General features: G+C 40.5%; 9 protein-coding genes across 16 annotated transcripts in view; 3 read left to right on the plus strand and 6 right to left on the minus strand.

The window, feature by feature from the left end:
* Positions 1-10,952: 10,952 nt before the first annotated feature.
* Positions 10,953-29,909, minus strand: LOC104933921 (polypyrimidine tract-binding protein 2). Of its 2 annotated transcripts, XM_010749472.3 has the most exons (17): positions 29,732-29,909; positions 28,298-28,319; positions 27,978-28,029; positions 27,606-27,769; positions 27,384-27,455; positions 27,204-27,275; positions 26,928-27,086; positions 26,030-26,140; positions 25,562-25,730; positions 22,220-22,297; positions 20,532-20,644; positions 17,570-17,603; positions 15,471-15,563; positions 14,245-14,361; positions 13,195-13,294; positions 12,946-13,023; positions 10,953-12,650 (listed from the first exon to the last, which is right to left on the minus strand). In XM_010749472.3, exons 1-17 carry the CDS (start codon positions 29,737-29,739, stop codon positions 12,521-12,523), a joined length of 1,572 nt encoding a protein of 523 aa, XP_010747774.1. In that variant the 5' UTR covers positions 29,740-29,909; the 3' UTR covers positions 10,953-12,520. The 2 variants fall into 2 exon arrangements, with proteins under 2 accessions (XP_010747774.1, XP_010747775.1); XM_010749473.3 differs by lacking the exon at positions 22,220-22,297 and having other exon boundaries at positions 29,732-29,908.
* Positions 29,910-31,058: 1,149 nt separating this feature from the next.
* Positions 31,059-44,244, minus strand: dpydb (dihydropyrimidine dehydrogenase b). The gene is made up of 25 exons (XM_010749471.3): positions 43,688-44,244; positions 41,057-41,167; positions 40,799-40,881; positions 39,823-39,910; positions 39,524-39,685; positions 39,017-39,213; positions 38,471-38,552; positions 38,271-38,358; positions 38,046-38,153; positions 37,764-37,933; positions 37,471-37,681; positions 36,912-37,096; positions 36,476-36,691; positions 35,662-35,826; positions 35,409-35,477; positions 35,216-35,299; positions 34,488-34,608; positions 34,246-34,365; positions 33,785-33,927; positions 33,133-33,187; positions 32,845-32,966; positions 32,054-32,203; positions 31,796-31,858; positions 31,629-31,706; positions 31,059-31,534 (listed from the first exon to the last, which is right to left on the minus strand). Exons 1-25 carry the CDS (start codon positions 43,715-43,717, stop codon positions 31,370-31,372), a joined length of 3,066 nt encoding a protein of 1,021 aa, XP_010747773.1. The 5' UTR covers positions 43,718-44,244; the 3' UTR covers positions 31,059-31,369.
* Positions 44,245-46,119: 1,875 nt separating this feature from the next.
* odr4 (odr-4 GPCR localization factor homolog) lies at positions 46,120-53,559 on the minus strand. 2 transcript variants are annotated; one of them, XM_019266725.2, is made up of 14 exons: positions 53,426-53,559; positions 52,472-52,575; positions 52,157-52,261; positions 51,715-51,807; positions 50,520-50,626; positions 50,400-50,436; positions 50,027-50,170; positions 49,825-49,920; positions 48,867-48,914; positions 48,577-48,696; positions 48,379-48,490; positions 47,301-47,504; positions 46,764-46,817; positions 46,120-46,236 (listed from the first exon to the last, which is right to left on the minus strand). In XM_019266725.2, exons 2-14 carry the CDS (start codon positions 52,568-52,570, stop codon positions 46,166-46,168), a joined length of 1,290 nt encoding a protein of 429 aa, XP_019122270.1. In that variant the 5' UTR covers positions 52,571-52,575; positions 53,426-53,559; the 3' UTR covers positions 46,120-46,165. The 2 variants fall into 2 exon arrangements, with proteins under 2 accessions (XP_019122270.1, XP_019122271.1); XM_019266726.2 differs by lacking the exon at positions 53,426-53,559 and adding an exon at positions 53,261-53,383.
* A 1,083-nt stretch (positions 53,560-54,642) lies between these two features.
* On the plus strand, positions 54,643-79,077 carry LOC104933918 (nucleoprotein TPR). 5 transcript variants are annotated; one of them, XM_027282938.1, is made up of 55 exons: positions 54,643-54,960; positions 56,206-56,310; positions 56,920-56,984; positions 57,420-57,510; positions 57,697-57,800; positions 58,044-58,208; positions 58,610-58,702; positions 58,943-59,023; positions 59,163-59,250; positions 59,459-59,596; positions 59,704-59,798; positions 59,923-60,120; positions 60,779-60,886; positions 61,040-61,254; positions 61,609-61,772; positions 61,909-62,033; positions 62,140-62,288; positions 62,362-62,524; positions 62,639-62,773; positions 63,085-63,225; positions 63,331-63,535; positions 63,619-63,815; positions 63,926-64,066; positions 64,195-64,311; positions 64,445-64,648; positions 64,758-64,939; positions 65,049-65,196; positions 65,392-65,529; positions 67,428-67,559; positions 67,740-67,870; positions 68,157-68,367; positions 68,468-68,617; positions 69,016-69,129; positions 69,552-69,656; positions 69,854-70,054; positions 70,406-70,444; positions 70,831-71,025; positions 71,406-71,517; positions 71,908-72,101; positions 72,698-72,768; positions 72,981-73,180; positions 73,336-73,530; positions 73,702-73,817; positions 74,249-74,323; positions 74,789-75,025; positions 75,113-75,311; positions 75,392-75,606; positions 76,030-76,104; positions 76,455-76,546; positions 76,736-76,845; positions 77,000-77,110; positions 77,226-77,337; positions 77,568-77,665; positions 78,277-78,393; positions 78,682-79,077. In XM_027282938.1, exons 1-55 carry the CDS (start codon positions 54,810-54,812, stop codon positions 78,735-78,737), a joined length of 7,569 nt encoding a protein of 2,522 aa, XP_027138739.1. In that variant the 5' UTR covers positions 54,643-54,809; the 3' UTR covers positions 78,738-79,077. The 5 variants fall into 5 exon arrangements, with proteins under 5 accessions (XP_027138739.1, XP_027138736.1, XP_027138737.1 ...); XM_027282935.1 differs by having other exon boundaries at positions 54,644-54,960; positions 77,196-77,337; XM_027282936.1 differs by having other exon boundaries at positions 54,644-54,960; positions 77,003-77,110; positions 77,196-77,337.
* Positions 79,078-79,289: 212 nt separating this feature from the next.
* prg4a (proteoglycan 4a) lies at positions 79,290-84,259 on the minus strand. Its single transcript, XM_019266732.1, has 13 exons — positions 84,246-84,259; positions 84,044-84,143; positions 83,504-83,620; positions 82,615-82,728; positions 82,478-82,525; positions 82,250-82,312; positions 81,710-81,790; positions 81,531-81,626; positions 80,727-80,866; positions 80,267-80,426; positions 79,886-79,984; positions 79,602-79,730; positions 79,290-79,444 (listed from the first exon to the last, which is right to left on the minus strand). The coding sequence occupies exons 2-13, from the start codon at positions 84,129-84,131 to the stop codon at positions 79,290-79,292; spliced, it is 1,290 nt and encodes a 429-aa protein (XP_019122277.1). The 5' UTR covers positions 84,132-84,143; positions 84,246-84,259.
* Positions 84,260-89,029: 4,770 nt separating this feature from the next.
* Positions 89,030-95,960, plus strand: dusp12 (dual specificity phosphatase 12). Its single transcript, XM_027283605.1, has 5 exons — positions 89,030-89,136; positions 94,205-94,292; positions 94,414-94,505; positions 94,978-95,057; positions 95,236-95,960. The coding sequence occupies exons 1-5, from the start codon at positions 89,061-89,063 to the stop codon at positions 95,377-95,379; spliced, it is 480 nt and encodes a 159-aa protein (XP_027139406.1). The 5' UTR covers positions 89,030-89,060; the 3' UTR covers positions 95,380-95,960.
* Positions 89,946-93,605, plus strand: LOC113746700 (centrosomal protein of 63 kDa-like). The gene has a single exon (XM_027283604.1). The coding sequence runs from the start codon at positions 90,460-90,462 to the stop codon at positions 91,669-91,671; it is 1,212 nt and encodes a 403-aa protein (XP_027139405.1). The 5' UTR covers positions 89,946-90,459; the 3' UTR covers positions 91,672-93,605.
* Positions 95,961-115,985: 20,025 nt separating the features above from the next.
* olfml2bb (olfactomedin-like 2Bb) lies at positions 115,986-124,237 on the minus strand. Its single transcript, XM_019266776.2, has 9 exons — positions 123,226-124,237; positions 122,093-122,365; positions 121,870-121,977; positions 120,899-121,057; positions 120,560-120,782; positions 119,615-120,079; positions 119,344-119,520; positions 118,204-118,400; positions 115,986-116,419 (listed from the first exon to the last, which is right to left on the minus strand). The coding sequence occupies exons 1-9, from the start codon at positions 123,502-123,504 to the stop codon at positions 116,030-116,032; spliced, it is 2,271 nt and encodes a 756-aa protein (XP_019122321.1). The 5' UTR covers positions 123,505-124,237; the 3' UTR covers positions 115,986-116,029.
* A 17,120-nt stretch (positions 124,238-141,357) lies between these two features.
* Positions 141,358-143,241, minus strand: part of LOC104933922 (kinesin-associated protein 3) — a 13,355-nt gene continuing 11,471 nt past the window's right edge. For both annotated transcript variants that reach the window (XM_010749474.3, XM_027283180.1), the window contains exon 20: positions 141,358-143,241. This exon is cut by the window's right edge and continues 401 nt beyond it. The gene's annotated coding sequence lies outside the window, so the exon portion shown is untranslated.

Below are 143,241 nucleotides of genomic sequence, written 5' to 3' on the forward strand. Positions count from 1 at the left end.
GTGTGATGTGGAGGTTCAGATGGATAGATAGCAAACATGTCAGACACCAGAGATCCGTGTTTGTTTCAAACAGCAGCCTCCTGCTTTGTACTTTAATTTGATCAGAACAGTTTGTCTCTTCTGTTTTTCTGTCCTCGTTCCTTTCTGAACTGAGAAATTCCAGTAACAGACTGGTAAGATGACCGGTCAAACCAGTCAGCAGTGGTAACAGTGGAACTAGCTGAGCTCTTTCCTGGAAACATCCAGCTGCTTCGTAACCACAGATTTTTATATTATTGTGACGACCTTGAGCTCTCTGAGGTGACTCATGACAATTTCAGCAGTATTATCTCATAATTCATTTCAGATTAGAGCTTCACGCCGTATGTAATGTCTCTCTGTCATCATATGTTCTATATATATATATAACTGTTTCTATGTGTGTATGTAACAAATTAATTTGATTAATTTCTCATTTATTTCTGAGGCCGATCTCATTTCATCCCATTCAGTTCATCTCCTTATCTAAATCGATAGAGATATGAATCAGCCCTGTGTGGTCTGCAGCGGAAAAATCCATTTCTATGGCAGGAGATACGAGATCCTCACTGGTGTGTGTGTGTGTGTGTGTGTGTGTGTGTGAGAGAGAGAGAGAGAGAGAGAGAAAGAGAGAGAGAGAAAGACCAGTGAAATATGACCCAGGGTGTCTGGGGTCCATCCATTTCCAGCAGTGGCTGCTGATGGCACTGTGTCAGCCTATCATATCGCTTAATGACTCTGAAGTCATCACTTACCTCATCCTGACATCAGGTATCGATTGGCTGACTGAGAGAGGGATGATGAATAGATGAGTGAACAGACAGACGGACGAATGGACAGATGGACGGAGGGATGGGCGGCTGAAGATGGAGCTAATCTCATTAATGTGACATGTTATTTACGTACAACTCCATCAGTGATACGGATCATAAAAAACTGATCATTAAATATGACTACAGCTGTGTTTTTACTTTCAGATCCATCATGGCTGCATCGGTTCACTGCACAGGAGGCAGATTCAAGATGGCACACTTCAAATCAGAACCAGAGATATTGTCTACATGTAGTCTTCCCTTCTTTTCTGGCACCTACATTACCCACAATGCCACTTGCCTACAGTTCAGTTCAGTTGTAGATTTAGATGTGTTGGGCTATTTACTAATTAGCCAACTGATGCAGTAGCTCTCCCCAAGACCTGTAGACACAGTGATGATGTGTACAAGTGGTGTAGTTCCCCTTTAAGAGAGCTGGACATCACAGACTGTATGAAACATGGACGTAGTCTCTGTGGTGTCACTCTGAGAAGCTGTTGTGGAGCTCAGTGTGGTGGCTCCGGTCGTCTCCAGCTTGGCAGTCCTGCCTCCATCGGCTCTCTAATATAATCAGCTAATCTAAGAGTCACTTTTGGGTGGAGCTGAGGCAGGCTGAATGAAACCTGGTTGCTCAGACAAGCCACCTGTAACAGCACCTACCTGTCAATCAAAGCGGCCATGCTCTTAATTCTGCATAAAAATATGATTTAACAGGTGAGTTGTATATAAATTCACCCTCAGTACAGTTGTCATGAACGGGGAAATTAGCTATAGAGACCAGGCTGTAAACATGTTTATTTCTGCTGTGAAGTTGGACATTTGAACATGGGGACTTATGGAGACTGACTCACTTCTGGAGCCAGACTCAAGTGGACGTTTGATGAACTGCAGTTTTTGCCACTTCTGTGTTGGCTTCACTTCACAGACGGATGTCTCTGCTTATTTCACTGGCTGACTGTAGTACTACAACATTTCCCTGCAGTAAAACTGCTCACAGTCCACGTCCAACAGAAAATTACTATTAGTAGTTTTTCTGTTATGATTTTTAAAAATATTTCTACTTTTTTCTTTCAACAACAGACCCTGGATGTGCGTGACAGTACCCCAATATAAAGTTTATGGACCAAGTAGGTAGGCCAGTTATGTGCTGGGTGAACAATTTTCAAATGAACAGGTGGCATCTTGAAGTGTGGTGTAGAGTTCTTATAATCCATCCGTAGTCTGGTCGGGGTCGGCTGGTGCTCAACAGGTAGAGCAGGTCGTCTATTAATAGCAGGCGGGTTGATGGTTTACTCCACGGCTTGAAGTGTCCTTGTGAAACACACTGAACTCCAGTGGATAGGCCAGCGCTGTGTGTGATGACCTACTGTGTGTGTGTGTGTGTGTGTGTGTGTGTGTGTGTGTGTGTGTGTGTGTGTGTGTGTGTGTGTGTGTGTGTGTGTGTGTGTGAGAGAGAGAGAGAGAGAGAGAGAGAGAGAGAGAGAGAGAGAGAGAGAGAGAGAATGAGAGGCAAAATGTAAAGTGCTATCAATCAATGTCTGATGCTGTTGTTTGGATGGGATGCTGTGCTCATGCAAGAAATGTTAAAAGTGAAAAGCTTTATTCACACATTATAATAATAATAATCACAGAATATTGATGTAAATAACAGTCATGCAGTCGACTTCCTGACTAGGCAAGAGTAAGATGTTGATGTAAATCAGATTTTCACCTCTGAATGTCTCAATCATCCATTTAAACAGTCACACACCAGTTATAGAAACGGTACATCCGGAGCAGTCACTGGTCTAATTTGGCTGATGTTCATGGTTCTTCACATGCAGAGGAAAGGTGAAGAATGGGCAAGAAGAACTTTTACATCCTAGTTTAGTTCCTGAGTTTAGATTCTGTGGTTCCCTGTTTCTAGAACAATTTGGTCTAAAGACACCGATGTACATGCTCGTCATCAGAGACTTTCCTCTCTCTGAAAGAACACATTCTATTCCATGGACAAAATCCCTTAATCCCTTGAAATGGCTTAGACATAACTCTACAGCTTTGCCTTCATGTTGTATGTGCAGATCTATGAATAACAACTAGTCCAAATAATCTCCACCCTCCGCTCTGCTGCTCGCCTGCCGCTCGAGCGTACCTGCTCACCTTCGACTACGCTCATCAAAGACGCAAACATCTGCCTGTTGGCTACAGATCACATGAAAGCACCATGTGCACTTGAATTAGCTAACCTTATCTTGCTAACACTATACTAGCAGGTTGACTGTCAGGACTTTCTTTGTGTACAACCCCAAAGTCACAAACTTTTCTGTCAGTATCGTCTAATTCAGCGGCCTATCTGACAAACTGTTTGGAGGAACATCTGCCCTGACTTTCCTTGTCAACATCACAACCACATATAAAATGTCATCTCAGCTTTTGACATGAATCTGGCTGTCTGAATCTGTGTTTTTGAGACATTGGCACACTTCACTTGGAAATGCTAAGCAGTGGCACTGACAGCTTATTTTCGCTCATGTCTTGTAGCAGATAACAACACCACATGGACATGTTAACAAGGTTAAAAACTTGATTTTCATCAGAGGGTGTTAGTCCCTAAGCTGCTCCACTTGGTGTTCAGATGGTGTTCACATCCGACTGGGAACGGACCCAGGACACACTCCTGGGACTTTAATGCTGGTTTAGCTGAATTCACATTACACAATTTTAGCCCTGATATTCCTCTGACCGGCAAAAGCCCCAGATCAGAGGCGCTCGCTCTGCGTTTGCTCCTGTGATTGAGTGAATCATTTGTGTGAACTGTTCAAAGAGGTGATCAGAGAGCTCGCAGAGGCCTTGCAGAGGCCTTGCAGACCCCCGAAAGATGTAAAGTGGGATAAAGACCTGGTTGTGTTGGGGAGCCATGCGACACAGGCTGCTATATGTGGGCCGCTTGTTTCTTACAGTCTCTTCTCTTGTGTTTGTGTGACAAAACGTTGTTTGGAGGCCAGACAGACACTGAACACTGTCACAGATCAGTCATGTAGTGTGCAAAATCATGACTTCAAGATTCCTGATTAAAAAACAGGGGTTGTGCAGTTGATCAAAGCTTTAGTCATCTGTCTTTGTAAAATGAAGACACTCTTTGGAGCGTTTCTTCCTCTCTGCCATGACTCCATCTTGTTGCAACACTTCAGTTTAATGTCATTAAAAACATGCCGGCATTGATAAGCTCTGAGGCATACAACTCTGTTGGAACAGATCATTTGGAGTCACTCCTCTCATCAACACTACACTAACCTGTGACGCAGAGCACAACATCTGTTAATCTGAGCAGCTGTTAAAGCACCACAACTAGAAATGTCTGAAATCACGGAGACAGAGCTGAACTGTTCTTCTGAACTCTCATTGTGGCAGAAACACACATCGTCCTGTCAGCTGGAGGAGGAAATGAGGTTGAATGAATGACATTGTGTTTGTGTGTGTGTGTGTGTGTAAAAGAGAGAGTGTGTGTTTGTAATTATAGGAAGAAAATGTGCGTTGCGTTGTTGTTCTGCAGGTTGTTGCAGTGGTGAAGGTTCGAATCCTGTCTTATAGTTCTTGGTTGTCTTAAATCTTTCTGCTGGGACTCGATACACCATCACAAACATGGATCTCACTGCAAGTCATGGATACACCCTCCTCTGTGTGTGTGTGTGTGTGTGTGTGTGTGTGTGTGTGTGTGCGTGCATGCTGCTCCTCCTGCCTGCTCCTCCTTTTCACCCCGCTGACTAATGACCTACACCCCCTCCTCCACCTCCCTCCCTCCCACTCTCCCCTCCCCCTCACCACCAAGGACTGTGAGGAAAATGGAGGTATGGAGGGGGGGAGGGGAGGAGCAGATCAACCACAGATCTTTGGATCATCTGCATCACTGAACACACACACACACACACACACACACACACACACACACAGAGGAGGGGCTGTGAGGTCATCGGGGAGGCTGCTTGCTATTGGTCAGCTTGGAGGTCATAGACCTGTATGAGCGAAATTCTTTCTTTCTTTCTTTCTTTCTTTCTTTCTTTCTTTCTTTCTTTCTTTCTTTCTTTCTTTCTTTCAACCCCATCATGCATTGGGTGAAAGTCATGGAGGCCACCATTCACTCACAGGGCTAACACAGGTAGACGCATATTAGCATCTGACATTCCATCACTTGGATTCTGGAGATTCTGCAGCTGGTCTTGGAAAGATTTTTTTTTTTGTCTCCAGGACTTTTTTCAAGGCAACATCTTTGTCTTTGTTTATAAAAGAATACATGTTAGTAGAGATGCAGACGTGTGTTCATTAAACATGAGTTAAAAGGGTCGGTTCACACAGATAACTCTATTCTAGCAGAGGATTTGTGAAGTTTGCAGCATTGGAGCATTATTTTTATATACATGTTTATATTCTTTGTGTGCAGACACAGTGTCCATGTTATGTTGGATAATCCACAGACCTCACTGTCAGCCTTCACTGGAACTACTTACTACTACTCTGCTAAAGAAATAAAAACAGCTGAAAGTGAGAAACAGTAATTTTCTGCTGCTGTTACAGACATGTTACTGTTGAAGTACAAAAATACCTTTACTTCAGGTACACAAACAAAATACAAACTGTCTGCATGGTTAGATACTACGAGGGTATGTAAATAAGAACACTGGCTCAACTGACCCTTCAAAACTCAACAAGTCTTGATGTCTGTCCACCATGAGCCGTGTTCTGTTCAAGGTTTCTGTATCTTAAGTTTTTCCTCACCAAGTGCTTGCTCATGAGTAATATTATAAAGAGTATGGACTAGACCTGATTTACATGGAACATGTCATGAGATAACTTCTGTTCATTTTTGTGCTGTATAAATAGATGAATTTTAAGTTACTCTTTCTCTGGGTTACATTTCCTCTCATGGCATGATGCAAATAAACATTTTTAAATACTGTGTGTATCAAAGCCTGATTTATGTTCTTCCTCTGTGGTGCCATAGAGCTCCACATTGCCCAAAAACTATTAAAAACATAAATGAACCACACTGTTGCTGCTTCATCACCATGCTGTAGATTATTTAGACTCAATAAGCCTTTTTGATGTGTCACAGTAGGAAACATTGTTCATGGAAGTCAAGTATTGACTAACACATAGCTGGATTTGGTCTTTTCATAAGCAAATAAAATCTAAAGAATGACGTCAGCCTCATTCTTTAGAAAAATGGATCTGTCAGATTCACCTTGTTGCTGAAAGTTGTTGAAGATGTTCAGATTGTAACCACTCACATGTTTGGACAGGAAATATGAAACTACTGCCAGCAGCTGGTTAGCTTAGCTTAGCACAAAGACTGGAAACAGGGGTAAACAGCTAGCCTGCGTATGTCATAAAGAACAAAATCCACCTAGCATCGTGTCTAAAGCTCATTAATTAAGACATTATATTATATTATATCATCTGTACAAAGACGTGTGGAAACATGAAGTCACAGTGTTATGGGGAGCTTAGCATAGTTTTACCTTAGACTTTATGCTAAGCTAAGTCTGCTGGCTGTAGCTCACTCATGGAGGCGATTGAGACTATCCCCTTAAAGGTCCAGTGTGCAGAATTTAGTTGCATGTAGTGGTGTAATCGCTGTATTGCAGTCTCCTCACATCACCCTCACTTTCTTAGTGTAACGAGAAACAACACTTTAAGGGCCCTGTTTAGAGTCACTGTTAAGTTTGTCTGTTCTGGGCTACTGTAGAAACACAGTGTTTCAATATGGCCTCCTCCATGAAAGAGGACCTGCTCCCACTGTAGATATAAAATAATCACTTTTAACTAACAAAAATAAAAAGATTCTTATTTTTAGGTGATTATACATGCATGAAAAGATAGTTCTGAATATTATATTCTGTGTCTGTATTATTCTGAAAATAAAGTCCCCAAATCTTACACACTGGACCTTTAATACATTCTTCATTCTCGTGCTGATCTCATTTGAAATGTTTAGTATCACATTACCAACAGACAGATGAAAATATTAAAAAGCATCAAGAAAGCATGATGAGGGTTTATTCAGCTGCGTTCGACTGAAAGGATGGAGGAGGGTGACATCATTCATTTAAACCATCTAACTGGAAGAAACACAAGTGTTCCATGCTTAGATGAAATGCTATGATTACCAACAACGTGCTGGCTTTATGGAAATGCACTGAGTCAGATAGGCGAGTGTCGGACCGTGTCGTGTGTTTGAACGGGTAAGTCAACAGGTAAGTCAGGTAACACAGCAGTCCACAAAGCTGAAGACTTCCAACATGGCCGCCAGAGTGTTGTTGTTACATCAGTGGAGTGCCTCCTGCAGAGTTCACTAGAGCAGCACCTGGCTCAGAGCTCCATCCACCATCTGCATGAGACAACAGTTGTCCGATGATCTCATCCTGGATACAGTCGCTCTCACTGTAACTCTATCCCCCTTTATTCTCCTCTCACACTGTGTGTGTGTGTGTGTGTGTCAGGGTCATGTAATAGGGGTTGGTTATGAAAGCTTTTGTGAGATGGAGCCTGATAACTGCTAACAACAGAGAGTCACAGACAAACAAACTGATGCATTATATTTAGCTCAGTTTACTGATATTTGGTGGCACTGTGTTGTTACTCCTGTGATGAACCTTCAGCACTCTCAGTGAGTCTGACCAGGAGTTTCAGACTGGTGCTGGCTCCAGGACTTGGCTCAGGCTGACCTCTGGTGGAATGCTGAGGAACACGCTGCATTAATGGGGACATATTTTACATAAGTTCAGTTTCTATGTCATGAGAACATGCATAATCCATGGGGACAGTTGTATAATGTGTCTTTGTTTTAGTTTTAACAAGCCTGAGAAAAAAAAAAACAACAACCCTGGTGATGTCACTGTGATGTCATCAGGGTTATCTGAGCTTGGGTTTAGAGACTACAAATGTATAACAGAAAGCCGCTTTACAACACTTGGGTTGTATTATGGGAAATGTAAGATCCCGGGCTAGGACCAAAAGTTGGTATATTGAATGCATTTTTTAAAATTCTGACAACAGCAAACCACTGAATTCATTTTTTAATTCAACAGACTAAAAAAAAAAGAAAATTAAAACCTATTAGTACCTTCATTCAAAGAACATCTTTATCTCACTGCATGTACCGGATATAATTTCTAATATGAATTTATTAAAATATAAAACGATGTTCTCGTACCAGTCCTTCATTTATTACAATACACTTGCTTAATGACTTAATAACAATAACAATAGTGACTTATAAACTCTCATCAAGTCTCATTTCACTCAGTGGTGTAACTTTGACTATCATCAGCCGAATCCTAAAGGTTGTACATGTGAAATTCACTGCTACTAGATCTTTCTAGACCCACCAGACTCACAGACAATCATAAAACACAAAAACTGCACAGAAATAAAATAAAATAATAATAATAATAATAAAAACTTTATTTGTGAAATCTTCATCTGCAAACAAGCACCTCATGTGGTCGATGCAGGGGAGTAAAAAGCACCATATTAACCCCTGTAATGTGCTGGAGTACAAGCAGTTACTCGAGTAAAGAACTACTACAACTACTACTGAGTAAATGTACTTTGTTCTCCACCACTGCACACCTAACAACAAACTTCTCACCTAAAAATACTTATGTGTAAATGTTTTTGGCCCGGTTGGTTCCACTTTATTTTTGCTCAAACAGAACAGATCAGAGACATTGCTGTTCAATGGTCTGACCTGACCAGTTGTTATGCTGCAGCTTTGCTGCCGCACCAACCAAACTCTCACTACCAGCCACATACGTGTGAATAGATTAATGCATCATGTCTCATCTCAAGTTTCCTCCCACGTGCATGTGATCCGTGTTAACAGACATTTTCACAGCAGTCTTTTTGACTTGTCATAGCACAGGTGACACATTATTTGTTAACAATGACCCAGTTCCAGTCAGTACCGGGACGCTGGGACAAGTCCACTTGAATGAGCTGCAGTGTTATCTCTGACACTGAGAGATAACAACATGTCTGCTGTGAAAATTCAAGTTGCTCCTGAGTCCCTCCTTTTTCATGTCATCTTCTGCACCGGCTGAGAAAGACGTGCTGCCGTTGATCTCTGGAGTCTGAATCACACACGGTTTGTGTTTGTTAGTGCTGCTGATCATCCTTCAGCTTTTATAAAGACGGATTATAAACCAATCTGTGCAGGTGCTGAGGCTACAGCAGCTCTTCTGACTAAATCAGACCTGATTAAACCCAAGACAGTAAATCAAGCAGAATGAGTCCATTAATCTATATTTACTCTGTCTTCTCTTTTCTCTCCCGCTCTGACTTCTTCTTTTTAAGGACTCATTGCGTCATAATAAGACTTTATTAATGACTATTTGATGAAGTCATCAAAGGTAGAGAACAGACAGATGAGAGGAGAGGATACCTTTCACTGTTTTACAGCTTTAAAGCTGCACTGCAAAGCTGGGATTAATGGATGTGATGGAAAAGATTTGTGATGCAGAATTCAGTCAGCAACACAACCAAAATACACTAAAGGCACATTGAAACAATGCTGCATGATGTCCAAAGTTTAGACACTTCAGAACAGGAGACAAGAAACATTTCATGAGCTCTCCTTTAACTTTAAAATAGGCATCAGCCTGTAGAGTGAAAACATTGTTTGTGTGTTGTTGTTTTTTAACATTTACTTATCAAAGAGTAGTTCACTTACTGCAGCACAAATGTCCCACTCCACATCAAGTTACACCCAGTGATGCCTGGAAGCTGATCTGGAAATTGAGCAGCTCCTCTGGGGCTCTCTCATAGTGCTTGCTTAAAGACACATCGATGGTGATGAGGAAGAAACAAGTCCTGTTCAGATCCCTGTCCAGATTGTTCTCACTGCAGGTTATGTTTGAGTTTAAAGTGTTTTAGTTTTATGGTCCCACACAGTGACTCAGTTTGGCCTGAACTAAAACAAAATACAACTCACAGGTGAAGCTAATATCGTCTCAATGGTTCATTTCTACTGACTTTATATTTATTGTCATTTAACCATCCACAACCTTTTTTTCAGCACACACATTATTTTATCAGTTTAAAAATGATATTTACTCAAAATATGAAAGAACAGCTTTAAGATGAAAAATTGTAAGAAATTAAACTTTAAGTGTAAATACACATGAAGTCTTATTATTAAAGTCCATGTATGCCTTTGTGATTATGAGCCGTTGTCAACAAGTTCACAATATCAAATTTTAAGAGTTATGTTGGAAATGTCAGAGTGAAATTTATGAAATTTGGGGATGTAAACTGGTCAACCTGTTTTGGAAATAAGTATTGGAACATGAGTAAATGGTTAGGCGCTGTGGTACCTGCATCACCAAGGCCACGCCATGTTTGTGCCAAATGTAATTATGAGCAGGCGGGTATAAAGGTCAGGGTGGTCAAAGCTGCTTTAACAGATTATGAAGAGTACAGCCTCTCCAGATGTAAAAAAAAAAAAAAAAAAAAAAAAAAAAAAAAACCCCCCCAAAAAAAAAAAAAAAAAAAAAAAAAAAAAAAAAAGATCAAATTAATGTCAGAAATTCAATCACAGCAACATGTTGGCTCGAAAAAACAATGGAGCATGGAGCATGGGACCTCTGGAACACTTTGAAGGTCTGGTTTATCATACGCCTTTGTATGTATGTATGTATGTATTGTATTGTTCATTTTATATTTATGTATGTTTGAATGAATAAAAACTTGAATGACATTACATGTCCTCAGTGTATTCACTGCTGAACAGATCAGTCCAAATGATCTCTTCAGGGTTTCTTGTACTGTTTTGCTCTCTGCAGGCCCACACGTCTCAATTAGAGCACAATGACTGAACACACAGCTGTGTTGTGGTGCTGCTGCAGGTTCACAAATTGTTTCAAAGATTTGAAAAAACAAAAACAAAACCCTCTTTGCACATACGGGAGAGGAGTAGATCAGAGATCTAGACAGAAGAGCTAAAGGAGGGAAAAGTGGAGAGAAAGAAGTGAGAACAGAGAGAGAACTGAACAGAGTGAGAGAAGTTTATTGACAGGTAAGATACAGATGAGAGTGAAGGCCTGAACCAAGTCTGAACACACACAAACACAAACACACACATTTAGGTTGGGCTCGTTGGTAGAAAAGACATGTTTAATTTGGGCTAATCTGAAATCTTACCACAAAAGAAAATAAACTCAAGTAGAAAATTTACAACAATCTCCCAAAAAAAGTTCTGGAGTAAGAACCAGAGCTGAGTGAAAAATAAAAACCCTCTGTGGACATGACCTCAGTTCAAACAGTGACCCAATGATCTGTGCATCTCAGATTGATAAACTCACATTGTTAAGACAAACGAAGGACTGGGAAGACGAGCTTCACTTCTATTTAAAAAATAATTAACAAAATAATTTGTTTCTACAGGTTTACAACACAAAATCAACAAACATGAGCAACAAAACAAGCTGTCCAAAGACAGCAGATCAAACCAGATTGAAGGCACATGCACTTTGGTCCCAGCAGGCCTCCTCCCAAAAGCAGAGACCCAGACCAGAATCACATGTTGAAACCTTGTCTAAACAGACAGCCATGTGTGTGTATGTGTGTTTGTGCACATACACACACACATGGTTTATAAAAAGACTGGGGTGGGATTTAAACAGGAACATTAGAGGCGAGTCCATTCTTCACCTCTGGATCCAGAATATTATCACATGTCAGCAAAGTGTTAATGTCATTACATTCCAAGGTATTTAGTAAAGAAGTGTTGGGAGCCGTCAACAAACATTAGCTTACTGTTCTTTCACATGGCCATGATGAACTTGCTGTTTTTAATCAAACAGTGATTGTTTGGAAACTGTGTCCATTAAGAAAAGCTGCCTCTTCAAATTTAAACATTTCTGGGTGTGAAACAAAAAAACATTTTAGTTATGTCTGGTGTTTAAACTACATTTAAAGTGAGTGTGTGTGTGGTGCAGCAAATCAGTAAAGCTACAATGCCAAATTACAAATGAGAGAACAACATAAAACACTTAAACCTTTGTCATCCCCTCTACTCCTTTATGCGCGGAGCTTGGAGTAAGATATCTGTACGTCTGATTTTGAAAGTGCACAACGGTCAGGATGAGATCTGGAGGAGTGAAGCAGCACAGTGACGATGTGTCAGAAACAGCACTCATCTTCAAATGACAGATTATTACAGGAACTTAAAACCTTGACAGAAAATCCAGGGAAAGAGACGACAAGTGATCGCTCGGCAGGGCAATACAAAAAATCTAAAGATTAAGATTGACGGCAGCAGGTGAAAGCAGTGTTTGTCTGTCCTTCAAGTCTGTTGCAGCTCTGAGCAGCATCACTGATGGATGTGGTTGGGTGTGGTCAGAGGTGTGCACTGACCTGGAACCACATCCAACAGTGATGTCACAGCGAGCTGGCTGACACTTGAGTTCACTTCATGCCGTATGTACCGTTTCTACTGGTCTACAAAAAGAGCATTTTGGATTTTCTCAGTATTTTTAAACTGTTTCAAATGTTTCATTTGGACACTGAAGCATATTTCAGTGATAACGTATGGTATTCCTGATTAAAGATTTGGGAGGAAGAAGAGGTTAACAGAAGATGTTGAGAATAAAAACAGATGGTGGAGACTTCCTCGCTCGTCTTGGATCTTAAGGTTCAGGAGTGAGCTGTGGGGGTCAGATGGTGGACTTTGAAAAGGAAACTTTCAGGTGGTGATTCCCTCCCATGTCATAGTTGTGAAGATCCATCAGAGCCTGGATCGCTTCCTCTACTGACGACATCTGGATCAAAGACATTTTCCGGTCCCTGTTGAGGACGGAGCAGACAAACAGTTGAATATTATAGAAGGTTCATGTTTGTTGTCTGTCTGCATGGCACTGTATACTTCCTGGGTCATGAGCGCAGAGCAGAACAAGCCCCTGATCCATCATGTACAGAGTGCAGAAACAGAACGTGTAACATTATTTTTTTTTATTTTTTTTTTAAAAAGTATGTTGAATTTTTTTGCTTCCTTGAAAGATGATCAGAGAAACATAAAAAAATAAAGCTTTAAGAAGTTTGTGTGGACATTTGTGGAATTTTATTTTGAAGTGTTTCTTACTGGAAGAACTTGAAGGCCTTGACGGTTCCTCCACTGTTGGAGAACAGAAGACGTAGATCCTCCTCTCCAACTCCATCCCTGAACATGTAGAAATAAACTGCTATCATCTTAAAGCAAAGAAGGATGAAGCCTGACACACACACACACACACACACACACACACACACACACACACACACACACACACACACACACACACACACACACACACACACACACACACACACACACACACACACAGTGTAGTACCGGATGTTGGAGAGGTGAAGAGTTGCAGATGGAGGAAAGATGTTCTGAAAGTTTTTGGATCCTGGCTTCTTAAAGCGATGAAGAGGTGAGCCAGAAAAATCTGTTCAACAGAAACGAAACATGTGAATGCTATTAATTATTATTGTTATTAATAATACTATTATTACAACTTTGGTACTTTATAATGTTGCTTCTATCCAACTTGCATCATTTTTTCATATTTTTTGTTGAATGTAATTTGAGGATTTGTCTCGATGTTGAATTAACAATCCCTGCCACAATGCAGATTTGGGTGTGTTATGCTTGTAGTGGCTAATATGACCTGATGCCTTCAGCCTGCAGTAGAGACTGGCAGCAAAATACAGAGTCTGGTACCATCCATCATTTTTCACCAGTTTAGATGAAACTAAAGCGACTTCTGTATCCTTGACGACATACCAGTACTTTGTTTTTTCAAACTGCATATGACAGCTACAGTAGTTCCTGTTTATTAATGGGAAACATTATGAAGGGCTGAGAGTGAACAGTCTGAAGCTCTGCGCGTCTGTTTTTCTTCTGAGTGGTTTGTAAAACAGCCATCAGCGTTAGCTTTATGAACATAATACAGCCCCTATGCTCGACTCACACTGTTAACTCTATTATGACTACAGAGGACTGACACGTGAGTGTGGCTCCCATGGAAACACAGCTGTCAAGGCTTTCTTAATATGGAAGTGGGCATAGTTTGATAGACTCGACCTGGTCTTTTTAAGTCCACACCAACTGATCTGTGTTTGAAACGTGATGTCTCAGCCACAGCTAATGCTAACTCATGTGAGTCATCAGCTGAGGACATCTATCAGACTTCACACAGCTCCCTGTGGGGACACCAAAAGCTTTAAACTACTTGTTTCAAATAGTAGTAGGTCCAATATGTACAAACTGGGACAAATGTTTTGGAAAACACAGTTTAAAGAGGAATATTGGACAACAAAAGGCTTTATATTATTAGACTTCATTCAAGACTTTGGCCTGCACCAGCTGTGTTCCAGGATGCAGATAACCTCTCACCTTTAGTTAGTAGTTGGTCATCTAATCCTTCTCTGGGCAAAGCCACAGTTTGATGTTTGGACAGAGTCACTCTCATCACTTTACCAAACACCTTTTGACCGTTCAAGTGGCTCATGGCTACAGGTGGGGACAAAAGAGAAAATATGGGTGAGTGGTTAGTCTGAAAGCCTGCCAGCATTTCCACATCTGTTCATACATCACATGAATCATTGCACATCCAAACTGTTGTATGGTTACAGAAGTAATGAGGAAGTGACCACTGCTACAGTAGCTTCAATAAGTAAACAAGGATCCATTGTTTGAGGTACTGATCCACAGTCAGTGTGTTAAATACAGTGAGCGGCGGTAGGCACGCCTCCAGTTTGGAGAAGCAGACAGGTGGAGCAGCGTGAAGCTGAGCGATATTCTGCTGTGAACATGGGCTGCATCAAAACAGATTTAAAACACATTCAAAATATTAGTCCGTTTAGTGAGAACCACTTTCATTTGAGTTGCTGGTCCAATGCTGCCTCCATCAGTTAGTTAGTTTGTGTTATTGTGCGACTTCCTGTTTTAACACTTCAGATATGAACGGACATTAGTTGCAACTCTTGTGTTCTGCGATGTTGAGTGTCGAAGAGAGCATAGATTGACATAAATGTTTGAGTTTACATTCAGAAAGGACTGTCTGATGCAAGATAAAGCAGTAAAAATATTCTAAATAAAGTGAACACTTCTGTGTACATGTATGGCTCCTAAATCTGTTCCCATGTCCACAGCAGACCATCACTCAGCTTCATGCTCCTCCACCTGTCTGCTTTTCCAAACTGGGGGCATGCTGACTGCCGTGTAGTCCAACAGTACAAAACTGTGTTTTTGTAGCAAGACATCATTAAAAACACAAACAGAAAATATGAAACACAAAACTATGTGCGCAATTCATAATAAAATAAGGGATGTGTGAGAAACAACTAAAGCTGTAACATGAAGAATAATTAATTATCTAACAACAAACATTATTTATCTTTATTTCTCGATATCGTTCGGCCTGAGCACAAACAAGTGTATATATTGTGTAAGACATTATAGTATACGATGGTACATGATATTGTTTTGGAACACGTTTCATTTCTTGACTTTCGCTGCCTCGTATAACCTTTCAAAATAAAATAAAGTCATTCTGTCTTAGTATTATTTTGCAGTACAATACTAGTAACTAGTGCGACACTGTAAGCATATAAACTCACCCAGCTGAGCCTGGTTGCCATCAGACAACTGTATCAGAGCGCTGTCCTTTTTGTTGTAGAGGATCTTCACCCTCTGGACATCACCATAGACTCCTGAAGGTAGGGAAGAGAGCAAGAGCGAGAGGCAGACCGAGAGAGGGAAAGAGAGAGCAAGAGAGAGCAGGGTGGAGTAGAAGACGAGGAGGAGGACAGAACAGACAGAGCAGGAGAGATGGAGCCGACGAAGATAAAAGAAGAAGAGGTGTGAAGGATGGAAGGAATAAAGTTAGTGCTAGAAAGACAAATGAAAAGAAAAGATGGAATCTTCCCATCTGACTTCCACTAAACCAAACGCCTCTGTGTAACCGTTATGACTGTCAACCAGCAGGAAAAGTGAGACACCTCAGCATTACCACTGACATACACCTCAAACTGTCTGCCGCCTGGCTGAGTGCTGAGTGTGTTCATTCAGAAATCCAGCTTCAAGTCTGGTGATTAAAGATGTACAATCAAATGCAGTGCAGGAAAAAATCAAAAGCTTTTCATAGTCATGCACTAACCTAAGACAGAAACATTGAGAGTAAATGCAGCAGGAATAACTAAACACGTTAAGTTCTTTTTACAGATAACTTTAGACTTTGAAAGATGTGTGGATGTCCAGGAGTAGCTGGTCCAACATGTGTCAGGATGAAAACAGAAATATTGCTGGGCTGGTTGACAGTCTGATGTGACCCCTACAGCATGACTAGTTTATGTGGCAGTAATCCCAACTGTAATAAAATGGAGAGGTGAACTATGACTGCACTTGTTAATACAAAAAAGGCTGAAGAGGTGCAGAGGTTTTAGAGCTACACTGAGTCTTAGTGAGTACACTGGACTGTCTTGATCAACTTAACCAACAATGTGGTGAGAACATTAACACTACAATAATCCACGGGTCTCTGATAGTGTTCAACACTGTCTGTAATGAACTCTCTTTGTTTTAGTTTGTCAAGTTACTGAGATGAGAAACCTGTTTAGAATTAATGAGAAATATGAGCAATGGGAAATTAATGATTTAATTAGAGGTTAGCACCAGAGCTTAGCAAATCAGATATTTTGCCAACTGAGCACTGAATCGATAATGAACACAACCCTGCTCCCTTCATGTAGCAGGTTTGAGGTGATGGCTACTAAACTCATTAATATCTGTTATTTCTATTCATCTAGATTTGGAGCTTTGACACTGCGTTATTAAACAGGTCTTGCTTGCTGTAATCATTAAAAGAATCTCTCCAAATACTGTTCCAATGATGTGATCGGGGACAATATATGTAGTATTCAAAACTTTATCTGACGTTTACCTGAGGCTTCAGCAGTCTGTGTTAGACAAACAAGTGGACATCCTTCAAAATAAAAATGTCTCAGTGATTTCTGAGACTGTCTGTCAATGGTTTCAGTCATCGTTCTTTGAGAAGAGGTGCAATGTCTTCATGGATGTATAACCAAGTCTAGTTTCCCAAGATTTAACTTCAGGATTTTGCAGTAAAGGGGTGACAACAAAAAGAGGACATTGAATACCAAAAAGAGCTCTGGAACATCGATTTGTGTAACTCACACTGATGAAGCCTCATATAAACTTCACTGAGGAACGACTGTTGATCTTTTTAGGCCAGTACGAACAGGAGACATGATGAAAGCAAGAAAACCTGTTTCAATGTTTATGTGCACACCTGACTACTGTTTGGGTCCAGTCATAATAAGCAACATTTTCTATGTGACATTAAGAAGGAAACATTTTAAAGCCGTCCTCACAATACAAGCTCCAATCCCAACGTGACAGACAAACTGTGGATCGGGTTTTGTCTTTGTGTGCTGACAACACATGAATGCTTTTGGTGTGTTTGTTCTCATCAGTTAAGAGATAAGCTGACCAAAGAGACAATCTCTCAGACTCACTATTGTTTCAATGTAGAGACAGAAGAAGATTTTAACTCTGCAGTGGACAATATGATAGAGGGAGGCTCAGAGGTACAGAGAGATACAGAGGAATAGCGTGTCCACGACATCACTGAAGAAAGTGAACAAACTTGGATTAACAGAGAGAGATATACAGATAGAATAGTAGAGGTTGAACATACCGAAGAGGGTAAAGAGACTTTGAGGCGTGACCATCTTTAGAGAGAGAGACCGCAGAGCAGAGGACAGGAAGAGGAGGAGCAGAGGAGGAGGAAGAGGAGAGACGAAGGTAGAGATCAGACCGCCCAGCGTTGGACGAGGGGGGAAGGTGGTGGTTTCCATGATGATGCGGGGTGGAGCAAAGATGATAGGCATAGGGAGAGGGGAATAGTTTGGGGATCGGGTCAAAACGGCAAACCCAAAGTCGGGTTAGACCAGATTAATTAAAGTGAAGAGAGGAAAAGGAGGTGAAAGAAATTTGGGATAAAAACGTACATGGGAGGGGGGGGAAGGATTTTAAAGAGAAGTGTACAACATTAAAGGACGTGTGGCCGAATGGAGAGACAATAAATGTGTGAAGGGAGGAGCAGAGGAGGGAAGAAAGGAGGCGGGGAAGGGAGAAAGGAGGAGAGGAGGACAAAAACCAAAGCAGAGGTCAGTAAACAGAGCATCAGTGGAACATCAACGGAGTCTGAATGATTGCTGGATCCATTCCACACACACGCGCACACACACACACACGCACACGCGCGCACACACACACGCACACACTTCTTCTGGTTCTGTTAACACACACACACACACAATCGCGCACACACTTTCCCTGCTGGATGCATTTATCAGTGAGGAGAACAAAGGATGGGAGGGAGGTAGAAAATAATAAAATTCAGGATGGAATAATGAATAAAGCATGAAATAAATCAGTGAATGACAGAGTGAGTGGCAGGACATATTAAACCAAAAGGGGGCAGTACCATGAAGCAGATGACCTACCACATCACGTTATTGGAGACAGCAGCTGCCAAAAGGACTAGAGTCACTGACTAAAGAAACAACTACTGTAATGCAAACATATTTTCATTGTTCACAAGATAGAAAAGCTGCAAATACAAATTACAAAACTATTAAAGATGAAAAACTGACATATTTTGACTAAAAAGGATTATAGTATGAAGCAGTCACCTTTGAATGGGATGCTCAGCACACTGTGCTAACAGTTAGATGACATGTTCATTTACACAAACATATCTGACCCAATTCACTACCATGTGATCATTCAAAAAGTTACGCCATGACATACTCCATCATCGCTCACAGATGTTTAACCAATATTCATTTTTCAGATGGTTTGTGATCATAAATGTTTGGGCTTTCTATTGCTATGCCTCTTGGAAACAGGGTAAGTGATTTGATGACAGGATGAATAGGTGAAACAACACTCTCCTGGATTCAACACTCACAACATGATGAATAGCCACACGACACTCAGCCTCCACCTCACCACTGGATTGTACCGAGTAAACCGTACTTGTACCGAGTGCAGGAGCTGCTGCTCTCAAACTCATTGGTCACCAGAGAGAACAGTACACTGCTAGCAAACAGCCAGAATACAGCTGCTGAACCGAGACTTTACCAGAAGGGGGCACAAGTGTGAAAACCATCACTCCACTATGGAGTCACAAAGACAGACACAGAGAGACGGACTGATATATGACCACACGGAAACAGAGAGCAGATACTGTAGGTACAGATACAGATGAAAGAGTAGGTGCACATTTACAATTAGAGAGTGAACTGAAACTTGACAGAAGAAACAGAAATGTAAGATCAAAGTATAGAAGTATGTCAGTGTTCAGTTCAGAGAAACCACGAGGCTTCAAACACAGAGATAATGTGCTCAAACAGAAACAAGTTAAACATATTTAGGACATTTAAGTTTATGAACTTTATGAGTCCACAGAGAACAAAACACACACACACACACACACACACACACACACACACACACACACACTCTAATTCTCAGGGTACCATTTGTTTGTAGAAGAAAGCAAACAATGTCAGAATTTTGTGATGGCAGTGAACAGTGATGCTGGTCACTGTATCGGTATCAGAACTAGGGCTGCAGCTATCAATTCTTTTTGAAGTCGAGTATTCTACCGAACATTTCAGCGATTATTGGGTAATCAGATTTTTTTTTTTTGCATTTTTAAACAACAATACTGTAACAGGCCGTGTATACACTGTGGCTGTTTGGGTTGTGTTCAGTTAGGTTGTACTGCAGTGTATGGCGTTGCAGGACGTCTGGGGAGTGACGTTATCGGAGGCTGTGAAGCCTGTCAGTCATGGCAGTTGCCATGGCAACGATGGGGGTGAATTAGCTAGCTGGGATTAGCGGGGGACCGGTGGGGGTGTGACCAGGGTGTGTGTGTGTGTGTGTGTGTGTGTGTGTGTGTAGGGAGAGAGACGTGACAGAGCTAATGTTGATAACGCTATATGCTGGTTGGACTGCGTGTTTTATTGTTTTGGTGTTTGACTCTGAGTCGCGTGCGTCACTGTTTACAGTGCGTGCAGAACACGATCCCCATGGCAGAATGCAAGTGACTACTTAAATGAAATTAATGAATAAACGAATACTCGAGGCAAAGAAAATGATTTGAGGATTTTTTATACTCGAATTACTCAAGTACTGAGAACGTTTGTCAAACAAGCTAAACTGACCATTACACAACTTTTAGTGTTTGTATGTAGGATGCGTGTGTAGTCTTTACAGAGGAGTGACATGCAGTGAAAGGTCTGTCCTGTGTGTTTTGTTTTTTGCCAAAAGATGGTTTAAAAGTATTTTCAGTGTGCAGTATAACACCTATAACCAATATTTAATTTAATATTTTAAAGATTAGACAGCTAATCTTTTAGATAATGTATTATACTTTTGACACTTTAAGACCACAGTCACTCTTTTAAGCTACAGTAATTATTATATAGGAATCAGATCTTAGTAAAACATACATGATAAATCATGCTGTGAAGTGGGCTATGCACACATACAACCACACACTCACACAGGAGTTCGCACTAATCATTCAGCAGCTGAAATGAGTGATTTGCAAATACCCAGTCACAGTTTGTTCATGGTTAGTGTACCTCTTCATTTAGGTTGGATGCCAACAGGACTCCTGACACTCCAGAGCCAGACAGAGCAACACGACCAGCAGCTGCTGCGGCTGCTGCTGCAGCACTCAGTGGACTGATGGCTCCTGTAAGGAAAACACAAGACGGCAAACATGTCAGAATCATACGTGGAATACAAGATTCAAAGCACTAAAAATAACTGTTAAACTGTTAACATTAAATTCACAAATGAAAACAAATGACATCAACTTCTGTCAAGACTAATAAGTCGTCATCAATAGATTCTACATAGATGGAAATATGAAATGCAACACATGCTGCTGTGTTTAACAGTTAGCACAGAGAGCTGCAGCATAAAAACATGCATAGAAATCTGAATGAAATAAAGAAAAAAAGCAGATCCAAATCAGAGATGGTGATTGGCTTGATGCCATGACAACATGCTAAATGCCATTTAAGATTTGTTAACCTCCAAGATTTAGCAAACGTAATAAAACCCAAACAATGTCATCTTCATCAAAACATACATTACTATTAACACATCATTTCTCAGGGGTCTAAATGGTCAGTAATGAACATTTAATTCATTTAATGAATTATTTAGACTGAAGGAGTTTGAGCATGGCGTTAAACAACTCAAATCTCTGCTAACTCATCTACCCCCCACTATGTACTCACTTAATTAAGGACTATACACTCTACCACTTAAAAGGAATTAAAACCTAAATGACTCAATTATAAATTACATAACTATAATAACTTGAAAAAGGGAGTGGTGGGATTTCAGAACATTTGTTTTATATTCTTGGTTTCTTTATTAAAATCTAATGAACAATGCATTAAAAACACAGATTAGCAGATTAGAGTTTTTTGTTACTTCCTGTTATTAAACACATGAACATACTGTCATTGTGAACAGGAAACAGCCTCAGAGGGTGCAGAAGTCAGAGCGATATGTGGGGTGAGGTCAAGCTCTCACCATGCCATGCAAAAACAATTAAATAAACAATGCATTTCATTTTAATTCAACCAAAGATTTCATTTCATCTCATTTATATGTTGTGTTCTATCAACACATTTAAAAAAGGGGAGATATTTTGAGAAGGAAAAAGACAAATTACACTCACTTTTGCAGGCACCAGATTTTTCACAATATTTTGTAAAAGATTGCACCACACAATGTCTCTAGATACAAAGTGATTTTATAGTTATATCTTCAGTAAACTTTGACTAACTCTACATTTTTGTGCCAGTAAACACAGAAAAGAAAGTGATTCTCCTTCAAATGCCTTTTTAAATAATAAAAAATAAACTGGTCCAGTGGTAACAAGCTGAGCTCAGTTTTAAAACAAATGTTCAGCTAATACAGGACTGTGAACAACTCCCAACTGTCAACACCCGATTACAATGAATTAAGTCTACTGACTCCAAATAAACAAGCAGGCAATAAATATGTAATAGAGTACACTGCATTGTACCCATCCACACAAGGATTGATCTGACTGGCTAATTATCCATCCTAAGGCCAGTGTTTGCCTCATCTATTATTTAGCTGTACTATTCTCTCAGGTCATTGAACAAAAACCTGTTTTCCAGCCCTGGTGCAGTCACACAAGCACAGCAGGACATGACGAGAGACAGGAGAGACAGACAGCAGAGACAGGCTGATGTAAAAACAGAATTAAGAAAAGGATAGGTACCTCCACCCTGCGAGAGGGAGAGAGAAGATGAGTAACCTCCTCCACTAGAGTAGGAAGCTAGCGCTCCAGATGGGGTACCTATAAGACAATGACAACTAGATTTACACCACAAAACACTCATCTAATTTCTGTGTCTGTAAAATATTTGAACTGTAGCAGAGTAAATATTGTCAATATGTAAAATATTTGTGTAGAACTACTCATATATGAAGCTGCTTTTAAAACGTTTACACAGAAACTGAATGTCAATTTTAGTAATTGTCAATTTGAGTTATGAGCTGATATGAAGTTTTACAGTTCTGAGTTCTGATAGCATACTAATATATCAAAATACAAATACAGTACAAACATGGAATATATCTGTTCATTTCTTATCATTTATATCAAATGTTGCAATTATTTTTCAAAACTGTAGTCAAATGTTTAACTGTTCCTGTAATGCTGTTGTGGGGCCGTTCTGTGGCAGGGTGGAGCAGAATGGGTTTCTCATGCCTGTGGCAGGGCGTTGGTAAACGTATAAAGTACAACTAAACATCCGCACTAAGAATTTTCTGATTTTTCAGCCACTGACAAGAATTTCAGAAACAGGTGCTAGGTTTTTTTTTTGTTCAGAAGAAGACTGTCTGGTTTCACTGGAAGCGGAGCACACGTCCTCCTCACTTCACCTTCACTGAACTAAACAGAGGCTGTCATTTTCAGCGAGAAGTGGAAGCCATGGGAACCATTGTTTCAAAAATAAATGAATTGACGCACATTCTGTGACTGCAAAGTCTTCAGAATCTCTACAGACGACAGCTGCTGTCTTGACAAAACATTTACAGTTTGTATTTGACTGAATTTAGCTGCGTATTCCAGCGAGGCAACAGCTACATCAACACCGCCCACCTTACTGTGTCATTCTTATCTTTTTAACTTCCTGTTAAGAAGCCATTTCTCTGTGCCGAACCCATCAGTCAATATCAGTTCAACATATATTCAGTGTAGATGCCCCTTTGTTTACTGTAGCTACACTAATATTCAGATTAATTAGAAACTAATCAATGATTAAAGATTTGTATATTTAATTTTGCCTTTGCAAAACACTTGGTCCTAATAGCAGTGCTCGTACAAGCATTCAGAAATAAAGCTTGAGCTTTATTAAATATTGATTCAGCTGAAAACACTGAAAGCTTTTGATCATCTTGAACAACTATCACAGCCAAACTAAGGAACAGCAGACAGTACATGTCATTACATGACAGACATTCGACATTAAAACACACCAGCCTGAGCTGACACACGTCACTGCAGGACAGGAAAAGAATCCTCAAGGATGCTCACGTCTCATCTACAACTACAGACTGACTCAGTCAAAATTAGTTTCTCCTCCACTGAACCAAAGCGATTTCTTTGTGCATGAATGATTAGTAAATATACTAAATACTACATTGGTTTATAACTTATTTACTTCTCAGAGCAGGATGAATAAAAACTAACAAAGCTGGAAGAGAAGAAGATGATGAATAAATAGTAGTAGAGGAGTAGTTCTACAGGACAGCGAACTTAGTCTCTCTGTCACCTCCACAACCACAGGCTGATTATCTTGTTCTAATTCGTATCATCACTATTATTTACTGCTTGTTGTCGGTAAGCAGTTCACAGAAATGCACACTAATAATTCTGAGCTAACTTCCTGCTTACTGGCCTAATAAAAAGAACTTGAATAGTAAGTCTTTACTACTCTGCCACAAGTGTTTACATTGCATTAGATTGTGATAGACTGTTTTACTTATGCTTGTTTTGTGTCAACTGAGAATCTTTGGTGAGTCTCCATACACACCGAGCCATGCATTTACAACTTGGCACATGTCCAAACGGTCCCAAATCACCCTGACATGAACAGGGCATTCCAAATCTATTTTAAAACAATAATCAGGTGCCCATATGCCCAGTATGAACTCCTGTTCATACCGGGCCTGAAGAGATCCTCTATCAATGTGATTTTAATGTAAGATCCAGTCAGCAGTCAGCTGGCAGTCTCCTACCTGCTCGCTCAAGGCAATCCAAACTCTTCTCGTGTTGTTCCCCGTTGGTGGAACTGCCACACTACCAGTTCCTACCAGAGCAGGAGCGTCCCTCTCTACCTTTTATATATCTATATCTATATCTATATCTATATCTATATCTATATCTATATCTATTTTTATTTTTTTTTTTTTTTTTTTTTTTTTTTTTTTTTTTTTTCTAAAGTTACATTCTTTAGCACACGATTTTGAAGGTGTATTTTTACTCCCCATCAAGTATTCTGAAGTCAGCATGAATGATCTGAATCTGGAAGTCATTTGTTAAGAAACATCTTTGTAACACTACATAATCCCAGATATACAGATATATACTGATATACCACCCAGCAGGAGTATCACCTACTGATGCAGCTTATACAGTAATCCAGTCATATTCTAAATGTTTCTACTTTCTTATCACTTAATAAACCAGTGAGACAAAATGCCCTCACTCAGTACTGAAAAACCTGCTTCCAGTGGGTCTGTTTCTTTCGAGTCCTGCTCAGTCTTATTTTAAGTTTTGGTTGATGCTTCACTAAACAGCACTTGAGACAACAGCAGTGGAAATAAGGGAGACATGGAAGAGTTGGGCTCTTTCCTAAGGCAGTCCCTCTGCATGAGCCCTTCACTACTGAGAGCCACTCTGCATGGACTCACAGGAACAGCTGTGGAGGACACCCTGTGCTGACAAGGTTATTTATAAACAGGTAAACTGAAGGACTCTCACGGCTGGGTTTAGACAGAAAGTCAAAAATGATGTTTAGATTCAGTCACATCACTGCTGATGACACTGCATAATATGTGTGTGTTAATGCTTAATTTTCAATACTAAACTGTCTCTGTAGATGTTTTCAACCCCCCTGCTGCATGGGCAAGGAATATGCGTGTTTTTCTCTTTTATACTGCACCGCCACTGATGCCTGGTCACCGCTGGGCATTAAAGTTCACTTACCCTCCCTGTTCACTGATTTGGGGTGACATTAGGTATGCTGATACGTTCCATACAAACAGAGGTAGAGTAGAAAGGGTGGGAATGTATAGGTCAGAATGACACTGAGCCACAGAGGTGTGGCTTTCCTGGTGTGGCTTCATATTCACAGCGCCTTGCATGATCAGTGTATAAGTGTGTGTGTGTAAAAGCGCTTTGAGTGGTTGGAAGACTAGAAAGGCGCTATATAAGTACAGTCCATTTCACTACTAGCAAAAGAATGTCCTGAGGTGTCTTTAATTCAATGCATGATATGACCCAGGAAGATATGAATAGATGTGGTTTGATGGATGAAGACAGAGGTGTATTTACCCAGTAATGAATGATCCTTGTTGGCTGACTCTCCATCTCCAGTAGGGAGGTCTGGTCTGGTGTAATCTCGACTCTTATCATTGTTGTATTTGACGTTGAGGTTGACCAGTTTACTGAAGTCTATCCGCAGAGTGCAGCATGAATTATAGATGTTCTGTCCATCCAAAGACTGGAGTAGAAGATATGAAAAGAGAGAAAGAATCAGAATGTTGTAGTGTTTTGACAGTAAACCAGTTGTTTTTGCCACATATATCTCAGCTAATTCTGTATTTTTGGGTCCACCACTGACATTTAAAAGCTACAGTAACTGCAGCTACAGTTACAGTTATGTGCTTTCAGAGACAGCAGCTAAAACATCCTTCAGCCTGAGCCAATGACACGTGATCAACACTTCTAGGAAACTGTAACTATTAAATGCTGATAAACACAGGAGTTCGTCCACCATCATTTTCACGTGTGTGATCTTACCAGTTTAGCCTGCTGCGCATTGACAGGGTCGCTGAACTGCAGAAGAGCCTGAAACTGGTTGTTCTTGGTGAAGGTTATAATCTTCATCACAGTCCCAAACTTACTGAAGATCTGGAGGAATCAGAGTTACACAGCTAGTTAGATGTTTTAACTTATACAATGTTTGTTCTTATACTATGTGTCCTTAGGGCACTTCCCTTTATTGCTGTTTTCCTGAGACAGGCAGGGTAAGGTAAAGTTCAGGTTGATGTATAAATAGAGGGATTTCAGAACAGAATGAGGCCTAGGGACAGGTCAGAGAGGTGACATCTAGATTGGGGACATACTGGCTACACATTAGGGGTTATGTAGAAGAAAGCTGTTTAAATGCATTATATGCAAATTGACTGTTAACAATTTACAGGGGTTGAGACAGCCCATCTTCAGGAAAATGTATAAGAACCAACTGTTAACGCTCCTCAGGGAGCCTTTTTCTCTGTAACCCCTTTAGTGTGTTGCACTGTGAAACGCTCCTCTTGTACAAGAACAATAAATTCAACTTAAATTTTGATGCTTTGAATCCGATCCTCCTTATTTAAGGGTTTTTCTTTAAAATTCCCGTAACACAGAGAATTCATAAAGAACAACACAGATACATGACGACAACAATAGTCAAACTCTATTTCTGACATTGCAGTTTAAAGCAAAGCAGACAAGATCATTCACAATCACAGTAGAAACAGAACGGGCTCCTGAAAGGCTTCAAAGTCAAATCTGAGAGGGTGACAGTGATCATCGTAATGCTGAATACATTTACAATTATTTTTTTTTAAACCAAGAAGGTCAAAACATAAGGGGAAAAATGTAAAGTTGATTGTGTGTACTAATCTGAACTGTAAACAATGTGTTGAGGTTTTACCTGTTGGAGAACGTCCAACGTCACAGGATAAAACATGTTGTCAATGATAATTCGCAGGACAGGGCTGGGAGGTGGAGCTAGGTCCAAAACTCCAGGGTCAGAGGATGGAGAGCTTCCATCCTGGACTGCTGACACCGCCTGCAACACTGCCTGGGCTCTCTGCGTCAAAACACAAAAACATTCACAACTCATCATGGGGGGAAGGTATCAGTCCTGCATCAGTCTAACCTTGGACAGGCTGATAGTGTCTGTATACACATATATATATGTATATACCTGGTTCAGAGCTGAGTCTGTTTTCAGTTCCTTGTGGTTGGAGTACTGGATGAAGACAGGAGTGTTTCTGACCTAAACAAAACAAGATCCAAACAACACACACTTCAGTGAGCAGCTCTTACAACCAGAACAGAAATTATGAACAGTGTGCAACATGGATGGACAGACACTAGTTCAGACCTGTGGTGTGACAGCTGTGTAGTAGTTCACCATAGTAATGGCTGCTTCCTCTGTACCCAACTCCAGAAACGCCTGGAAGCACACAATGAATAACAAATCAGGACTACGTAGTACGGTCATTTTCTTGTTTCTATTGGGTGAAATCTAAATGTGATTAAAGACTGTTATGTTTCATCTTCACTCAGCTGACTGATGGACTTTGATGGAGTTTTGTTAGTTTACCTGGTTTTTCCCTTTCAGCATCAGTATGTTAGTGACCTTTCCAAAGGGCAGCCCCAGAGCAATGACTTCAGTCTCCGACACTTCATTAGGAAGTTTCCTGATGTGGAGAACTCTGGAAGGAGGGGATTCATCCAGGCGCTGTTTCTTACTGTCACTGCCGTTCGCTGAACATGGACACACATACAGACAAAAAATTTAAAAAAATTAATTATCACATGACACCAAAACTCTAGATACAAGATGCAAACATATCATTCCCTTTCAGACAGCTTCCTTCATTTATGGACCCACTGAGGTTCAGACCTGACCACTTCCATATGCACCAAAAACACTGTGGATTCCAGTTGTGTCTGCAACCAACCACCAACGTACCGGTCATAGAATTTGGGCTGCTACCGTACATGTTGAGCTCATCTGAGCCTCTCTGAAAAACAAAGGGAGAAAAAAAGAAAAAGAAATGATGCATTCATTTACATCCAAACATACTGTGTCAGACTAACTGTGAGAAATCACTCCGTTATTGCTCTTCAGAACATTCAGCAGAAAATAAAGGATGAAATTACATCTTAACCTCCATCAGTTATTACCATCCTACAGAGTTTAACACAAATCTTTTTAGTATGGCATCTTGTAATTTCACAGCCGCTATTAATAAGGTATTATATCTACAGTATATCTAACTGACTGCTTACCTTCACACCAACCGCAACATCACTGCCAATGGAGAGAATACAGGGAAATGAAAAAAAGAAAAGAAAAAAATTGTATTATTTCAAATCCTCAAAGAAAGAAAGGGACACTTGAGTGTAACCTGCATGAAAATGTTGTGGTATATTACTTTCTAAGTATGAACACTTTAACACCTCTGAGAAATAATGAAAGAAAAAACGTGCAATATAGGTTTAAATGTTTAAATATGTTTAGTTTGTTTTTTTGGAGTGCTTTTCTCTATAACTAAGATAACTTTTAGACCACCGGTGACACTTAGGATGACTTATGTTTTGGACCAAATATCGCATTCTACTGCCCTGTCATGTGAGCCTTACTGTGACTGTTATGTTTTGCACCTGTATTATTTGTTGTGGTGTGATAATGTTCTCTGAAAATTAATAAACACACATGTTTAAAAAAAAAAAGTCTAAGCAGATTTTTAGACAGAGCTATTTAACAGTTTCACCGTTTCAATAATTCTCAAATTATTTGCCTGAATGACTTCAACTTACTGTTAACAGCCATTTTGACATGACACAGTGGAGTGGAGCAGGTGTTTCCAACGACACTAATTAAGGTTCAGTTCCATTTATTACAGCAGAGACTTTGCAGTGAGCAAACATGCAGCACAGCAACACCCTGACTCTGCCTGACCTGAATGGAACGGAGCCTTAATCAGTGTCATTAGTAGCACCTGCGTCAAAACGGCTCAAAGAAAACAAACAGCATTATGGAGACAGTCTGCTTTAAACCGGAGAAGTAGACGACAGAACAACCACCTCTCTCTCTCTTTTCGTCACACACGGTAAACACATTATGTTTCGGTATGATGTGGACGCGTGAGGCGCCCGCTCTTGTAACGGAGGGCTCGCGGTGTGTACATTGAGCCGGCAGAGGTCGCGTGCTGCGTGCGCGAGCGTCAGACAAAGGACCGTGACCTGACAGGTGCGCACAGCATATCTGCTCTGACACGGTCCATTAATAACACACAGGGATAACAGCTTGTTCACTAATAATAACACTCATGCAGACACACATTCACGCTCCCCAGTAGCTACATTCATTTCGCTAACGTTAACAGTCATTTCACGCGCGATATGTCTGAACTGGATTAATATATTTTGCTAACTATCACACTGCCGAAGATAGAAGACCGAAACTAGATGCTCTGCAGTCATGTTCCACCATAACTGCAGGTGTCTGTATGAAGACAACATTAAATATCACATTTGGGACAGTACGCGCTGTTAGCTAGCTGCCGTCATGTTCTTTGTGACACAGTATCAAGGTTTAAGCAGAGCTAACAGTTAGCATATTTTAAACCGAGCGCAGGGAACAGCTCGTTCTGTCTATGTCACATGCACAACTGCGGAAAATACAGCCAGAAGCGTTGGTGGTGAGATAAAGCCGTTTACCCGTCCATTGCAGCTCTTTGTCCTCTCTGTCTGGTGATATTTCAGCACACTTCGATGCCCAGACACTCTGAGCAAAATGGGCGTTCTTCTTCTTCTTGTCTTTTAATGGCTGCCGGCGAGCACCAGTAACGTTAGGTGCATTACCGTCACCTTCTGCTCTGGAGCAGAAGGGCAGCTCAGAGAAATAAAATAACCCATGCACGACCTTCTCTTTCTTGTCTTCTTTCCCAAACGTAAGCTTGCTAAAAAAAAGAAAGAAAAAAGATGCCTCTGGTTGTATTGTTTAGCTTCTAACCTAGCACCTGTAGGTAAAAATCCTCACTATGGGACACTGCATGCTGTCTTGCATGCATCCCTAATATCTAAAATGACATTAACACACATAATGAAAGAAACCTAAAATAGAGATATTTTTAAAGAGATCTATTTATAAAGATATAGTTATGTCACCGTGTGGGGGAGAAAAATAATTTAAACTTTTAATAATGGTCATAGTGTGTGTGTTTTGTATGAGAAATGAGATGAGATACATACGGATGAGATCCCGTATGACAGGATGAAACAGTATGTCATCCTGCTTAGACGGAAATGTATCAGTACTAATAATGATAACTGAATCATCAGTAGTAAAAGAAGTGTATGTGTAGTAATATAAAGTGAAAATATTATGTATTTAGATATGTACAAAAGTGCAGTGTTATTGTTAAAATGTTTAATTGTTGTTAAAATGTTATCAATGAAATGTACTTTAGTATTAAAAGTAATCCATACACAGAATGGCTATAACTGTATAACCTAAAGTCTTAACAGATAGTCATTACAAGTTGAAAACCCTTCATACATATATATATATAATATATATATACTCTATATAATATACTCTATATAATATACTCTATATAATATACATCTATAGACTGTTGCCCAGACATTTTAAATAATTTTGTTTTCAGATACACATCAGGTTAAAATTGTGCTTTTAATTTTCTCTGTGATATGGAAGAGCTTGATCAATAAAGTTTTGAGAAGACATTGTCACAATTATCTCATGATAAGAGGCAAAATATTTTATTCCAACTGCATGGGCTACAGTGTAGTATATAGTATTTAAGTGTATACTATATGTATATGTACTCTACTGTACTCACTTTACTTTTTATATAATAAATGTAGTACACTTTGCTGTGAGATTATTTGCAACAGAGTATTAATACTTTGAGATATTGCTATTTTTTAATTAAATAGAGGTTCTTAATAAGGCTTATTTTATTGCCTATTTTTACCCGTGTCTGTGAACTACAAGAACTTTGTGCTCCATAAGATTTACTGCATCGGAGAACCTTTATTTAAATCACTGACAATATTAAAGATGAATTTCCTTTCACATTAATGCCTTTAACATGCAGTAAAGGCACATTTATTTGACATGGTCTATAACCACATGAAACATGAGGTGGAATAACAAAGCAGAATCTACAATTGCTAACATAATTTAAATCTGAATTATAGTTAAATCATGACACATTTATGTTGATAGTATTGTTGCTGATAGATCAGTCGTAAACAAGAACTTATATAACTCATATCTGATCTCCATTTTTATTAAATAAGGTGGAACGTTTTGGCTTGTCTTTCCCTTTAGCAGACAGGACTGATGGGTATGCCTCTCTTGGGTTCGTAGGGTGTTTTCCTGGTAACCATCTTGATGCAGTCTATGATTGGACAGACACTGAGACACAGAGTGCAGCCCGTACAGCTGTCAGTCACAGCAGGAAGGTGGGTCTCTGGGTCGAACTCTATAGCCTGGGAAGACAGTAAGACATGTTATAGGACGGAGGCAGAGACCAAAGGAAAGAGACAACTGTCAGCAGGCAGACAGACAGACAAACAGACAGACCTGGTATCCAGAGTCATTGCAGGTCATGTAACATTTACCACAGTTGATGCACATCTCTTCATCTATCAGAGCCTGGACCTGAGAACAGAGGGGAGGTGATGATTATGATCAGTTTATATTTGTTTTATTTCAGACTAATTATCTGAGACCTTTTATATGATGGGTACCTGCTCCATGTTGTCAAGTTCCTGGTATGCTCCGATGTAGTGCAGCGCTCTGGCTATCACATCCTACATACATATAATCACCACACACACACACACACACACACACACACACACACACACACACAAATACAGGGACATACACAGTATGCATAGATGTTTTCTTTATTAAAAACTTATTTCACAGAACAACGTGTAATGCATACAAAGGAAAAGTGTGTGTGTGTGCGTGTGTGTGTGTGTGTGTGTGTGTGTGTGTACCTTGACAGCAGGAACAGGTTTTCTGGGGGTGCTGACCCGGCTGATGTCGGTTTGTGTCACATCACTCTGACCAGCGTCTCTGAGTTGTTTCTTGTACTTTGCGACGGCTTCTGTCTTTTGCTGGAGGTACGGACCAAAACTGGGGAGGCTCTACACACACGCACACACACACACACACACAAAATGCATGCACACAAGTTAAACATTGAGCAATTAATTAATGCAATATTAGTTAAACTTTCTACAAAACTACAGGGCTGTGCCAGAGTTAAAAGGTAAATGGTTACTTGAAATTTTAAATCTTCTTGGTGTCAAACAAATGGCAGATCAGATCAGATCAAATGCAGACTAAGGCTTCGGCAGATTCTCACATCAAAGCCACTGCAGGCACCTTCCTTACTCTGACTCTCTGAGTGTTATTTTTTAGAGGTGGCTGAGCTGTGACATCTTCGTTGAGATGCCTTTAAATTTAGAACTCCATCTAAATTGGAACAACCTGTCCAGTTAGATCTATTACATTCTTTCATTCCTTCATCTTCAAACAATCTACTGTTGCTTATAATTATTCTTGTAATATGTAATTTAACTCTTATGTGTGATGCATATCAGTGCATGTATACAGCTTTGTAGTGGGTATATGGTGTTGAAGAAACTTCATCCATGAACTCACAAAGCCTCTTGCGTTCTGTCTTCAAGACCAAACAGCTCATCTAGTCTTGGATTCTAAACAGAAGTGGTGCTAATGCAGTAGTAATATTGACAATAGTAGTACTCATAGTAAGTAGTGGTACCTTTCCAACCAGGTCTTCCAGTCTGGGAACTGGTTTTCCTTTCTGATGTCTCTCTGTTGGAGGAGATTGTCCATCCCAGTCCTTCAGCTCCAGACTCTTCAGGTACAACAAGGCCTTCAGACCTGAACACACACATTCATCACACGTTAGAAACATTAGGTTGGTGGTTCGTTCAGGAGGGTCGAGGGCATACAAACTGTGTATACATAACTCTTCTTCAGACTTTCTTTAAGATGAGAAATACATAAAAGAGACATAAAGAATATGGACAGAAACACATTTACATACCCACACAGTAATCCTCGATCACCGTGAAGTCCTGGTTCTGTACTGCACTGCACACCTGTGGTAATCAAACACACCATCAACACCAAACACTTGATTTTATCTAGCTTCAAGTCATTGCAGCTTTGTGAAGACAAATTCAACATTGTGTTATCTATAGTTGCAGCATGTCACATCCTCCCTTCCTCAAATTGCTGTAATCAATAAATGGATTACACACTTGAATGTCTAAATTATACCATGTTTACAATACGGTGCCCTACATTGAAAATATGCACTCCAGAACCTCAGTGGACAATTCAAATCATCAGTTTTCTGGCTTTTCACTGCCACTCTGAAGGGCACAGACATTAAAGTTAGATTTGATGTAATTCTGAAGTACTCTCTGTGCTGTCTCATTACCCAATACAACTTGTAATATATGTTTCTTTCTAAGAATTACTGAGAAACAACAAAGATTTAGGTAACTAGCAAATATATTGTAGCAAAAACAGTAAAGGTTATCTGCAGTGATCTTCAACAGTAAGAGAATTGAGATTCAATCAGTTTCACAATGTTATTAAATATCATATTAACAGTGACTGACATATAACTAATTTATATTAAAAGAGTGCATGAGGAAACCATCACTTCAGTCTCACAGTAATATTATCACCTGTAACACTGAGGCCCCGGCATGAAGAAACTGTAGTCCAGTCTCTGCTGAGTCGATACCTCCAGTGGCCAGAACTGGGAAACCAGGAATGGCTCTGGCGATGGCCGACACAGCTCTGAGAGCGATGGGTCTGATGGCATTACCTGTACACATTGTTATTATGACTACATGATGAGGCTCGGACAGTAAGAGCTGGCTTAGTGAGTACTTCATGGGTCACTTTTATTTATTCAGTCATTTAAAGATCTTTTAAAGGGTAATGCTGCTGTCTTGACCCTGATGGTGTCATAAACTGGAGGCGTTTGGAAAAATAGGAGTGTTTACCAGGCAGAGAAAGTTGCATTATGGAAAGTGTATGTTTTATAACCCACCCTATACTAACCTATACTCTTCTATAAGTACTGCACTGGTGACTCACACTTGCGAGGAATGCAAGTGTGTTCGTGTGTGTGAGTCCTCACCAGACACCCCTCCATACGTGGTCCGTTTGCCCTTTCCAACACTCGGCCAGGGGGCGCCGTCAGCCTTCAGTCCCATCATGCCTGAGACTGTGTTGGTAGCTGTTACTCCATCCGCTTCACCTACGAAACAACACAACAACTTCAATCCACATACTGTATGCGCATTCATCACAGACACTAACTACATACATTGTGTGATGTGATAATGCTGATGTGAGTGTATCATGGTGAAGTAGGTTTACCTTCATGAGCAGCTTTGGCGATGTCGACAATATTGGTGACATTTGGAGTCAGCTTGGCAAAGAATGGAATAGAAATGGCTGCACGCACCCAGCGACAGATGTTACGCACCAACACTGGGTCCTAATGACAAAGACACCAACATCAGTACCCATTTAGGATATTAAATCGTTCATGATTGAAAGATTACACTAGAGCAGTGTTTCTCAGACTAACACTGTTATTTAGGTCAACCCTATTCAGCTATAGACAGTTTACACAGGAGGCAGGTTTATTAAACCTAACGCTAATAAGATCATTATTTTTTGCTGACTGCTGTTGAATCATGAATGGGACCGATTCAAGAACCAAAGCTAACTTGGTGGAAAAGGGGCCCTCCTGATCCACACTTTTGTTCCTCATATTTCCTGTTTTGGAGTCATTGAAAAAAATCTTTGTGGCCCTTTAAGATGTGTATTCTAATTATTTATTATTTGTTTTGTATTTTCTTTTTTGTTGACACTAGGGGGCACTAAGCAGGGGAATGATAAAGGTAAAAGGAGTGTTAGTGAACGTAAATCCTGCCTTGACAATGGACTTTGCCTGAGGACAACTTAACTGAAACGGTGCATCAGTGGCTTTTGATTGTAAGTTTGATTGTGTGTGTGTGTGTGTGTGTGTGTGTGTGTGTGCGTGTGTGTGTGTGTGTGTGTGTGTGTCTGTGTGTGTGTCTGTGTGTGCATGTGTGTACCTGTCCACAGGCCAGTCCCATGCCTCTCTCTCCCATCCCATGAGGACAAGACAGGTTCAGCTCCAGTGCATCTGCTCCTGATTTCTAAACACACACATTTTACACCATCACAAACCACACAGTAACCCGTGCATGTACATAATTACACACTAGTTGTACTGTTTACTTCCTGGGAATGGTGAAGTCTTCTCACCTCTGCCATCTTGGCAAGTTCTGTCCAGTCCTCCTTGTTGTAACTACACATGATACTGGAGATCACCACCTGACAGAGAAACAAGGGAAGGTTAGTTTTTAACTCACTCATTTTTCACAATATGTCAGATACAATGACAAAACCTGAGTGAATGGTGCATCTCACTGTGAGATCAAACATTGTAGAACAGATTATGATGTTCTTTGTAAAGAAGAGTCAAAGCAGAACAAACGTGATGGAAAGTGAAACGTACATTTTTAGGGAAGTCTTTCTTTAGCTCGGCCACTGACTGACACCAGTAGGCTGCTGTCTTCTCACTGATGAGCTCAATGTTGAGGAAGGAGCCTTGACCTGGTCCGTACACATTACCTGAGGTGGTGCCACGCACAATGCGAGGAGACACATTTGTCACCAGGTCCTGCAGAGACAGATTTATAGAGACAAATCAGATGAAGAGAAAGTGGCTGATGACCTTTTCACTCAGTTGTCTGGCCAAGCTGTGTTTCTGATGGTAAACTGAGAGTAAAGACTAAATGGACTTAAAATCCAGCTCCATGTCTCCATGTCAATACAAATATAATACTGGAGAATTACTGGCAAAGTAATCAACAATAAAAATGACTCTAAGCAGCAGCTGTACAATATTTGGCCACTTATATTTAGATATTACCGATTCGATTTAAAGTACTCCCATGTGAATTTAAGCATATGTGTGTGTGTGTGTGTGTGTGTGTGTGTGTGTGTGTGTGTGTGTGTGTGTGTGTGTGTGTGTGTGTGTGATTGTTTCTGACTTAGGCTATCTTCAGGGACACATTTCAGCTTAAAGACCAGATCACTGGTGATGGCTTGTCTAATTGGGGACTAACTGTCCCCAAAATTTCCCCAATTGGGAAACAGCTGATTGTTCTATCAGTGGTTAAGGTTAGGGTTAGACAAGTAGTGGTTTGGGGTAGAGTTATGGGGAAATGTCTCCAGGAAATAAATGCCTATGTCTATGTATGTCCCCAAAAAGTAACATAAGTCAACATGTCTGATGTGCAGTTGTATTTCGGTCAGTGTATATGTACCTTATCCAGTCCAAATGTCTTGGTCAGAGCGAAGCCCCATCCTTGTTCAAAAGCTCTCCTGATCATAGCTGTGCTGGTGGTGGGAGGTGCAGACGCCAGGCCAAACGGGTTGGGAAACTTTATTCCGCAAACGTCAACGCTGATGTCCACCTGATCTATAGCGCTGTAGAACAAGGGCAGCTTGGGAACCGAGTCCACCGTCTGTCCATGCAGGGACTACAGGAAAGGGACAGGACGTTTTACTTACATCTTACTGACTGTGTGTCCAAAAGACACATTACTCATGAATCAAACAAGAAGCAAATATGAATGAAGAATAAGTTCAAGCTTATAACATTTAAAAAGCTTCTACAGTCTGCCTAACATACAACACACAATACAACATCAGATATTAGGATTTTAAAGATGTGGTGAAAGTCAACAGAGACAAGTGTACCTGGATGTATCTGTGAATATGCCATGAGGCCTGTTTGCCATCGTTCACTGATTCCACCGAGGTGTTTGCCAAACCAGCGATGTCTCCTCCTACAAACACCCAGGGCTCACTGGTCTGCATGGTGTCTGTGTTCACCTCTGGAGTACCCCAGCGGGTCAGCTTCAGAGGACTCATGGCCTCAGTTACTGCACACACACACACATGAGATGGATCAGGTTGTGTATGAAAACATGTCATGTCAATCAGTAACAACTCCTATAAATCTGAAATGCTCAAAGTCCTGATTTCTTCTCTGTAACAATACAAGTAAATATTTTATTTTTCCAACCGACCAAGAGACCAGCAATTTTCTTTTTAAGATTTAAGATTTTTATTCTATTTAACAAAATGCATATATGTTATAATAATAATATAATTATATATATTTAGTTTTATATTTAGACACGTAGACACACACACACACACACACACACACACACACACCGTAAAAACAAATACAGAGATATAGAAGAAGGCTGAGCTGTCAGTTAGTGTGCTCCTAATCTGTTTGCTTAATTACCTTGTGGCTCGTTGATCATGGAACCAAAAGCACTGATGATGTAATCTGCCTTCAGCCTGACAACCTGGTCCTCATCTTCAAGCCATTCACCTTCCTCAGTCTGCTCGGTGCGACAGAACTGTAGTCCGGCAACACGACCGTTCTTCATGATGACCTCACGAGGAGACAGGAAGGGGAGAAACTCACACTGCTCCTCCTTAGCCAACTCCATCTGACAGACATAAACACATTGCACTGTCTATGTATCCATCAGCCTGTATAAATCTGTCCATCCATCTATTCCTCATCTGTACCTCCTCAGGAACAGCCCTGATGTTGGTGAAGCCCTTCCTGAAGCAGACGTAGACTCTTCTGGCTCCACAGCGCAGAGCCGAGGTGGCACAGTCAAATGCAGTGTCACCGGCCCCCAAAACAATCACTACACCTCTTAACTCTGGCAGAGAAGCGCGACACTGGCACATACCTGGAGAGAGTGACACCAAGAGACAGGCTACTGACAGACTGTCTCTGGCAAATTAAATGAAGACATTTTAATATTTGAACTAGCCCACTTCATTGTGGGTTCACAACAGCACCTTTCTTGCTGGCTGAGGCCACCATGGGCAGAAAGTCTTTGGAAGTGAAGAAGCCTTGATCCATCGTCAAACCCTGGAAGATTTTAGCTCTGTTGGCCTGAGGGAGACCTGGAGTCACACACACATGTACACACACATACATATTTGGAAAAAAAAGTGGATAAACATTGCTCTGCACAACCATGGAACCAAATGTTAAACTGGTGTTTTCCAAGAGGCCCTCACCAATCCCAATGAAGACAGCTTTAAATCCTTCCTCTTTCAGGGACGTCAGAGTCATTCCGTTAACACCAAGACCCTTCTCACACACCACCTGGTGAGTACACACACACAAACATATATTAAATATGCATCTAATCTTTTCAGCATCTTTCAGTGTGAACACTGATGGCACTTATGTGGTATACTCACACACAAACTCATACCTTGACTCCCAAGTCCTTCATCAGGTCTATTTCAAACTGGACAACCTCATAGGGAAGGCGGAACTGAGGGATTTCTGATGTGCTGCAGGGAGGAAAACACATTAAGTATTCAATTTCTCTTTATATCACTCCTCTAGCAATCTTGATTTCCTAACATGCAAGAGGTCATTTTCATTCTTAACACTGTTAGTGAGCCTGTCTTCATCTATTTCTGGTTTTAAACAGGCATGCACTCCTGCAGTCCTTGTCACAGAGACTTGGCCTTGAAGACTCTGTCATCAAACATTAATCAATTGGAATGAAAAATTATTTTCAAAAATGACTGAACATTTAGTCGTTAAGTAACTACATTGTAAGATTTATAGTAAGACAGTTTTTAATAGTTAATAAATAAATATAACAAATACATTAATTATTGACTAAAAACTCAACAAAGGTTATTAAAAAAGTTCAATCATACAATATAATAATACAACACAATCTAATATCATACTTTCCAATCTTTCACATAATATGATATACAGTATTATGATGATGATGTGTTACCTCAGCCCTCCAGTGTACTTCTGTTTTTCAAATATGGTGATATTATCATATCCAAGACGGCCCAGGAAGGAAGCACAGCTGATTGATGCTGGGCCACAGCCAATCAGGGCTATAGGGGTGTGGTAGGACGCTGGCATCTCATTGGCTGGTGGGAGATCAGGATTCCTGATCTGAGGAATGCCCATCTTACTAAACACCTAGGAAGATACATACACACACACACAACAAACACACACATACACATTCACACATTTAACATAATAGACTTGTCAATCCTGTTAATAGACTGCATTTATATCATAACACCAGTCTAACTCTCAACACAACATGGCTGACTTTAAAGTGAGTCTATGTAACTTTAGCTGAACAATAAAGTGAATAAATTGTATTTTATGTACATGCAAGTAAAATTCAACAAAAAAAATCTTTAGTCATTGCCCACTCGACTAAGTATTTCAGATTACACAGCAATATCTATCTTAAGCTATTGATTTATAAATGCTGTACCTCTGTAGCAAACTGCTGTAACCCGCCGATATTAATGGGTCCTTCCTCGGAAGCATACAAGTTACAGCCCCCAACACACAGCTCTGATGTGGGACAAACCATCCCACAGGTCAAACCCAGGGGGTTGTCAGAAAGTATGGACCGCGCTGCCCCATAGTAGTTCTGGCACACATAAAAAGATACAAGATACACACAAACATAAAGAGAATACATTTATGACTGCTTCATTCGTTGTTTGTTCTTTAACATTTTCTGACATTCAAAAATTAGTGTGTTTACATGTGTCTGTTTTACAGTACCTTATTAGAGATGCTTGTAATAAATGACTTTATGTCCAGGTTAGTGGGGCAACTCTTCTGACAGGGAGCATCTGCACATTTTAGACACCTACAACACAGATTTGAATTGTATTTGACCGTAACCAAAAATCCTTATTTCAGACTGGTCTAAGAAAGCAGCAAACATCAGGGCACACAAAATGTGAATGATTGAGATGATGATGACGATGATGATTACCATGCATACCGTAGTTACATTCTTCATACTATTCATTTATAACTAGAAAGTTATCCATCCTGATGACTGATAATAATTATTGTGATGCAATGAGATATCAAACCACTCTACAAGGCTGCAATCCAACAAGTGTTAGTGTGTGTCAGGGGTGCTAACATGGACAGTGCTAACATGTATACATTAATGTGCAATGCCATTTTAGTTTAGCGTGTTTGCATGACAACATTTGCTTATTAGCACTAATCACAAAGTATAGATAAGTGATGGGAATGTGATTAGTGCTGCAGGTATTTCAGTAAATTTGAATTTTGACAAGTGCTAAAGGGAAAGTCAGTCATCAATAAAGTTAGTTAGGTCGTCTTCATCATCTTTATATGAATGTCTTTCATGAAAATCTATCTAGTGCTTGCAAAGATATTCTTCTTGGACCAAAGCGGTCAACTGACTATCCCTAGAACCATTCTGCTGCCGTGGCTAAACACTACAGCAGTAACACTCATTGCCTGCAGGGGGCACAAATGTTAAAATTGTAGCAGCTACTTTTTTTGCCTATAGGGGGCAACATTGACAGGTCATCATCTGCAGTTCTAAATTGATGTTTTTTACTCTCACGGTGGTGCAACTTTACAGGTGGACAATGACCAGAGAATCTTCAGCCTACTAAATACAATTGAGTGAGTTTGTGAGACTGCGTGTGAGTTACAAGTCAGTTTAAAGTGTTATTCTGCATTAAAAAATAGCAAAGTCATTCATTCTCACCTCAGTGCTTCTCGTAGAGCTCCACGCTCGCTCAGCGTTGTGTGTTTGATATCGTCAAAGTTGTTCTCTAACTTGACACAAGACTGAGAGAGAAAAAGAAAGAGTGCAGGAAATATAATAATTTAAAGGAAACAAGGAAAAGAGGAGAGAAAAGGAAGGAAGGAAGAGTGAGAAAATATTGAACCAATGTTATTGACTGAACTGGACAGTCAAAACCAAATTGTGTGCATTTCTGTGTGTGTGTATGGCATGTCTTACATCGCAGCTCCTGTCAGGGTTTCTCTTCCAGTGTTTCTTTTCTTTCTTCTTGTTTGCCGTGGACATGATCTGAGCATGAGTCTTCACCCTGGGGTTCAGAGTCAGGATGCTCTGTACAACATGACGTCAAACACATCAAGCTCTTGATTCAAACACAAAGAATCAAATCAGAAGTACCAGTAATGGTACTACCAGTTTTTGGTGATCTGTTTTTTTAAACACTGAAAGAATGTGTTACTTATGAACACCAAGAGCAGCCGTGGTCACAATACATTCTTTTTCTGGTCTATTATCTTGACAGGCTAATTATATCATTATCTCAGGATATCAAATCTATTTTTTTGTGATAATAGACTATATTTCTCTATTTCTGTTTTCTCGAGACAATGACATGTTACTATCACAAAATAATAGACTTTATTATTTTAAAGATAACACAATAATTAACTGTGATTTGAAGGTCACAGAATAATTGACTTCTGTGGCTACCCCTAATAGTATAAATTAAGAAATTTAATGGTATAAATTGCATTATTTTTTGCAAATCAAAAGTTTTGGAATTGTGTATTATGAATTAAAACACTGAATGATGCTCTCTGTTACTCATGAACTACTATTGTTATTGATCTTTACAGCACACACGGAGACTGCTGACAGAAACACTGTAACTAAGGAACATTCTAGGAAATTTGCTTGTTTGGAAGGTTGGAGTCAAGATGATAAGATAATGCTGAGCTGCCAGGTCAATGCGCTGAGGACAAGTGACCTGTGGGAGGAATACATAAGAGCAGATCATTTATTTCTATGAATTATCCCCCAGACTGACGTCTGTGTTCCAGCAGGAAATATATCCAATTAAGAAAGCAAGGTGCTTTCAGTCTATTATACGGAGGCTCAATTTGAAAACATATGAAGGGTTATATATCAGATTTTTATGACATCCGTTGAAACTTTTGCCCTATCTCTACACGTGCACACCCATACCTCCGCTCTGACCATACGTCACTTATCTACAGCTTTTTGCTTAAGGCCATATTAGGACAGCATACCGTGGCTTCTTATCCTTTCAGTCATTACAGCTGCAAGCATGTTAAAGAGCATGTTGTTGAACAAAGTGTTTACAACTTTTCTGTTCCCGAAACAGAGCATGATGAGAGGAACAGAGAGGAACATCAGCTAACTGAGAGAGCAACAACAACTTTTCCTGACCTTTATGTGAACCACATGAGTCCAACGATACCTCTGCTGGGGCAGGATGTAAACTTTTAAGTTAATTAGTGTGGCCATTAGCAGGATGTGACTGGTATTCACTATTCAAGTCAGAGCCTCTGCCTCTCTTGTCTCCTTGATATACATTATTTTGTTTTTAAGAGCCACAGACCAGGACAAGAGTCTTCTATGTGCAAGTTTATCAAGTTGTGTTATATGATTACTTTTCAGATGATCTGTCCTGTATTCAGAGTCATAGATTTATATAAAGGGGTACTCTTTATTATTTTCCATAAGCTTGGTGGACTCACAAGGGATAAAAAATGGATGGTCAATTGAGGAAGATATCCTGACTTTTATTCCAAAAAAACAACATGTTGAGTTTGTAACGCCTGTAGCAGGCCTTCTGTTGAGAATTTGAACTTTAAAGTTGGAAGCTTTTATTTGTATAGTGACAGCTGAAGATAGACCGGAAACCGGGCTTAGATGGAGAGGATGACATGCAACAATGGTCCGCATACAGGAGTTGAACCCGAGCCACTGCAGTAAATACTCAGAACTCAGCCTTACAGTAAGTACCACGTGAGCTACCAAGGCACCCCATCATCTTATTTTTTCTAAAACTCCACCCGGAGCCACAGAGGACCTGATACGACTGTACCCCTGTGGCTGAGTGCTACTCAATGAGCTAATGATGAGTGAAGTGAACTTCATGTATAAAATGCAGTGCTCCTTTAAAATGCTAATCCTCAAAAGCCTTTCATTCTCAACCGTTAATACTTGACTGAAAGTATTGTGTTTCTGCAAGTAATGTTTGAGGTTTGGTAGTTTGGTAGTCTGACTTACTACTTTTCTGCTATAACAGCTGGGAAGAACTACAGTATGTGCCAATATTTTAACTTTTTCAGTCAGATCTCTGAAGTTGAACTTCCATCATTAGAGATCAAAGTATTAAATCAGTACACGACTGCTTAAAACATGTGCAAAGTCACCCAATGTGAGACCTCAGATTAGTGCCTAGTCTCACATGGTGAGAACACTAATCTAACTAAAAAAATGAATTATTTGTACTAAAATCCCTTTGAGGACTTGAGGTGTGTCAAGGCCGCTTACTTCATTAATAGTTTGCACCAGATTTACCAGAAAACCCTGTCAGAGGAATTACTTTGCCACCCAACCTGATCTAATGAGGTTTGTAGTCTCTTGAAAAGATGGCTTGTGACAGGACAAAATTCAATTAAAAAAAGAGGATTGCACATGACCTTCAGTCAGTGGTCAACAGAACAACCACCAATATGATCAAAACAGTATGGACATGCAGAAAAATAAACTTAGTTTCCTTCTTTTAAGTGCAACCATCCCAAATATTAATATTAGCACAGACACATGTTTTTATAAACAGATGTACATGCAATCACTTACCTCAATATCTGGAAGATCTTTACTTAACATGATGCTTCTGGAATAAAAGCTTTCTGAAGATCTTCTGGAGATTCTCGTTAGTTTCTGGATTAGAGGTCCGAAGCACTGTCCGGGACTGCTCTGCTCCAAAGTGGATCTACCTAAGAGCTGACCGTCCTTATCAGACCCACTCCTCTCACTAACTGTTGAGGATGAACGTTGTTTTTCTTCTCAGGCTAATCTGTTGATAAGGTAGACCGAGCTGATATCTCTCTCTGGGGATTGAAGTTCAGCAGAGCTGGGCAGCGGGCAGGTTTCTGGGTGCATTGAACTTCAAACACTGAAGTAAACTGTCAAGTCCAAACTCCACCTTCTCTAAGGGCGGGGATTTTTTTTTTTTTTTTAAATAAATCTGTGTTCTGTGTTGTCTAACTCCTTTCTTCCTCTTTTCCACTTCACTCCTCAGAATAAACATCAGCTGTCTGAAGCCAGACAGATGTTTAATCAGAAGAGCTAATGAATATACTATGTAAACCAGCATCAAGTTAAACATTTACTGTACTAAATCTGGAGCCGTTTGCTCTTTCCTGACCCACAGTGGTCAAGATGTGGAAGAAAGCCTTATCTATTTGATATTGTATGAGCATTAGATTATTACTTGGATGAACCTTTCAGTGAATTTGGTGACATCTTGTGTCCAGTAGATAACTATTTGTAAGAAAACACATTTGCAAATTCATTTTGGATATAATAAGAGGCAACAGTAGTGTGAGGAAGTGCTAACTCCCTCACTGTTTGCTAAATACATTTTTAATCGTTTACAATTAAACAATGGTTTGTCAACTGTTTCCAATCCTCTGTGCTTCTGGGTATGGGCATAACAACCTGTCACAACCTGGCTCAGAGGTATGACCTAAGATGGAGACCACACATGCCTTTAAATTATAAAACTTAAATTTAATTAAACCACATTAAGATTAACTGTGTATATCAGTTCATCTAGTGTTTGTAATGTATGGGTGTGTGAGAATGTGTGTAAATGTAAGATGAAACAAAATAATAGTAACCAAAGCTCAAACAAACCCAGCAACTCAAACAGGAGAGAGAGTGAATGCTCAGAGCTCTTCTTATAAATGAGCATTCACACCAATTCAGGTGTTGACCAGATCCCAGACAACCAATCAGAAATTAGGTCAGGCCATAAAGCCGTCACACCTCTATAGGTACCCTTTTATGGAGGCTAAAAGAAGGTGGATTTTATTTTGATTGGAAGATGGAATAGGTGGAAATATTTCAGTTAATTAAGTTAAATTGTTCATGTTGTACATTTCTTAGATTTGTTCTGAATGTACTATATATATATTTTTTTATATTGCAGATTTTAATATGTATTTGTTGGAACAAACAAATCAAGGAAATTATGTTTTTTTTGTTAATCGCGTCTGTTGTCCCTTTTACAGATCTAATATATATATATGTTGAGAATGGGTTTTGGGTGTTAGTTTGTTTTGTATGCTATGGGAAGATCAGCACCCCTTTTGTCTTTGTTAAAAGACCACCTTTGTTTGATACAAGAATAAAAATCAACCTGTTTTTCGGCACACCTCCTGGCCAGCGTGATGCTTTTGTGATCCTGCATTCTCTTTGCAACAAGTAGGTAATTAACAACAGTTTATATATGAAATATATATCTAATAATTATTGCTTGGGGGCAAAGTGTTTTGTCTTTTGATAAATGTGATTATTAGCTGTTCATTTGCTGTCACAGATATCAGTATAAACTTCATCTCCACAGTGAAAACTGGTATTGTTATTCCAATGGGCTCTGAGTTAAAATTATGTTTGGTGTAATAAATCCTATTTTATAAATTGAAATCATGAACCATATTTTTTGTGCTTCATCTGGAGCCAGTTGCACTAGACTGGCTGACTGGCTGATTTGTTTGCTTAGGCTACAAATAATCAACAGGAAGTGAGATTTATATCATGGTTAAAATATTCCCATTCTGTCTTTATACAGAATGCATGTGGGTGTGAAAGTTTGTGCAATTACATGTTTCAACCATGATCCTCTTGAATTATGGGTTTTCTTTCTATTTCTTACTTATTTTAATGTTTTGGACAGTTCAGAATAGATAAACAAAGGCATCGCAAAGACAAGCACCACTCTGGTCCTCACAGGGCAATTGTTCAAAGTAGCAATGCAAGGAGAAGACTCCAAGCCACACTTTGTTTCCACTGGAGTACCTCAAGGATCAATGCTAGGTCCCCTTCTCTACTCAATATGGTCCTCCCTAATAGTTTCTCTGACCTGCAGAGTTGGTGATAATAGTAAGTATAAACACTCAAACAGTAATCAATAGTAAAACACTATTGATATAAAAATATTGATGAGCTTAAAAACAAATAAATAAAATAACACTTCTGCATTTAGTCATTCAGAAAACAGACACTGAAAAGTTAGAAACACTTTATTTGGTGTGTGCATGTGTGAGTGTATTAAACATCGTTGAGATAGAGCATTGAGGCAGCAGTGGCAAGTAGGGCGACAGCAGTAGCCATGGCAACACCTAAACAATACAAAGGAGAATCATGACAGTGATCGTACTTTTATTATTATAATGTTAAGTAGTTAATTCATATCAGTTCAGGTAGTGAGTATGACGAGGATATTATAGTATGTATTATAGATTGATTATTTTGGTACAGCACAGTAATTGTCACCAGATTCTGACTGACTGACTGATATACTAACAGAAGAAACCAAACACAATCTAACATTCTGTTCTGCCACCTTCCACTTTCTATATGAAGAAAACAACTCCCTGCACAGTGCATGCTGGGAAAGGAGGGGTCCAGAACACACAATAAACAAATGTGTGTGCTGTATGCTTGTGAGAACTAATTACAATTTAAACTTTCTGAAAGATATTTCCACAGTCTAGATCCAATTTAGTAGCATAAAGTAATAATGACTCAGATTGCTGAAACTATGCCGTAAAGAAAACATTTTAATATATCAAATTCTTGCTTTGCTGTGAAGTGATGCGTTTGGAATCTTTCTAAACTGTATGTGTTACAGTGCAAAGTGTTTTACCAATGTAGTTGTTCCTCTTGGGCTCCAATGCTTCAACAGCTTCCACAGTGGGCTCTGGAAACACACAACACAGAATTTCATGAACTAATATAATATCTATAATATGTCAGTAAGTCAAACCTGGTTGGCAGGTTTTGAAAAATCAAATGATAGAAGGACACCAGAGAATGTTCTGTTCAGTACTGATTTGGGTCTGTGAGAATTAAGAATTAAAGTTGTCTTAAAGTTATTTGCAGTGTTCCCACAGTCTGACACAAAGTAGTTGACAGTCTGCCTCCACTCCAAAACGTGTTTTTCTTATTGTTAGCTAGATGTTTGACCTCCACTGTGCAGAGTGGATGTCATGTAGTGTGATGTGGAAACACGAGACCTCCAAACTTTTGATTCCATATTCATAGATTAATCTCAATATAAACATCATCTCCACAAATTCCCACTGAGCTGTGAATTAAAACTATGTTTTGGTGTGAAAATCCTACTATATAAACTAAAATCATGAACCACATGGTAGATGCAGTCCAGACACTTCTTTCCTACCTGCTTCAACAACTTTCTCTAGAATTTCAGCAGGCGTTTCCTGCCTGGTATCCAAGTCTTCCTCGGCTGCGTCCATGTCCAGCATCTCCTTCAATCTGTCAGTCACCTCGGACTGGCCCTCGTCACTGAACTGGTAGTCACACACACACACCGGCCCGCTCACTTTTACTGGACAGAAGATGCGTCGAGGGAGGCAGAATTGCTCTAAAAGAGAGACGTAAAGGTACGGTGAAAGAGATGACTTCAATTTAAATATGTTTTTCACCCCTTGTTTCTGTGGTTAGCAATAAAGACATTAGAGTGAGACTTTGTAAATGTAATAAGCAGGAACCACTTCTGCTGCAAGTGGCAATTACAGGATAACGGAACGTTAAATTTGTCTTCATGTCCCAACAATGTCTTGAGTCAGTTGCTTTAAAGCCATCAAGTGTAACCAGAGTCAAATTGCTCATGTGTGTCTGTACACACACCTGACTCAGATTATTACATGACTTGATTGAAGGTGCGGCCATGAAGAAATGTATTCACCAATTATTTAAATAATGATGGGCATAGATGTATTTTTTTCCAGATGCATATTGTCTCTGCCCTGTTCATATTGCTTCAGTTTTATTTGACTGAGCTCTACCCTGCGAAGCTTGCTACTGCCGTGAGAGGGAGAGGGCAGTGATAAAAGCTGATGACAGTAAGGTGTATCACTTACAGATTATTAAATGCACAGATTAAAACTTAACCTGACTGTGAGCTCTGTGCTGGGTCAGGCTTGGTGTTAACTTGTCGTTTTCTCTTTGTGATAAAGTCATTTAGTTTTACCTGTGACGTGCAAACACTCATTGGAACAATAGCACAGGTCGAAAGAATGAAAAAGTCAGTGAACTGACTGTGATGTCAGTGAAACAGCAAAGTTTATCAAAGGTTTGCTAACATTAGCTAACCATTAGTCACACAAACATTAGCAAGCAAACTTTAGCCACTGGTCGACCCCAAACCCACCCTGAATCACCCTGTGCTGAACCGTTACTATCTGCAGTCAAAACCAGAGGATAGGTGGAGGGAACCTGTGTGCGTTTGTGTGTACCGGTCTGTTGTTTGTCTTTGCTGCCTTTGCCCTCCTCCTCTGATATCAGCAGCTCCTCCAGCATCATCTGAACCCTTGTGGCCACCGTAGAAACCACGTCCCTCTTCAGCAGCTGTCCACAATGAAGATTTCAGCACAAAATGATGGACTATTCTTCTCTGTGTCATTTCAGACTGTCCTCTGAATTAAAGAAATTACCTTTTCGGCCAGTCTGGCCTTTGGTTTGTTGCTGTGCAGGTAAGCTCTGCTGTGGATCGCCCCTCTGACTGACACACTGCCTCCACACCGCTGGACCACATCTGGTAACCTCTGGTCATCCTAACACACAGAAAATCATAGTCCTCGTTCATGAACAACATGTTAACAACCAAGTCATGATCACTTATTTTACAGCAGTGTTGTAGGAAATATATAGGTCTTTACCACAACTATTCATAACATATTCACAACTGTATGTGTGTGTGTGAGAGTGTGTGTTTAAGTCTTACCGGTGTGATGAGCAGCTGAGCTGTGTATGTCTGTCTCACATTCCTCTTCTACAGAGAAATATGAAACACAGCAGGTTAGAATTACACAATCCAGAGTCGGTTTGATGCAGTATCATAGTTACATGTTGTAGGATTTAGTAGATTCATTTATATTCTTAAGTTACATCCATGTTTATCAAGTGTCTCAGAATCACTCCAAGACCATCATGGTCTAAGTTTATAGTGTGCTGTCACAGAGGACCTGAGTTGTGCACATTATTTTCATAAGGCACTGCAAGTGTGATAAAGATTTATGACAAAATTGTTAGTTCTAAAAGAGACATCATTATTGTACAGCTGCAATTCCTCAGTTACAAAAAAGTGGAACGTGTGAGAACATCATGTTCTGTGTCCTACACAGTCAGTGTCAATTTTTTTTTTTTAATGAGCTCATTGTAATCCAGAGTTTCCAAAACATTTCTCCTCTCTGACTGAACACCATCTCTGAGCAACTCGGAACATGGTAAGGAATCCTCTGGAAATATCAGCAAAGAAAGGAGTGATCCCTAAGTTAGGAACATTAATGCAATTTTACTTCTAGTCCTAAAAGTAAGACCAATAATGTTTTACTGAGACTTTTTGGCGAGTTAGGAGTCATTTTATACTCAGCATTTTGCTTTCTATTCAAATGTGACTGCAACTGAAATTTTACTGGGCCCACAGCTGTTTAAGTGCCTTTCTCAAAGGCACTTAAACTGTGTGTTTGTTGAGGTAAGCCAGTGTCGGCAACAGGCTTTTTCACCAGTGGTGACTCCAAGATTTGTTGATCAAATTCCTAGACTGCCTTGATGAAATTCACTACAAAAATGAACATGCCACTGAGCAAAGGTCCAAAAATCTGGTTTTGTGTCCTTCCTTCCTGAGGTAAATATAGGTTTTAAAAAATGTACTTTCTCTGTGTTGGTAAGTTTTATACAACCTGTCCGGATGTGAGATCCGTGTCGTCTGGCAGCTTTTTTCCATCGATCAGACAAACTCCACTCTCAATCTGGTGTGTCCACACTTTGAGTCCCTCCTTAAAACAAAAGTGTGACCTGAGAACAGTTCCACCGAAGATACTGAAATTGAATTCTGTGTGTGCATGTGTGTGTGTGTGTGTGTGTGTGTATGAGTGCACCAACCTTTAGACATTTATCCATGTTTTCTGTGCTGGCTCTGTTGTCTGGTAGCGGTACCAACATGTCTACATTTAAACAGCAGGACACCATGCTCCAGGAGGAACACACACCTAACTGGTACTTCCAGTCTGCAGGCTTGGCCATGCTCTGGAACAGTCAATAACATTGATTTGATGAACAACAACATGCTGCATGTTTAAGTCTATATAATATCACGTCATGTGTCAGCATGATGATCCAAATCATGCCCAGGTTAAAATAATCTGGATGGATCTTTGGCATGTTTCTGTGAAAGGGTTCAATATCTATATTTTGGTAGTCAACATTTAGAATTTGAACGCAGTATGCAATGATGATGGAAGATGTGTGAACAAACCTTTGGATCTTTGACGTCAAACGTTCTGCAGACGGTTCTGATACATCAGGGTTAAAGAATACCCACACGCAGAGTCTGGCGGCGACCTGATCCAATGAAAATCCTTTGAAAAAAGGATACTTCCTGGTTTTGGGGTTGACGTGCAGTGTGACGCAGTCTGTGATGTCGTCATCTGCTGGGCTCCACAGATTGTCCGAGGAGATCAGGTTCTCCACCGCAAAAACCAGCTTCACACAGACAGCACACACACAAGGGTCAGAAGAACACGACACACTCACTGGGACATGCACATAACCAAAGCAAATGTGATGTGTAAATGTCCTTATAGAGCTTCCTTACCTGATCATAACTAAAGCATAAAGCATTTTTTTTCAGTTCAACAAAGAGTGAATTTTACATTGCAAATGAATGCTAATGATGCTAACACTTTAGTCTCTTCCTAGTTTTCTGACAGAAATGTTTACTTTGCTTCCGTTTGAAACTCTGTAGGATGGTGTGCCCCAGGGTTCTGTCCAGGGTCCTATTGTTTTTACCTTTACCTTTATACTTTTCACTATTTTCATTTGTTTCTTTTTATGGGTGTTTTTACTCTCTTTATTCTTAAATCTGTGTTTTGTTTGTTGCTTCAGGTTTTATTGTGAAGGATGTTATAAAAATTAGGGTTACACAGCTAGTTGGATGTTTTAACTTATACAATGTTTGTTCCTATTTATTACATGTCCCTAGGGCACTTCCCTTTATTGCTGTTTTCCTGAGACTGGCAGGGTAAGGTAAGGTTCAGGTTAATGTGTAAATAGAGGGATTTCAGAACAGAATGGGGCCTAGGGACAGGTCAGAGAGGTGACATCAAGATTGGGGACATACTGGCTACTCATTAGGGGATATGTTGAAGAAAGCTGTTTAAATGCATTATATGCAAATTGACTGTTAACAATTTACAGAGGTTGAGACAGCCCATCTTCAGGAAAATGTATAAGAACTAACTGTTAACGCTCCTCTGGGAGCCTTTTTCTCTGTAACCCCTTTAGTGTGTTGCACTGTGAAACGCTCCTCTTGTACAAGAACAATAAATTCAACTTAAACTTTGATGCTTTGAATCCGATCCTCCTTATTTAAGGGTTGTTCTTTAAAATTCCCGTAACAAAGGATTATGAAACATTTTGCTCTTGAAAGACAAAGCTGTTATAAAAAACTGTTTGAGATGTGATGGTGGTGCATCGATCAGCTGATTTTAATTAGTGTTCTGCCCCCTAGTGGCCAACCACTGCTCAGTGCAGCTTTAAGAGCACCGTGTCCTCGTTCATATGAATCTCACCTGTCGTAGTGTGGTTAGTGTGTCCTTGGCATCAGCATCAGTGATAATGAAGACACCCAATACAGACAGGCCCCCAGGCAGCATCCGGGACACCTGAAAACAGATCAAACCAGTATTAAATGTAAACTGTAAAACTCCACAGCAGTTTAAAAGCCAACCATTGTTGCCTTGTTGCCATTCCAGATGTTACGTTTTTTTAATAACAATGAACATAACCCATATGTTGTAACATAAATATGTAATATAAATATATAACTCCACATATGACGATTCTCTTACATAGTGTTATACATGTATTTTACAACTACTTCCAACAGTTTCTGATTCTCTTTTTGTTTGTTTATTGCCATTAATTGACTTCATAAACTGACTGTATCAATACAGCATGCCTCAACACTACATGAGTGTGTACTGGGACAGAGCCTCGTCCCTCTTTGCCTACCTGTCGAGCATGCTCAGTCACCCACTCCTTGTCCAATGCTGAAGTAGACTCCTCCCTTTGAGGTGTCCGAGTTGCCATGACGACAAAATCCCTTTGGGCCGAGCTCTGAAATGTTAAATCATTAATATCAATCACTGACAGATATATTCTCCAGTTTATCACCTAAACTGAAGGTTTTCTACAGTCTGTATGACACTGTCTGTACAGGTAAGGTTACATTACGATCTAAATGTAACTGCAGTGAGTGATATCTGTCTGTTTTGATGCCACACAGGATCATTGAGAAAAAACAAAAGACGTTCATTCATAACTTACCTGTCCAATGAGCAGGCCCGTGACTGGAGCTGCTTGTTGTTCACACAGATTAGACAAATATCCCTCCACGGCATCTTCTACTATGTAACCACGACCCATGCTGCCTAAAGACAGTGTGGACAGAGAGGAAGACGTCATATATCCATTCATGCACACAACACAATAGAATTTTTTATCCTTAGGTTACACGAGGTCAGGTGTGGGCCTTGAGGTCCTCTGCAGTATTAGTTGTTTGGCTTTGGTTGAGAACAGTAGGTGCCAGTCTATCTCAACACTGTGGTGGCCAGGGTTGTTGCTGTTGCTGCCTTCCTAGACATAATAGATAGTTTGCCATTGACGGTCCAATTGATGTAAACAGACATCTGTGTCTCCAGACTAGAATGTGTTGACAATAACACCTGCATGGGTAAAAACATTCTCTTTGGATAATTCTGGGTGTATAGTATTTGTGGTGTTATCTTGGGGTTTAAAGTCTATCCACCAGGATGAGTTCAGCAGAATGTGAGACCGACTCAGGCATTTCGGATGTACTTTGAGAGTGTCTCTAATTCTCCTTGGACAAGCGTCAATAAATAATACAGCATAAGACATCAGAGGCTCCTGAACACTTTCTTCCTTCCTGACCTCACCATTGACCTTTGACCTCAGCAAGTTCTCCACAACAAACACAGTCACGGTTTGTCTTTGTCAGTGTGGCTGCAGTGAGAAAGTGCTGCTGGAAAGGCAAGCTGTGGAACACACAGGCTGAGAAGGCTTCAATTGTACAGACAGTCTCAGTTACTGACTCACAGCAACAAATAGTTAAATCACGTAAAACTTCATGTCAACGTCACACCGTGCAGTTAACGGCTGTCTTCAGCTGGCCGGTATTCATTCACGTTTAACTGACGTTATACGGTCAAAGATGTAATTCAACCACCGTCTTGAACTTCATGAAGCTGTGAAGGAAAATACCTGACAGAAGCAAGACAGTGGGTCAGATATGAAGCAGAAAGCAGGAGGCTGGAGGCTCGCTGACAGCTGGCAGAGGTTCGTCAGCAGAGCGGAAAAAAACTTAATTCACTAGTGATGTGTCGGTCGTGAACGAGTCGGTTCAAAGAGCTGACTCTTTTAAGTGAAGGATCCGGTACGTGAGCCGTTGAGTGGGAGTAGAAAAAAAGAAGCAGCATTTGGACCCATTTTAAAAATTTTGAAAACACAAAGGCAGAATGCAGAATTTTGCAAAGCCAAGCTGTCGCATCAAGCTGGGTCCACAAACAACCTTCACAGACACATGAGAACTATACATCAGTCAATAGCTGTCCTTTTTTAAACATTTTTATGCTTTTCATCGTTTTTATAGGTCTTTCTATCTGCTCTGTGTAGCAGAGTGGTTCTACAAGTATGTTAGTGCATTCAGTGGGTCTGTAAACGCAATGCAAACAACTGGCTACAGCAATTTATTGATATTAGAAAATGTAATTTTTACTCTTGAATGCTTCAGTACAAAGGATGTATTGAATATATACGTGATATATGTGTACACATACAAATCATAAGTCAGCAGCGCTAAATTGGGCTGAATTATGAAAGGTATAAGTGGTCAAATTGAAGAGCCGTTTGTGAGCTGAAAGAGCCGACTCTTCTTGGTGAGCTGAGTCAAATGATCTGACTCCCTAAAAAGAACCGGACTCCCCATCACTACAATTTACAACATGCGTCGAGCAGTGTCGTACTTCCGTCGCACATCTCAGTCGTTGCCGGTTACTCGAGGTCAGGTGGTGAAGTTACACAACAAAAGACGAACAATGACGGAACATTGTCAGCGTCTTTTCAAAATAAAACCTGCATCAATCGCCTAAGTTAGTGATTAGTTTTAGAATTTTAGACACGTTAGCCATTACTACTCATCGGGCAGCGATAATAATATATATCTATATAATATATATATATATATATATATTATATATCTATTATATATATATATATTATTATTGGATTTTATTGGACTGAATGTTGTTATTGTAAAAACACAATTTAGTATATACTACATTTTACAATTAAAAACAACAATTCGGTCAACTAAATTGTAGTATATACTAAATTGTGTTTTACAATAAAAACAACAATTCAGTCATTTCAAATCTATTTACGACACCGAGCTACAGCAGGCTGCTGTCTCCACTTCACGTGTCAATTGTATTTTGAAAGTTCAGAGCGGACATCCCGTCTTTGTATGAGCGTCTCTTGACTCTTCCTCGGTGAGTTATCAGCGGGTTTGCGGACGGCGAAGAGCACAAAATTATTTCCCCGGAGTTTGGTGTCCGTTCACAGTGAGTTGTCGGGAGGATAGGTGGAGATGGCGGCCGTCCTGCTGCAGGTTCTGGAGCGGGCGGAGTTGAACAAACTCCCGAAAGGCGCACAAAACAAGCTGGAGAAGTTTGTGACGGAGCTGCAGAATGCTAACGAGGCGCTCAAGACCCAGCATGAGCGGCTCAAAGCGGACAGCGGTGGGTAGCTACATCCACGCACACTTTAGTTAGACAGTTAGCGCGTACGCTATAATAGAAACCTCGTGTTGAAGTCCAGTGCACTGTGAAGCTCTCCTCTGCTAAATTCGGCCTAAAAATCACTGGCGTGTGTGACCGACCATGGTTACAGCTGCCCGCTAACGTTAGCTACGATGTCACGTTAAGGCTAACTTTGGCGGAAGATAACATTACATTACATTACATTGCATTTAGCAGACGCTTTTATCCAAAGCGACTTACAGAGGAGGACATAAGCTGAGAAAGGTGTAAAGGAGCACAGAATAGTTGTTAGTTTTGTTAGTTTTGTTAGGCAGGGAAGCATTCTTGAAACAGAAAGGTTTTTACAAGTTTTTTAAAGGTAGAAAGGGATGTTGCTGTTCTAGTAGCCGTTGGTAAGTCATTCCACCATTTGGGGACGACCACAGAGAAGAGTTTAGAGTGACCTCGCTTTGCGAGAGGCGAGGGTACAACTAGACGGTTTGTATGAGCGGAGCGTAACGCCCTGGTCGGGACGTGAGCCTTTAGTAAGGCGCTGAGATAGGCAGGGGCAGATCCTGAGATGGTTTTGTAGGCTAGCGTCAGAGCTTTGTGTTTAATTCTGGCAGCTACAGGCAGCCAGTGCAGGTCGCTGAAGAGTGGGGTGACATGTGACCTTTTAGGTTGATTGAAAACCAGTCGCGCTGCGGCATTCTGGACCATTTGCAAAGGTTTGATCGCGCAAGCAGGTAGGCCAGCCAATAGTGCCAACAGTTTTTAACTTGACATTTCATCTACATAATAACTGTTTGAATTAATGCCGAATTGAAGAACAATGTCTAAATGTTTGGCAATGCTCTGTTATGTTTATATATTTGCCTTATCAACCGAGGAAACTACACATTATTATAAATTTAAGTGAAGCTTTGCTTGGTGTCTTTTCACTGCTTCAAAGCAGAATGAACGATTATGAATTTAGCTTAATTAATTAAAAAGATTATTACATGAATCCATCCTGGACTATAAATTACGCCACAGTTCCATTGAGAATGATCAACATTACATATTTATCAATGACATGTTAAATTAAAGGCTGAACACTGTGATGACAGTTTATGAAGCTGAGTAGTAGCTGCTGCTGTAGACTGTAGAGTGATGGAGAACACTACAGTTGTCTGTGTGCTGTAGTTCTGTTGTATGACACATGTGTGCTCATGTTTTCCCGTTGAATGCCCTCTGCACATACAGAGCAGCAGTACTTTGACATTGAGAAGAGACTGGCGGAGAGTCAGGAACAGATCCTGTCTGCCACCAAAGACCTGCAGACGCTCAAGGAGGAGAACAAAAAACTCAGTGAGTTCACACACACTGCTGCTGCACAACTAACACACACTCGCTTACCTTCTGTTAGTGAGGGATCTGTGCAACAGTTTCCACTCCTTGAGACATCAAGCATCAAACTCTGGCTTAAATTGGATCAGGTTCCTGTTTTAATGCACAATAACACCTACAACAAAATGTAATAAACAGCATTTACTCTAACAAAGCTATTCTTTAAGGGTGGTCTAGGGTTAGCACTATTGGGATGAGATCACAGAATATAAGATGAACATACTATGAACTAACAAATCACAGTTTAAATCAGTCTAACCACTGAGTGATTGCAGAGGCTCTGCTGAGGCTCTATAATGATTTCAGGACAGTTATGCTTTGGAAATTAAATTATTAATTCAATGAATCTGTATTTTATCTGTAGTGTACAATATGTCCCATATAGATGCAAAACCTGAAGCTTGAAGTCAGCATTTTAATCTCATGTCACTTTACCTTTAACTGTTACCACACAGTGCAGGGGTAGTTCTGTAAACACATGGAAGCTCTAAACATTTAAAGTTAAAGAAACTTGAACTTGTGCTGTCTCTTTTTCAACATGTCAGTGTCTTAATGCTTCTCTCTGTGCAGATGAAGAGCTGAGCACTCTGAAGGGAATAGAGGGAGAGACCTCTGAAGACAAACCACCACAACAGGTAAACCTATCCATGCACCTCCACGAGGATGTAGTGTTCATGATGTTCTGTTAGAGCTTCGAATAAGATAAAGCAAAGAAAGAAAAGTACACAACTGTGCTGAAAGTATAAAAAAAAAAAAAAAAAAAAAAAAAAAGAGTCCAATAAATGTGTTGGTGCAGAGCAACTTTATTTTATTTATTTCACAAATAGTCGAGTGTGTGGGTCAGATTCTGTGACCAGTGTTGGCAGAGGTTTAAGACTATGAACTGACCTATTAGCATTTAACTTCAAATGTGGGAATATACAGCTCATACAAATGACTTTACAGGACTGCCATTCAAATCAAACAACCAAATATTTTAATTTTTCTACAAACTTTGTATAGTTTGTATAGTATAGTATTATACTGTACTGCTGTGTATACTCATGTAAACTGTGTGTGTGTGGCTGCAGCAAACCAAAGCCAAGTATGAGATTGAGGCAGAGAAGAGAGAGCTGGCGAGGCTGCTGGAGAAGAGGACGCAGGAGGCAGAAAACCTTACCGGTAAGATGTCAGGCACACACACACACACATTCAGATATCACAACATGTCCTGAAGGAGTTTTGAAGCCTCTATCATTATACCCTCACTTTTGATGAAGTTGAAGTTTTTCATTGAATCACACGTGTGTGTGTGTGTGTGTGTGTGTGTGTGTGTGTGTGTGTGTGTGTGTGTGTGTGTGTGTGTAGAGGATGTGAAGCGTCTGAATGAGAAGCTGACAGAGACCAGCAAAGTCAAGATGGAACTGCAGTTGAAGCTGGATGAGCTACAGTCATCTGAGGCGTCTGTACAGGTACACAGCAGATTTCATGGACGGCACCAACATGCAGTGTTTAATGTGGTAGTGCATTAAGCTGCAGTTTGTGCAGCAGCCATTAGAGGCAAGCCACAAGAAAAAATTCTGATGGTGAAGAAATAATAATAAAAAAAGGTTTTTGAGATAACAAGTCAGTTGTGTATAATTGTTTCTGTGTATATTACGTGTATAATAAAGTGTCAACCACATGTCTCATATTTATCCTTTGTAATGTCGTAGCACCGGGAGAAGCGCATGGAGCAGGAGAAAGAGTTGCTGGAGAAGAAAATCGAGTGGTTAACGACAGAACTGAAGACCAAAACTGATGAGCTGTTGAACACCAACAGAGAGAAAGGCAAAGAGATACTGGAGCTACAGGGCCGCCTGAAGACCAGCGAGGAGCAGGTAACACAAACAAAACACACTGAGAGTGTGTGTTAGTATGGACTCCACGAGCCTCCAGAACAGCTCCAGTGCTCCTTTCCAAGTCTGTGAGATACAAGTCCACATTGTGTCATTTGGTATGGAGATGTCGGTGGACAGTGTTGTCTTTAATAATTATTTTTCCTATCCATTAACAAAAGTTGTGGATTTACCAATACAATCACTCCATTCTGTCGTGTTGTTCATTAAGCTTCTGTTCATGTTCCAAGTCGATGTTAAAACTGACGACTGATTGGTCAGAGAGAATCGGAGCAACCAGAGTCAAAGTCATGGGGACAAAACCCTCAAACTATGCACTATAATCAGAGAGTTTGATGTGGCAGACAACAGGAACATGAATGCTTTAAATCTCTCTTCAACAGGTGAACAGACTGGAAAGTCAGCTCACTTCTCTGAAGGAAACCATTGAAAGCCAGAATAAAAGAGCCGGAGACCTCAACACAAAACTGAAACAGGTAATAAACACTAGTGTTGTCCTCGGCTGAGAACTGTGAACACAACAGGTTGATTTAGAAACTTCTTTTTGCACTTTAAACTTTCAGTTTTCATGTTCTATCAGTGGAACAGAGAGGAGTGTATATTTAAATTAACAATATTTATTGTGCTGGACAAAACTAATGTTGTAAAACTTGTCTAGTGAGCTACAAAGACACAAAGCTGTTTCCATTGTATTTATGGTCTGCATGTCTGTCCAGGCTAAAGACGAGCAGAGTGCCATGGAGGAGAAATACCGCAACGAGCTCAACGCTCACGTCAAACTGTCTTCACTCTACAAGGTGAGAATCACTGCAAGGCACCTGGAATTAATACAGGCTCTGATTTTTTAAAAATGAATACTAGGTGTGATTCCTACATTGTACTGTCACGTTGTTCCCTGCATGTAGTCACTATGTGATGTCTCTGTTGTGCCTTTAGGGGGCAGCAACAGACATGGAGAGCAAGAACCAAGAACTGAGCAGAGCAGTGGAAGAGCTCAGCAAGCTGGTTAAAGACAGCGGGGAAGGTAACACTCGACTTTTCGTCTGTCCTCCAGAAAAGTGGCACATTGAAAGATTGACTGCTCCATACTTGTTTCAGTTGTTAACACTAATCACCGGTTGAAGTCCGACAATATGAATCAGGGAAATGTCTTGTTTTTGTGTGTGAGGTGTAACTTTCCATTTAATGAGTATCCATGGTGACCCGTGTGATTGATGTCACTGTCTTTGCAGCCAATAAGTCTCTAGAAAAGAAGGTGTCGGAGGGAGAAGAACTAAAGACGAGGCTTGAGGCAGAGCTCAGAGAGAAGGTCAAGAAAATGGAGAAGGAGCTGGAAAACGCCACAATGAAGGCTGCTGGCAAACGCTGCTGTAAGAATACATATAACTTTTATACACAGATGTGTGCGAGTGTGTACTAGTATGTCTGTTCACACCTGACTGTGTGTGTGTGTGTGTGTGTGTTCGTTCTCCTCCAGGTGTGCCCTCCCTGACTGAGGAGCAGTTGGACACCATGTGTCCATCAGCAGCTGCCATCGCTGCCATAGTCAAACCCGGCATGAAGTTCTTTGACGTGAGTTTAATGTGATGTACTGTACAGTTTAGCTTTCTGTAATCTCTGTCTTTGTGACTAGTCACACTCTTTGTTTATGTGTTGTAAGAAGCATTCATGTTTTTCCCACTGTCCCTATGTTTAGCTGTACAACGCGTATGCAGAGTGTCAGATGCATCTTCAGCTGGAGAAGCAGGAGACCAGGAGAGTGAGCAGAGTGCTGGACGAGATTGTCCAGGAGGTCGAGTCCAAGGCTCCAGTCCTGAAGCGTCAGAGAGAGGAGTACGAGAGCATGCAGAGATCCATGGCCTCTCTGTGCAACAAGCTGGAGCAGGCTCGAACGGTCTGAGAAACTCATGTTCCCTTTGTTTGTTAAAGTGTGTATTTAAGTGCCAACCTTTTTCCTTCAGGGATCTTTTCTATCATTTCAAAAAATGATGCATATTTCATATTATTCTAATCAAGCAGTCACAGAACAGAACAACAGATAAACTGAACAATAGCTGCAGGAAGTTTGTGTCAAATGAGCGATTTGATTGAATTTTTAAGCCGATAATTTCCTGTCAATATTTCATCAGAGATGAGTCTTTCTGATATTTTTAGGAACTTCTTATACAATTCAAATGAAAATTAATTAATAAAGAAAAAACAACAGATTTCTTTTTGGATAGTGTTTTATTCTCACTGTTCTATGAGCTCTGTGCAGGAAGAGGCTGTTTAACAGAGTGAAGGCTCTGTGAATATAGGTTGTGTTCAGGTCTTTACTGTACCATTATCCTGACACATTTATTTAAAGTTTATATCTTAAATAATGATTTCATACTTTAAAAATAGCGATTTTTAAATTTAATTTACAGATATAAATAAAATACGGAGATATCTCTCAACTCTATTTGTTTTTAATATGTATCTATTCACATTTTGATCCCAGATAACAACATATATGTAATAACATTATAAAAACATAACAACAACATGTTCAACATGCTTTTTGTCATTAGGAGATCTACAGTTTGCAGAAAGAGAAAGAGGAGGCCAAGCAGCGCTGTGACAGCATGGAAAGAGACAAACTGAGGACAGAGAGACAGCTAGAGGACACATCTACACAGGTACACACACACTCACAAATATTTTATAATAAAAACAGAATGTGAATGTGGGATTGATAAAATAATCAGAAGACAGTGTTTAAACACAGAATAAAAGGCGATCCCTGTTGATTGGTGCAGATTCTTTCGCTCACTCTTTGCTCTCTTCTCCAGGTGTGTACTCTTCTGGTGGAGCTAGAAGAAGCCAGAGGTAATCAGGTGACCAAGGACGACGCCAACATTTCCAGCACCTCTGAGGTCATCAGTCAGTGCCCGCTGTCCTTCCGAAGTGTGGAGGAGCTGCAGAGGCAGAACCAAAGCCTGCTGGGAAGGCTGAGGGAGCTGGAGGAGGAGAAGGACAGACAGCAGAGCCAAGTAACGTCAGCACGGTAATAAAGGGAGGGTACTGTTACTGTTTGTTTTTTAAACACGCTGAGACACTTTGGTCTAAACCAACGTACAGATGGTACAGTCCAAGCCAGCTCAGCTCTAAATTCTACCTGTCGCAAGTGCCACAAAGCTACAGGTACCAGAGGGAAGATTGGTGATGTGTGTCAATACACTGACAACCAGTGACACGTTAGAGAAATTCAGGAAACAAAGTGTTCAGCCCAAAATCTTTTAACTGTTTTTTATTCACACACACTCCATCCAGTTCTACACAAATAAAATCAAGTGTTTATGCTCAATGAATGAATGAATGCTGTTGTAAATGTTAGTTCTGTGTCTCTGGTTCCCTTCAGTGTGTCTGAGTTGGAGGTCAGTGTGGATAAGCTTCAGAAGGAGGCAGAGCAGCTGAGAGAGCAGAGGAACCAGCAGAAACAGCTGGCAGACTCCAGCACCAGACAGAGAGACATGTACAAGGCCCTGCTGACACAGAGCACCGGCTTCAGCCTGCCTGCTCCAGGTCACATTAAACACACACACACACACACACACACACACACACACACACACACACACACACACACACACAGGCCTTTATGGTGAATTATTTCTGAACAGTCTATGTAATGCCGATCTGTGTTTATGTGTGTCTGCAGGTCCAGATTCTACATCCCTTCCTGCGCATGTCAGGCCCTCAGTCCCAGCGACTCGCTCTACTCCTCAGAGAGCTGCTGCTGCTGAGTCAGCACAGACTGCTCAGGCTAAAGCTGCGTTGAAACAGGTACACACACTGAAATGTGGGATTCTCTTCAGCATCATATGAAATGGAGAGGGAAAAAGAACTCTTTAAAAATCATTGGCTGTTCTGTGTGCGTCTGTGTTGGCAGCTGAATGATGCCTTCACCCTGTACAAGAAGGAAAAGGCAGAGAACGACAAGATGTTGAATGAAACAAACGACAAGCTGCAGAAGCAGCTGACAGAACTCCGCTCGAGCCATGCCAAGCTCACCTCCCAACTAGAATTCAGCAACAAGAGGTTTGTTAAAGTCCGGTTCTGCTGCTGCATCACGTTGCCAGTACATGGAGATCATTTTTGCACTGTGTGTCAGGTATGAGATGCTCCAGGAGACTGTATCAGCCTACCGCAGAGAGATTTCAGCCCTACAGGACAGGACTCAAAAAATGGCTGCAACGGCCCAGCGACACGAGTACATCATTCACACAATGAGCCAGGACCTGAGATTGTCCAATGAAAAACTGGCACTGGAGGAGGTGAGGAAGAGAAGCTTTATTATCTTCTGATGGAGGAAAGATATGAGACCAAATCTCTGAATGATTCTCTTCTGAATGATTACCTAATTATTGCCTGTTCCTGTGTGTCTGTAGGTGCGCGTAGAGAACTTGACTAAAGAGAGAGACATGTTGAGACAAGCGGAGAGTCGACTCAATCGAGAAAAAGAAGCCATGCTGGCTGAGCAACGTAACCAGAACCTGCTGCTCACCAACCTCAAGACGATACAGGTAGCACATCACACAGCAGTGCTTTTACTTTCAGATGAACAACTCACACATAATTCATTGTTGTGTTCTGTTATTCAGTAAAATCACAGGATGCAAAAGTCCTGTTACAATCCAATGAAACTATAGTAATGTCATGTAATCTTCCTGTTGACTGGCAGAAGGTGTCAAGTTTCTATTTTTCATCCATACAAGATATCAACATAATGAATCTATGATTCAGATTGACAGTCATTGTCATTACAAGTTACCAAACATTCAGATAAATTCAGATTCATTTATTCTTTCTGTTTCCTCCTCTCTCATAATAATAGTTGACTATGGAGCGCACAGAGACAGACAGCCGCCAGCGGCTGAACAACAAGATCGAGCAACTGGAGGCAGAACTGGCTTCAATGAAGACCAGGCTGGACCAGGAAGTAGCACAGAGACACAGCCTTGGACGCACCATGGATGTATGAGTATAAACGTTTGAATTTTATAATGCTCCTAAATGCGTTTTTGTTCCACACTGCATGTAATCTTGTCTCAACCCTCCGTCACCTCCGCCTTCTTTCCAGGCTCAGCTATTAGAAGCTAAGAAACAGCTGGAGACCCAGAACACCTTGCAGCAGAAGACCAGGGAGTTGTTGCGTGGCTCTGAGCAGCAGGTGACAGCACTGAAAGCCCAGCTGGCTTCTCCTTCATCCTCTGAGACCACCACCACCCCCAGCATCACGACCACCCCAGCTACCAGAGCTGCAGCCCTCAGAGCCCCGCTTCGAGGTAATCGGACCAAATCCGTGAACCAACAATAAGAGTTTCTAAAAGTGCCACCCATCACTAAAAGTGTCTTTTTATACCCTCAGTGCGCTCTCCAGTGCCAGCAGCCTCTCAGCAGCCCAGCCAATCAGAGCAGGAGCTTGTGGAGGTGAAAGGTCACCTGCGTTCTGCCGAGGAACAAATTGGTGAACTAACAGAGCAGATAAAGAATGCTAATGCTAGTGTGGAGCAGTACAGGGCTGTGGTGCTGGCTCTGGAAGACAGTCTGAAGAAAGAAAAGGAGGTACAGCACTTCACCACTCACTTCTTCTTCTCCTCCATCCATCTTCTCTTTGCTTTTCACACACACCTGTCCACACACACTCCATAAACTGACCCTTCTCCGTTCTGTAGTCTCGCTCCCCTCTGGAGATCCGGCTGAAGGAGTCGGAGGAGCTGCAGAAGCAGCTGGAGAAGAGGATTTTAGAGTTAGAGAGAATGAAGCAGCAGGAGCAAGAACTCAAGAGAAAGGCTGTGGAGGAGGTGGAAAAACAGGTATTTATATGACGATTCATTGTCTAAGACAGCCCTGTACATGGAACATCGCTGCGTTTTCTCTTTTCAGCCTACACAGTGTCGACCTCTGGTTGTCTGTAGTTAATTCCCTGCTCTCTTGATTACAGGTGTGTGAGCTGCAGCGCAGTCTGAAGGCCAGCCAGGCAGAGCAGCAAGAGGCGCTGGAGAGATCTACTGCTGCTGTCACACTGGAGCAGAAGGCCATACAGGAAAGCCTGCTGCAGGTTTATTGTCACACTCTTACTCTTATGCTGATTAATATCCAGTTAGCTTATGTATCTAGTTTTTCACCTGTACTCATCACACTCATCACATCACACTCAACATGAACCTGACAGCTGTGTGTCCTCCTCTCAGACGAAACTAGCTGGAGAGGCGCAGGCTAAGTATGAGCGGGAGCTCATGCTTCATGCTGCTGACGTGGAGGCCCTGCAGGAGCTAAAGAAAAGATCCCAGCAAGAAGCAGCACGGAAGAGGGAGTTAGAGGAGCAACTGAACAAGACCTCTTCACTCCTGCAGGAGAAAACCAAAGCCTGGAACACAGTAGAGAGACAGCTGAAGGTAAGATGACACAAGAGAGGGCAAGAAACTAAGCAAATGTCAAAGATTTCAATGTGTCTTAAACCAGCAGGAGAATATGATTGGTCGTAACGGTTCGACTCTCCTGCAGGAGGATCTGTCCAATAAGACTCGTCACTGTGCGGAGCTGGGGAAGCAGAATACACTCCTGCACCAACAGATGGATGACATGGCCTCCAGCAATCGTCAGGCACAGCAGCAGCAGCTGCAGCAGGTTGACCTGTCGTTCAGTGAGGAAGGGAAGACCACTGAACAGATACTAGAAATACTCAGGTAAAGCTGTGTGTGCATTAAGACCTGTGAGAAAGGCTTTGAGATTGTTAACAGAAAACCGTCAGTGTGATCTTTGAGATGGAGTTTGAAATGTGTGTGTGTCTTGTAGGTTTGTGCGGCGTGAGAAGGAGATCGCCGTGGCTCAATCCGAGGCGTCTGAGGGAGAAGCTCTTCGCTACAAACAGAGAGTGGAACACCAAGACAGAGAAGTGAAGGAGCTACAGGAAGCTCTGAACGCTGAGAGGGAGAAAATGCAGGTATGTGATGGAGGGATAAACAACGACATACAAGGAACTTGAGAGGCTCATCAGCAAGAACGTCAGAAGCATTCCTGTGTTTGAAGTAAACTTTTTATAAAATTTAGGTATCAGTAATACTAACTTATTGCACAAGAATAAATTGTTTATTATAATTGATCAACCTTCTGTGTGCCTCCTCTGTCTCTGGTTCAGGCCACATCAAAGACTCTGGCCCAGCAGGAGGAACAGCTGAAGAAGATCGAGACTCTCGGTGTTCTCCAAGAAACCAACAGGATGCTGAAAATGGACAAAGACAAACTGGAACAGGAGCTGCATCAAGCTCAGGCTAAAGTAAGATGTGTGTGTGTGTGTGTGTGTGTGTGTGTGTGTGTGTGTGTGTGTGTGTGTGTGTGTGTGTGTGTGTGTGTGTGTGTGTGGGGCTCCGTCACGAGAATCAGTCCATGCTGTTCAGTTTCATCTAAACCTGAACCAAGTTTGTACTGAGAGAAAATTCCCAAGTAAATCTTTTTTATCTATATGAACATGATTATGTTTACTACACATTCTGCAAACTTGTGCTAAGTGACTACATCACTTGTAGTCTACTTTGTTATCAGGCTGCTCCAATAAGTCTCTTAGAACTTTGCAGTTAATTCAGAATGCTGCTGCACGTGTTCTGACAGGAACCAAGATCAGAGATCACATCTCTCCCATTTTGGCTTCCTTGCATTGGCTACCTATTAAATCTAGAATAGAATTTAAAATTCTTCTCCACTTACAAAGCTCTTCATGGTCAGGCACCATCTTATCTAAAGAGCTCATAATACTATTACCTACCCCTCTAGAACACTGCGCTGCTCCAGGACGCTGGGTTCCTTGTGGTTCCTATAGTTTCCAAAAGTAGATTGGGAGCCAGAGCTTTCAGCTATCAGGCTCCTCTTCTGTGGAACAAACTACCTTTCTGGGTTCGGGAGGCAGACACGGTCAACACCTTTAAGAATAGACTTAAGACTTTCCTTTTTGATAAAGCTATAGTTAGGGCTGGCTCAGGTCACCTTAGTTATGCTGCCATAGGATTAACACTGCCGGGGGACCCCCACGAGGGTTATGCCAGCCAGGCACGGTATTGGTTGAAGATGCACACATCTCCCTACCGAAAACTCTCCTCTCCTCCTCTCCTCTCTCTCTCTCTCTCTCTCTATCTCTATCTCTATCTCTATCCTCTATCCTATCTCCTATATCATATATATATATATATATATATATCCATCTCTCTCTCTATATATCTCTCTATATTTCTCTATATCCACTCTCTCTATATATATATTATCTAATCTCTATCTCTCCATACTCTCCATACTCTCCATCTGGGACATGTCTCATTAATGCATGTTACTAACCAAACTTCCGCCAGGAAGTGGTTACTAAAAGTGAAACTCTGATCGTCCAGACGGTAATTTCGATGGCAGTTAATGGGGAGCAAAGATCAAGTGTGTAATAGCATAAAGAGGTGTACATTGCTCTGGAAATGATTAATCACGTGACAATTAGGGATTGCCCACTGACAAATAATATGATAATATAATGCATTGTCATGTATATGTACTACTGGCTAGATACATATATTACGATATATAAGTGATTATTATACATTCATTGATAAGTGTCGCGACTATTGTCATTTTCATCAGTCAGTTGTAGCAATGATAGTAATTGTTGTGCTATGAATCTCGTATCGTACACTATACGATGCAACATTGCGCATCGATGCGTAGATCACGTGCCTTGATGACTACGGGACTGCGGCGCAATCGTCTGTGGCTCTAATTCAACTAGAGTGTTTCTTTCACATGCAACTATTTTTTTCCTGTAAAAGGGTTTTTGTGGGCAAGTTTTTCCTCACTCGAACCGAGGGTCTAAGGACAGAGGGTGTCACTCCCTGTACAGATTGTAAAGCCCTCTGAGGCAAATGTACTTTGTGACTTTGGGCTATACAAATAAAATTGATTTGATTTGATTTGATTTACATAACCATGTAATTCAAGTGCACCTACTGTAACTAACAGGATATTTTGAGGAGCTGTTTGAATCAGACACTGATACTTCACTGTAGACTGTATGTAGCTGAACCGGGTCGGCCTACGCTGCTGTTTTTTAACATTTGTCAAGATGATGGTTCTTGGTTCTTTTTTTTCTGAGGTGAAAAAGGTTTGACAAACTGATGTTTGTGTCTTCCTCTGTCACATCAGGTTACGAAGCTGCAGTCAGACATCAGCCCGCTGCATCACTCTTTGTCTCAGCTGTCAGAGAAAAATGGCTCCCTGCAGGCCGACAAGAGGATCCTGGAAGAAGACCTCAAACGCCTGAAGGCTAAAACACAGGTGTGTGTGTGTGTGTGTGTGTGTGTGTGTGTGTGTTTATTACTTTGTCTCATTCTATTGCAGCTACTCTATAATATATACTGTTGCTGTTTATTGTACAGTTCTTCCTTCATCTTCATCTTGTCCATGTATTTTCATTAACTGCATTAACACAGCTCATGTTCACTGTTTTATCCACAGCAACTGATCAGCCAACAGAAAGACGGTGATGTCGAGGAGAAGCAAAAACTCACCACTGAGAGAGAAACTCAGCAGAGACGCATCGCACAGCTGGCTGAAGAGACAGCCAAGCTGAAGACTGAACTGGCAAGGTAGAACAACCCGCTGAGACAACAAACACACACACACACTATCTGTCTGAATGCAACACAAAACACACCATAACAACTGCCCCGGTTAGTACGCAGGTTTTACCAAAACACTAAGTGAAAATGTAGCATTAGTTCAAAGGAACTGATGATGGAATAATAGATATTAAGTTTCATTTCTGTCCCGCGGCTTGTAGCATAACTTGCAGCAGCACTGATGTTCAGCGTCAGATGGATCAATGCATCCCTAAAAATAACCAAACTGAGAATATTGTTCTGTGTGTATCAGATCCAGTGTCAGCAGTAACTCTGCTCAGTCTCAGCTGCAAGGCCTCAGAGACTCTCTGGCCCGTCTGATGTCGGAGAGAGACACCCTTAAAAAAGACCTGGAATCCAAAAACAGCGACATCCTGGAGAAGAACAAGACCATCACCCAGGTCAAGAAGATTGGACGACGCTACAAGACCCAGTATGAGGAGCTCAAAGCCCAGCATGACAAGGTGGGGGGAATCCATCATGTCAAAAGACTGCAGTAGACTACCAGTATAGTGTGGGTAAAAACTGAAAATGTGTGTGTGTGTGTGTGTGTGTATGTTCCAGATGGTTGCAGAAACGGCTGCTAAAGCGGGAAGTGAGACGGGTCAGAGCAAGGAGGTACAGCAGGAGCTGACGAAAGCACAGGAGGAGCTCAACAAGGCAAAAGAGGAGCTGAACACACTGAAGGAGGAGGCGCAGAAAAAACAGGAGGAGGTGAGCAAGAACAATACAATGATGGACCACCGTGATATTTTTGAAATCAGTACTTTGCTCTGCATACAGTAAATTCCACATGTTCAGTCTGTCTCTGCACAGGTTTTAGGTGTTACTTTGAAGTAACACTTCAACTGCTACTCTTTAAAAAGTTGAACAGCAGCCTGGTATAGTATTGGACTCATCTCTCAGTGTGACATTCAGCTAACTTACAGATCATTGTTGTTACATTCTAAAGGTGCCTTAAGTCATCAGGAAAGTCACTTTGTAATGTGTTCATATCTAATTGTCATAAAATGATGTCAAACCAAAATATAGGAAGATACATAAGAACACATAACTCCATTACTTACTATTAGTAACTACCATTACTACATTACCTTTTCCCTCCCAACCAGGCCCAGAAGTCTAAGCAGGAACTGGAGGAGGCCCAGAAGGAAAACCAGCAGACCAAGGAAAAGTTCCAGGAGGTCCAGAACCAGCTGACACAGAACCAGAACCAGCTGACACAGGTGCTGTAGCACATTCAAGTTAATATGAACTGCAATTAAATTGCTGCCAGTTAACTCAGTTGGCAGTGCGTGCTATGTGTATGTATATATAAATTCCCATGTACAAAGGGTCAGTCCTCGCTATAGTGGCCAATGGTTTGATTCCAACCTGTGGCCCTTTGCTACATGTCGCCCCCTCTCTCAGTTACCGCTTTCCTGTCAAATTAAGCTTAAAAAAAGAGAAGAATAAGTCTGGGTTTGATCTAGTCAACAAATACAGTGTTGTCTGAATATATGTTAAATGCTGTAAATTCCTCAGACAAGTTTAAATGGTAAAAACACCAAAGTGGAAGAGAAGGTGAAACGTTTGTAGCTCCACATTTAGGTAGAAAAATGCAGCAGAAAAGTAAGAATCGTTCATTTGTCACCTCTGTGTCCTTTAGGTCCAATCCCAGTTGTCTCAGACCCAGACTCAACTGCAGCAGAATCAGAACCAGCTGACCCAGAGTCAGAAAGAGCTTCAGCAAGCAAAGACCCAGACCCAGCAGGTACATACACAGCAATACATGACATTTTCATTATTTATCTTAGAGTTATTAGCTTAAAATCATTCTATTTTCTGGTGATATACTTGTCCTTTTATTTGTGTGTAATATTGGTCGTCATTCTACATCAGTGTCATTGTAACATCTGATAACAGACCCCATTAGGTTTGCCTAACCACCTCCTCCGTTCTGATTTAAAGGCACAGAACCAGTTGAAATCAGTTCAGGCTCAAGCTCAGGCCCGTCAGAACCAGATTCAGCAGTTCCAGAGGGAGCTCCAGCAGGCTAAAGACACCATTCAGCAGAACCTTACTAATCAGAAAGAGCTACAGCAGAGCCAACAGAGCCACAACCAGGAAGTCAGCAACCTCAAGACTGCTCTCAGCCAGACAGAGAGCAAGGTGAGGAGTTTGTTTTAATACTTTTATTCATACACACATTTACATATATAGTTGTAGTTGTGCCATACAGGAGACATTGATTTATATTTAATATTTTAAATTTTTGACAGAATCTGTCAATGCGCTGCACATCTGTGAAGAATCAAAGTCAAAAAAATCAAACGCATCTATAATTTTCAAATTATGTTTCTGCAGTTTACATTACAGAGAGTGATGACAGGGTGTAATTTTAACTGCAGTGACAACTTTGCAAAGAAGCTCTCTTTTTTAAAGTTCCCAAACATACTAAAAGTGATTTGTTTTTTTTTGTGCAATACATAAACTAATAAATACTGTATCTGTGTTTAACAGGTGACTGAGCTTCAAGGTCACATGGACAACCTGCAGAAGGTTGGGAAAAGCTTTACATCGTTTTTCTTTTTTGCTTTTTTTACTACAAGTGCTGTGTGGTGATGTACAGTGATATGTGTTGATAAATCAGTACTGCAGCATTCAAAGTTATTCTGTCTGAAGTACTCCGATTTATCTATTTTGTGGATTTATGTATGGAGGAACTCTTTGCAATGAGTTAAGCTCAAGCCAAATGTTTAACATTACATGTTGGCATGTAATTGTGGAATATAGTGATTAAAGTCAATACAGTCTGTACCTCTTCTGTGTAGTTATTTCTCTCTTTATTCATGTTTCCATCTCCCGTCATTTCTGTACTGATATGCTTTCGTTCTTTTAAATGTCTCTTTTACTTGACATGTCTGCCCTATTTGATTGATCCTCAGTTAATTGGTGAGCGTGAAGCAGACATCAAGCGTCTGCAGGAGCAGCTGACTGAAGCTAACCAGGCTATTGAAGCTAACCAAGCTACACATGCCAACCAGAGCCAGAGTTCTCAGTCCATCCAGGCCAGTGACGCTAATGCTGCTGGTGAGGCTAACCAGGCGCTACAAGAGGAGCTAGCAAAACTGAGACAAGAGGTACCCAAAGTGTTAATTGTACTAATACTAATGATCTGTTGAGTTGATTTGGATTTCCCTATTAACATCCACACATTCTTACTAATTAGCAGTACATATTTACTTTGATTTGGTTACATTGAAGACAGCCTATAGGAATTTTTACACGAATGTAAGATTGGGGGTGAGCAATAGATAAGAATATCATCAGCATAAAAACAATACTGTGCATTTGATAAACTTCTACAAAGATCATTAGAAATAGAAATGGTTCTAGTACAAGACCCTGGGGTACGACCTTTTAATACAGGTAGACGGGAAGAAGACAATGTCCAGTGTCTTAGTAATGCCATTCACCACTCCTAGAGTAGCAATTGCAGAGCTGTGTTGTCTTTCTGCAGCTTTCTGAGGGCAAGAACCGAGAGGAGCAGCTCAGACAGCAGATGGCTGAAAAAGAGGAAAAGACCAAGAAGGTGTTCATGGGAGCCAAGACCAAAATCAACCAACTAAACAGTAAGTTCCACAAGCACTTTTACACACTGGCACTATACCTACCTCTCACTGCTCGAAGATTGGAAAGGTGAACTGACAGCTGGTGGGGTGTCAGTCCACCTCCTTGCCATGGCCAAGGTGCCCTTGAGCAAGGCACCGTTCCCCCCCAACATCTGCTCCCCAGGCGCTGCCCACCGCTGCCCACCGCTCCAGTCTGTGTGTATTAGGCATCTGCCACTATGTGTGCGATCCTGTGCAAGTGGATGGGTCAAGTGCGAAAAAATAATTTCCCGTGTAAAATGTGATTAATAAAGTTTCTAAAACTAGAAAAAAAATGAGACAAAGTACAGCTAAACTAAGAGATTCCTCTGTTAGTTAGCTGAATTTGTTACCTGCCCTTTGAACCTGTAGGTGCCAAGGAGCAGCTCAGTCAGGAGAACGAAGAGCTGAAACAAAGTAAGGAGGAGCTGGAGGTGAGAATGAGCGCCCTCAAGTCTCAGTATGAAGGACGATTTCTTCGGCTGGACCGAGAGCTGAGAGAACTGAGAGAGACGCAAGCACACTCTGAACCCAGAGAGGAACCACAGGACCAGAGTGGAGCCAAGGTACATCCATCATGCTGGCTGTTAACATGAAGGTTGAGGGCAACCGAGCAACAACTTTTTCTCGTGAAATTAGACCAAATGTTTTCAGAATTCCTGTGCTGCAATTATATGACTTCGCGAACACTGAGAGTCATTCGGCTTTTTTGTGTGTTCTCTCTAAATATATTGTGTTACGGTTATGTGAATTTTACAACAGACTTTTAGGGTTTTAGAGGGTTCGAACCACTTATAAAAGAAAGTTGACATATACAAGAAAAAAAGTCATAATCATTTAAGCATATGTTTTGAACAGAGTTTTCAGGTTTCACAAATTTCACCTCATCAGATATTTAAGGATATTACAATACAATAAAATTAATATGAAAATGACATGAAAGGCAGCTAGGCCCAGCCTGCTGTTTGGTACAATGTGCGTTATGTTGTCACTCTTTGCTCTGTTGGTATAGTCAAATCCAACTTTTTTTTTGTCTTGAATGTTTATTTAAAATTTTCCTCAAAACATGATTTTGTTCTCTTAATCTTATAGCATTTTGTGTTACCCTCTGAGTTATTTCTGTCATCTAATTGTAATATTACAAACCTGTCTCTGCACATAGGTGGGTGATCAGGCCAGGTCTACAGACCAGAGACAGATATCTTTGAAGAGCCCTGCCCAAGACAGAGGAAGGTAACTAATGAGGACATACCAGAAACATGGCCGAATGCTTCTAAACACTTTCATTTACATTTTACATTTTTCAGTCAGTTCATGTAATGGAAGCGTTTAAGCTTCACAAACATTGAGTATTCAGATCCAGATTAGACTAGATCTAGTATGACTTATTAAAGTGTAAAGATGTTAACAGTAGTAACTATAACTTTTTACGGTTTCTCTGTCAGCTCCAGCATGACTGATCCTCCCACTGCCAACATCCGCCCTACCCCAAGTACTCCATCTCCTGGCAACAAGCCAAGCCCCTCCACTGGTAGCAAGGCTACACCCCGAGCCAGCATCCGGCCTATGGTTACCCCGGCAACTGTCCCCATCCCGACGCCCACCGCCACAGTCATGCCGACCACACAGACTGACAGCCAAGAGGGTGAGAGCAGGAGGTCGAAGTGTAAAAGCAGAGTTGGTGTTTGAGATTATTTGATTTGATTGAAGTCTTTCAGTTAGTCACGATAAGACTTTACACAATGCTCCAGTCATACATGTGTGACGAGTCAGAGTGTAATACAACGTTTGTCTCTTCAGTGCTGATGAGCGCAGGAGCCTCTGTACACTCTACCAGCTCTAGTCTGGTAAACACGCCCACATCAATAACTCAGCCAACCAGCACCCAGGCCACAGCTTTTGTTCAGCCCACCCAGCAGCAGGTAGCCAATCAGGATGCAGGCCCCAGTATGGAGGCAGAGCGACCATCTACATCCTCCTCTCTGATTGGAACAGGTGAGCAAACTAGCAACAACCTGTGACTTTACAGATAGCAATGAAAAGAAACAGAGGGGAGTCTTAAGAATTTTAATGTTAATTAAATGTTAAAAAAGAAATAAGCCTGTGCCATATCCACCTGATACTATGTACTAATGTTATTGTCTGTGTGTGTTTTTGTTTTTAAAGCCGGTTCAAAACGAAGCAGAGAGGAGGAGGAGGAAGACGAAGAGAGCAGACCGGAGAGTTCACACACACCTCCAACCACTAAAAAACTACGACTGAAACCAACAATAGCACTGCAGGTAAACACACACACACACCTCAAAATGTTCTTCATCTGTGGCCTTTTAATCCTCTAGTTATCCTGTCAGTGGGCTTCTGGGATCACACTTACAGCTTGAAATGTATTACACAGTGAAGACAGACAAAGAGTTTTAAATGTCCTAGATTTTGGATTCGGACATTTTGAGTCATCAATCTCCAGTCTTATTCAAAAACATACATAAAACACATACAAAACATGTTTCTAGTGTTGCAGCAGTGACGTCCATGTCAAATCCTACACTGTAGGTATCTCTGCCAGGACTTTGCATTGCATCAAGCATAGATCCATTGTTGGGCTGTCGTGTACCACAAATGTTGTTACATGTAGAATATCCAGGTGTTTGTTTCCAAAATTAAAAAGCATGTCACTGACGAAGCTGCTGTGCTTGTGTGTGACTTGTTTTTCCAGATGGAAGGTGATGAAGAGATCGAAGGAGAGCTGAGGGATGAAGGAGAACAACAGGATTCACCAGATGACAGTCAGGTCAGTTTGAGAAGAAATCCACCTAAAAAACCCAGTTTGTCATTTGATAACTCTTTTTTTCCGTATTGTTGAAAGAGGAAATTTATAAATTCAGGGTTTGACCAATATAGAGAGATACTGTGATTATTTCTGAAGGGACTACTTAGTCCACAGACTGCTGAGTTCTGCAAGCATTCCAGTTATAAAGAAAGAACTTCTTTTCCTCTGAAGAAAACAGGAAGGCTGTTGCTAACTGATCTCTGAATTTACGAATCTCACTTCAGCAAAGGCATGACCTGCCCTCCACTGCCTCTGATTGTTATATATAATTATATGTATTGAGTATGATCATTTATGGACATAGAGTAGTTGTGGCGCTGTCCTGAGGGTATATAGATGACCACTACCAGGGAAATAACTGTATAAGTTTGAAGTTGAACGTAGAGATGATGCTCCTTGGTAACGGTGGTGGTTTTTGGGGTGTAGGAGCTTCCAGAGGAGGGTTTTCCTACCTTAGCCGAAGATGACGAGGACATTGAGGAAGAAGGCGTGTCCCAGTCTGTGCCCTCTGATCTGGGCTCTGCTCTTATTCGGGATGTCATCGTGATCGAGACAGACAGTGACAGCCGTGAGAGCAAGGAGGGGGAGGCGAAGCAGGAGGACGAAGGTGAAGAGGAGGAAGAAGAAGAAGAAGAGGAGGAGGAGGAGGAAGAAGAAGAGGAGGTGCTGTTCTGTTTCTAAACTTGTCAAAATGTTTTCAGCTTTGATCTGTCGTCTGGAGTAAGTAACTGCTTTCTGTCTCCACCCCAGTACAAGGAGGAAGAGGAGGATGACGATGAAGATGATGCTGGTGACAGTGGGATGAGAGAAGGAGAGGAGAGCAATGAGGCGAGCAGGGAGGCAGAAGAGGAGGGAGGGGAGGAGGAGCCATCGGATGCCCCCAACGCAGAGGAGAACATGTGCGGAGCGTCGTTGGACTCCCAGCGTCCCTCTGAGCCATCGCACAGCAGTGAGAACCCTCTCTGCTCTCTGATTGGTTAGATTGATCCATGTTGAAAGCACCTCACGTGACTCACTCATCTCTTCCAGGTGAAGGCAGCAGTGGCGCCACATCAGAGTCCGATCCACCCAGAGAGTCGGTACACTTTGCCTCGACTCCCTCCTCCTCCTCTGCACTCTCCCCTTCCCTCTCCTCCTCATCCCTCACACCCCGCCTCCCCCAACCACGGAGGCCCCCACACCCCCTCCCACCACGGCTCTACATCCAACCTCCAGCTCCGGAGCTGGGACCCCCCCACACACAGGTACACACACACAGCTTAGTCAAATTTTTTTTTTATTTAAGAGCATAGTCCTGCGGGTCCTAGAAATCCTTGAAAAGAGACAGTAATTGACATGGGTCATTGAAAGTCCTTGAAGTAATGATCACCCTTTGATCCGTGTTTCAAACTATGTTGTGTTGAATCCTTGAATTTGACGGAATAGGGCCTGCAAACCCCTTGACAAGTCCTTGAATTTGACATTCAGTGAGAAGTTGATTTAGTTTTACTCTCTCCAAACATCCGACTAGACTAGACTGAACTATACAGAACAGTAGCCAAGTGGTTTGAAAGACAACGCCTTCAGCTTTGACATTCAGATCACTACCTGGAATAAGTTCTGGTTCTGATGTGTTGAAGAAATCACAGAATACTCTGACAGTGCAGACATGTGTTTTTGGTTATCAGAGACAGCCGTCTCAGCTGCGCAGGCCTTCAGGAGGAGGACGCGGACCTCAACTGACACCTGGAATAGGCAGCATGGTAAGAGATGGAGTGTGTGTGCAAGTGTGCTGAGCTGTTGGAATAAAGGACCTGTAGTAGGGCTCCTTCATACATGGTGGGCATATCAGTCTGTTGCTAAAGGAGCTGTTGAAGGCCTCCACAGTCTCACGCAGGAGGTGAGAGGAGTTGTTCATGATGGATATCAGCTTTGCTAACATCCTCATCTCCCCCACTTCCTCTGTGGAGTCCAAGAGGACAGTCCAGGACAGAACTGGTCCTTTTGACCAGTCTGTTTTCTGTCATGCACTGTGCTTCTCCATGCATAGAATAATGCAGATTCTACCACAGTGTCATAAAAGGTAACAGATCTGTGTGTTTGTGTTCTGCAGCAACATTTCTTTGATGAGGACGACAGAATGGTTCCCAGTACTCCCACACTGGTAGTCCCACACCGCACTGATGGCTTTGCTGAGGCTATACAGTAAGATCTGCAAACACACCAACCATTTTTAAGTTTTTTGAAAATAGGCAAAATTAGTATATGAGAGTATATCTTATAAAAACACAACTTCCTCTGTTAATTGCCTGAGAACTAAAGCTGCTAGTTCTCATCGTCAATAATTAACCTTGATCAACATCTTAAACGATGCATTGTCTGTCATCTCCTCAGTTCTCCTCAGGTAGCGGGTCTGACCAGGTTCAGGTTTGGACCCCCAGAGGACCTCCTACCTCAGACGTCAGCATCACACTCTGACCTGGGACAGCTGGCCTCTCAAGGAGGTACTACAAACACACGCATACACAGACACAGACACAGACACAGACACACACACACACACACACACACACACACACACACACACATACACACCCCTAAACTAACAGTTGTGTGTTCATTCATGTTTCACACTTCATCCCTTCTTCCTTCCTACTGCTGTTTGTGCAGGTCTGGGGATGTACGAGTCTCCTCTGTTCCTGGCCGCTCACGATGAAGATGGAGGAGGGAGGAGTGTCCCCACCACACCTTTACAAGTGGCAGCACCAGGTAGGAGACACACACACACACTGACGCTCAGTCCAACATGTAGCTGTTTACTACAGTCTGACATCTGACTCTCGGTGTCTGTCAGTGACGGTTTTCACAGAGTCTCTGCCCTCAGACGGCGGCGACAACATGGCGTCCCAGTCGGTTCCCATGGTAACCGCCTCAACCGGGATGGCTTCTGCTGCAGATGATGGTGACGAAGTCTTCATGGAGCAGGAAGGAGACGGGTGAGCATCTTAAGAACAGCCTTTAGATAAATCAAAGTGAATTTCAGAAAGCTGCAGAAGGTGAACCAAGCGTGTTGAGGCTTTCATGAGTTAAGCAAAGATGTGAGTGATCAGGAAAATAAATTATTTGGTGTTCAGGTGTGTTTGTGGTGGAAATACATTGTACCATTTGACTGTGGCTGGACTTTTTGTCAGCATGAGGGTTGGCTAACCATGTTTGTGTTTTGCAGTCCTGGTATTGAATCCTCTCTGGAGAGCCAAACAGACATGGAGGCGTCAGGACAGCAGAGTGATGATCCATCACTGCCATCTACCAGCCAAGAACCTGGTAATTTATCCTGTTACTGACCTGTAGACTGACTTCAACAAAAACACTTGTTTTTCTTTTCATGGACATCGGGCCTGGAAGGAAAAAGGCCATGACTCACTTTATTTTGATTGTTGATTCATCTGCAGAGGATTTTCTCAATGGGGAAAAAAATATATACTGTTTTCCAATGTGACATAGATAATCAATTTACCGTGATAACAAAGAAAAGCCTCATTCACAAATCTGAACCTGGAAGGATGTTTCATGTATTGTGAAAATATTTCTGTTGATGAACAAATGGATTACTTTCAGCGCTACAATAAAATCATAATTGCTGTTTTCACTCTGATTTAGATGCAATAACCATACAGTGTTTACAGTAGCAGGTCACACAGTTATATACAATTGACAAATGATACTGAAACTTTGCACTTCAGTTCTGTTTAAAAAGGGAATGTGGTCATATCATCCTTTATAACCTTCCTCCCTCCAAACTCATGAACTTGTCTGTGTCTTCTCAGCAGCAAGCATCATTATCCTTCAGCTGTGACACAATTTATTTTGAAGTATTCAGCTAATGAGACTGAAAGTCTGCTGTGTGGTCTCCTCATGTTTGGCTTTATTCACAGACACCAGCAGTGTTCCTCAGCGGCGCACAGTGAGCAGTCAGCCTCTGATCAGCAGCCTGTCAGCCAGAGGAGCCAGAGGAGGGAGGGGGGAGGCCAGGACGCTACTCTCCCGCAGAGGTAAGACACCAGAACAGTCCTGGAGGACTCCTAACCTCTGTTTAATAGCCACTTATGTTGTACACACACACACACACACACACACACACACACACACACACAGAGTACACACACACACAGAGTACACACACACACAGAGTACACACAGTAATGATGAAGCTGTTTATTAAAGTGCAGTAAGCAGAGAGCAGCATGCACATGGGCAGAAATTCTGTGGATGATACGATGAACAGTGACAATGTGGGATCATATCGATCACCTCCGTCATGAACTGCTCTGTTTTTTCAGGAACTTACTCCCGAGGAGGAAGAGGAGGAGCCATGGGCAGAGGGGGCATCGCCTAATTAAGATGTCACCAGCAGGAACTCGGAGTCATTTCATCCAACAAGAAAAGAAAAAGACGACACTTTGCTCTCTGATTATTTTTTTTTGTTGAGACGTTCACTGTAATAATAATAAATATTCTGTCTGACCTAAATCAGTAATCACACTATTACAGAGACATGTGACAGCTTTGTATGTGTGCGAGCCTCTCTGAGCTCACACCGTGGAGTCCAGTGAGTTTTTAAGTTGTTTTGTAATTCGTGTTTCCCGTGTATTCACGAGAGCAGCCTTTGGTTTGTAATTTTGTTAGTATCTTAATTTTGCTCTGTCTTTTAATAATAAAGCTGAATAATAATAATAGCAGCGATGTCGTGGTTTTAATATAGCATTTTCATTGTTTCTGTATTTTGACTCGTATGAAAAAGGAAATATAGGAGTGGGACACAGTTACTGTAGCCCTGAAACAATCAGTCGACATCTTAAAATCATGATATCAAAGAAGAAGAAAAAACTGCTACTCTAGATGCAAAACATATCAGAAAAAAGGCCTCCATCTTCTTTACAGGATGTTCCTATGGACAGTGCAGCCAAACTCTGATGGAGTTGGGGGGAGGGGCTGGGTAAGGAGCTGCCACCGGGGGGCTGACGATGGGTGAGAAGACTGCAGTCGGCTCAGGTTTGGTCAGTGCCGGCAGGGTGCCTGAAACCTGGACGCTGAAGAAGAGAGCTGCAGAGGAGACGAGAGAAACAGACTGATCACTCAAGATACAAGTCACATAATGAAACAAAGTGTTTGGTTCACAGTCAACAAACTACAAATGATCCCACAGATCCCGCTGCTCTCTACCACAATAAACAGAATCTGCACTCTGGGTGATTCTTACGTCCAGAGAAGACGTAGTGTTCGTATCGGTCAGTCCACCCAGGGCTGAGCGTGGACATGGCAGAGGTGACCGGGGCTGGCAATTCCTTCAGGGACACTTTGAGCTTGATCTCGCCACTCAGAAGAACTTCTGGATTTGAGAAGTAAAAACAGCATTTAAAGAAGATACGTTGATTAACTAAACTAAAACTTAACCATTGTTAGCGGTGAGGACCGAACTGCACCTCTTTGTAGAGGAGATTCTTTAAAAAGCAGGCATTTAGGGGCAAGCTCTGTCAGGTTTACCTGTTGGGTGATCGAAGCGTCTCTGATACGATCCTCTTGGTGTATTGCTGCAGTCTGGAATGCTGCTTGATGGGAAGGAGAACCTCTGCATGACGTCTCCTGTAGAGGACAAACAGGGACCACTGGTCAGTCAGCATTACAAAGACACGCTGTGTGTCCCCCTTCTGGGTTTTTTATGTTCTTTGTATATCACCCGAGCTTGTTGGCTGATTTCCATCCAGTCCCACACATCTATACACAAGTTCATTTTTGACCTTGACACCATGCGTGACTAAGTAGTTTCATCTCAAAGGTCCACTCAGCTTTTTCAAACATTTCCACTGGAATTCAGTAACTGGCTCTGGGCGCCTCTGTTTCTCTGTTTCTTTGTGTTCTCCTCACCTTTCTTAAAGAAGTACACAGTCTCTGGTCTGCTCCTGGTGGCTGGTACTGCCAGTGCAGCACGGATGCTTCCCCTCAAACCAGGGAATTCAGAGGCCACAGGTTTGGGGTAGCCCGGCTCCATCACCATGTTCGCATCTAGAAGCCAGCACTGGTCTCCCTGGAGCAGAGACAAAGAAGATAAGGGCATACTGCACTCTGACCTCCATCATCACATCCCATCACATCAGTGATCTTTTATTGTGAAACACTGATTTCACTGTAACACATTTCAGCATAAACAGACTTTGAAAAATCTGTACATGCTACATTATCATCATAATGGTGGTGTCAGTACTTGTAGTAATAGCAATAGATTTTCCTGCTAGTACAAGATCCAGTTAGGCATTAAGCAGTTATAAAAACAACATCAGTAACACAGTGACATAGCAGCAGTGATAATGGACTCTGGTCGTTGTACCTTGATGATGTAGGTGTTTCCTTGGCAGTTGGCACGTGTGAAGACAGTATCAATGGGAGCAGAGATACCCAGAGTGTCTGTGATACTCCGTGGATGACCAACCGAGCGAGTGACAGGGTCCACTGACCAGCACAGCTCGCCTGAAACACACATATACCTCATCACACTACATTAACATACAAAACATGTACACAGACAGGGAAGTTTTTCATCGCCACTGTCGCCAAGTGTTTGCTCATTGTGGGAATTGTTCACTCTCTGTAAACGATATTATAAAGAATGTGCACTAGACCTGCTTTATATGGAAAGTGTCATGAGATAACTTGTGTTATGAGTACAATTCATGTTAGTGCTATATAAAAAATCATGCACATGTATATGTATTACTTAAATATGTATTTCTTATTTATAGAATATAATTTTATCTCTGAGTCTTTCATTACACTCAGTTTAATACATGCAATACAATACATGTCCATAAAGACAACTGGACATGACGAACAACACACGCTCACCTTTAAATATCAGTATGGTCCCATTGATGAGAGCTGTGATTCCATTGATGGGAGACTCATTGCATAGTTCAGGGTCATCACAGAGTCCTACACACACACACACAATTTATTTTACGCACTAAAAAGTAAAAAATGGATCCATCGTGTTCATTTTAGAGGTCCCATATTTTACACTTGATTTTAAGTTTTGATATCCTTAAGAGATAAAAAAGAACACCTCAGTGTAGTTACAAATTCAGCTCAATCCAATGAAACGGCTGTTATATTCAGAATGAAATGTTTAATGAACCTTGACTTGGTCCAGATGGAGCCACTCCTCCAGGTGACAGCACCACATGGACGTTAACATTTCCTCCAGCAGCTCTGTTGCTCAGAGATGGCACACCTGCAGGAGGAGAAGAGAAAGAGAAAGTTTTTATGTTAAATAAAAAATAAAATACAAATAAAGTATAAAGAAATCTTCCAAACCATGTTGGAGTTGCTTGGCTGGTACTGGCACTGGAGTGAGGACACACTGAGCTCCAGGGTACTGTGCACAGCGGTGCCTTCCTGCATAAGAACATATTTATCAAAATTAGCATGACAGAAAAATCACATTTTTGTTCACTGTCTTAAACACTGTTGTATTTAAAGTTACTTAAGATGACCAGTAGTCTGGAAAAGTAAAGGTTCTGTTATAGTTGAATGTGTCAGAGAGTAAAAAATAAAGACAATGTGAAGACATAAAGATCAAATCTTTGCTTTCATCACAGTGGCTGGATGACCTGAACTGACCACCCCCACCTCCCTCCATCTCCAGGTGCCAATTTTGTTACCTAAGTTATTTTACTTTGGCGGTGTGATTTCCCCAGCACATTTGAAACCATTCAAAATATCAACACATGATAAATAAGCAGTGCGCCCAGAGGTCTGTCAGACTGCAGCAGCATGCAGGGTTAGTAGTAAAAGCTTTGACAGTGTATTTAATGAATGCTGTTTGGACACGGTGAACATCTTTGTCTCATGTACCTGTGTACCATTCCTCGCTATCACTGTTCAACCTTTTCCTGCTCCTCTCTAATTTACGACTTCCTGAAGAGGAGGAGAAAACGATGAAGAAGGAGAAAGATGTCAGTTGAATGAAGACTGTGAGGACACGCCTGTTATTCAACATCAGTTTAGTATTGAAAAAAATAAAAGAACACTGAAAGGCAGCTTCTCAAAAATGATAACATGTTTGGAGCTGAGGCTGCTGACCTGAAGCTGGGGCCCTCACAGACTGATAAGTCCTGGGCTGTGGAACATCTGTGGACAGAGACACATGTCACATACTCTTTGAACTCCACTACAGTTGTGTTTGTGTTGCACTGTGTTGTTGCTGTGGTGGCCCTTACCGCACTGTAGCTTGTAGTCATTACAACAGGTGTTGTAGTTGATGCACTGTGCATCGCACTCACACACCTTACCACGCTTGAAGGTCTCACCACAGCGTCCCTGACAGGACTGAACTGAGAACAACAGCCAGACAAACTCATTATCGACATGAGAACACACGCTGCTTTCAATTGCTCCAAACTGTCTCAGGTTTAAAGCTGCATTGGTACATTTTTATCCACCAGGGGGCAGAATAAGTTAAGACAAAATAATTGTCTATTACACATCCAGCAGACATGAAACCACATTTGCAATAGTTTGGACCCATAATTCCACAGGATAAATCTGGCTCATCAGCCGCTAAATGCTCATCTGAGAAAGTTTGCAGTGGGTATATCGAAGCATTCATCGAAAGTTATCTTGGCAAAACATTTTTAAGAAACTACGCAAGTCCAGTTGTCTATCATAATACCATACCATACCAATAAAAAATAAAAAAAAACATGATGATGGCAGTGAGGCTGAAACAGACTGAAATGTGCCATAAAACAGGAGCTAAGAAAATCTAAAAAAGTTCCATAGAAACCAAAACAATAAGCTTAAAGAGGCAAAAAAAAATAAAATAAAATAAAAAAATAAAAAACAAGCTCAAAGAAGATAAAACGTTCTAAAAACAAGCTTAAAAGCTTTAAGGAAACTGTCACATACCAGTTCCCCACAGAAAGTAATACATTTGTCACAAGAGGAAAACGCACGTATAAATAATAAAAATAATCAATTCCATTCAGTTGCTTCAGTTTCAGTGTCCTGGTAGCTCACTGACTCTGACACTTAAACCAAATACAGTCATTGTTCATGTTGTGTTTCTGCTGCTGTCAGGTCCAAAAGGTTTGTCTCTTAGCGTCTTACCTGAGGTGCAAATGGCCTGATAGTCTGGGCAGCACTCGTTATGTTGCAGGCAGCTGAAGTCACAGTTACACTGCTGACCTCTGATGAAACTCTCACCACAGCGACCCACACAGCTGCCTGAAGACAGACAACCTCAGCAATCCTTCATTCCCATTCACACCATGTTATACATCATATATACAGTATCATCAAGTGGACTGCAGGGCCTCCCACGGTATTATGGGCACAATATTAAACATTAGACATTGCTGATCATTAGAAATGTTAAGGTGTGTTAAGTGTGTTTGTGTGATACCCGATAATATAAGGCATATAGGGATATTTTAAGAGTGAGTATAGTCTAAATCATGAAGTTATCATGGGTGTATTATACATCACTGCTGTATAAGCAGACACTTAGAGACCATAACAGATGCTTAACCAGAGCATGTAGCAGATATGAGGGGTATTATTATTATCATAAGAAGAAGAATAATTCAATAATGAATTTAAAAGTAAATGAAAACACATTAAAGACACACATGTCAGTGTGTTCAGTACCTGGTCCAGCAGCAGTGTAGGTAACAGCAAGGCCAAGCAACAGAAGGCACTGTGACATTGTCTTCATCATCTTCATCATCATCTTCATCTGACAATATAGCTGAAAGAAGCCAAACTACAAAGATATTAACACAGCATTGCATGGATAGACAAAGAGAGACACCGTCACAGTAACAGTGTTGTAGGTGCAGCAATGCGTTACCTTCTCAGTGTGTAACCTCTCCTCAGCTTCTTTCAGTCTGTAGGTCTGTTGGTCTTTTATACAGAGAGAGAGACAAAGGCAATGACACAGGACACTTTAAATTAGCATCACACACTCTACACCCACAGACTAATTAAAAACCGCCAAGACATACTTTAACGTCACTGACAGTAAATGAACTCCTACACACAGTAACCTCTTTTAAGAGATGGAAAGTAACTAATTACAAATGACTCCAGTTACTTTAATAGTATTTGTATATTAGCACAACAGAGTCTGGCTTCACTGTCTTTTTAGCATGTTTGTAATATATATAATTGGACTCCTTCAATGTAGACGCCTCTATATCATTAAGTACTAAACTCACATATACATGTCAGTTCAGTGCTTAAAATGTCATAATACTACATTTAAACCATACTCAATAAATACTATAATACAGAATACTTCAATGTCAGGTCACGTGACCTCACTCCTACCTGTTGCCCTTTGGTCACATTTTCCCTGCTGCCAGCTTGAAGAATGAGGTGCTTTAACAAGCCAAATCTGATGTCATGGGGTTTGGACCATTTTTGCGGTGGAGTTTCAATAATCCAGCTTCAGTCTGCGGGTCATAAATAGTGTCTGCACGTGGGGGGAGGAGGGCAAAGAGCCAAAGAGAGGGCATGAATGAGAGGGGTCAGCCTGCCAAGGCGTTTACTGTGATTGGAGTGGATCAACTGCTTCATTTTGGACTGATTTATCTCTTCCTAACATTAAGATGAGTAAAGATCTGGACAGAAACCTAAGAAGACGCTGGATGCAGGATGATATGAAATATTTCAATAAGCATCTATTCTTTGTAAGCACAACATCATGTAATGACACCACAACACCTCGTACATGAGATAAGCTCTGATAATTCATACTGGATGCTTTTAAATGTTAGTATTGGCCCTGGGCCTCTTCACATTGTCAAATCTGGCCCTCTTTAAAAGAAGTTTGGACACCCCTGTCTCAAATGATCAACTTACATGATGTCAAAGCACACAAAACTGAACTGACATCTTCTTGTGTATCTTCTTTAATATTTTATATTTGTTTGCTCATCAAAAAGAGCTGTGAGAGAAATACATGCATTCTGAGGTTGAAAGCAGACCATAAACTGTATCGTCTTACAAACCCAAACTTTGCATCATCATAAACTGAAAGATGATATAATCACATAAACATTCTCCTCATAGTGGCTTTCCTGGAAACACAAGTTTGATATAAAATCTTTTAAAGGTTTGTAAAGGCAGTTTAGCGTCTGTTCCACGCTTACAGGCCATCTGCTGCAGAGATGAGTTAGTGCAGCAGACACAAACGAATGAGCGCACCCACTCTGTTCACATTCACCTGCTGCTCTCACTGACCGCATGCATGTGTGTGCTCTGCTTCATTTCCAACACTCAATTATGTGTGACGGACAGGCGTCTAATTAGTCCTCAGGGAGGGGTGTGCTCACACTGAGATGGTGTGATTGGTCAGACGGTCAGATTAAAGCGACTCATAAAACTTTATTAACACCACACATTGTGACCAAGTACCAGACTGTGGGACGCATGCTGGCGAGCAGTTGAGAGAGAGCGACACACACACACACACACACACACACACACACACACACACACACACACTTAGTAGGTATTGAGAAACAGAAATCCAGACAGACATGATGAAACATGTTTAAAGACTGTCTGGCAAATGAAACATGACTAAAAGAAGAATTAGATGAATTTATTCTCACCATATGAGTTTAAGTTTGGTCCTTAAAAACATAAAGTTCATGTTAGAGCGGGGTCTGTTACTCTATGAAGCTCCAAGTGAGCTGACAGGATGATTGAAGAGCCGGCTTCATTAATGCAGTTTTACTGCTGCTGCTTTTATTCAGTTGACACTGGTAATGACTCTCTGATGAGACTGTGGGTTGCTGACCAGGGTCTGCTCACATTACCTCACCCTCCTGGTATCTTCCTACTCTTTATTTCGCCTTTATAGCTGAAGCCAATTTCATGGTGGACTTCATTTTCCGAGTGGTTCTCACTTTGTTTACTCTCAGTATGGGATGCACACTGTGGATGTGAGATGGTAAATGGACTGTACTTTAGCACCTTTCTAGTCATTCACACACTGATGGCATTGGCTGCCATGCTAGGTGCCAACTGCTCATCAGTTTCACACACCGATCACACACCGATGGCACAGCATTCGGGAGCAATTTGGGGTTCAGTATCTTGCCAAAAGACACTTGCATGCTCACATGCAGACTGGAGGACCCAGGGATCGAACCGCCCATCATGTGATTAGTGGATGACCCACTCTACCATAGCTGCCCCCCATATGTTTCTTTTGGCTAATAAGACTGATAATACCATAAGCATTCCACATTTTTGTATTTGAATTGCAATCGTATTCTGTCACTGTAAAATGTTTGCCTGTTCTACACTGTGCACTTCTACTCAGATGCAGCAGTTTAACATCATGAGCACAACAACAGCTGCTGCTGCGCTTGTTAAGTCAATGATACCAATGTCAGCTTCATGTTATTGCTGCTCTATGTATCGGCTCTAATTTTATCATGGGAACAATACAGAATGCATTAATAGTTTCTGTAAATCTACACTCTATAACACCAGTCAGAACTCATACCTGAGACAGAGGATGTTTGTCATGTTCAGCAGTGATACATAACAGTGACTGGATGCTTTGTTGAGGCTGAAAAGTGAAGTCAAATCTGTTTTTTTCCTGGACTGAGATGTCTTTATGAGTATCTTGATAGATTTTCCACTATTGTTCATTTCCAAACATTGTTTGTTGGCTTTCGTTTATAAACACAACACTTGGATGTGGGTAATGATAACATTTTTGTCTCATGAGATAACTTCTGTTATGATTTGCTATATAAATAAAAATTGAACAATTCCAATACTTTTCAATACTGGGATTAACATGATGTCATGTAAATCCTGTAACAGTATAGTCTGTGTTCAGGCGTGTGTGAAGATCATTCTTCAAAGCAGCAAGCAGACATAATACAGTGAGTTTCCTTTAGAATCTTTTAGGATGATGTAATTAAACATCTGTTATGTTGATTTTGAGACTTATTTTTTCCTCTGTATTTAAACACTACTCCTGACCATCTTCTTGTGTTATGTAATATACATGAGCAGACACCAGCTGCCAACAATTTTACATGCATTACACGTCATGCATGTGGTGCAGGTGTGCACTGATTTCACCAGCAGATGAGCATATAGCAGTGTTATGTCTTTAAATACGGGTCATTTTGTGGCTGTATCTATGATTCACTTTAAAATCTGAAGCTCTATAACATGATTTAGACGTTATTTGATAATTATGACCACAGTGCTTCCAAAAAACAAAACAAAAAAGTCAATACATGCGCTCACTTTTCACCTCATGTATGTGTAACATGTTCATATTATGTCTGAGATAAGATCACAGGTCCCTACGAAATATATATGGTATCTTCTGTTGTAAGTAGTAGCTTTAATTTTTAAGATTAGATTGAATATAGAGTAACTAAACCTTGGTCTTATTCCAGTATGTCATGTCATCACAGATTATCAATGCTTACTTGGAGCTGCTGGTAAAACAACATAATGTGCAATCACAAGATAAGGCATTTGCTGTCAATACATATGGGATTACAGACATAAGGAACAACAGCGACAGACTGCACAAAGTAGGTGTACTTTTTCCTATCAATTAGTTGTAAGTGATGTACAAATCTAATGAACAAATGTCAGTATTGTTGTAAGTCTGGCAGAAGTCTTTACAATATGTGTGAATGTATATAGCTTTACCATGTAAACGTCTTCCCATATGTCCTTTCAATTTTCAGGTGTTGCTTTTATTCTTTCAAGACTATGTTACACATTTTTTTGTCACTTGTCACTCACTTTGTGGCTTATTTTTATTTTAGCTGGATCCATTGATGTACAAATACATCATTGGGATTTTAAATGAGAGTGGGCACTGGATGTTGTTGATGAGTTAAAAAATTATCGTTATTGTAACGTATCTATTTGGCATTTAATTGAAATAACTTGTATTAATTGAATTTATAAAGGAATATGACTTTCTTAGATTTACATGCAGGTGTTTTCCCTTACTGACCAATAGGTCATGAAACCATCCCAGAAGACTTGCCTCTTCCTTGACCCTCTTGGAGAGAGTGACAAGAACATGAAGCACTGTCAAGGAGTGACGAGGTAATTTTCAGTTCGCTGAGTGCATTCTCAAAGGGCAGAGCATCTCCGTCAGCCCAACAGCCAGCAACATTAATGGACTGAGGAAGCACATTGCATCAACTGTTCTGGAAAACAGTGCTATGTTAGGGATATCTGTGACATGCTGAGATATATGCACATGATACGATTTCATTAAAAGCCCATAACTATAACCAATGACATTTTATCATAAGGTGTGGTCGTGCTTTGATTTTTTCAGATGACCGGAGTAATATCAGGGATGTGCCAAATGGGACTCAAGAAAAATAAACTACACCTGCAAATCCTGCAACTAAAAATATAAACTTTATTGTTGTACTCTTTATGTTGTATGATTTAAGTACAGTACTTTCTTCCATTCAGATATCTTTACACATCAATCAATGGCTTTATTCATACCTTGAAGGATACAGAGCAGTACATGGTGATTAGCACCCTGTAACTCTGGATTGGAAGGGGTTACATTCTCTGTCTTTTCAGCATGAATAGTAGAGGAAACCAGGTGCATGTACAGTGATCAATATCACTCCTGTATGAGACCATGCAGTGTGAAGTGGACACCTCCAGTCCTCTGTACAAACAGTACAGGCTGACCAAGATCACTGAGAAGTACCCAGGTAAACACACACACACACACACACACAGCTAAATGTCATTAGGACAATGTTCAGTTATCTTGTTTTCTCTCTTGGATCTTTACTTGTTATTGATTATTGATTCACCAGCCTCAGTCATGCTGCATTGTGATTTGAAAGCTTAAATGAATTAAGGAAATATAAGGATGTTGAGGATGGATGTATTAATATAAGGATGTTGAGGATGGGTGCATTAATATAAGGATGTTGAGGATGGGTGTATTAATATAAGGATGTTGAGGATGGGTGTATTAGAGGTGGAAGGAGGAGACTCAATGTGGGGTGTAGTCATTTGTGCTGATTATTGGCTCCAGACTGTATCTGGAAAAGGAGAGATGGCAGAGGTATGTGCAGGATCAAATACAAGGTAATGATAAGAGGGGGAGTCAATGGATGAGAAAAGGGATGGGCAGAGGGAACGAAGGGTACTGGACGGAAAGGCTGGGGAAACTAAGACAAGTATGAATATAACAGAGGAGGTTGAAATGTTTTGTAGCCAGCCTCAAGCAGCCTCTTGAAGGATTACAGTCTGCACCTCTGCATTGACTTCATTTCACAGACACAGAGGTTGCTGTATGTTGGGCCTACAAACATCCTTGCAGCACACAGTTCATCTTTTGTTCTGGTGACTGAACGAGGAAGTTTTCATTCAGATCCAAACTACAGAAGGTTCAACTGCCAATCACTTAACATGTGAGAAAAAATGAATGAATTTCAGGTTAGCCCCTCCCACTTTAAAAATCAAACAAAAACAATATTATTCATTTTTCACATAGCTCCTCCCACTTTAAAAAAACAAAAACAATATTATTCATTTTTCACATAGCTCCTCCCACTTTCAAAATCAAAGGATCAAACATCAAAACCAAGAAACGGAACTTTGATCTAGGATTCTAGAACTCTGCTGTGTGTCAGAACAACAACACAGGAACTTGTTTCTCACTGCACAACTACAGTCTATCACAGACAACTACAGTCTATCACAGACAACTACAGTCTATCACAGACAACTACAAACAGTCTATCACAGACAACTACAGTCTATCACAGACAACTACAAACAGTCTATCACAGACAACTACAGTCTATCACAGACAACTACAGTCTATCACAGACAACTACAGTCTATCACAGACAACTACAGTCTATCACAGACAACTACAGTCTATCACAGACAACTACAGTCTATCACAGACAACTACAGTCTATCACAGACAACAACAAACAGTCTATCACAGACAACTACAGTCTATCACAGACAACAACAAACAGTCTATCACAGACAACTACAGTCTATCACAGACAATGGAACGAAGCCAAAATCCAAGGACTCCCCGAGGACGGCGTGTTCGGTTTGTTGACACTGCTCCTCATGACTACTCAAGATCTCGTCCAGATGTCCACCCTCTGCAAATGGACCTTGACTCTGCTCACTGGAGGGCTGAGCGCCTGCAGGGTACAGTGGATGAACTGGCACGTCAAAGGTCAGACTTACTAATTAACAGGACGAAGCTCTGCAAAACATTACACAATTATAAATGGCAGATCGACAGACTGGAGGGACTTCTGAAGCTCAGGGAGAATGAGTTCAAAACTGAGTTTAAAAAGAGTTACCAGACCATTTCATCGTTTGAGGCACAGGTCTCCTCCCTCCAGAAACAGCTGCAATCTAAAAACGAGGAGTTAGAAAAAATCCAGCTCCTGAGGAAGCAGGAAAATGAAGAAATGACCGCAAGGCTGGAGTCAGAGAAGAATAAAGTCCAGGAGAGCGCTGTGCTGCAGAATGACTTGCAGCAGAAGTTGAAAATGATGGAACAACAACTCCTCCAGAAGGACAAACAGATCATGGATCTGCAGAGCAACAACCATGATCTCTCTCACAAGCTCACAGAGGCTAGTGCTGAATTTCAAAGCAACAACGCTTGGCAGACCAAATACAACGCTCTGCAGGAGAAATTCACAGAGGAGATGGCCACTAAACAACAGAGCTGTGAGGCCACCAAAGAACAGTTGGTGCAGGAGAAGAAGAAAGTGAAGGAGCTTCAGCTGAAAATGAAAAATGAGAAGACAGAAAAAGACAAAAAAGACCAGGAAATGAAAAATAAGGACAAACAAGAGATTGATCGACTCTCCCAGAAGCTCACAGAGACAACAAGTGAGCTGAGGAGCTGCAGAGTTGAATTTCTCCAGAGCTACAAAGCTTGGCAGGGAGAATACAACGCCCTGGAGAAGAAATTCAAAGAGCAGTTGATCCAGAAACAACAGGACTCGGAGAAGACATCGAAACTGGTGGAGGAGGAGAAGAAGTCCCTGCTCCAAAAAGAAGAGGACACGGAGAGGAGTCAGACAGAAAGAGTAACGAGTAACGAAGGAACAGTTGTCACATCAGGGATACAAACAGAGGAGGAGAAGAAGAAGAAGGGATTTCTGAGCTGCATCCACAAAAAGAAAAGCGGTGACAGCCAACCTGAGGGGGGGGGGGCTCCTTGTTGTACGACTCAGGTCGCACAACAGTAGCTTCCTCTTCCTTCCCCCCTCATCCCTCTATCTTCCCTCCATCCCTCCTCACTCCACTCCCCATTTTCCCCATCATGTGTCCATTCAGCCCCTACCACTCCACCGTTTGGGGGCAGCATGACTTTGGAGGTGGTCTATGTTTGATCCAGGCTCCTCCAGAGGCATGTCAAAGAGAACTTTGCCTTTCAGGGCAGCACAGAAACACCACCATCTTGTTTCTGTGTGGAGTTCTCCATGTGTCTGCGTGGGTTTTCTCCTGGTGCTCAGGTTTCCCCCACAAAGACATTAAATGTTCAAAAAAAAAAAAAAACTATAAAAAATAAAACACCAAAAAATCAAATATAACTTCTCATATTTCTGTATTGTGTATAAAGATATTCATTAGAAACATAACTGTAAGACAGTAAGATGGCTAAGATGTGCTGCTATCTGTCATAAAATATCACTTTTTAAAGATATAAAATATAACATTAACAAGTCTAGACATATGGTTTATATTTTGTTGAGTTCTGTACTTGTATGCACACAAAAGCTTGTATATATGTGTCAGTCTATGTTACACAATAGTGACACCAAGACATTAAAAGTAGGCAGAGAGAATGGAAGTGACTGATGGCTGTTTTTTCATCACAGTTGTCTTAAGAAGCTGTGTTATGAATATTGCCATCCAACACAGAGTTAATCTGTATACAAAACACTGGAGAAATGTGAAGTAATCCAATCTGCATTGTTTTATGTCCATATTAGTAGCATATTGACTCTTTATTAATCATTAGAAAATACTTATGCATTCATTCTGCATGACCATATTCTATATTCATGCAGTTGTACATGAATAATGATGTTAATATGCTTTGCTCAGTGTGTGCCTTATAAGGTGGTAGTAGAACACTCGAATTCTCTCTTCATAACTAACTCATGAATATGTTCCCCATTCTAAAGGGAGGTCTTCTTGTTCATAACAAATTCACTAGTGGTTTAACATTTAACATATTAGCCCAAAGAGATTCCTTATTGTAATGTTGTCTCCTTTACATACTTAGTAAATCCTTTGTAGCACACAACTACTCCAAATAACAGATCCTATTCTTAAGTGATGGGTTGTACCTTGAAAGAAGAAGGAAGTCTAGTGAGTGACAACAACACACCCTTAATGTCCAGTAGTTGTAGAATATTGTCATGCAGAACAAGGCATTGATAAGTGCTTAATTATGACTAATGAAGAGACAATATGCTACTAATATGCATACTAATAAGCAACTAGTAAAAAGTGAATATGTATAGCTTAATATAGTGTTTGTTTTGCAGTAGTATGTTTGAGTTTAATCCATCATCTAGGTGATTTATCCCTTGTACATGTAGCCGATCTGGCCTGACACTCCTTTAATTTGACTCTGCGCTGTGTAGTAATGAAAGTTGGACATCTGTTGTTTCGCCAGCTGGATTGGGGTTTATTTTGCTCTTAGCATACTGCTACTCAATAACACATTTAGTGTTCTTATTAAAACAATCAATAAATCAGAATACATATAAATACGATCATACAGTTACATCCACAATACAAAATCAACAAAATCAAAACCATTTCCCCACCTACCAAGGGCAAATTTTATATTTCATTCATAAATGTCTTAAAATGACAACATGAACATACACAAAATCTATATGTACAAACACAATGTTTTCACAACAAAAAAACAAGGGGAGCGCCCCCTTTACTAACAACAATATAGATGATATGATATTGAGTCTAGGTTATTATTTTCATTTGATAATGATCCATTTATTTATCCATGCTGGAGTGCTAATGTCACTCCATGATATCTAAGAGGTAACTTTCATTATGTACCATCAAACATTTACATTAGTTATAGTATTATATATTGACCAATTATTATTGAATTCTTTAGAGTGAATTATATATTTACCAATTATTATTGAATTATTTAGCGTGAATTATTGGAATTGTATTTAGTCTAGTGAAAGTCTAATGTCAAATCATGCTTTTAGTGACTGACCATTTTATTTTTGATTTTATCCTGTTTTTCTGTTTTCTGTTATTTGATTATAAAATACTAATTTCTCTCCTGCATTCTGGGTTGCCCTTTATTTTAATACAGTGTGTGTGTGTGTGTGTGTGTGTGTGTGTGTGTGTGTGTGTGTGTGTGTGTGTGTGTGTGTGTGTGTGTGTGTGTGTGTGTGTGACACTCACACACCTGCAGGTCCCCACTAAGCAAAAACTCAGTAACATTACCAGAGCATGTTACACAGAGTTTTAGGATGATTTAAAGCATGACCAACAGGGCTAGCTTTGGAGTCCACTGTTGGTGAATATGTGACGAAGTCCGTACTTAGATAGTGCACGTACACACACACTCGCAAAATAGTTGTGTTCAAAAAAACATGGCAAACACACTCTTTACTTACATGGTTCATATATGTGTCTTGATTTCGAACATATTTCTATATATGTATGTATACATATATAGAACGTGTTTAATGTATTGGTGTGTGTGTGTGTGTGTGTGAGCAGAGCTGCAGCATGTTCCCAGGGAGCTGTTTGCCGTTGACCCTGCCCATTCCAGCTCCTCTGAAGTGTCCTATCGCTGCAGGAAGTGCAGGTGAAAGTGCCACAAAGGCTGCATTTAGTTCAACATATAGATCCTCTTGTCATCACAGTGGTTAAAGGAATAACTCAACATTTTTGAAATACGCATCCTGAATCCTGCTTCTCCTCTGCAGACGAACTCTGTTCCGTGACTCCAGTATTCTCAGTCACCCAGTAGGAGAAGGAGCTCTGGCCTTTAGTCACAAGAAGTCCCGTAACCTCACTGGTGAGAACACAACCGTACTTAAATGTCCGTGCTTATTTCTGTCCTGATTTTTATTAAGACGTTAAAGAATTTATCCATATATAAGATATATATATATTCAAGTGATCTCAGACCATGTGCTATGATTACAGTGATGCGTCCTTTTCCAGACATAAATTTTGTGCAACATGCAATTATCGAGAAACATAAACTGAAACAACTTAGTTAATAAAATTGAAACTAGAAGATTATTGGAAAGGATCAGATAAATATTAAATATTTAAACAGACAGATAGCAGGTAGCTGTGCTAAAGTTGAATTTGAACTTGTTTCTCTGCGCTTCCCACAGTGCTCAGCTCAGGCATCACATATGTGAACACCACGATCCTGCTGTAGTTCATGCTGGCTTGGTGTCACAGAGTCATTGATGGTGTTACTAAACATACTGAACGTGTAGTTATCATGAGTAATGATATGACGTGTTGTTGTCCAGGAGACGTCCAGTGTACATCTTACTTCATTGAGCCAGTGCAGTGGATGGAACAATCTTTACTTGGAGTGATGGATGGGCAGGTAACACACCCTAACCATAAAAACACCTCAAGCAGACCTGATTAGTTCCACACAAGTATAAATGTTACTTAAGATCATCTTCCCATGACTGCTGATGCTGTTTAAAACACACCAGCCTTTTCATCTCATGGTACCCTCCACTTTTTTCCTCTGTGTGTGTGTGTGTGTTTGTGTGTAGCTGCTGTGTCCTAAGTGTAGCTCGAAGCTGGGCTCATTCAACTGGTGTGGTGATCAGTGTTCGTGTGGTCGCTGGGTCACTCCCGCCTTCCAGCTGCATCGCAACAGAGTGGACGAGATCCGACAACTGAACATCCAGAAATAACACACACACACACACACACACACACACACACACACACACACACACACACACACACACACACACACACACACACACACACAGAAACACTTGGACATCAGGTGGCCATTGAAATGTTTAAAGGACTAATGCAAACAAAAATTAAATGTTTTACTGAAATTGGTGCTGAAACAATCATAAAATTAATCAAATATTTTCATAATTGAAGTCCTTAAAGTTGTTTCTAATTGATGTTTAATGTTAAATATGTATGAATTGTCCATAGTGATGAACAAACAGAATTATCACCTGAATCTGCAGCTCCTCTAATGTTTACTGAGATTTAAAGCGAGTTTTAGCTCTTTGTTTCTCAGTTTCTCAGTTTCTCAGTGAATCATTTCCATCTCAAGGTGTACAACACTGCTCAGCAATCAGCACACAGCTAACAGACACAGTCAGAGACCATTTGGTGAATGTAGTGGAGTTGGTGGAGACCAAAAACAGAGCTGAAAAGAGAGACGATGTTGGACTTCATTAGATGACACAACTCCAAATTAGTGATGTTGCTCAATAACGACTGTATTTATGTGCTGCCCCCGTGTGGCCAAAAACAACAACAAAAAGTGGTTATTGCAGGATTAAAGCTGCATTGATTGTTTCTCCTTTTTATTGTTTTTGGCCACATGAGGACAGCAGAACAACATAAATATTACCATACTGTAAAGTTGTTAACGTGTTTGAAAAACAGTTTCCTGTTTACAGAGCAACATTGTCATGTCACCTGATGAATATGAGCAGCTCTTTTGTTGCAAAGATAAATATTAAATATATAATTAATTGGGTAAAATTACAAACTATTGATTGCATGCACCTTCTTCAATGAGAAAGAGCTTCATTCTGTGTGTTTCATATCACTGCACATTGGGTGTCATTGGGTTGGTCAGACAGTTAAACAGTTTGAAGACATCTCTACATGGTAATTGATATCTTGTGATCAATAGATACATTTATAAAAATGTACTAATATTCCAGTACAAAGAGGATCAGGGGACACTGCCTATTGTTAAAATCTCAGAGTAGGACAGATTCTGTGATACACATGAATCCTGTAAATAAATTCCAAAAAATAAAAAGACTTGTTTATATGCTGCAATAATTTGAGCTCTTACATGTGTGCAAGTTTACGTATAAGTGGATGTGTTTGTGCGTGCTGTACTGTCAGCTGACATGTAGTCTAAATTCTTCTTCCCTTGTATTTTTGTTTTCCACATGCAGCGGTGAAAACAGTTTTCTTCAACCTGATGGTGTACTTTGGTTCAGACCCAGACAGACTGTGTTGCAGTGATGGACAATGAATCCAAAACAAAGATTAAATCAGGATGAATTTCACCACATTTGTTTGCTCTGGACTTTAGTTTCTGACAGGCAGATGTTGAAAACAGAGAGCACATTCCTCACTCGTAATTCAAATGACATAATATTTTCTACAACTGCAGCCCAGATAAACTCAGCGGAGCCTGTCAATCACGATCTTACTCAGAGAGAATTTCCACAGAGATGTTATGATATGGTAATGTTTTGAAGTCATCGTGTTCCCCCAAGTTTACTGTAATTTATTGTATTGCTTTGTTGCAAACTGAATATCCTGTGATCCAAGCCTGTCCATGCCAGAAGCCCTTTACTGATCATTTAAGAGGGTTAGAAGGAATAAATCAAGCAAAACTTAACAGTGGAATTCATCTGAAACTCACCCTTTAAAGTTTAACTACTACTCATTGAACAGTGTAATAACAGGCTTATGTCACACTTTATAGAGAAAGACAAAACGATAAAAAGACAGCATAAAAAGTTACAGTCAACTGTTAATACTGTCCACACCTCATAGATTATATTATAGACATATCCATCACCACCACTGTGATAACTACTGTGATTGTACTCAAGAACTGTACTTGTATTTAAAAGTATTTTGTACTCTGTATTTCTACCTTGTATATACTATAAAACATAATATAAAAGTATAATAATCTTATTTTTTACTTGTAGTTGTAGTTACTTTTAGTTAGTTAGTTTTGCATAACAAATATGAATGCATTAAAAACTTCAGTCATTCCCAATCTTTTTGGTTTTTGACCTCGTACTAAAAATGAGAAAATAATAAAATAACATCTGGTTTGAGTTCATTGTCACGTGATTTCCCCTCTAAACATGGTTTCATTTCAATGAGGTACAAAGAGGTCAAATTATCCATTAATTCACACAAAGCAGGTTCATTCCAAAGTCCAGAGAACGAATAAAAATCTTGTGGAGCAGAACTTTTTTTTTGCAGTTTTCTGCCCCATTAATCATCTCATGACCCCTCACATGCAGGCCTCACACCTACATTAGAAACTAATTGACTAAACTATACTAGCTGCATATAAAGTTGTTAATTCCACCTACAACAATGAAATACTGCCTAAATATTGACATCAGTCACAGCACAATGTTCTTAAAAGTAGATTCTGATAATAATACCACAGTACTTTTACCCAAGACCTTGTACTGCTTCTATTGCTGAAGTAACAGAGTTCTTCCTTCTTCACTGGTAAGCTCTGGTTTAGTTGTAAGTTAAATGTAGTTTTCTCATGGCTTTGAAAATTATCAGTTATACATATTGGCCCAAAATGAAGCAGTTTGTAATTGCAATCCTCAGTTGGATGAGAATAAGTTTGGACCACTGAGTCTTTGTGGTTTTGATCAGATGTTAGTGGACCATCACTGTGAGTCTGCTTCATGTTTCTGTTAGCTGACATGGTGCCAGACGTGACTCAGCCTGGCTGCCAAATGTGGACCAAACAAGAATCAGCGGCATCATCCCAAACCAGCTGACGGTCTTACCATTTTTCATGCAGTGTGTTGTGGTTATTTTATTATTCAAGCAGCACATTTGTCATTTAGAAAAAGTAATGTGGACAAAACCACTGCTGATAAATCTGGATTTTCCAAACCCTGCTGAAGGCCTGTCTAACAGTATTTGTAGTAACCTATGGGCTCCACAAGATGGCAGATCAGCTCCAATGCAAACATCTACAGTACACCTCCTGTAGCTGAAGAGACAAGCGTTTACAATGTGGAGCTTCTGCTCCCTATTCCAATGAAAGAGATGAAGCAGTGAACAGCATCATTGACGGATAACCACATGGAGGCTTCTGAGTGAAGTATGATAGAATATCAAACATAAGTTAAGACCTCTCCCCAAGAGGTCTGGGCAGATTTTACTTTAACTATTGTAACTAGGTTATTTTCATATATGAGATATAGAACATTAGTACAGCAACAACAGCTGTTTGCTTTCTAAGGACAGAATGAATTAAAGGCATCCTGAGCAGAGAATGAAGTCACACTACCTCTCTGTATGTGTGATTTGTTTATCCAGCCGGTCCGGCTGCACGTGCACGTTAGTGCATGTGATTCCCCCCATGTGAAACTTTTGGCTTTGAGGAGAGTGACTGAAACGACTGATTGTTGGAGGAGCGGAAGACAAACAAAGACAGTTTTATTTTGTTTCCTTTCAGCATGAATGAAGTTCAGATGTTACAAAGATCTGAGAGGTAGAATTATGGTTTTTGTCAGTAGAGTTTAGTGGCAGGTGACATATCTTTAACAAAAAGGTCTATCTATAAAGAGGTACCTAGAATATGATGAAATGGATCAGTGTGCTGCTGCTGCACATTTCACTAAAATGTTCACATCTAACTCTGTGCATGAAGCGTTTATTTTGACAAAAGCAGACTTGTTGATCTATCTATCTATCTATCTATCTATCTATCTATCTATCTATCTATCTATCTATCTATCTATCTATGTGTCTCTCTATCTCTATCACAGGTTCCACTGCTACTATAATCATTTTAACATTCATTGTAATTCATTGTCATTTTATCATTGATTGTAATTTGTCATTTTATCATTGATTGTAATTCATTGTCATTTTATCAGTCATTGTAATTCATTGTCATTTTATCAGTCATTGTAATTCATTGTCATTTTATCAGTCATTGTAATTGTACAATATGTTTCTGTTGATTTGTCCTGTACACGTGACATCTATTGCACGTCTGTCCGTCTTGGGAGAGGAATCCCTCCTCTGTGGCTCTTCGTGAGGTTTCTTCCACCTTTTTTCCCTGTTAAAAGGTTTTTTGTGGGCAAGTTTTTCCTCAATCGAACCGAGGGTCTAAGGACAGAGGGTGTCACTCCCTGTACAGATTGTAAAGCCCTCAGAGGCAAATGTACTTTGTGACTTTGGGCTATACAAATAAAATCTGATTTGATTTGATTTGATTTGACATGTAGTAACCTTTAAGATATAGTCACAGATCATGGCCTAATGCTGAAACTTCATATAATAAAATGGGTGATAAGTTTACAATATAATATGAATCCCTCTCCTGCTGAGGCTTTGGTTTGTTTGTAATTATTGATATTATTATTCATGTTCACTCATGTTCACTCCTGATCTGCCTGCACACAGATCCTTAGGCCTGTTTTTTCATGCACAGAATCTTTGTGTGAGACCTTACATCATCTAAGCATTTTGTTTTTATCATGACTGCAATGTTGAGGCGAACAGGTTCCAACTAATCTGTCTAAGCACCAAAATACAGTTTGTGGATTGTTACAGTGAGTGGTCTTAAGTGAGGTTGTTCCGCCAGTGCTGGACTGTAACTCAGCTGTCCTGTCCAAAACACGCCCGGAAAGCTGGAGCACACACACTGGAAATGTGGTGCGGGGAGGAGGAGGAGTGCAAATGGTGACCGCCAACAAAAAGAGAGGGTTATGTAAAAAGAGGTGGAAAAAGAGTTTAAATAAGGTAAAGTGAAAATGTGTGAAAATGACATGAAAAGAAAGGAAAGAGAGAACGGGGATGTGGTCTGAGTTTTCCATGCTCTCATAAGCACAGGAATTAGGAATCAATCACAGGGAACTTCCAGCTCTGATGTATGTGTGTGTGTTTATTTGAGAGAGAGACATGAGACCATAACTGGAATATGTGCAGTTATCCATGATATCCATGATACTGTAAAACTGCAATTGCAGACCAAAATCCAGTATCAAGTATGAAAACTTCTATTTTACCACATCAATAAGAAACTCCTTTTAGCAAGAGAAGGAAATAAGACTGCTTGTTTCTAGAAGTAATCTAACTACTCTAAAAACTATTTTAATGTCTACTTCTGATAACCAACAAATTGGATATAATACGCTTTCATTAACAGTGACTGTTGATGCTACATCTCCACAATGAAGCTAATCAAAGATCCAAGGCTGGCAAATACAGTACATATGTAGTTCAAATCACTTTCACTTTAAATCTGACAAATAATTAGAAAAGTTCCTCTCAAACCCACCTACACTTTTGTGTTAGCCGGGTTCCAGATGGTTGAATTGATTCCATCATCTCCACTGGTCAGTTCAGCCCGTTCAGTTGAATGGTTCATTAAAGCTTGATCAAGGTGAATGGAGGATTTATCAATACACTTGTCATGACATGATGCCGCCTGAAGCATGAAGCTGTCCTCTCTGACTCGTCTATGCGACTTCAGAATAAAACTCCAACTACTCTATGTCATAAAATAGTTATACTCAATGTATCAACAATATAAAGTATGCCAATTGGTCATTAGTCTGCAAACAAGGAAATGTGTCCACCCTTAGTGAGACAGCTCCATCCTCTGACCTTGGTTTCCATAGTAATGATCAGAATGGTGCCTGCTTTCCTAAATACAGTCATACAGCTAATCTGTATCTAAAGGAGATAACCCCCTGTGTAACCCCCAATTATGGCATGCTAGAACAGAAAATTCCCCCTTACACATCTCTGGTCTTGTGTGTTTCTGCTGGTGTCTCAATACCTCCTTGGGTGCTCTAGTAAGTATTTGTGGCAACAGGACAATGTATGTGGGACTGAGTCTAAATAAACTACAGTATGTGTGCAACAGTGTGGCGTGAGTGAGTTTTTGGACAACAATAGAGCTCAGTGATATAGAGATAGAAGACAGAATATCATGCTTTTACACACACACAATAAGAAACAGACTTATGCAAGTAGTTACACATTACCTTCTACCTCAAAAATGTGGCATTATTTAAATGAAAATACAAATTTGTGGTTTTGTTGTGCAAAAACATTCAGAACCAAAACCATTTTCATCACATCCTACAAAATGGTTTTGGTTATAAAAGAACTGGAGTGAGACGTTGTTGATACTTTCTGTCTGTCTGTTCACAGCTGTAATACACTTTTGTCTGACCAACATTAGCAATTTCTCTGAGGCAGAGGCAACAATATGATACTTATAATGGCATTCTAAGACATATTATAATAATACAGAGCATGTTTTTTTAGTGGGGTTGTATAAGGTACTCATCCATAGTCATTGTCTTATCTACAATAGACAGTGCACTACTAGTTTGAAGGAACAGACAGAAATCCCAGCACTGAAGTATAGCAAAGCACTGCTGTGGACAAGGTCAGCAGAAAACTGTGTTTTAGCCACAAAAGAAATATTAATATCTGTTTAAGTGCACGCTATGGTGAGCTTATTCTTATTGCTTTAACTTGCCGTCAGATCTACGGCATAATATGGCATGCATGGCACAGATGGGCTTAGGTGTAGGAATAAGTAAGCTCTACAGTTGAGGCAATGGGTGCCAATGGGTGATTTTTTTTTTTTTTGGTGTGGCCATCTACTGTAGGTAACACTGACTGTGCAGACATACCTCATACAACCACACTTCGAAAAACCCAGACTATCCCTTTAAAATACAGGTCTTTTGGGGGCATTAGACTCATACTGGCAGTCACTGCTGCTGCTTTAAAAGATCCAAGTTGGTTCTCTCAACAATTTGTTCAACGGTCCATAAAATTATTATCCTCCGTTGTCCTAAGATAGTTTTGCTTAACTTAAGAGCATCAAAAGTGCAGGATTAAAGAAATTCTTGTTAAAGTGTTTTAAATTAGACACATATATTGGCATGTCTTTTATTCATTGAAGTGAATGGTTACTGACCTGGTGAGCAGAGATGAGTTGGTGGAGTCTCAGGACAGCCAGCACTCTCACTTTAATGCTCCTGAATGTCTTTAATGGTGTGTCTGCTAATAAAGTTGACGTTGAATGATTGCAGTAATAAAAGTAAAGTGCGGTGATGCAGACGCCAGATGTTGCTGGAAACATAGAAAATGTTCAGTGTTCTTTTTTGTTGTCACAAGCGTTGTCACATTGCCTGGATTTTTCTTCTTCTGATAAATGTGGTGACAAGTTGCCAAGTTGGTAACAGTGATCAAATTCTTCTGTTCTTCTACTCTGTAGACTTTCTTTTTCCTCCTTTCTCTCTGTTTGCTATTCTGTCCAGCTTGTAGACTGTGTTGAAACTATTAAAACGTCCCAAGATTCTGTGGTGATTTCCGAGGAGACTGTGTGAATCAGGACTTCATGGTTGAATTGCTGCAAAGAAACCACAACTGGGGCAGACCAACAAGAGGAAGAAGAACTGCTTGGGCCAAGAAACACAAAGAATGGACTGGTTGAAATCTGGACTTTGGTCTGATAAATCCAAGTTAGATTCCTTTTTGTTCTACCCTCTATATCTTTGTGAGTCACAGAGAAGGTGAACGGATGGTATCTGCATGTGTGGTTCCCACTTTGTTGGTAACACTTGTTATGGAATTTTCTATCCTTAGGTTACTTGGGGTCATGTGTGGGCCTTGTGGTCCTCGGCAGTATTAATTGTTTGGCTTTGACTAGGTGCCACCATATCTCAACACTGTGGTGGCCAGGGTCGAAGAGACCTGTTGCTGCCGTCCTAGTCATAATATATAGCTAGCATCTGTGTCCCCAGACTAGAATGTGTTGACAATAACACCTCCAAGAGTAAAGACATTCTCTTTGACTAATTCTGGGCGTATAGTATTTGGGGTGAGATCTTTGGGTTTAAAGTTGATCCACCATCACAAGTTCGTCAGAACGTGAGACCGACTCAGACACTTCTGATGAACTTTGAGAGTTTCTCTAATTCTCCTTGGCCAAGCGTCAATAAATAATACAGCATAAGACATCAGAGGCTCCTGAACACTTTCTTCCTTCCTGACCTCACCATTGACCTTTGACTTCAGCAATTTCTCCACAACAACACTGTTGGTGTTTTGACATGCCATCCCATCTGGTTTGATCTTATCATCACCATGAATTGTGTTTTAACAGGACCCTAAACACAACTCCAGGCTATGTAAATAAGTGCTATTTGACCAAGATAGACAGAGATAAAGTGCTGCAGCAGATAACCTGTCTGCAGTTACCTGACCTTAAACCAGTTGAGATGAGTTTGGGATAAGTTGGACTGCAGAGCAAAGAAAAAGCAGCTAATAAGTGAACTCCTTCAAGACACCCCACATTCTGAGAGGTCTTTTGCCCCTCATTGAGGTCTGCCTGGTCCAGTAACTGTTGTACTTACAAGCTCTGTGTTGTAAATGTGTAACTGTAATGGACAACATGTCTTAAACTACACTAGACTGAGGATGAACAATAACCGTAAAGACAATAATCACTGATCACTGTCTTACAAATACATATAAAATCATCCAGAATGGACATTTTGATAACTCTTTGGTAACTCTATGTATTACGATAGCATTTAGCTTTAGCTCTGTTTTCACTCTATTACAGTCTACTCTTATTCTGTCTTATCAGCACTTTGTCATTAATGTGAAGCACTTTGAACTGCACTAATCGGTATGGAAGGTGATACAAGCAAAGTGTGATTGATTGATTGAGAGTGATAATAAAACTATACAAAAACAGTTTGGTTCACTAGTTGTCAAGGCAACGATAATGTATCAGTGGGTCAAAGCAACAAGAACAAAACTGTTGTGAGAAAATGAGCTTTAGGGGTTTATAGAAAAATTATTTTCATTTGATGATTGTGCTAAATTAGTTAAAAACGTGATATGCTGCACTGGACCACTATTTGTCATTTATATGACTTCACTGCCAGGGAATAAACTTCTGCAGACTGAAGTTATTGTTCTGTTGTTGCAGGAACAGTGAGTTTAGGATGGAGAGGGTCAGACTGTTTGTATAAAATGAGATCAGATTAATACAGCAGATGTGTCCTGCTGCAGTCTGGACTGGTTAGCAGCATCATAAATAAGCAGAGGTTTAATATGAATGTCTGACACTCTAGTTTAGTTTAATGTCTGCACCCGGACTAAAAGATGACTTTGATTAACCTGCTTCCTGTAAACTGATCCAATGAAGAGTTACAGGAATGACGGCGGGAGAGCGAAGGGGCGACATGATGGAGGATGTGAGTCACATTGAAACCCTCAACCCTGTGACTCTGTGGTTTTCTGTGTCTGTGCTCATGGGAGAACTAGACAGGATCTCTGCTTTCAGAGCACTCAGGAGAAAGATCTGCTGCACTGATTGGACTTACAGGAAAGGTGATTTTCACTAACTGTGGCCTCAGCCATTATTCCAAAGAATGTACAAGGTCTTTGGCAGTGAACTGTGGGAGTCTGACAAAAGTGCAATATTTGCAGATTCATGCAAGAGCTTTCCAGAATAAGCTATTTCTGTCTTTCTATTTCTTGTTAAAAAATCTGTCTGCAGACAGACACGGCACACTAATTGATTTTCCATTGTGTGTGATTTAATGTCTTCTAGCCTCCAGGTATTTTATATTTTTCATCCACTTTTTCACTGTTTTATTTCACTACCTGAGCTGTTTGTCATTTTTGTGTAACTTGCATCATTTTGTATCGACCACAGCATATTTTCTGTCAGTAGTTCAGCTGTTTTTTTTCGTCTGTCTGTCTGAGACACTCAGAGTAACAAACCAGATGTTGAAATCTAATGTCTGGGGGACTCATTAGCTCTCCCTCCTGTCTCCCTCCTCCTCTCATCTCCACTTCTCTATTTCCTCTCTCCTCCATTATTTTCCACCACTTTCCTCCTCTTTTCACCTCCACTTGCTTTCTTTTCATCATTCACTTCTTCTCTGCTTTCTAGTATTTCCTTTCTACCAGCACTGAAGGTCTGGCTAGAAGCTAAAGCAAAGTGTCTGTATTTCATATCACATGTAACCAAAATATTCAAAGCTCCACAACCTCTAGACCTCTTCATTTCAACCCTATATTCTTCATGCATATGAAATACATTATACTAACAGTATATCTTTTGTATTAACTTGTTCTAGCACTTCAATGAAGCTATGTGATCCTTACATTGAGTGAAATATTCAAACCCATGATATATCAGTTCTTTTAGTACAAAATCTGTAATAAACAGCACCTAGGCATCATTGTACCAGTCTTTATACATGTTTATTTCTGCTGTGAAGTTGGACATTTTAATATGGGTGTTTATGGAGACTGACTCTCTTCTGGCTCCTTGCATCCAGAGGCTTCTAGGTTCATGGCTGACTAAGCTAACAACAATTAAATCACAGAGAGTTGAAGCTGAACAGCTGGAGAACATCAGAGGGAAAAGCAGCAAATATATTGTGTATATAATCTGATCCAGTTTTACCAAAATCACTGAATAAAGTTATAAAGTTGTTGTGAGGCCCAGCCATAGATGCATGTAGCAGAATGACTGCTAGACTGCATAGACTGTATAAAACAGCACTCAGTCGTTTCATCGACTGTGAAATTGAAATGAAACACACCCCTGAGTGCAGGATGAGTCATCAACAACTTTTTATGGTTTATCAGGAAATGACAACCTCTAAAATACCATGAAGTATACCTGAAATTGAAAATACTGAAAACATGATGGTGCATAGGTAACATATAATACCAAACACATGTGTCATCATCAATTATGAATTCATGAGGACTTTAAGTACAAATAGTGGAGTATTTAATTATGTTTATTCAATATGCTGATGATGCACGCTAATGATGGTGTCTAGCTGCTTTTTCCTGTCACCTCCACCTCCTCCTGACGATGGCTATAAAGTAAAACCAAGAGCTTGAAACAGTAAACATGCCTCACCATCCATCTCACTCTTGTAAAGTATCAGTCCATCATACTGTCAATTAACATCTGAGTTTTATTACACTGATAAAAGCTGAGAATCAAACTGAGACCCACTAATGTTTGATGGTGTTTTCTACCTCTGTTCCAGACACTCTGTCTGATTCCACTTTAGTTCTGAAACAAGACTTGAGACTTTCTCTTCCTGCTTCTCTAGAGACTGCATCATGCAGTCACAAGAAACAGTAGGCTGTTCCAAAATGTTCTGAAATGTTCCTATCTATCACTTTCTCTTTCAGCACCTGTGATGTGCACTAGTGACTGCTTCTCCCAATGCTTCCGAGGAAAATCCACATCACACATGCTCATGAGAATGATGGACTGCATCAGCGATGGCTGCAGGATGTCCCTGCAGTTATCAGTGGAGTTCTGGAAAGAATGAGAGCATTGGATTTGACTGGCTTTGCTCGCTCCAAATGTGAACTCCACAATGATGAATTTTGGCATCGCAGTCGACAACTAAACAAAACACTCTGCGCTTTTTATTCCATCATGCCTCGACTATTATATCACCTTCGTCTGCCTCGGACACCTGCATCAACCCGTCACTCCAAAAATCAACCAAGCCAAGGCAACATCTCACGTTACAAAGGCTGTTGCTGCTCTTTACTTTTTATGTTTTATGTCGACTTTGTCATTGTCAAGTTTTGATTTGATGACAAGACTACTTAAAATGATCATTTTATGTTTTTAATACACATATATATCTAATTCACATATTGTCTTGTCAGTCTGCAAAACATCTGGGAGTGTCAAAACAAAAGAGAAAAAATAAAAATGACACAGGTCCTTGTTTTACCTTTAAAATTTCAAACAGCTCTGGCGTAAAGAAAGTTTCCGAGCTGTTAAGATGAAAGACACATAAATCAGAGGAACTTGCTCAGTGCAGCTCCCTTGGCAGCAATGGAAATCAGTTCCTGCTCACAGGCGCGGTGTGTATGTAGGAAAAGTTGATCACATTTTGCTCAAGGACTCTGGCAAAGACCTACAGCAGGTTCTGGTGCTGGATTGTTGCATCTGTGTTATTAAAAAAAACTGGAATCTATAAATTTCAGCCCTGATACTGTTTAAAAGCTGCCAAGTTTTCTGTAGAATTTAGGTGCTTGTTATTCCATAAAATCCAACAAAAACAAGTACAGTGTGTGCATCAAAGCCTAATACAGTTTATCGTCTTCCTCTGTGCCTCTAAACTAAAAGTATAAACTAAAGTCAGTGAATCAATGAATCACACCGTTGCACTGGCTGACATTTCATTATTATGTACTAAATCTTAGAACCCAAAATCCAACCTGGAGCAATCGAAAAACAGCTCTAAGGAAATTAAAATAGAGAGGTCAAATTTAACGTTACATTAGACAAAAATGTTTTGTTTGGACAGCTTATAAATGAACATTAATAGCAATCAGGTACAAAATCAGGACTGTGTCTCTTTGGGTCTGACATTCCTAGGGTCTGACATTCCTAGATTTTGCATGGGTCTGGATCCCACCTTAAAAATAATATGATGGATTTCATTTTGTTCTCAGAAATACCTTTCTGTGTCCTTTTCAGTTTGGACACAAATTTCTTGATCCATGTAGAACTCCCAAGCCCCAGATGTAGATTCATCCTCCTCTGAAAATAGTCCCCAAGAGATACACTAGTTCTTTCTGTTTGAATAATGTTTGCTCTTCAGTGACCAGCTGTTCAGGACCTCAGTTTATTCCTGACTTTCCTTTCAACTCTCTTCTTCTTCATCTTTCATCTGTTTCTTCTCTGCCCACTCCTCTGTATCTTCTCCTCCCCTGGGTTGACAGTGTGGGAACTCAGTGAATCAGACTGCATGCAGAAGTCCAGAACCAATGGACGAAAGAGAGACGGTAGAGTAATCAGAAAGTCTTATCTTATAAAAGTCCAGTGTGTCTACTGTCTATGAAACTTATGAAACACACACACACACACACACACACACATACAACATATTGACATATTGACAGCGTGTCAGATTAAGGAGGCTCTATTTACAGAATATGGCAGAAATGGATTCTGCCACATTGAACCGCCACATTTCTACAACAAACTAAGTATTGGCTTTACAGGGCCATCTGTGTTCTCCCACACACTTGAAAAAGGGAGGACGAGTGGAGGGGGTTGCAATCTGCAGCTACACCGAAACTTCTTAACACTGATTCTTTACACATCAACATGGCATGGGAGAACAGGCGTCACTACAGTGTTACTGCTGCTGTGTCAACCATGAACCAGAAAATCACGCATGTTGACTCAGATGATACTGAGCTGAGCTGTGTGATTTATGGAATCCCTGAGAGGACTGGAAGTGAAAAAAATCTGGTGGGTTGATTTTCTAATACAGATAAAGATAATTTACTTATTGTTACTTGTTTTAAACCATTTTTGTTAAACCATGTTTTACTTATGCAATGAACACAATGGAATAAGCACAGGATAACTGAAGTTTTGAAAGCCCACCAAACATTGGACGTCGGAGAGACGTGCAGATCATGTCAGTATTGGGTCGGTCCGTCGGAGACCACACCTAAACGTCGGTACGACGTGCAAAATAGGTCAGATATTTGACGTCTATATTGGACCTTTTTTAGACGTCGTAGCGACGTTACGAATTTGGACGTCATCTGAAGACCACATCTAGACGTTTTTTACGTACAAAATAGATCCAAGATTTAGACGTCACTATTGGACCTGTTTTAGACGTTAATATGACGTCCACATTTGTACCTCATCTGGACGTCTGTTAATAGAATGTAATTTTGACACCTGAAACGCACATGTGTATCTAATCAACATGGGTACGGGCTAGTATTAACTAAAATATGTTTAATGATCACCATATTTGATTTTGGAAAAGTTTGTATTTGATTTTGTATGGATTTCAAAAAAGGAGATGAAAGACACATGATATAAATAAACATGGACACAAAAGGTGATGCCTTGGGAGTATTATATTATATTTTATAATAGTTAATTAGGAAAAAAATGTAATTTTTACTATACTAATAATAATAATAATAATAATAATAATTTATTTGGTTTAATAAAAGTCTCGTCATTCACATTCAGGTTTTCTGCCTGTAAGTAGACCTGACAGAGTTGAGAAGTGCATACTGTTGTGCCCCCTGCACCTGGTCTGCTTGCACATGCGCAGTGGAAATCTGCTGGTACTTTGGAGGCGGCGGATTTGAACGGGCCAATCAGCTCGCTGCATCTGAGGACCCGTCGGACTCTGAGTTTGTACAGAGAGACTTCTCATCCACCCTTATCCATCAGAGCTGCTCTCTTTCTCAGGTATGGAAATACTGCAGAACATTTCAGAAAGCTAATAGTTTAAATTGCACTCACTTAATTGAAAGGAGATTTAAGGTGAAAAAAAGAGAGAAAAAAACGTTGTTTTTGCTGTATGCAAACCGTGGCGTTTAAGATGTATTCATGTAACGTATGTGCAGAAACAGTTCAATCTGTTAAAGTATTTGTTCTCCATTGCAAACTGCATAGCAATGAACTGAGGTGTATGTTCAAGTGTGTTGCAGCTTGTTGCAAGCAGGTGTGTACTGGTTATGCAGCATTAAAAGCGCACTTCTATTGTCATCATAATAGCATGCCAACAGTTACTCTGGACAGATTAAAATGCACAGTTTCACTTTGTGAACAGCAGTGTGAGGGGATAAAAGCTTTGGGTGTTCACTTGAAGGAGCATATAGTAGAGGGGCGCCAAGCGCCCTGTGAGAGGGTGCTCCCGTGTGTTGAGTATAAAATCTTCCTTTACCTCTCACATGTTGAGAAAACATAAAAATTGTTTGTGAAACAGGTAATGAAGATGCTCAGAGTGCTGCAAGTGCTACCACACAAAAATCCAGTGTGCCAGATGCAGAAGACACAGTCACAGACGGACCAAAAGAGGTTGAGATGGAGGCTGTGCCAGCAACAACCTGCCTTATTGTGTGTGGTATGTCTGAACCAAGTTTACAATGTAGTTAAATGGTTGACACAGATGCACAGATCTGTAATATATATTTGTTAATGTTGTTTATTCTCAGGGTCCTCTTGCTTCACTGCTGACTGCTTCATGTTGAGCATTGATCAGAAGATTGTCAACGACCACATCACTGCCTTCCCCTGTGCCATCTGCCTCATGTTTGGCAGTTACTATTGCTTCAATATACACTGCCCAGTGGGACTGCGATCAACACTGGAGTTCCTCCGGAGGTAATTCATAGATACATACATACATACATACATACATACACACATACACACATACATACATACATACTATATTGACCAGCAAGATAAAGAAAATATTCACCACATAGATTCTAATGTTATTAGATACAGAAATAGAATAAATACAAAAGACATTTGAAATCGAAATAAAAATTGTGCCAAATATAAATGTACATAATTGAAACAGTGCCAATACAAACTGCAAATGTTTTGTGTTATTGTTTCTATGCTGTCGCTGAGCAGTGTTATAGTGTATATTTTTCATGGTCACGGGGACAGAAGAGTTCTTCAGTCTGTTTGTGCAGCAGGATAGGGGCAAAAGCCTGTCACTGAACACACTCCTCTGTCTGGTGAACGTTCTGTGTAAAGTGTCATCCTCTCTGCCACAGAGTCCAGCTCTGTGTCCACCACGAAGCTGGATCTTGTGGTATCTTTCTGTTAAGATATTTAAAAACATAACATATTAGACCCTGTAATATTTATCCTTTCTTCTTTCCTTCAAGGTGTTTCTTTTCAATAAATCCGGAGAGAGGAACGAAAGTTGAGCACAGCAAAAGGAGGATGTCTTTGCTGTGAACCCAGGAGTCCTTACACTCATCGCTGACCTTGCAGACCATGAGTGGACTTGAGTGGACCATACTTCGTGAGTCATGTGATGTGAGGTGTAATGTTGTTGTAATGTTGCAGTATGAGTGTACACAGTGTAAGATGTATACATTTTTTCCATCTTCATGTACAGCCTTGCAAATGAGGTGAGGTGGTTGTTTATGTTGGGGACTTTTTTATATGTGTGTATATATAAATAGCAGATAACACTGATAACACAAACAAAAAGCAGGGTTCTGGTTTTATGCTGCACCACTGTCACGGCTTAATGAACCTGTGGTGATTTTACTGTTACAAGTTAAAAGATCTGAACAGCAAGAACAGTCAGTAGCATTTTAGCTTTTACTTATTATTTCAGAAAAGATACAGTGCTGCCCACATCTGTTAGAAAGTTCTTATTACTGTGCATTTATGTCAATTTCATGTAGCATGTTCTGTGTATTCGGTGTGTACACAGTGTTGTGATAAGTTTGTACAGCCTCACAAGTGTTCATTAAATGAAAAATTACAATGAAAAAGTTTGGTTTTTGGATGTTTTATGTACAATGTGCTTATAGTTTCCCATGTTTTCACCATTAGACAAAAATGGTAACTTATTGTTTTTCTGCTCTAATCGATTGACAATTTTACCAAGTAAATTTGCACATTTAAATTTACAGTTAATCCTTTTGTATTTCATGGCACAAACTGTAATTTTCTTTAATGTTCTAATGTTAATTTTTAAGCAAAAAACCTGTAGTTTTACAGAACATTATGAATTCAAACACAATAATTAACCGTAAAATCAGCAATGCTGGTGCTCTTTTGACAGTGTAGTGTTTTACAGTGTAGACCACGTACAGAAAAAGACGTCATAAAAACTTCGAAAAGGTCGACAAGATGTCAGAATTGGACGTCGATATGATGTCCAAAAAAAGACGTAAAAAAAACTTTCATTCTGCACCTTCAGGAGACAGGTTTGGACGTGCAATTTCAACTGAATTTGTGCGTCAGGTGAACGTCCAAACTGGAGGTCGGCAGGACGTCGGAATCGGACCTCCATATGACGTCCGAAAAAGACGTAATAAAAACTTTCATTCTGCACCTTCAGGCGACCTGATTTGGACGTGCAGTTTAGACTGAATATGTACGTCAGGTGAACGTCCAAACTGGAGGTCGGCAGGACGTCAGAATCGGACGTCCATATGACGTCCGATTCTGACGTAAAAAACGTTCATTCTGCACCTTCAGGCGACCTGATTTCGACGTCGAGAAATGACGTTAAATATATACATCATTTCAACGTCTCATTGCGCAGTGGGAGAGCACATGTACAGTACATTACCACCCTGATGCTTACCCAACACTCTACTCCACTGTTCATTTTTTGAAATGTTTGACGACAAGAAGCAGAAGTACACCAATATAACCATGTAACCACGTATCAGTAACCACTTATCCTCATCAGGGTTCAGACAAGTCAACAGTTCATAACAGGGCACACGGAGACAAACGCACTCACATTCACACCAATTAACCTTCTAAGTCTTTGGATCGTGGGAGAAAGTCGGAGTACCGGGAGAGAACCCACGCAGACACAGGAAGAACATGCAAACTCCACACAGAAAGGCACAGCCGAGGTTAAAACTGGGAAGGTTCTTGCTGTGAGGCGACAGTGCTAACCGTCCTACACTAATACCCCGTGTTCTAAATTAGAACATTAACATTCATGTTTTCTTCCAGGTGAGTTTAATACACTCTAAATACGAGGTACATACTGTATATGTTGTGTTAGCAAGTTATATAAGTTTAGAAGGCAGCCTCTTGTGGCTGAAATGAGTATTACACAAAACTTAACAAGATTTTTCTTATTTCACCTGTTCTGTTTTTTCTGACTTTCCTCTCAGGGCTTCCATATAAAGTTTGTTGTGGCAGGTTGTGAGTTTTCCCAGGTCTCCTTTAAAAGTCAGGCTAACAGATTGCCCAAATAAAAATTGTTGTCATGTTCAGTTGATCTCTTTAGTGTCCATAAAAGCCCCACAAGCTCCCTCTGGTCTGTTTTTTATGATGTTGTCTGTTCTTTATTCCTCCAGCTTTCCTGTGACCTCTGACCTTAAACCTCTACAACTTTCTCTTTGTCTCTGACTTTGCTATTTTTTCCTCTTTTTTTTAACCAAGCCTTATTTTCACCCACCATTTGTACTTTTCTTCTCTCCCTCTTTCCCAAAGCCCTTTTTGTGGATTTTCTCTCTCCTACAATAGTTAAACACAAATTACTTCTGAGTGAGTGTATTTAGGAACCAAAGGTCTCAATCTCCATTATAACCTCTCTTTCTTTTCTTTCTTTGTTCAGATTTTGAGTTCAGTGGCAGTCAGGAATGTGTTTGTAGATACCACTGCTATCTTTAAACCTGACATTATACAGTACAGTATGTGTGTGTACGTGCATGTGTGTGTGTGAGAGTTTGCTACTCTGTGGATTTAGACAGATAGCATCCTTAGCGTGTGTTTTCTGAAGTATGTGTGTGGTCTCTGTGCTTTCAGACATTTAGACCCCGTGGTTTAAAGACTGACAGTTGTACAGTACACACACACATTCATACAGCTTAGTGAGTCTTTTTGAGTCAATGTGAATGGCCGTCTTTCTTCTACATCCTGCTGCTAGGTGGTCACTTACCACACACACACACACACCCACACACACATATGGTTATATAACTTTTGATGTCATCTTTAGATGATCCAATCAGTTTTATTGAAACATTTCTCAAATCCATACATTTATAGTAAATATGTTGTTTGTAGGTTTTGGAATTGTTTGGTTCGGTCCTCTTTCCTATAGTCTGATTCACTTCATGTGAACTGTTTTGCATTATTTGCAGCTGCTGTACAAATGCTTTGCAGGTACGTTTGCAGCATTCAGATAAGACTCTGTGTGTGTGTGTGTGTGTGTGTGTGTGTGTGTGTGTGTGTGTGTGTGTGTGTGTGTGTGTGTGTGTGTGTGTTGTGTTGAGTTCTCTGGAGAGGCCATTAGCGACCACGTGTCAGAGGCTGCAGGGCTGGAGCAGAGGGACCATAAACTAGTCCATGAAGAGGAGCTATTAACTCCCTGTGTGCTCACCTCCTTTGAAAATGTGCTATTGTTATGAATGGGTAACTATGTGTTGATTATTTTAATGCATTTTCATCCTGTTTTGAGTTGATTGTGACTGATCTAATCTGGACTGTGCTGAATCTAACCAGTCTGGATTGAAAGCCAAGTCTTCCCAAACACCAGTCCATGATCTTATATGAATCTACAGTATGTGAGAGGGGTCTGGTCTGTGTCCTGAGCATTCCCAGTCAGAGGTTCACCAGCATCTGGCTGGGTCTTATTTTCCACCTTGGGATCCTTCCAGTGGCTGCGCTGCTTCCAGGAAAACTAAAGGCAAGCCGAGGAATAATGTCCGCAGCAGGCTGGACTTACACAGGATGAAAGAAAAAGAATCGTCCACCTACATCTTTTTGAAATATTTTATTATAAATTAACAAAACAAAAAGGCAAACTTGTAGTAAAGCAGTTGAAATCAACCTTGTCTTAAGATTTTTTCAACAAGCAGAGCAGTGTGGATCCTGTTTGAAAATGGTTTTAAATGAATGAACTTCAGTGGTAGATGAAGTGCTAACTGTACCAAGGTTAGAGCTTCTATTCCTGTTCCCACCTGGACTAACAGCTCATGATAGGAACATTACTGCACAGGAGTGAGGGTAAATATGCAATGCGCTAGGCAGACGTACAGTAAAAAAACATACAGTAAAGACTCTGACCATATAAGAAAATAGGCTGCTGCTTCATTACATGCTGAAAATAAAGGCAGCATTATACTGACGTTTGATGAACACTTTTAGACAGTCTGGCTTAACCTGAAATATTATTTCTGACTTGGCACCATTACAGTAGCTTATTGACCAGAGGTTTATGAAAGTTGCTGATCTTTAGTGGCATAAGCCTTTAAAGGCACATGTGATTTGATGTTGTGAATACACGATTAATGAATTAACACAAAACAGCACAAAAAGTTGTTCTTAAAGGGGGTAAAAGTGGCTAAAATTGATGCACCAGAAGCCAAAATATCTTGACTTTTAGTCCCAAAAATGGATGCTACATATCCCACAATGCAACCGACGGCATCCTGTTATCTGACCCTCCCTGCCTGGTCAATACTAGCCTTTCTGACTTCACACCTCTGAGCATAGAGGCTTTGACTTCAGATTATTTTTTTTTGTCTCAACTCAATGGTAAATACCTAATGAGGCTCTTAAAGCCGAAACTGAGACACACATGAAACTAAGTAACACATGAACGTTAATGTTTAAGCCTTTACAAAACTCCTCCAGAGCAGAACTTCTATACCATTTATGAAAAATAAACTTTATGTGTCCTCCTAATGCTTTCTCCAGCACATTCTGGACATGCAGAGGAACAGGTATACATATGAATCAGCGGGACATTTCCACTTGGAGGACAGAGTAAGATGTGTATACATGTATTTACATTCATTCATATGATCCCTGGAGTTTCAGGAGTTAAGTGCTGCTCTTGCTGGTTTGGTGACTTTGGTGTGAGAGGCAAAGCAGCAGCTGAGGTCAGCATAAAAACACATTCAGTTCGACTTATCCACAGTCACGTAGAAACAAAACAGTTCCTATCTTATTTCTTCTTTCCTCTGCTTTGTTTTGACCTCTGGATTTGCTGACCATCAGTCTAACCATAATTTCTTCCATTCCTCGTGCTAATAGGCAAAGACGACATCATACGTCATCTGATGTCCATCGTCCCACGCGTACAGTTTCTTGTCTAGTGGGCAGTAAGCCAGCTGCGAGGTGTGTGCGTGCATGTTTGTGAATGCCAGGCTCGGCACAGTGTGTGTGAGCGTGTGTGTGTCGAAGGCGTATGTCACATTAGCGTAGTGACGCTCTATACTGTCCACTGCGTAAAGCACGCCACAAACCAGGAAGCTGTTTCCATAACGACCACGCCGAAGGCCTGTGCGGAAGGTCCGTACTGGCTGCAGGTCACGGGGGTGGAGGTGGATGAGCAGGATTACTTCCTGATGGAAGCCCTCTGTGTCCAGTGCGGGGTAGAGCACCCATAGGCCAAACTCATCAACAGCAAACTCCACCTGAAAATTGAACATAGTTACAGAGGACCAAAAATAAGTCTAAAACGTGTCCACATTTAAAGGTTTCATTACATTTGTTATTATTAAAGTGGCTGTAATCAGTACTTTTAGGTAAACAATGGATCTACGTCATTCATAGTTATGACCGAAACAGAGCTAAAAGGAGAATCAGTGCTAGACTACTAGGATGTGTAAATAAACTACTGTTTGCAAGTTCCTTATATCAACTTAAAAGATAACTATTGGTCAAATCAGTATTTTTTAATAGTTTTGTCATTGCAGTGAGGGTTGCCAGGTTTGACACCATCATGGCTATACAGAAACATAGTGACCATCAGATGTATCTGGACACCTGCATTATAGCCAGACTGCCTGAAAATACTGGGCTAATATCTGTCTAATTACTAAGTAGTAAGTTATAAGTAATTTAAGTATAGCACATAAGGTCACAACACATTTTTACATTTCTGTTGATGTCTCCATGAAACAGACAAGATACAACATGTTGATACGTGAGCTTGAACTGTAAAGAAAACCAGGCTAGACAATTTCCCCTGCTTCCAGTCTTTATGCTAAGCTAAGCTAACTGCCTCCTAACTGCAGCTCTGTGGTTACTACTTCCAGTGTGTAAGATTAAGGGGCATGGAAATGAGTGGTGAACAGGATACAGGGAAGCTCCTTAAAGGTGCTGTGTTTAAGATTTGGGTCCTTTATTTTTAGAATAAGGCAGACACAGAATATATTATTCATATAATTTAATGCATGTAGTATCACCTGAAAATAAGAATCTTTTTATTTTTGTTAGTTAAAAATGATCACCTGAAAATAAGAATCTTTTTATTTTTGTTAGTTAAAAATGATTATTTTATATCTACAGTGGGAGCGGGTCCTCTTTCATGGAGGAGGCCATATTGAAACACTGTGTTTCTATAGTAGCCCAGAACAGACAAACTTAACAGTGACTCTAAACAGGGCCCTTAAAGTGTTGTTTCTCCTTTACATTAGGCAAAGCAGCGATTACTCCACTAGATGAAACAAAATTCTACACACTGAACCTTTAAGGCAAACAAGGTCGATTTCTGTGCATAAAATTATCCAGATTGTCCACATATGGTACTGCATTGTGTGACCCATAAGAATATTAGAGACTTCCACCAGCTGAGCTGCTAAATTCAGGTTTGGCCCTCCGCTAACTTGAACGTGGACAAAATAACTTAATCGTGCAACTTTTTTCATTAGACTTTCCAAATATTATCGGATAGTGAATTGAGTCACTTAAAAAAATGTATTTTTACCCTTTCTTCTTTCACAATATTAATATAAATTTAGTACATCATGTGATGGGTGCCATTGCTGTCAATACACAGTTTGGCTCCACCATGTTGTACTGCCATGTTTTTACACTGCTGAAAGGGTGAGGCAAGGGTTGAAATAAACAACTACACCACTAGAGGCCACTAAATCCAACACATCTAAAACCTGAAAGTGGTATTGCTCTTTGCATGTCAGTGCTAAAAGTTCTGAAGACAGTACATGTTTTCAAGTGAAATCCAGACATATTTCAGTTATGACTGTGAAGCGAACAAAACTAGTAAAACATATCCAGCAGTTCCAGCACGATTTGCCCTTTTGAACTCCTCAGTGATTTGTAGTGCTTTTGTTCCATTCACTGACCTTTCTGACCCTTTGAAGTGTCCCGAGTGTATCTTCCACTGGTAAATCATCATGTAGTGTTTTTCATACAGTTATCACACTCATATACAGTTTAACAGAGAGTCTCATACCTCAGTCTGTGTCCTGTGAACTTGCTCCTCCAGTAAAGCGTCATGTAGAGTGGTCCAGGCAGCTACATATCTGTGTCTCAGGTCATATCTGATGACGTCCCTGCTGAAGGCACGGTTGTAGTAGAAAGCTCCGTTAAACACGACGTGGCCTGTTCCAGTGTAACTGTAGGGCAGCTTGTATGAATTACTCGCCTGACCTGAGCAGGAAGAACACACAGGAAACATACGTGCAGCTGGTCAGGAAAAGTATGACCATGACTGCATATCAAAGTGTGACCCATCCATCCATTACCTGTAGAAAATATTGTTCCAGTAATATTTTACCAGACTTCTGCCTCTGCTATGTTTTCTGCACTACAGTTATTTTGTTTTTAAGATAACAAATTAAATAAAGCAGTGAACACTCATGCAGTGGTGAATGATGAAAGACCCTCCACAAATTCATCACACAAAAACATTTTACACCATTTTCCAACCAGTTTGTGCTCTTGTCTCCAATATTTGATTATTCTAATCTGGCTGAAATTCCTTTTCCTGCTCTTTTTGTGTAAGTATGCAGCTAGTTACTTCTCCTTATAGGGAATTTCCAGTTTATAGCAGGGCAAAATTGCATTGCCTGTATTTATGAACTTTATAAGAACTATTATTTTTTTTATTTGGGGGATTAATGTGTGCTTAAGGCCAACATCTGCCTCAACCAGACAATGAACTACACAAAACACAGTTAAACTTCTTGACTGTTCTTGGGAAATGGGAGTAGTCTGTGCCAGTGTTACGGCTGTCGCCGTTTCGCCCCGCGCATACAGATGTTCTTTTTCAAAATGTGTACCGCTGAGAGATGTTAGACTGTCAGACGCATGTAGAGTGCAGAAAAACACTTTGGTAACAGCTTCAAGTATTTTTAAAATAAAAAATAAAACTTGAATCCAAACAGAACTGCAAGCTTAAGGTTCCAAATGGTAAGGAAGATATGATTTGGGTTGAGAAGATTCAAAAGTTTTTGGTAAGTGCTCCAATGGAAGTCTGTTTTTACTGTTTAGTTGATTTAAACTGTGAAAACTGGACATGGTTTAATGTCTAAGCATTGTTAGAGCAGTCAACACTCAACACTATGAAGGCATATAAGGACTGGTTCTATACCTGATTTGAAGTTTTCCATGTCCCTGAATTCTTGGAGTTCACTGCCATAGTGCCCATTGGTAAGGTAAATGACTTTTCCATGGCCACGAGCATCTTTCATCCAGGCTCCATCACTAAGGCCATACAAGTTTTGCTGGACTGGTTCAGAGATGCTGGCTACTGTGTCCTTACACATTGCTGCAAGAACACACACCAAAAGTAACACTGTAATCAAGACTGGATTATGTGATTAGCATGTTTCACTTATTTTCTGTATTATATGTATCTCTACCAGGCTTTTTTGTGGTCTTTGGTTGGTCAGCAGGGTTTTCTGTCCAGCTGAGTCGACTTTTAGGTCCTGGCTGAGACTGTGTTGGGGGTGGGCGGGTAGGCACACCTATATTGGTATCTGAGGATGAGGTGGTATGCTGATGGAGGTGCGTGGTTGGCTGAATAGTAGATGTAGTTTTTTGAGAAGTCGTTGTCAGTTTGGTGGTTGTTGGTTTTGGAGTGGTTGGTGGTACGTTAGTGGTTATTTTAGTCGTTGGTTTGATGGTTGTGGGAGCTGGTTTGGTAGTAGTTGTTTGGGTAGTAGTTGGGGGAGCTGTTGGTGGCTGGGTAGGTGCAGGTTTGCTCAGTGTCCTTGATGGGTCCTGTCCTATGGTTGAAGGTCTTGGAGTCTTGGTGGGGGAAGTCCTGGTAGTTGGGAGCTGGTCAAAGATCAGTAAGTCATCTGGAGCACTTGCAGATAGACTAGCTGTAAAAGAAAGAAATGAGCGTTAGAGGAAGAGAGGACAGCTTTATGTTGATGAGTTCTCTATTATTCTATTGAACTTCTCTTAACACTCAACACTATAAAGGCATATTCTATTTCAGGTACAAATATTGCTTTGAAAAAATACACTAGTTTTGCAAATCATCTGTACTTTTCAGAAGATCCAATCTTAAAATGAAGTTGCCAAAACCTGATATGATCTCAGGAAGCTGTGGATATACTCTAATCAGAACAAACTTGTAATCTCATAGTGGCTAATGGATGGTTTCACTTGTCCTAAAGCATGACCAATGGATCACATGACTACTTAACTTAATTCCCACAGAGAATTATCACCCAACTATCATGTAATTACTCAACTCTACAAAAAAATTCAAAAAGCTAAGATGAACCCTTTGTAGACAGACTGTAAACAGACCTGGCATAGGCTTATTAATCATAATTGTACATTAGACTCATTACTTTTTCTCTTCCATGTCTGCTCTTCTTCCTCCTCTCTGTAGCTCTCATCCTCTGCCTTGTAAAAGGTCACGCCCCTGATGACCATGCTGTTCTTGTCTTTGATTGGCTGCTTTGGCTCTGTCTTGTCTTTGATTAGCTTTTGTGTTCCTGTCTTATTCCTGGTTGGTTGAAGTTGTTCCAGACCGTCTTGCTGTTGGTTCTTTTTCAGCTGACCTTCATTCTTCTGCAACACAACAAGAATGTTTCTGTTTAATTTATAAATAATTTAGGATTTTCAGTAAAGATAACATATGATGCTGGAGTCTGTTCCTGCTTCTGACACGTTCAGACAGTTTGTACCTGCTTGTTGGCATAGGCAGCTGCTCCACTTTTCTGCCCTGCACGCTCCAAATCATTCACTTTCTTTTTTTTCTGCTGGGCCTTCTTCTCTTTTTCTTTTGCTCTTTCCTTCACACGTTCTTTCTCTTTTGCTCTCTCAGTAAAATTACGAGCAAAAGCCTGAAGACCACAGACAGGAAGACAGGACATAAACAGTCCATCCCACGCAGGATTCACAATGACATACTCAGAGACTACTTAAAGAATATACAGACTGTGGGAATGAAAACATGAACAAATAAGTGGAAAAATGTAACAAATACAGGGCTTGATGATTCTGAATGGTTTGATGAGGATGGAAAAGATGTGAGTCATCACAATGAGAAGCTGATGTTTGAGCTTAGACTTTAAGTGTTTGAAAGATGGAATCATAAAAAGAAAGACTAAAGGCTAAATACACAAAAAACTTTCTGTAAATGTGCTAGACTGATCTGTTGAGCGGGTTTTCAAACTGTTAGCATGCACAGGTAAACATGTGAGAGTTGAACACAGAGGAGGAGACGTGAGATGCCAAGAAAAATACTGAAGTTTTTAAGTCCTCTTTAGTACCAAAGTAATCCACTGATAGTTTGTTATCAGTACACGGGCTAAACTAATTATACTTCCTGTTTACAAAACCCAAGCTTAAAACTTGTTAGTTAGTTAGTTGCTGACAGGAGGTGTTGGGGGTGGTGTTGTCTCAGAATTGTCTGAGGGGGCCAGTATCAGACTTTGAAAACCCCTGATCTTTATGACAGGAAACACCAGGGTTCATGGCATGCAGGGAAGACTGATGGAAGACCATGGACATAAACTCTTCCCCTCCAGCAGAAGGCTGCAGACCATCAAGACCAAAAAGCTCACACCACAAGGACAGGTTCTTCCATCCTGATGAGCCTAGATGTGGTACAATACTAAAATATAGAGCAGATTAGCGTCCTGTGCGTGCTCACCTTCTCCATGTTGTCCACCCTGGTCAGCAGCTTGGTGGTGACAGAGTGAAGCTTTAACAAGTCCATTCCATACAGAGAGCCCTCCAACAGGTCAATGATAGTTGCCAGCTAAACAGACCAAAGCACAGAGATAAATAAACTACTTCAAGGAATCATTTGTTCTCGGGAGCCAATAGAAAAGCAGGAAATTCCAAATGTGTGTGTGTGTGTGGTGTGTTTCTACCTTAATGTCGTCTTTGCTGGCCTCCTGTAGTTTTTTAAACCTGTACTCTCCCTCACAGGGGTTGACAGCTGATGGTGGAGCCATGCACACACACTTCTTGCAGTCTGTTCCCTTGGTAACCGTCTCCACAGTGTAAAATTGCTCAGGCGGTGATGCCAGGCTGCCGTCATGGATACGGCTGCAGTCAGAACGTTTGATGGGTCGAACAATACAGCGACACACACAGTCAGACCCAGATGACACAGTCTTTACTTTGTCGTAATCACCTAGCAGCTGAAAGAGAGGGACAGTGTTTGTTTTCTCTTTCTTTCAACTGAAACTGCTCAGATGAAAGGACAGAAATGCTACACGTCACTTTAATGTGAACTTGATACTCTGTGTTGGTGTGTACTAAATATATAAAGCAGATATACTTGAATGAAAACTAACAAAGAGTTGCAGCATGTGTGATGATTTGCAGCTGCAGCAGTGGTGAGCTGCCTGGGAAGAAGATAGCTGCAGGCGTTTACAAACAGGCACTTTTTGGTTTGGAGCTCTGAAGGATATTACATAACCAACCACTATAAGGATGCAAACTGTTGCCGTGGTGCGCGCGCACACACACACACACACACACACACACACACACACAGCTCTGGCTCTGATTTACCACGTCATTTAAGCTGAACTCACAAACTGTGGGCTTTGGATTGTGTTTAAAGGAAGAATAAAGTATAGAGCTGGTTTTGTGAGTAAAAATTGATGCAGTCACATCGTCTTATTTTCATCTTGGAAATGAGAAATTTACAGTTAAAAGGTCAAATGTGTCCAAAAAGTACTTTGAATTCTCATGTGGGTTTGTTTTTTACTTAATGAAGTGGATGGAAAATATTCCTGTTAACCACTGAATGTGACACACAGGACTGTCAGCATGAGGTCACATCAAACGGTCTTGAGTTGAAATTTGGGTTATTTAATATTTCCCATCATTATCATCATGGTCCATACACACACCAGCTCAGTGGATTATCACGTGAATACTTTTTAAATGAGAGCTGCGTGCCCTTTTCTAATCTCTTTTTTATTACTTTCATAATTTACTGCACAACATTTATTATTAAACCGTGAGTCCGCATATGGCACATTACACTGACCTGGCTGATGACATTCTCCTGGTTGTCCACTTCATCCTCCAGAGGACCGGCGGTGGGCTGCTGGACTCCCCCCTTCACACCTACAACAGGGGCCTCTGTGGACTGCCGCTCCCCTCCTCGCAGACCGCCGGAGGGAACACCCTGATCCGGCTTAACCGGGTCCCCTGCTCCGGTCAACTGCATCTTCTCCCGAGAAGGGTCCGCGCTTTTGTCCGCCTCCAGAGCATCATGTCCAGTGAGAGCACAGCAGAAGAGGAGCAGGGAGAGTCTGCGCCACATGTCTCCTCAGAGGCAGCGCACAATCAACAGCTCCCTCTGAACTAATAAAGCAGTCTCAGAGAATGATCAGGTATTTGGAGCCAAGACTCAGTCACCCGCCCACGGACCCCACAGTCCTAAAAGCTTTACTGGAAAATAACTGCCCGCCTCACAGACGCTTAAAACAGAAAACAGACTGTCCGTGAGCCTCCAGCAGCTCAGGAACATCCAAACACTCCGAACAGCTGCTCACACCATGAACCTGTGGACTGATGAAGAATGAATGAAACACATCTGCCGGCGAGCTGAGTGCCACCGACAGCGGAACACGGTCTGCATGTCCAACCCAGAACAGGACTGACTACCCCCGTGTGTGTGTGTGTGTGTGTGTGTGTGTGTGTGTGTGTGTGTGAGAGAGAGAGAGAGAGAGAGAGAGAGCTAAGAAGAGGAATTTAGCTAAAGATGCAGTGAGTGAGATCATCAGAGAGAGAATGTAACCTACTGAAGGATTTACAGAAAATTCAGAAACTCCTGAAAGAAAGACCAGAGACAGTCTTTTCTGATCCATACAAGAGTGGAGATGTCAGCAATCTGATCTTACTCACAGACCAACCACTAGCATGGCACGCTGCCATAAGTGCCCACTATCCTCATGTAAAGACAGAGGGGATCTGTGATGGCTGGAAACTAAAAATCCAAGAGGCAGAAGACCCAGACAGTGTCATAATGACCGCCAAGAAGAACGGGACTATCATGGTGCAAGGAAACCGTAAGCAGTTTGAGATTGACTTTTTTTTTTCTTATTGAAGAGGGCACAACAGGAGAAGTCTGCCCCCACTGTCAACACCCACACCCTGCTAGACACCACCCCTATTTCCAGCTGCCCAGTGGCTAGGGAACAGCCCCCTCAGGAAAATGAGCCCACCAGCCCAGAACAGGCGGAGGACTCCCAGCTGAACCACACCATCAATTATATGAAGGTGAAATTCAAAGAGCTGGAGAGAGAGCTTGTACAATTGAGTACCTACCTACTACCTTCTGCTAACAACATCAATCAACCCCCAACCACAGAGCCCCACTCACTCACTGAAATGAGAGACAGATTCACACAACTAGAGATCAGACAAGTGGAAAAATTGGTTTTCTACCAAATTATCGCACAACAGACCATATTTTTACCCTCAGCACCCTGATCCGACAACCAAATAAACAAAAATAAAGGCAAATTATTCTCCTGTTTTGTTTATTTCAAAAAGGCATTTGATTCTATTTGGCACAAGAGTCTGTTGTACAAACCTTTGGAAAGTGGGGTTGGAGGAAAAACACACGACATCATAAACTCAATGTACACAAACAACAAGTGCGCCATTAAGATTGGCAAAAAATACACAGACTTCTTCCCCTAAAGCCGAAGGGTTAGACAGGGATGCAGTTTGAGCCCAACCTTCTTCAACATACACATTAATGAAATGGCAAAGTAGCACCTGGCATCACTCTAGTAGACACAGAAATCAAATGCCTACTGTTCGCAGATGATCTGGTTTTGCTGTCTCCAACCAAAGAAGGATTACAACAACACCTTTATCTTCTGCACAACTTCTCCCAAACCTGGGCCTTAACAGTGAATCTAACTAAAACAAAAATCATGATATTCCAAAAAGGATCCAGCCTCCACCTTCAAACTATGGGGGGCTGCGACCAGATGAGCTAATCAACATCCCTTCATTTTCACTTTTAATCTACTGAGAATAAAAAAGGCTAAATTCTGACATTTGTATGCAGCTGGGTCACTCAAATCTAAAATGAATTATTCATGATTAATCATGATGAATTATTAATGAATACAGGCAAATAAAGTTTGAGAAATGTAAAGGGCAAACTTCAAATCAACATGTGGTTAAGGTGAGGGTTTGAGAGGAGGCAGAGTGGGGGTGAAGGAGATGGGGGGATCTTCTACACAGGAGAGCTTTTGGTTTTCTGGTTTCCGGTTGCCGTCCTCCCCTTCATCTCATCAGAGTTCATCATGTCATCCCTGACTCTTCTCCCCATCTCTTTGAGCATCCCCTGGCTTTCTCCTCCTCCAGGCTCCTTCTGGTGGTGTACAGCCATCATCCTCCCAGTGCTTGGCAGACCGTGCCTCCATCTCTCTCTTTCCTTTCTGTCCTGCTCCAGAGCTTCCTCCAGCTGTTTGACTCACCGGGGAGTGTCATCTGAAATGTTCTCCTTATCAGTGAACCAGATTCTGGATCAGCTTCTTTGAGTGCTCCACCTCAGAGTGAAGCCTCCTTCCCTTTTTGCTTCTTCTTTTTCTCCTGGGGCCTCTTACAGAGAGACTCCAACCCAGAACTGGTCTTGTCATTTGCAGCTCCCTGAGGTGCTACAGCCAGGTGATCGTGTTGCAGGGATGCTGAGCAGCTGTGTGGTCTCAGTTCCCAAGCAGAAATGTAACCATGTACTGCTAGTAATCAATATCAGACTAAGTGTACTTGTCTATATCTTGAACATTTTCACCACTTAACCTTGGTATTAGGCAGTCCTATCTTAAGCATTTAAACACATGTATGCTCTCTTCAGTGTTACCAGACTTGATTGACAAAATATCAACATTGGAGCTGCTGGTGTACTGTACTCTACTGTTCTATACTGTACTGCTCCAGTTTTTCATGAAAAGTGCCTTTGATGGTAAGGTAATGTGGTGAAAAACAGTACATTTCTTATCTTCTGTGGTTGTCCTTCAGCTTGCCTTCCACCATCCACTGTAAGTCACACACTGACTATGGATCAGTACCTCATAGAACCACACTTCAAATATCCCTTAATAAAAATAAAGGCTGCACTCCATTTTAGCATGCCAGTAAGTGAGCAATCATGCACAACACTGGAGTTTGACTAACACAGAATGCAGCCATCATAAATGTTAGTAATGTTACATCTGTGCTTTCTATGCTGCAGTCAATATCTGCAGCCAAAAAGGTCTGTAGTCAAGTGCACGACACATGATCACACACAAAGTGTTTCTATGTCGTGGAATCTGCACAAAGATCAGCAAGTCTCTACAGATGTAAACCACAGAATCACACATTTAAAACAAAGTGTGATAGGTGAATTATGAAAAGTATTTTCATGTGTGACTGTAAATCATTACAGAATTAGGAAGGACTATAAATACTAGCAAAAATGCATTGGTCAATTTTGAGATTTTTGGGCTATATTGCATTAGAGGAGGTGTCTGGCAGAGCGCGCAGCATCCTCAAAGACTCCTCCCACCCAGCCCACAGACACTTTCAGCTTCTCCCATCAGGAGCTTACAGACTAAAACCAGCAGGTACAGAAACAGCTTCTTCCCCTCAGCTATCACCCTATTGAACTCTGCCAAAAGATGATCACCCCTGGACTTGCACAGCTGTTCATACTCTGTTTAAAAAAAAAAAAAAAAAAAAACATACATCTGTACTGTATAGTTAGCCTTCGTGTTCAGCATTGTAATACATCTGAATATTAGTTATCATAATAATCATCATAATTATAATCATAATATTAGTTATTTGTATATAATCTGCCCTTAACCACTGCCCACATTGTTTATCTGCACATACTCTGCACATAATTATCTGTACATATTATGCACATAGCAATACACACCTTACACCTTTGCACTACTGTAAATACTGCATTTAACTGTATATATTGCACTTCTCTATTTTTCACTTCTGATTAGATGCTAAACTGCATTTCGTTGCCTTGTATTTATACATGTGTAATGACAATAGAGTTGAATCTAATCTAATCTAATCTAATCTAATCTAATCTAAACTAATCTAATCTAATCTAATCTAAACTAATCTAATCTAATCTAATCATGTCTTCTTTCAAATGAGTAGAAAGAAAATACCCCAAATCTACAGTCGTGTGTTTATTTGACTTCACTTTGTCTGTTTGTGTCAAATGTTAGTATTAGACAATGCCTCATTTGCATAATTAAACAAAACATTTCAGAAAACTTGTAACAAAAATTTCCCTTTAATTTAAATTATTTATGATGTTAGAGTAGCTCATCGCTAAACATGTCCTATCTCAGTGTTTACCAGCAGATGGCCTTAACAGGGCAGTTGTGACACTTGTGTATGATGTTACAGTTGTTGGTGACAGATTTCACCTCATGTTTAACGGCCCCGCCCATCCCACCACACACTGACTCAGAAAAAAGGAAAAAAAAAACAACAGGAAATGAGCTGAGCAAAAAGCCTCGACACATCAGAGCAGCTCATCTTGTTGACGTTGACGTGTGATGTATAGGTTTCCTGTGAATACATATTCAGATAACTGAACTGAACTTTTCTGGAGAGATTGGAGAAGAAAGGACAAAGGCATTATGGGAGCATCTTCCTCTGGCTTGTTGGATGAGGCCAAAATCGGCCACGTTAAAGGTAAAACAAATTTTTACGTGCACTCTTCTGCAGATTTGAACTCTTCTTTGGACTTCTCAAATATGAATTCTCCACAAAGAGCAAAGTAAATGAATGGAGAGGAAGTAAGAAGGAGAGATGTATAGTAAAAGAGAAGTAACAGATGCTGAAGGGGTAAGTGATAGTGACATTTGTAGTCACAACTGGAGCAGTAGAAGTTGCAGTAGTAACAGTAGCAGTTATAATTAGTAGTTATCACAGAAAGAGTAGTTGCGGTGGTAATAGGTGCAGTTAAGGATGGTTTACCCTCCACTGTGGATCTTTTGAGCTGTTACAACCACTGTCCTCAAACACAACATTATTTTCTAAATATCCTAACATCAACTTAATATACTGTCCATATATGAATGGAATGTCCTGCTAATTTGGGTTTTTTTTACAACGTGACTTAAAAAACACATAGAATCTAATGTAATCAAACACACTTGTCAGACAAGACTTGTGCTGGAAAGTGTTTCTACATTAATGTATGGGATATAACATAACATTGACCTTGAGTAGACAGCTTTCATTTAAGAAGTAGACAGGAAACATGGGGAGGGGTGTGTCAGGCAGCAAAGGTCCCCGGAATCAGAGTGGGGTCGTTGTGGTTTTATTTACCAGCCTTAACCGCCGGGCCACAGAGCTTAGCATGTATGAGTGTAATAAAAAGTGTGTCGAAACTGTCACATATGATGGCTTTAGCTTTGAATGAAGTTTAAAACAGAAATAACCGTGCTGTGCTACGTGAGCTCAGCTCTATGTGTGCATTCCTATACATGTTATCAGCACTGTGACATCCTGTCTCTAAGCTCCACTGTAAACTAGAATCTAATTACAGCCATTATCAACTATTATAGTATTATGGGTTGTCTCATCTCTCTGTGTGTGTGTGAGAGATGAAACACTATACTCCAGATCTTCTTTCAAATCAACAGACATTTGTAAATCTCTGTAAATGTCTTTAAAGGGGTTAAATACTAAACCCTATGATGAAAATACACACAACATAGATTTCATAATAGATCTTTGATTATGTATTTTAAAATACTTTTATCAGTGTGACTCTTTCGACTAACTACTAAACTCAGGTCAGAGATACCAGAATTTAAAGCCTCCATCTATACTATATATTCTATGACTGAATGGGCTACGCCAAACTTGACTAAGCTGTCCACTGACATTCAATGAAAAAGTCTTCCTGGAGTGTTTATGTGTCCAGTTTATGTCTTGTGGTCTTGTGGATTGATAAAGTGTTGGCAAACAGTAACTGAATTTACCGTCCAACTGTCCATTATCCATGTAGAGTCTTTCCTTTTAGTTCAGTTTTTGTCTCCAACCAACCAATAAGCCACTAAAGGCTTTACTACATTCAGTAGTTCATAATTTTCCCGTCTTTATTTGACGTTTAAAAAAATAAGAACAAGGTTGATGAGAACAGCAAGAGCAACAAAACAGTTGCAGACCATAAAAACAAAACAATGAGCTGAAAGAAGCTAAAATGCCCCGTAGTACTCGTAGTTTTTACACATAGTTATACTTATCGTAAATCGTACGTAGATCGTAAATATGTAAATATTAATTTGTGAAGCTTTAATATTCACATTTTTTCTGTTAATGCTACCACCCATAGTTACTATCTACAAATGGCTTTGTGCAATAAATAAATAAGCAGATTTTTCAGTTTCAGCTTAAAAAAATGTGACTTTTCAAAATGTGTGTTTGTGTGTTTCCAGGACTTGTTGACCGTACGTTCCAGAGCTTCAGTGTGTTTTACCGTCAGCAGTATTCTGCAGCCTACTGTGGACACTTACACCAGGAGGTGGAGCCTAAGAAAGAGGGGAGGGGTCTACTGCTTACACGTGGGGTAGGAGCTCCATTTGTCAGTCAATCAATACTGCTTTACTCTTTTTTTTTTCTTTTTTTAAAGAACATTAAAGACAAACCCCCCTCTCCCTCTCTCTCTCTCTCTCTCTCTCTCCCTCTCCCTCTCTCTCTCTGTACAGCCTCAGTTTGGTCCAGAGGAAGTGTTGTACCAAGGGTGTGTTAAGTGCTCTTGCTGGGATGAGCAGGGAAAGAAAAGCAAAGAGAGATACATCATCCTGAGAAGAGACTACAAAGTGGAGATATATGAAAACAAGGAGGTAGCACACCACACACACACACACACACACAAACAGGCATGCAAACATACACACACACATACACACACATACACACACACAGGCGGGAGGGAGTCATTTGCATCATGATAAGTGCTTTGACACTACTTGACTTAAGAACATGTGAACTGTCCTCACAATTATGGCACGTCCTCATAAAGTCGGTACATATTTCAATTATATGTCCTCATATACAGGTCAAACCAACGCACACACACTCACAAACTTGACATTCAGAATCATATGTATACTGGTGCTTGATGTTGTTGTCTGTATCCTCTGTAGTCTTTTAGTCGTGGATGTGCAGCTAAGCTGGTTCTCAAGACAGCAGGGGGCAGTGTGTTTACCACAGAGGTGGAGTCCAGAGCTCACCTGGAGCAAACCTGTGCTGGAATACTCAATGGTAGCATTCATTTATTCCTTCAGTATATGACAATATATCAACAGTATGTAACAAGAGTTGCTTCACTGTGTTAACATGCAGACGTTTAATCAGTTTCAATGATCAAATGTGTGATCAGTGATTCAGATATTCACTGTCGGTATAACTGTCAAAGCCAAAGAGAGAAGGAGAAGAAAATAACTAAACTCAAACTAAATCCCTTAGCTTCACTGAACAAATCAGCCCAAACTGGACCTGACTCAAACCCAAAACAAACTGAAACCAGATTTCTGCTACCAAACCCACTGACACTTTGATGGGACCTGGGTTTTGGGTGAAGTTCAGGACATTTTATATGTTTGGGTGTCAAAAATTGTTAGTACTAGATGGATTCAGTTTGATCGAGTCTTAGAGACAAAGGAACTATACCTACAACAGTCTGTTTGTAGTTGCAGGTTGCATGTTTTCTTGTGAACAAAAATAACATTGTAATTTCAAGATGTGTTACACTGACATCACCACCACCAAGAGTGTGATAAGCTCGTTTGAAGGTTTGATTACAACATCTAGTCATTGGGGATGGACGTGACTGAGACCAGAGAGATGCTTCTGATTATCTTTGTGGTTTTCTGTTAACCATATTGGCAACATTTTAACATCATTCATAACATTACCCAAGTAATTTCAGTTTTCCTGGGTTGTTTTGAGAGACTGTGAACTTACTACTACTACTACTAATTATTAAATAATTAAAAACATGAGTGGCTGTCACTGGTTAAAATTAACTTCAGATGCTTTTATTTTGTTGAATTTTGTTCACCTTTCAGAGTAAAATCAGTTAAACCCACATCTGTAACACCACTGTCTGTGTTTGTGTCTATGTGTGTGTGTTTAGAAGCAAAGGAAGATTCTTCTTCAGTGGTGTCGTCTCCAGATACGTTGGCTGTGTATCTGCACCTGCCTTACACAGGCCACACTTGCTTCCTTTTCCAACAGGAAGAGAAACAAGATCACTTCCTGTCTGCCCTCAAGACCTGCATTAGGCACTGCAACCTTGGTAAAACAGAAACACTCCATGTACATCTCTCTGTGGCACTTACACTCTTATGGGCATTGTGCTGGACACGTCCTACAACACAAGAAGTGATACTACAGCTTCCTCTTTCATATGAAAAGTTGCACATTATGTACCTACTCATCAGTTTTGCTTTTACAGTTAGTCTGGTATATAACTAGTACCGTATAGAGCCCAATGTTAGCTAAGCTATCTTTGAGTAACTGACTTGACTATGACTCTTCTCTACTTGTGCTATTACTGCTATTACTCTCCCACATGTTAGCATGTCAGAGCTTTCAATGAGAATACTTCAACGGTTTAATGACAAAACTTAAAGCAAGAAATCAATTTAAGAAATTAGCCAATCAAACCTCATAAGAAGAAACATTTATAGTTTCTTGTCTTTGTTTTTTTTGCCTTTAGTCAGGTCATAAACAGTTATAGCAAACATTATAGCAATGGACTCAGTATAGTATTGAAAAATGTTAGATGTCAATAACATTACCTTGTTATTGTTGCTTGCAGCAGCTGTTTAAAAGTTTAAAAGTAACATGGTCTTGCTTTAAGTCCAAAGCTGGAGTTCACTAGGCTCTCTCCAAAATGAAACAAATGCCTACCAATATGCCTTAAGCTTGCTTCTTAACATGTACTGTGACTTGTTTGTTTGGAAAGGTAATATCTTCCAAAGCAATTGTTGAAATTATTGACATTCTTTTTAAATCACAACAACAATTAATAATTAAAAAAAAAAAAAACAGCATCTGTGGCTGCAGCACACTACTAAAAAGGCTATGGCCTTCCTAGTTATTGGACATAAAATGTGTTCTGAGGAGTATCTTTGGAGGAAGGTTTAAGGAGAAGTTGTGAAATGTTTGAGTAACCTTTAAAATTCCAAAGAAAGAACACTTAATTAAAACAAAAAATAATCTAACAAGTCCTTTGATAATCTGTTCTTTTAATTACTACTGCAGTTATTTAAAAGATACTTGCAACTGAAACAGATGAGGTACAATAGTACACGCTTTAATTATACATGTGTAGCTACATAGTAGTTATTGTTAAAACAATACTTGAGTTATAACTACCGGTACCTCCCACTACTGTGGTGGTGAGAGACATATAACAATTTAAATCCGCCTCAACACTTGTGTCTGTAATGTCAGATATGGTGTAAAGTTTATGGTGTAAAGCGGCTGCAGCACAGTACTCTTTCGGGTTGGCCCTAGCGACAGATACAAATATTAATGTTGTTGGCTTCCTGTGTGGTTAACTAGGATACACACCAGAAACAGCCCCTTACTTCTTCAAGTTACACGGTTGCGAAAACACAGCATGTCATATCTGCACAGCCATCGAGCAATAACAGGAAACAACACACGGCCGGCCAGCACTGGCTGTTTTACTTTAGTTTGATTTTCATGGAATCTTTGATTTCATAAACTGACTCAATTTAAAGCTGCATCAACTGATATTTTCAATAGAAACAAAACACACGACGTTGCAGTTCCTTCAGCTCTACTGTCCCTTTTAGCATCTTTCAGCTCATTGTTTTGGCTTCACGGCTACTTTAACTTTACAGTTTTGATTCAGTCTCTCATCTGCATGTTCCTCTTTTGAGTTGTGAAACATTATGAGACAATATTTGGCGCAGTCTTAGCGACATGGCCAGAGACAGGACTCCAAATGAACTCATTAGCCATAGCAACTTTATGAGGCAGAAATATGTCTCTATTTGTTATGGAGTTCTGTCCCCAAGAGGCATACAGACTGATTTACGTTGTTTGATGAAGCTAGTTTACTGTTGTTTGAGACGATGTATAAAAGCATTTCTTTGGAAACTTCAGTAAATAGCCTTGAGTGTAACAGTTGCTACATGGAGACAACAGTCATTTTGTTAAATTGAAAAGGAAGCAATGTCACCAAATTGGCTGAATTTGTGTGCATGTGTGTGTTAATGAAGTTAGGTTTAATTCAGATGAAGGTGAGCATAGAAAATGTGTATGATGAGATCAACTAAATGAATGACTTTTTGCAGACAACATTGTAGGTGTTTGAACATTTGAATCATATCACATGCCAGTGACATCAGCGAGAAAATGACTTCATGCTGCCTGCTTGTCTGTTTTTAGCAACATTAGTGCGTTTCATGCTGATGAAGTTAATGGTAAAGGGAAGTGCACAGCATTAGTGGAGCTTTCTGTTCCTCATAAGTCTTCCATCAATTAAGTAACAACAGAATACCCAAAAGTCTTATGAGGAACTGGACCAACAAAAGAAATGCATTTAAATGTCACGAGATGTGAAATATAACACCACTCAGCACAGAAACACTAAAACTAATAACTGTAAATACTGAACGGTAAAAAACATAGCAGTAGCATCTTATATGCAAGATGTGAACAAGTCATGTAGCCGCATCTTCTTTCCTTTGAAGGAAGTCCACAAACACCAACAATGGGTTAGTCTGTATTTCAGTAGTTTATGACTTCTGTATCTTGTTTGTGGCTCTCAGCTCCAAACTACTGTAAAGGTGTTTGGTTAATTGGTTTGCTCGGGACTGAATCTTGTCAAATGTGTTCTAATGAGCATGATGATTTCCAGAGAAGTGACAGAGACTTGTAGAAACTAACTAAGTCCACTTCCTGCAGACCCCTGGTGTGATTCATCTTATGAAAACCAGGCGTACATCCAAGCCTTCCGACTCTACCGACAGGACAAAGGATGCTATGAATCCTGGGAATTGCTGCTGGGCACTGAGGAAAAAGTCAGCACGCACACACACACACACACACACACACACACACACACACACACACACACACACACACACACACACACACACACACTTACACAACTTTCTGCCTGTGGTCCTTTGTGTCCACTTGCCTAATAAATTGTGTGTTTGCACGTGAAGGCGCTCGCCTCCCAGGTGATGGAGGAAGTGTTGCCATGGCTACAGAGTCAGCTTCAGTCAAAAGTAAAGGGCAAGAAGACTGAGAGGATCCGGCAGTGGTTGGCGGTGAGTTCAACTAATACACCTACAATGTAGCTGCAGTGACAGGAACACAACGCTGAAATCATCTGCATCAGTCTCTATCTTTCCTGTTGCTGCATATCTCATGCTAGACTTGCTAAGTTATTTCTAATGGTCCCTGAATGCAGCATGCAGTATAAAGCTTCATACTGTGTAAATGTTTAAAGGATCATTTCACTCCAATGAAATGAAGCATTTTCTCTCCTCAACTGAGTGCAGAATATGTCGTATTCACCCAGATTTCAAGAACTACAGAGTTTCTATGGAAGAAAGTAGTTCACAACCAAACATGTTTACAATAGTTTTCATTGAACTGTAGAGCAAATTTAAACTGAATAGCCAGAAAATCAGCAAAAGAAAATGTGAATTTCTGTTTCCATCCACTACTGTCATGTGGATATTTGGACACATTAAGATAAACAGTTGCGGGTATTAATTCTCCAGCTGGTGCCATTAAACCACTGCAGAAAAAGAGGATGCAGCAAGATGACACGATTAAAAGAGCACCAGTTGAACCTCAAATGATGGAAAGTGGAAAAATGTAATTTATGAGTAACAGAGACATTCTGAATGAAAAGCTTCTGTGTCAACTAAATATCAACTTAATAATCAAGTAAAACCAGATTCTGTGAGATGTCGTGATGTACTCATAACATAACTCCATAAAAATGTGAAATAATTACATCATAATTTGTGAAAAGTCTGAATTCATATTTTGTCTGTCTGCAAGATGACAAGCAAATATCTTGTGCACACGAGATAAAAAGTTTAACATTTTGAGACTCACAAGACTACTAATCATTTTTATAATAACAAAGGATCAGATTACTACTTGTAATGTGGGAGGGCTCACTCAGTGATTAACCAACCAGGCCATTAACATCAAATTCTGCAGCTAACGGGGCTTTTTCTAACATCTTTTGGTTGTTTGTTTTTTTTTTTTTTTACAGCCCACCATTTTTCCATGTCAATACTCTTAATGACCTCATTTCCAGCAGCACACTGCCCACTGTACGCCACCTGTGAGGCGGCAAACAGCAAATGAAGTGGAGCATTTAGCACCTAAAGAGTTATTTTTCTCAGGATGTGGTGGAAACCAAAACAGAGCTAAAAGGGGAATGAATATTGATAAGGTCAATGTAAGCTATTTGCTGACACACCCGCCCCAACCCGCCTTGTCATGCTACCCCCAACTGGCCCAAAAAAAACAATCAGTGTATTGAAGAAGTATGGAGACGTTTTTCTCCTCCAAGTTCTGATTGTAGTGTTGTAATTCTGCTTCATTTGTGAACATTAATCTGAGAACACAATTTCTTCTTCTGCAGCTTTAAACACTGCAAACACAACTGTCTTTTACTTTGTGTTCAATTTACTAAAACTCGGGGTTAATTGTGTATTACTATTATTATTATTATTATTATTATTATTATTATTATTATGTATTTGTGTGTGTATAGACATTGCATGCAACTTACACTTTGGTGCTGGAGCAACTCACTGCAAGTCTGGAGGCTCTGAGGGAGGAGTGTCGCAAGACAGCATCAGCTAATCAAGCACTTATCAGATCTGATCTGGACCAGATAATGTCCTCCCACCACTTCCTGGAGGAGAAAGTCAGAGGTGCATGTTTTTTTTAGTACATCTGAGGGTACAATCTGAGTTTCCTGTCTGATAAGAGTTCTTCACTAACTTAAGTAACTTTTAAATGTTGTTGAATGTGTGTGTGTGTGTTCCAGCATGTATATGTGAAGAGGCGGAGAAAGTGTGCAGTGAGTCTGTAGCACCGTACATGTCGTCCATCCTTGAAGCACTCACAGAAAACATAAGTGCAGGGATTCAGGGGATGAGACACACACTGCAAACACAGATGGACGCAGCCTTCACTAATGGAGGAACGGGAGATACAAAGAAGGTGAAAGACATTTGTGTGAATGACCAATCGTTACAGGGATTTTTAATGCAAATTTCACCTTCATTTTTAATCATTATATTTGGCTTGAGCATGTGTGTGTGGGTTTTGTGTGTGCTCTTCAGGCCTTGTCCACTCTGCGCGCCACCAGTCTGGATCAGTGCTACAGGCAGGTGGAGAACCTGACAGAGAAACTTGCAGGTTTAAAACAGCGGTTTGGATTGAGCAGCGTTCAGAGACTGGTTCACTCAGCACATCTGGAGATGGAGACGGTACGGAGCGGTGTTGGAGGTTCAGTCATGGCCTCCAGCTGAGTTTGGCAGAATACAACATTCAGTACAGGAACCTAAAGCAAATTAGAACAAGGTCAGACAGCCGTACAGTCTGTGTAACAGTGAAATATTGTGTTTGTCATTGATATGTTCCAGCTGTCAGAGAGTGCTGTCTACACCTTAGAACTGTTCCTCCAATCATCAAACAGACTACAGCCTTCTCAGATTCCTGTCAAGATGGACAGAGCTAAAGAAAGAGTCCTGAAGGTAAACACATGACAACATCAACCAAAACAAACAAACAAACATAAAGTGAAATTTGTGGCAAGAAATGCTTTCAATATGATTTCAATATTTCATACACTAAGTATGTGACTAAAACTAAACTAAACTAAACTAAAATGAATAGATGTGAAATGTAAATGAAAAGATTTGAATATTTTGTATAAGCAGCTGATGCATATGTAGTTTTCTATAATATCTCTCTGTTAAAAAAAGGTGATGATATTAGTTCTTTGTAAGTGAAATGTGTGTGTGTGTGTGTGTGTGTGTGTGTGTGTGTGTGTGTGTGTGTGTGTGTGTGTGTGTGTGTGTGTGTGCGTGTGCGTGAGCAGCAGCTGGACTATGACAGCAGAGTTGTCCAGAAGAGACTCTATCAGGAGGCTTTACTGGAGATCACTCTGCCTGCTCTCACCAGGAGGACGGACAACAAGTGGAAGGCTGTAGGTCAAACACACATGACAATGTACACATTTACACTCTGTGTCATCGCAGTACGAAATATTCTACAGAGTGTGACTTGTGTTTTCTGTTCAGGAGCTGCAGCAGTTCGAGCAGTACATTTTCTCAGACTACAGCAGTTTCATCCTGGTTCATAACATCTATGACGATGTGCTGAGGAGCATCCTGAGTAAAGAGATAGAGACAGGTAGACACACACACACACACACACACACACACACACACACACAGAGAGAAATAGAAATCAGTCAAATGTAATGATGAGGACATTTTGAGAAAAGGAGGGAGTCATTTGCATCATGATAAGTGCTTCTACACTGCTCTTCTTATAAGGACATGTCAACTGTCCTCACAATTACAGTACGTCCTCATAAAGTCGGTCCATATTACAATGAAATGTCCTCATATACAGGTGAAACAAAAAAACACACACACACGGCTCTCTAAATAGATTGTTTTGTCCAAAAATAAGACAAACGAATGAAATTTAAGTGTGTGTGAGAAAATAATTTTCTAATTAGATGAGCTGATTGTCAACTCAAGTGTTTTGTTTTACAGATGGTCGATCAATCGCTCATGAAATATGAATCAGAATCACAATACAACATAACAAACATCCTTTAAAAAATACAATATTTCATCTTCAAAAGGCTGCATCTCACAATTCACACAACGTCAAATTTAGTATTTCTTGTGATTTAGCGCCCCCTGTTACTTAGCCTTTAACTTTAACAACAAATAAAACTTTCTGTCCCTCAGAGAACATTTTCTCCATAAAATATGATCCAGTTTCACCAAAATCAGTGAAATAGTTAGTCGTGTGTGACTTAGTACTGTAAAGTGTTACATACTTCTCACAGGTGATTGGAGCACAGTTACATCACACACTGTGTACCCGAATATTAGCTTGTATAATATTTAATACAATAATATTTAATAAATACAATTTTAACACTTAATGACATCTCTTACTAATTTCTCTGTATGTTTGGCATCAGTTTGTGAATCTTTTACAGTTCAGGTTGGATGTTTAAACCATGTACAGTTTTTTTCTCCTGTTTTGTTCAGCTCCTGTAGCTGGACTCTTTTAAAAAAAAGTTCACAACTGAACCAAACTGTTTGAGTCAACAAAAAAAGTCTCTATTTTTAATATGAATTGTTAAAATATGTACTTTGCAAACTCCAATGATCTGATTGGTGTTTTAATGCTGTCCCCAAACTCCATGAATGCATTTCTAGCAGAGGAATACAAAACTCTTCATTTTAATTCATATTTATTTATTTATTTATTTATTTATTTATTTATTTATTTATTTATTTATTAAAACAAAAAGACTTAAAAACTCACTACATGTAGCCTTTGTGTCCTTAATGGTAGCCACAGCCCAGTCCTGTCGGTCCATTTATTTGAAATGATACTGTTACATAATAAATGTAAAATTGAACATATCTGTCTGGTCCAAACTTAACTTCTAAATTTGTCTCCTCCCCTCTCCACAGCTCTCCAGGATGCTACCAGTAAGAAGACCAACAATCTCTTACTGGACACTTCTGATCTGGCCATCAGTCAGTACAGTCTGATTGGGCAGACGCCTCCTCGCTCTGCACCAGACAGCCCATCCATTCAAGCCCGGGACTCCTCCTCAGCAGCGCCCAGTGAAGAAGCTGCTCCTGTGGTGGAGGAGACAGTTCAGACCGTCACAGCTGAGGTTTGCCTTCAGGTTGACCCAGAACCTAACGCTGATGCCAAGCCTGACCCCAGCCCCTCTCAGAGCTCAGACCAGATCACAGTGCTTCCGTCTCCTGTGATTGTCGTGATACAACAGTTTGATGAATTATCAACCGAGGAGGCCTCATGCTTCGAGGAAACACAGGAAGAGGTCCAGGTTGGAACAGACGCACCGTCAGCTACAGCTGACTCTTCCAACCCGACCACACCTGATGTGCCTGCTAACCCAGAATCCACTGATCCCATCCCAGACTCAGACCTTTCAATGTCCACATCGTCCTCGCCGCCATCCACAGATGTTCTATCTGAATGTGCTCAAAGTGATCAACCTCCAACACCTGAGGTTTCTGAGACGCCTGACCTCTCAACCTCAGATCCAGTACCAGAAGACAGCCCTGCTCCCTGCACCTCATCATCACACCCACCTTCTACCGACAGTCCAATGAAAATCAGCTTGGGGTCGCTGAGCAAAGCCATTGGTTCCAATTCCACAGTACCTTTTGTAATGCAGACGATGGCACAGCGAAGCATGGACAGAGCTGTATACCTGACGGGAGAAATAAAGGACAACTGGGAGATGCAGAGGGTGAAAGAGGATAAACAGAAAGAGGCAGAAGAGGAGAAGGAGGTACACAAGACAGAGGCAGAGAAAGAAGAGAAAGAAGAGGAGAAAGAGGTAGATGAGAGAGAGACAGAGACAGAAGAAGGGAGAGAAAAGGAGAAAGAGGCACATGCGAGAGAGACAGAGAAAGAAGCGAAACAAGAGGAAAAACAGAAAGAGGCAGGAGAGGAGAAAGAGGTGGACAAGACAGAGGCAGAGAAAGAAGCGAAAGAAGAGGAGAAAGAGGTAGATGAGAGTGAGACAGAGACAGAAGAAGGCAAAGAAGAGGAGAAACAGGGGGAGAGAGTTGAAGGGGAAATGGAAGGTGTAGCACAAACAGAAGGTGAATCTGTCGACAAAGGCTGTCGATCCTCTGAATCTCCAGCAGAGAGCACCACCGTCTCAACCACTGAGCAGAGAGCGCATGAGGAGAAGGTGGATGATGAAGGGAAAGGTAGTGAGGTTGGAACTGAGGAAAGAAAAGAGGATGAGGAGGGAGCAGAGGGGAGAGGAGATCATGCTGAACAAGAAGGAAAGAAAGAAGAAGAGGAGGAGGTTCTCCCAAGCCCTCAGCCAATGGAATCAGGGCCAGAGAATGGTGCTGAGCTACCATTGGACAGTGTGGCTATCATCAGAGCGCTTGTGACTGAGATCAGTGAAGTGGAGACAATAATCAGACCATGTCCCAACATGTTACCATGACAACTGACTGTCAGCGCTACATAGTTCAGAGAACAGAGATGAATGAAGGTTAACTGTTCATAATTACTGCATCAGAATGTTATACTACTACTTTGAAACTTTAGTTTTTACATTTTAAAAGCTACAACGTTTTACTTTGGCTGTTTTTTTTAATTTCTGAAATGGATAAAATGATTAATAAAAGATAAAAAATTATCTTAAAGCTGCATGAATTGATTTTCTGGCCAACACTGACCAACTAGCTCGTTAAAACATTGAAACGATTAATATGGATAATAACGTAACAACGAACAGTTGTCATATTCAATATTAATTTTCCTTTTAGCTCAGTTTTGGTCCATCTGCCTGTTGCCAGCTGCTAAAAGCTGTCTGTCTGCGGGATGTCCAGGTAGTATAGAGTGGGTTTAATCCTGAAAACAGCGGCCTGCTGCTGATTAAAGCATGAAAGCACAGACAGTGAAACCAAAACCATAAAGCTAAAACTCTCAAAAATAATTCTCCCATGATTTAATGTTATTTTACCAATCAGCAGAATAGCATAAACAATACAAGTGTCAATATATTTAAAAATGTTTTTTTAATATACTATTTTATACTAAATCATATAATCTTTAATTATGTCATTTTTGGGGGCGTCTATACTTTTTACTTGTCTGCTGACTGTTCATGTGGCTGATCTTTAGTTTGAATTTTTAATATTTCATTCATTCAATGACTGTGTCCAGCTTGCTTAAAGTTCAATGTTTTCACAGATTAATAACTATTACAACACAGAGATTCTTTATTTTTTTATTTTCTATGAGCAGAATGGTGTGATTTTAAAAACAGTCTTATGTCATATGAAATGTGACAGTTTTTTTATTTTTATTAAAGAACCTGAGGATGAAAGACAGCGAGAGATGGAGCGTATCTATAGTCCAGAACTTGCTTCTGTTTACAGTGTCATGTTACATGTCAAGTAACAATCAAATCAATTATAAAAACACAATCATATACAGAGAGTAACAATAACTTATGATAAAAACAAAACATAACCATGCATCAAAATATAACTAGTGCAAATATGCCTATGAGTAATACAGTATGCAGCTAACTGTCAGTGTCCTGTGTGAGCCTCCTCTCGTGTAGTTCAGTCAATGGCACAATACATTTTTGTTTTGACAGGAGAAATGATGCTGCTCTCATTCACATTTATACATTCACACATGGAGCTTGTTCAGCAGGAAGTGCCATGCTCAAGGGAACATCATCCAAGTTAGCCCTGCTATTTAAAGTGATGAGAATCTAGTCACAGTCCTGGGTGTATTTTGAAATTTGACAATTTGTTGTCGGTTTGTGCACTAATGTTCTTGCAATGACCCTCCACAGCGAACAAGGACGCAGTGAAAACAAAGCCTTTTGCAGCTGAAGGCAGACATTAACAACATAATGTCACTCATCCTGTGACTCGGGTCTCCTGATCTCACCGCTGTTCAAACAGGAAGCCCCCGAAAGCTTCATGAGCAGTGCTGTAGTGTCTGATACGTGCACAGTGAAGGTCCACTGCCCTCTCCTCCAACATGCACACACAAATAAAAGTGCTCTCCCAATTAGTTCAAGTTCAAATGTGTACTGAGGGTCAGTGTATGTAACGCATTCAACACTGCACATGCTGAACAGTATGTTGTATGAGGAATTTAGATGCTTTCAATGTGGTGCTTTCTCAGTATGTAAACAGCCTTAAGAGATCTGAGCCACAGGATTACTGATAAAACTTCAGCAATAACAGAAAAACTGTGGTTCCTCCTTTCCTATTTAACAAAGTTCAGATCGTTTGGTTTCCCAGATCTCCTCCAAAACAAATGAAGAATAATCTGAAGTGGAGTGGAGCATTAAAACAGAGACTCCAGGTCTGTGTCAGACCATCTGTCCCTCTGCGAGCTGCTAGCTGTGCTGGCAGTCACTTCCTGCAGTCAAAGCTGCCATGGTTAACAGATGTCCTGTTTTAGTAAACGCTGCATTCAGGTCAACTCAGCGGGGACAGCCACAGTATCAGGGGTGTGTGGTGTCAGGTCAGTAACATTCATTTTCTTATGTATTGAAATACTGTGTATCCATTTAAAAAGCGAGGGCACACTTCTTCCGCTGTGACAGAGTGTCGACATTTCTTGTTGCTGAATGTAATACTGCTATGGTTTGACATCAGTAACATGTAGAGTGCACTGTGTGGTGGCCGCAACAATGACCTGAGCCACAAGACTGCAGCATTTTAAGCTTCAACGTAAGAGTGAACATTTCTCGGGCCACGTTCACACCAGCTCTGCTCTTTTGAATCTGAACTGGAATCTGACGTTTCCCCTTAGTGTTTGTGATCCTCGTCAAAGTGCAGTTGTTTAAAGCAAGGCAGGTGCCTCGTTTGACATGCATGGGGAAAATGGAGAACATGATCATGGTTGAAGAGAGTGTGAGACCACCTGTGAGGGCTGCAAAGGAGAAAAAAACAAGCACCCCTTTATCACTAACCTCCTCTGTTACTCTGTGTCCACGCATCAATGAATCTTCATCAAGCTATCGGACTAATCTGCCACTGTGAAAGCACCCTAAGTTAGAAGCACCACCAACATCAATGTTCCCATTTTACAGTGGCACAGACAAACAAAGCTATGTACATCTAGTGCATGTTAATAAACTGATGAGTCAAACTGTTCAGCAACAGAAAAACAGAAGATGTTTGAGTAAAGAGGC

The sequence above is a fragment of the Larimichthys crocea genome, chromosome X (assembly GCF_000972845.2).
Source record: "Larimichthys crocea isolate SSNF chromosome X, L_crocea_2.0, whole genome shotgun sequence".
NCBI classification, from domain to species: Eukaryota; Metazoa; Chordata; class Actinopteri; family Sciaenidae; genus Larimichthys; species Larimichthys crocea.

What these genes read in the sequence shown, in the direction of transcription:
- dusp12 (XM_027283605.1), top strand. Translation starts at nt 89,061, where the DNA reads ATGCAGTGTGAAGTGGACACCTCCAGTCCTCTGTACAAACAGTACAGG. An exon ending in GATCACTGAGAAGTACCCAG is followed by an intron (nt 89,137 to 94,204) that starts GTAAACACACAC and finishes GTGTGTGAGCAG; the next exon opens with AGCTGCAGCATGTTCCCAGG. An exon ending in TATCGCTGCAGGAAGTGCAG is followed by an intron (nt 94,293 to 94,413) that starts GTGAAAGTGCCA and finishes TCTCCTCTGCAG; the next exon opens with ACGAACTCTGTTCCGTGACT.
- LOC113746700 (XM_027283604.1), top strand. Translation starts at nt 90,460, where the DNA reads ATGGAACGAAGCCAAAATCCAAGGACTCCCCGAGGACGGCGTGTTCGG.
- LOC104933921 (XM_010749472.3), bottom strand. An exon ending in ACACAGCTGTCACACCACAG is followed by an intron (nt 27,276 to 27,383) that starts GTCTGAACTAGT and finishes TGTTTTGTTTAG; the next exon opens with GTCAGAAACACTCCTGTCTT. An exon ending in ATGCGCAGCAGGCTAAACTG is followed by an intron (nt 25,731 to 26,029) that starts GTAAGATCACAC and finishes CTTCTACTCCAG; the next exon opens with TCTTTGGATGGACAGAACAT.
- dpydb (XM_010749471.3), bottom strand. Translation starts at nt 43,717, where the DNA reads ATGTTAAGTAAAGATCTTCCAGATATTGAG. An exon ending in TGGGACTGGCCTGTGGACAG is followed by an intron (nt 34,609 to 35,215) that starts GTACACACATGC and finishes CTTTGTCATTAG; the next exon opens with GACCCAGTGTTGGTGCGTAA. An exon ending in AACCTGTTCCTGCTGTCAAG is followed by an intron (nt 31,859 to 32,053) that starts GTACACACACAC and finishes ATATGTATGTAG; the next exon opens with GATGTGATAGCCAGAGCGCT.
- LOC104933918 (XM_027282935.1), top strand. Translation starts at nt 54,810, where the DNA reads ATGGCGGCCGTCCTGCTGCAGGTTCTGGAGCGGGCGGAGTTGAACAAA. An exon ending in CTGAGAGGGAGAAAATGCAG is followed by an intron (nt 65,197 to 65,391) that starts GTATGTGATGGA and finishes TCTCTGGTTCAG; the next exon opens with GCCACATCAAAGACTCTGGC. An exon ending in ACCAGAACCAGCTGACACAG is followed by an intron (nt 69,130 to 69,551) that starts GTGCTGTAGCAC and finishes TGTGTCCTTTAG; the next exon opens with GTCCAATCCCAGTTGTCTCA.
- odr4 (XM_019266725.2), bottom strand. Translation starts at nt 52,570, where the DNA reads ATGGGTCGTGGTTACATAGTAGAAGATGCCGTGGAGGGATATTTGTCT. An exon ending in CGGGCCTGCTCATTGGACAG is followed by an intron (nt 52,262 to 52,471) that starts GTAAGTTATGAA and finishes TTAACATTTCAG; the next exon opens with AGCTCGGCCCAAAGGGATTT. An exon ending in AGAGAAAGTTGTTGAAGCAG is followed by an intron (nt 46,818 to 47,300) that starts GTAGGAAAGAAG and finishes GTGTGTTTCCAG; the next exon opens with AGCCCACTGTGGAAGCTGTT.
- olfml2bb (XM_019266776.2), bottom strand. Translation starts at nt 123,504, where the DNA reads ATGTGGCGCAGACTCTCCCTGCTCCTCTTCTGCTGTGCTCTCACTGGA. An exon ending in AGGAGAATGTCATCAGCCAG is followed by an intron (nt 122,366 to 123,225) that starts GTCAGTGTAATG and finishes CCTCTCTTTCAG; the next exon opens with CTGCTAGGTGATTACGACAA. An exon ending in TTCACAGGACACAGACTGAG is followed by an intron (nt 116,420 to 118,203) that starts GTATGAGACTCT and finishes TTCAATTTTCAG; the next exon opens with GTGGAGTTTGCTGTTGATGA.
- prg4a (XM_019266732.1), bottom strand. Translation starts at nt 84,131, where the DNA reads ATGAAGATGATGATGAAGATGATGAAGACAATGTCACAGTGCCTTCTG. An exon ending in TAGCGAGGAATGGTACACAG is followed by an intron (nt 81,791 to 82,249) that starts GTACATGAGACA and finishes GTTCTTATGCAG; the next exon opens with GAAGGCACCGCTGTGCACAG. An exon ending in ACGCTTCGATCACCCAACAG is followed by an intron (nt 79,731 to 79,885) that starts GTAAACCTGACA and finishes TCTCAAATCCAG; the next exon opens with AAGTTCTTCTGAGTGGCGAG.